Genomic DNA, 143,173 nt, shown 5'->3' on the forward strand with positions numbered 1-143,173 from the left:
TTTCGTACATCCGCTTTGCCTTTCTAAACGCAGGCCGCGAGGTCTGGAATTACATAATCTCCACTGCCGCGAGCCCCCCTTCAGATGTTGATGCCGGGAAGGGGATATCGGAAAACTACGGACGCCCTTGGAAAAACAAGTCGCGCATCCAATTTGAGGCCCCGAGGAAGGAGGGAGAAAGTCTGCGCGGAAGGCCAGCCGGCCTGTCTACAACCCATGACACGTTCCCTCCCTCCCGGCCCTTTTATGAATGAACTTTGAGAGCGCTTGTTTTTTTATGAATGGGAGTTCCAGCCATGAATGAATCGTAGAGCTCCCGGCGCTGATTGGCTCCGAGGGCCCGGGTACGCCCTATCCCAACCGGGCGACAGCGCCGCTGAGCCTTGATTGGCTGGGCGTGTCCCAACGAGCCGAGGGAATTCCACCTCCCCTCCTTTCCTTTCGCAAAGTCAATGAAACAAAGAGAAACAGAAAAGATTCTGTTTTCTGTGAAGAGAGGAAACAAGTCCGCGTTGGAGGCGGGAGCAGCTTCCCCCCGGCGTCGTCCCACGAGAAGCGGCGCATCCCTGTGGTTTGGGGATCAGCTGCCTCGGGGTGGGGAAGAACTGAAGCAGCCCCCCCTCCAGTCTCAGGTGAGGGAGGAGAGAGAAGTTTGCATGGAGGGGGGGCATCTTTATGAGTCACTGCAGAAGTTTTAGCTGCTGTGCCGGAGGTGGGGGTGCTGGAGGCCCATTAACGGCAACTTTGGGGCCTAGTGTGATTTTAGCCCAGGAATCAGGGTGCAGAATAGATGTGGAGAGGTGTGCAATTGGGGGAGCACTGAAGGCAGAGCACTGAAGCTGAATGTAATGTTTTCTTGGGGAGGGACACTGAGGGAGGTGCAATTTTGGCAGAGATTCTGACCATGCAGGCATAGGAGAGCTCCCCCTTGGAGGTCTGCAGAAGTCAAGAAAGCAGGGTGGGATTCAGTCTGCGAGGAGAGGGAGATAGGTGGGGAAACCAGGTGGGTTCTCTGGGAAGGAGAATGGAAGGGCCAAGAAGCAGGGGTGGAGAGGAGAGAGGCCCTCACAAAGGCCTCCCCTCCCCTTAGCTAAGCATCCTTATTTTGAGGTGGGGGTGAAGAACATGCAGGTGGGCCAGGGGCATAATCACATTGGACCTTCCATCTCTGCAGTTGTGCTTGTTCTTCCCTATGCTCTGTTCTCTCTCACTGATTTACCCTTTAAACAAACGATTCCCTTTCTAGGGTCTGCTGTGTGCATCTGCCCCCCCCCCCCATGCTGGCACAGAACTTGCACCCATGACGGATGGAAGGATGAAAGGCTACCTGGACCAGCAAGTGCCTTATACTTCTGCACAGGTGAGTGAAACAACAGTGCAATCCTCAATAGAGTTGTACCTTTCTAGGCCCATTGAGGACAATGAACTAAAAAGAGTGGAGCTATATTAGGATTGCACTGTAATCATCTCAGCTCTTGGGGGACCCCCACCCCCTTCCAGTTGCCAGTCAGTTTGGCAACCGACGGAGCTGCTGATTGGACTTCTGATGAACCTCATTTGTTGTGGTTTTCCAGAAACTGCCAAGAAAGGGAACCCTGGATGGCCGACTGGTGATGGCCACATGGAGGAAAACCATGGACCCAGGCGTGCCCCAAGTCCCAGATTCAGAAGGTGCGTATGCTTGTTAGTGAGAGATCTAGGGGGAATTGTGTGGTGTAGTAGTTAAAGCGTGGTGGTCTCTAAACCAGAGAACTGGATTTGATTCCCCAGTCTTCCGCATACAGCCAGCTGCATGACCTTGGGCCTGTCCCAGTTCTTGCAGAGCTGTTCTCAGAGCAGTTCTCTTAGAGCTCTCTAAACCCTTTCAGGACTACTTTGGGTATTAAAAACATCCCTTCTCCAACATTGGGGTCCTGATTTATTTATTATTCAATTTATATCCAGCTCTTCACTTGTGTCCCAGGGCAGATAACAGCATTTCAAATTGCAACACAGATACCTTCACCTTTATAGCCAATAAAACAGTTCCCATTAAAATATAAACAGTAAAGATTTAGCTTGATGACATCGTAGGACAGCAGTTGTTCCCATTGTATAGACTGGGGAACTGAGGAACAGAGAATAAGGTCTCCGTGTATTTCATGACTTCAGATTTCTTGAGGTCGGCATCCTCAGAACTGTGGCAGCTCATTTCCGAAGCACTGGAAAGAAAAACCATCCCCCATCGAAAATCCGATGCCATCTTAAGACTGGTGGAGATGCTGCTGAACTGACCCTCAGAATGCCATAGAGCAGGGGTAGTCAAACTGCGGCCCTCCAGATGTCCATGGACTACAATTCCCATGAGCCCCTGCCAGCGAGCCCCTGCCAGCGAGCCCCTGCCAGCGAGGGCTGCAGTTTGACTACCCCTGCCATAAAGTGAGGATATCGATCTCTGGTTGGGACAGTGGGCACACGCATCTCTACCCCTACAATAACTTCTATAAAATCCTTGTCCCGAAGACAGTTCAGTGTGCTTGAGAATCCCCTTCCCCATCTGTCCAAATAAGCTTGCCAGGTGACCTCAGGACAGGTGTAGACTTTCTGCCTGACCTACCTCACAAGGTTGATGTGAGGCTCAAGGAGAGAGAAGGAGAATGACGTTAATCACTTTGGGTTCTCACTGCGGACAAAGGTGGAGTAGAATGGGTAAAATGAAATAAAATCCTCCCTTGCACAAAGGCCCACTTGCATCATTTGAGTGTTTGATAGGAAGTGTCACTGCAGTTCTGCAGTCTGGACAGGCGGGCTGCTCCAGCTGAGCCCCGTGGCCGTTGGAGATGGCTGGTGTTCCATTGTAGTGTGGAGTGTTTGGAAAGGCAGGGAAGGTCAGCGTGACCTTGGGGGAGCTCCTGTGTGCCTGGTTGCTGCTTTGTCCTTTGGAGGGTTTCAGCTGCACGGATTCCGCTGTGCGTACAGAGAGGCATCCCAGGGCGGTAAGACAGGCCCCACAAACCCCTGTTTCTGCCAGGGAGTTGTAGCAATGCTGGCTCCAGTCTCAAGTTGCTAGAACTGAGTGAGGAATTCACCTCTGTGACTTTATTCCACCTCAGCACATCTGTGGCTCTTTCCTTGCTGCCACTAGCAGGTCAACGGTCAGATCAATCGATCCAGAGAGTTTTTCTGAAATGACATGGGGGGCTTTGAACTCCCCAAAGGCTATGCTGGAAATCACTGGGGTCTGAATGGACAAAAGCCATGTAGGATGCGGGTTCGTCTGACTAACATTCCCCAATACCTTTGAGCCAATGGCTTATTGATATTAAAACACTGATATAAGGAAAGGCTGTAGGATTTTTCCACTATTGTTACAACAAACGTATAGTGGAGGAAAGGCTAGACAACTGGCCCAAGGTCACCCAGAGATGAATGGGGAGCAAATATGATCCTAGTCCAGCCACTAAAGCACATTGGTTTTGCTTGTGAGCATCTCAGCCGTAGAGACAAGGTTTGGGGCAAAGAAGAAAGGTGGCCAGGTTTCTTTCTGCTGAAATGAGGCACTTTCTTCCAGCCAAGCAAAGCTTCTTATTTAGCAGGAGAGAGTCACTCAATGAAACATCTCCCTGTGTTTTTTTGTTTTTGTTTTTTTTTACTGGGAGGGGGATTGATTCTGTGTTTGAAAAATTGATTCTGCAAGTTGGGTTGAGCATTGGCCATGGACCATGTTTCCTTGGTCCTTGTGCTTTGTCATATATAGATGTTGTGGTTATAACTAAAGACCATTGTAATATATATACAATATTTACAGTTCCTTGTGTTTTCTTGTATTTGTTAATAGAGATATGAAGGCCTGAGAAAAACCACATTTTATTAAAATGAAAGATTTAGAAATTTGGGTCAGCACTAAGGAAACGGTGTGAAATAGTTTCTTTTTCATCTTTGGTTTTGTTGACTTGAGTGGAAAAATATGTAAGACAATCTACTGCATGAGAGAATGATGATTCCTGTGTGGCGTAGTAGACACAACTTCCAATATCAATTTCTTGTTTAGATGTGACTAATTTTGGCCACAGTTAATATGCACGATGAACTATTCAGTAGCATTTAAGTTGATATCTAAATACAGTGGTAGCCCTGTTATGACTATACGAGACTTTCTATCCCAGGGGAGGGCAAACTATGGCCCTCCAGATGTCCATGGACTACAATTCCCATGATCCCCTGCCAGTGAATCTTGGGAATTGTAGTCCATGGACATCTGGAGGGCCACAGTTTGCCCACCCCTGTTCTATCCAGATAACACACATTTTTTTCTTTGCTACATTTCCCCCCTCCAACTGACACATGTGCTAAGGAAACATAAACTGCAGCTGTTTGCAGCTGTTTGTTTTTTTTAGCATTCATGTATTTGCCATGTGTCTTAGAAAAATGAAAGGGTTTATTCTTTTCATCCAGTCATAAATATCCCCCAGTAGTGCAATTGTTGATGCAAGCTATGTTAGCTAGGTTGTCAGTGAGACATTTTGTGTTGTAAAAGCAGTAAAATTAGTTTAGGTATGATAAGAAAGTATTTCTTCTTCTTTTTCTATCACCACCGCTCAAATGTCTGTGTTCTGTACCCCGCTCCCCCCCATGTGGGCTTCTTTCTTGCCTTCAACAGTTCTAGAAATGGCACATCTCTGTCCTTTAACATGCCTGCGCGCTCTCTGCTGCTCCATCCAGTAGAGATGTGTTTATTATGCTCTGTCCTTTCTCCTTTCAGACCTCTTCCATGACCTAAACCAGTTTCAAGAAGTCTGGCTAACGGAAGGTAAGCTTCTCTTTCGCCACCTCCATTATGCATTTCAACCTCCCTCAGTCTGCGGCTGATTTCCCTTCTGCTTTCACTCTTTGGTTTCCAGATCTGTCCGTATGTAGTTTAGTCTCTGGCTTGGGTAAACTCAGGAAGATGAATCATGCCATTGTGTTGGTATTTGCTTATGAAAGGAACTTGGCTCAGTGTGGGGTTTTTTTCTCTCAGAGAAAATATTTTTTTTAAACAGTGGCTGTTAGTAACTGCTGAGATGACACGCCGGGAGGGGCGGGATATAAATCAAGGAATAAATAAATATCCAACTAGTTAGTACATTTGAATCCTGCCAGCAGGCAGAGCTTCCCTTTCCCTGTTTTTGCCTCACAATAACCCTGTGAGGCAGGCTAGACCTTATTTATATTTTTATTTATTTTCCTTCTCTCTCCCAACATGGGAATCTAAAGCAGCTTTATTATTTCGTCTTCCTTTGTTTTATCCTCACAACAACACTACAGGGCAGCTTAGGCTGGGAATATGTATCTGGCTCCAGGCTACCAAGCAGGCACCTGTGGCAGAGCAGAATTCAAACCAGGTTCTCCCAGATCTTACTTTAGCACTGCACTGTGCTGGGCCTAAGGTGTGACTGACTCAGTGTGGAGATTTCATCCCAGATCTCGGAGATCCAAAGTCCAGCTGGAAGACCACCATGCGATAAAGCAGGATATAGGTCTGTCTTGCGTGAGTGTGGGTTCAGTTCCCTCTGAGAGATCTGCTTCTAAGCTTGTGAAACAGGCAAGTTCAGAACATTTGAGTTTTGTCTTCTGGTGGCCTGCTTGATTTGGATGCTTCTCCAGCTGTTTCTCTGCTTCCTGATTTCAGCCTGGAAAGTACACCCATTGATTTCTCAAGAGTCTAATTAATGTAAATGGTAGTTAATTGCCGTTTTGAAGTAGATCTTGTATTTTGTTCTGGTAGACAGGGATCTGGGGACCTGACATTTGGAAAAGGTTAAAAAGGATTTCGGTCTTGTTTATTTTAGCCATGAGGTTGCCATGCCTCTTGTCATGTAAAACAGAAGAATGCTTAGACATCATAGCGAGTAGTTCAGAAAGAGGACGTATTGTCAACATTGGTAGCAAATAAGCACATGCATGCAGCAAAGGGGAAATTCTACCTGGATGACTCCACAGTACGCTTATACTGGTGGGTTTTATTTATATTTGAAATTGGATAGGTCATTGATGATTAAAAATGAAATGGTTTTCTGTTCAGCTTGGACTAACTGACTGTCAGTATCTCGCAGTTGCAAAAAGTGGAATTTGCTACCTTTTGTGAACGTTTTAACCCTTTGAAACATGGCTTCAAAATGTTTTCTACTCAAAAAGCAAGACATTAGACCACAGAAAGAACCCTAGACGCGTCTTCATGATTATCGACAGCCTCTTACTACTTGAAAGGTTCCAAATAATGTGAAGGTCCAAACTGCAGACAGTGTATTTATTATGCAAATTAAAGATAGAATGTATTTGTTGAAGCTTCCACTGGGTTACAGTATTTCCTTTTTCATTCTTTTCACATCGTTTGAGATCTGCCACTCTTATCAGAAGCATGGGGGAAATTATGGGGCTGCAATAATAGTTTTCATATTCTTGAATATATATTACGGATATGAAATGTAGTGGCATGGCTTATTTTTTATTTTTCCCCACTTTGTCAGGAATTTAATCACTAGTTGTTGTTGTTGTTGGTTGTGAAGTCATCCTAAGTTTTTTCAGCCAGAGCATGACATCTGTGAAATTAAATGAAGTGCCTTTTCTTTACTGTACGTGAAAAAGGAGATTTTTTTTTAAACAGTACATTTAGTGGTCATAAGCTTAAGAAGAGTACCAAAGACTGTTAAAAAATTCATGTTGAGTAATCAGCTTTCTCACCCTTGAGAATGCATTTTTGTTCCCCAGGTGGAACAGAGTTTAACAGTAACCTAACTTACTTAATTTTGATATAGTGCAAATAAAAATTGTGAGTTTAATACATGCTATCAAAGTTGTTCCATCTAGAACTAAAAGGCAGACCAGTCTCTGAAATCCAAGCCGAAAGACAGCCCGACTAAATCCTAGAGGTACCGGGGATCCTTGTCAAACTTGTAACGATCCCCATCTAGAACTGAACCAAGAGAGCTTGAATTCCAACAGGCAGAAAAGTTCTGGGAGGAGAATCTGCTCCAGAACAGGATACTGCTTTACAAGCAAACTAACATCTAGTATAAAAGCTGTAACAAAAAATGCATCATGGGTGGGTGCTGGGGCTATATGGGTTGAGCTGGAAAATACTCACTGGACAACTGAGAAGAGCTTTAAAGAAAGCACAGCTATTAAACTGGAAACGAAATGTTCAAGAATTCGTGCTTTCTTGACGACTCCGGCTTCTTATTTTGTTGTGGAATTCTAAATTTAAGCCTCTGTTGTGTCTGATGGGAGAATGATTTCTCTCTGTCTCTCTCTCAACTCTTTTTTTCTTGATATGTATACATCCTCCCTCTCCCAATTTAGAATTCCAGCTGCTTCACCTTACCTGTATAGGGAAGGTACATAGCATTTTGCAACCCGAGACAGACTCTGCTTGATGCTGCAAACATGCTCTGAGACTCCTTTTCTCTTTTGCTGGGGGGGGGGTACATTGGAGAAAGTAAAGTCCTTGATCCTTCTGTCCCCCTCCCCTTTACTGGCTTTTATCTCCCGAGGTCTGGAGTTTCTTTTGCCCCTGCTGGGTTTCTGATCTATGTTTACTAGGTAAACAAGGATCAGGAACCCTGCCAGGATAAAAGTAGTTCAGGGTGGGGTGGGAGAATTTCAGAAGGAAAAGCAGCTTCTCTCTTGCTCTTTGTCCAGTGCCTGGTTGCCCCCTTCCAAGGACACTGCATGTCGTCAAACCGGGTCTTGGGGCTTCGTTGCAGGTGGCTGAATAAACATGGAGCCTATGGCAGCAGGTTCATTTTTTAAATGTAATCCTCCTCTGGATAGATTTTTAAAATTTTATCTTGTTAGTTATACCCGGCATTTCTCCCCAATGAGAAATTAAAGTTATTTACAATATCCTGACCTTTATAACAACCCTGTGGGGTAGGCTGGGTTGAGTGACAGTGAGAGACTCAAGGTTACCCAGAGATTTTCTGTGATGGGGTGGAGGGAGGGGTTGAACCAGGTTCCTGAAGATCCCAATTGGACACTCTAACCCAGGGGTAGTCAAACTGCGGCCCTCCAGATGTCCATGGACTACAATTCCCAGAAGCCCCTGCCAGCGAATGCTGGCAGGGGCTTCTGGGAATTGTAGTCCATGGACATCTGGAGGGCCGCAGTTTGACTACCCCTGCTCTAACCATTGCACCATGCTGCGTCTTTTGTAGGTCTGTTTCAAAGGGTAAAGGGAATCTAGGCAAATATTGGGAAAATGGAATTTCCACCGATTGTCTTGGGGCTCAAGCCAACCAGCTTTTCTGCTGGTGAAAAAAGGAAGGTGGGTCTCCTTGAACCACCCCAAAAGGCTAGGTTGATTATGGGTCCTGCATGGACAAAAAACAGGAGGCCTGTATTGAGGAGGGGACTTATCTGGAGTTGAGTGAGAAGGGTGGTTGGATCCAACCCTTGGACTGTGGGCATCTTTTAATGCTTTGTTTCTGCCAGTGATGAATAATGCTTTGAGATATTTATGAAATAGTTTATTTTTAATGCTAAGGGGAATTGATTTTTAATCCAAGCCACTTAAATCACTGGCAAGGAAAAGGGCCCGTTTTTAAAATCAAGTTTCCAACATCCTAATTCATGTATTTCCTGAACATATGTGCATGCTAATTGGTTCCTATAACAATTAAATCATATATTACCAACCAAATGGAGCGCTTATACTGCCCAGGAATATAGGTCATAACCACTAGTAATTCTGAATGAGGACTTTTGTGGTTCAGCTTCAGATAGCCAATGTGAAATTCAGGATTTCCGTGTATTCTCATTAAGCAGACTATTTTTCTTTTAATTTTTAAAATTGTTCTTGAGATGAAGACTTGTTACAGAGAACAAGCAACAAATTTACAATATTAATCTTTTATGTATTACAAATTCATAACAAAATTATAATATGTATCAGTCTTAAGCTACATATTCATGTCAGTTTTATCTAGATGCTTCCAAATAAGGCTTCTCTGAGTCATAGGAAATGCATTAATTTTGCATGTTCGGAAGGGAGGCCTTGGGGCTCTGAGTAAGCACAGTCAAGAAGATTTCTTCCTTGTAGACTTAGATTTGAAGAAACCAGGCTGGTAGCTGGAAGGTAGGCATAATTTGCATTAAGGTGGCATTTTTCACATTGAAAGCACTTTTATGCCAGTGGAAAATTTCCCCTAAGAGAAATGGGTGTGTGATTTTTGTCAGTCCCCCTGTCCCTTTCATGCTATTCAGGGTGCGCATGTTTGTGTGTGGGGCAGTGTCCCCATCTCCCAGGACCAGTGTTTGGGGCTCTAGCACGAGGAGGAGGAGGCCGAAAAATCCCACTTCACTGCCAGAAATTCCATCTGTTAGCAAAGGTTTTGTGTGGGATCCAAACTATTCTTTGTTTTCTTGCAAAGATACTATTATTATTGTCCTCTTAGAGAGTAAGAGGATGATTGTGGGTTGCCCAACGCTTAATTAGTGAGCCTGCCTCATGTTTCAGTGAGAAAGGTGGAATATAAATAATGTAAATAAAAACATTTGTGGTGGAGAATGGAATTAGAACCAGGGTCCCCATGCATTACCTTTGCCAGCTTCAAGACTCCATAGAAATCCTTTCTAGCCCAAATGTCGCCACCTCAGGCAACATTTTTAAAGGTTAGCATGCTGGCAAACGAAAATGGAGAGAACTGGTCCTGGACGAGGCATGTTGGGATCAGCATTTCTGCAAGAGCTCCTAGTTCTCGTTTTAGGCCCTTGGGGGCCAACAAAGTGATCTAGATGGCTGCTAGTCCAGCATGTGAGCCGTGGGGGAAGCACAACTCTGACTTCAGTGCTTCATGTCATTCATTAATGTTAATAATTTTAAAAAATGCAATAGAAATCTTAATCTGATCTAATGTTTAACATTTCATTTTTAAAAGCAGTTGTTGAGGTCTGTTCAGTATGAAAGGAGCCATGGATGTGATTATGTCAATGTTGTTTGCTTGACAGTCAAAATATTCCTGATTGTTACAATAATAAATGAAAGGGATTTTAGTATGCCTAGTATTTATTAAAAATTCACTTTTTTGGCTCCCAGTGCATTTTTAACATCGGAAGCTTCTACTTGCAATAGTTGATAGAAATTCACTGGTTTTGTTGCAGTTTTTTTTAACAAAATGCAAACTCTGTTTTATCTCACTTTTATAAGGAAGCTAGGGGCAAAGCCCATTGCACCCAGGAATACAACAGGCAATAGCATCCTTCCTGGCCTTCCTCCCCTTGCACTCTTCTCGAACTCGAGATCCAACATGGTGAAGTGGTTAAAGAATAGCAGACTCTAATCTCAAGGGCTGAGTCTGATCCTCCACGCCTTCCCTATGTTGCCAACCTCCAGGTGGGGCCTGGAGATCTTCAGGGGTCAGGAAAAGCCCTTCAAAGAGCTGAAAGGGAGAAGGTACAACACTTAGCTCTGCCAGTTCAATATGGAGTTTAGCCCCACCCTTCTCTCTAGCACTTCTTGGAAAGATCCAGATGAAGAATCCACCCCAGGGCTTCCCATTCACTTTGGAGAAACTAAGATTTATATTTTCCTCAGAGTAAAGAAGGTAAAAACAGAAGCCATTGATTAGCCATGATGTTGTTTGCACACGGGGATGCCAGCCTGGGTATCTGCTGGAATTATCACTCACCTCCGGACTACAGAGATCAGTTCCCCTGGAAAAAATGGCTGTTTCGGAGGGTGGGCCCCACTGAGATCCCTGGCTTCCCCAGGCTCCATACCCAAGTCTCACAGACTCGCCCCCCGCTTCCCCCGCCAGTGACCAGGGCAGACCTGGCCACCACCCTGTTTGCACATGTCCTTTCATTCTACCCCCATGAAATCCCATCGTGGGAGCAGCTTAGGTTTGTGGAAGTGTTGTGTACACTGATTGGCTTTTCCCACAGATCCCTTTTCTGTAAATAGAGAAAATGTATCCCCATTTATCAGTATCAATAGGTTGTCTTAGTAATCAATGCCAGTTCCTAGTAGTTCTAGGAAATTACCACTTGGAAGATGCCAGGGTTGAAGTGCCTGCAGTCCCCTAAATAATCATTCAGAGTCAGGCGACAAAGGAATCAAATAACCAGAATAAACCCCTTTCCTAAACTTATGTATGGTGACATGTGCTCCTTTGGTCTGTCTAGCCAATGATACAAACGTTCCAGAATCTGGGTTGGCCTCTGGAAAGCACATGGGGGGTGTTATTGTTTGGGTTGGAACCAAGATAGTGGCAAGGAGGAGGGAGAAGAGGAGAGGGGTGGTGGTGGTGGTGGTCAAGGAGGCTTTTATACCCCACTTTTTATTACTACAAGGGTTTCAAAGTGGCTTACAATTGCCTTCCTTTCCTCTCCCCACAACAGACACTTGGGAGGTAGTTGGGCTGGTAGAGATCTGTAGAAACATGCCCAGGGAATTGCTGATTGCCACTGTGGGATGGTAGGTGATTTCCCTCCAGGCCACGTTGAATTCTGGAGGTTTTTGGTGGGGGGGATCATGTGGGCATGAAATTGGGGTCATTGTGGGTAGGCAAGTAGTTGTGAGTTCCTGCTTTGTGCAGGGGGTTGGACTAGATGCCCTCGAGGTCCCGTCCAACTCTGTGATTCTATGACTCTATAGCTCTTACAGAACTGTGACTAGCTCAAGGTCATCTAGCTGTCTGCATGTGGAGGAGTGGAGAGTCAAACCTGACCCACCAGATTAGAAGCCACTGCTATTAACCAGTACACCAAGCCTCTTAGCTGTGCTAACTGCTAGGTACACTTCCTTCTCCCTGCAGAGCCACCAAGTAGGGTGGACAAAAATTTGAGGGCTCTGGAATTCCAGAGGTTAGGACAGAAGGGAAGCCATGCTGGATCAGATTGTAGATCTCACCTTTCTTCTCAGTGGAAGCCCAAAGCTGCTTGTAACATTGTTCTCCCCTCTTCCACTGTGTCTTCAGAACAACCACCCTGAGAGGTAGCTTAGGCTGAGAGAGAGTGACTGGTCCAAAGTCACCCAGCAGGCTTCACTGGCAGAGTAGAGATTCAGATCAGGGTCCTCTGGATTCCAGTCTGACTGCTACCCTGTGCCTGTGCGGTTGCCCAGCCTGCCTTCTAAGCACAGGTTCGAATCAGGTAGCCTTTTGTTCTCTTCTGACTCCGAAGTAGAGAGATCAGCATAGGAGAGAAAAGCCACAAGGCTCGAGGCTCCCAAGGAAGGAAGGGAAGAACCAGTCCTACTAGTGGACGGATCTACTGGGGAAAAGCTCACAGGCTGTCCTGATGGGAACGCCGGCTCTTGTCTCTTGTTGCCATCGCTGATGTAGCCAGCTTCTCCTCCCACTTGGTTTGACAAGAGCATTGAACTGGATGTAAATAGGCTCACTCTCCTTTCTTGCCTTTTGCAGCTCAGGTTCCAGACAGCGATGAACAATATGTGCCTGACTGCCATTCAGAAAACTGTAAGTATTGTGTCTGGGGTTAGTAGGGGGGGGGGGATGGGAAGCCTTGGTGGGCAAGGCCAGATTGATCTGAAAGGCTGGCCTGATGCAAAACTCTGAAATGCCTGAAGCCAGATCCTGTTCTGAGTTGGGTGTACCTGTGCTCCTGCCTGAATTCAAGCCCATTGATTTCACACTCTGTCTGGGACTGGATATTCACTCCCATTTGGCTAGCTTCAGTTTTCTTTACATCCGAAGGTTTTATTGGAGTATTTAATAACTGCCAGTTAACACTGTTGGTATTTCTGCTTCTGCATGTTCCTCCCCTCCGGGCTAATTTTCTTTTCAAACTCTGGTCATCCTTTGGAAGGATATTTGGGATTATAGAGGATGATCTCACCGGTTACAATAACACTGACCAAGAGCACAGTTTTGTATTCAGCAGTGTTGATGAGCAATGTAGCCCACCCCACAATTTTTGGTGAGAGCTCCATTAATATATTTTTAAAACAGAGAGAGTTCTGGACAGTAAGAAACAAAGACCATTTGAAAAAAAAATGGCTGTGTTCCTGTAACTTTCCTTCAGGCCATAATGATTAAAGAATAATGTTATTTGATAATTTCATTACTTTCAAAAGTTCTTTCTAGCTGTTTACAAACCATTGTCTGACTGTACTTCTTGATTTATGAACAATTTTAGCTGTAGTGTCTAGTCTTATTCCACATCTCTTACAAGGAGGTCAGGGCAGTATGCATGATTCACTCCCGTATTTTATTCACCCAACAACCCTGCGAGGTAGATCAAGATCCGTCCATAGCAAGTAGAAAAAGCAAAGGTATACCTGCCACCATTTTTGTTAATCTTTAAGGTGCTACTGAGCTCTCAGCTTTCTCTATTTCCATGAGGTAGGTTAGGCTGAAAGACAGAGACAGACCTGGGGTTATCCAGTGAGCATTGTGGTGAACTGGAGATTTGAGCCCCATTTCCCCAGCTCCAGAGGAACACTAGTTACCACACTACACCTCACTGGTTCTCAATAAAGGCACATATATTATATGCCTCTATAACAAAATGGGAACCTACCAGATATTAGAGGGAAATGTTTTTGTATATGCACGTGCTAAAGATAAGCATATGTGCTGACAAGCCCCCTTCAAGTTTCCAATAAGCAGATCTGTTGTAAACCAGAAATCCCTTTATTGAAAAACATGGCGAACAGAAGCAAAGATTTTCCTTGCTAGAAATGACAAATGAATCTACGAGTGTACTTTGATGCTGCCCTTGCAACCCCTCCTCCCAGTCTGAATCTTGGTACACTTGCCAATGTGCCCTCAGGCTCCCATTCTCCCAGGCCAAGTTTCCCAGAAAAAACATTCAGAACCCAGGTCAGTCCAGAGTAATGAGTCCAGCAAGGTCAAAACAAGTGCTTTCTGCCATGGAGGAGCTTTGAAAACCATTTCGTAACTGAGATGCAGGTTAAGGACAGGTCAAAGGGAATATTACTAAGCCAAGGCTTAAAAGCATAGGACAAGTCAAAAATCATAAGATGGTTCAAGAAAACTACATATAGACTGGTCAAGAAAGTATTACATGGCAAGATCATGAAAGTAGGCACACAGGATCTTGACATGTGCAACGGGTGTGCTATGCTAGTGGTCTTCAACTTTTCCATACCCAGGACCCACTGAGCTTAGGACCCATAGAGTTGCAAAGTTTATGACAGAAAGATGCATGACATCAGGGTCACATGACAAGAAAAAAGGGAGCAGTGTCAAGGCCATGGCGAAGAGCAGATCAAGGGACTGATCTTTTATTGTGCCTTTAGACTAAAAACTGTTACATTCATTTTAAGCTCTTTATTGGTTTATTTGCATGCTCTGGTTGAGTATTTCATGTAGCCCTGTTCTGAAGACATGCGCTTAGCTAGGGTGGCAAAGTGCTGCTGAAGGTGGGGGGGGGGGGACTCCTGCTCATCAGCTTCCAATGGCCACTTTATTCCAGTAAATGGTGGCAGGGAAAATGTATTTATTTCTTATATTAAATCTTAAATGGAGGGGTTGGGACAATGTCCCCGGCATATTTTCTATGTAACTGCAAGAGATGACACTGCATTGTTGGATGCTCTTGTGTTCCCCCCTAAAATCTGTTGATTTTTTATTATACAGTTCTGGAGAACCCTAGAGCCTCCTGAAATGCAGTGCTGTCACTCCTGGTTACACCACTGGGAGGCTGTTTCAGTGAATCTCTGCCCTCCAGTCTCCTGGGGATTGCCAGCACACATGCTGTTTTCCCATAGCAAAAGGGCTTACTTACCTACTTCGATGGGGCTGCTGGGATGCATGCTTCTATCCCCCCCCCCAGCCTCCTGCCAGTTGCCAGCCGTTCTCCGTAAATATTCCCTCCATGTTTCTAGGAAAGCCATCTGGGAGCGAATGGCCAGGTTAGAACTCATGCAGAGACATAACGGATGTGATTGGAACACTCAGTTACATCCCACAAGGAAACCCGGCAGAATTGTGCCCTTCATCTTGAGAAACAGACATAGTTTTAAAGAGTCTTTGTGGTCTTGTGGGAGAAACTGTAAAGCCATTTGGCAAAAATCTCCATTCCTCAAATTGGGACTGTTCTCTCCCTGCATACTTCTTTCCTCTGCCTATTAAATGGAGGCCGTGTCATGTGGCATGCTCAGGTCGTGTCCATACAGGCAGAACCTGTAGACTGAGTTCTAATTGTGGGGCACTCGCAAAATTTCCCTTTCTCCTAGTTGCATAGCTGCAAGAAAGGTCATGTTCCTACCTTGGGTCTACGCATTTTTGGAAGTGCCGTTCCTTCCTCTTCCTTGGGTTTCAGCTTGTGGGTGGATCTTGGTGTCCAGAGGGCCACTTTATTCCTAGGAGGCATACAGACCTTATTTCTCACCAGTTTCACATCTGCTCAGTCTCCTATACATCTGATGCAAGTAGTGCAGGTTCAGCTTTGCCTTATTTCTGGATACCTTTGTCTGTTATGGCTAACTAAGCGGTATTACAGTCATGATGTATGCATCAGTTGCTGGTAGGTGGCAGTGCAACCCTGTAGGCTTTTTCAAGACATGAATAGAGGTGCCCTGCCGCTGCCGCCGCTGCCCCCTACCCCCGTCAGCTGCCAGGCGGGAGCTCCCCGCTGTCCTCCCCTTGGTGTGCTCCGGGAGCAGGGCGTGCCTCAGTCGCCTGAGCCTCCCCAGTGGCCGTCAGAGGACAAAGCATGTTTGGGGCTGCCGCCTGGCCCTGGTGGGAGAAGCAGCAGCAGCTCCCACTCATGGTCGCTAGAGGTGGTGCCAAACTCAGCGTCACTGCTGGCAGCCTGGGACAATCTTTGCTCATCGGAGAGCGGCTCAGAGGGGTAGTCGGACAGGTTGGAGCTGCTGTCCGTGTGGCTAATCCTGGTGACGGGGGGGCCCGGTGGTCAGCGCAGTAGACAGGGCATTAGATTTCTCTTTATCTCTTGCTCCACCACGGAATCCTGACCACAAGCCTGCAAGGCAGGCCAGACCGAGACAGTGCAACAGGGCCACCCTAAGCCAAGCATGGCACTTCAGGTGGTCGAGCCCGGGTTCTCCACCCCTGCGGGGTCTGAGTCCCCGGCACGACCGCCACCCCCAGGCACAGACTTCTTCGGGTGCCCTGCCCCAGGCTGCTTCCTTCAGCCACCCCCCACAGGATGCCCGGAGCCGGAGGCAGGCCAGGGCGCACCAAGTCCAAGACAGGCCCGAATGGCGGTTGGGACCCACCCGCCATCCCTCGCGTACATGGGGCGGGGCTGGCTTGAGCTCGGTGAAAGCAGGGTGGCTGGGGCCGGTCAGAGCCGCAACACGTCACATTGCGGCCAGGCGCTTTGTGGGACTTTTAAAGGACTCTGCGAGATGCGGGACATTTTGGCAAAAAGCATGACAGTGCAACGAGAATCGGGACGCCTGGTCATCATAGCCTTGACTTTTCTAGCCTTATCTCATCAGGTTTTGGAAGCTAAACAGGGTTGGCCATGGCCAGTATTTGGATGGGAAACCCCCAAGGAATTCCAGGATCACAATGCAGAGGCAGGTATTGGCAAGCCACCTCTGCACATCTCTTGTCTTGAAAACCCCAAGGGGTTTATCATAGGTTAGATGTGACTTAACAGCAAGAAGCTAACAAAGCCCTTCAGGTTTTTAAAAGGGCTGTGGGAAGAAAACAATTGGATTTTCTCTGCAGGTCACAGCAAACTGCATAAAACCACCTCTTTACTGGCTGTAAGAAAGCATTTCAAGTAGAGAGAAATGGTTTTCTAAACTCTTATGCCCTTCCCATTTGCTCCCAAAAGTTCTGAATACCCCACCTTCCAAATTTGTAGATCAGTCCTGTGAAGAATATATGACCCACTTAAAAAAAACCTAACACACTGCAATGAACTATTCAAGCAAAGGCTGTAATAAATAGGTATTGTTTGACACAGTTTGTGTAGGCAGAAGGTGGGATTGACAACTGATCAAGATCTGTATGATCCGCCCCAAAACATAGAGAGACGGAAACTTTTAAGAGCAGTGACCACTAATCTGGAGAACTGGGTTTGATTCCACCCTCCGCCATATGCAGCCAGCTCTCAGTTCTCAGGGATCTCTCACCCTCACCTACCTCACAGGGTTTTTGTTGTGGGGAGAGGAAAGATAAATTCTTGTAATACGATTTGAGACTCCTTTGGATAGTAAAAAGTGGAATACAAAAACCAGCTCTTTTTCTCTAATTTCTCAGGCTTCTTTTGCAGGTTGAATCCTACTACTAAGCAGTCATTGTGGAATCCTGAATCTAATTTTATTTAATGCATTTCAAAATGAATTGAAAACTGTGATCAATATTCTCAGAGGTGGGTGAGAGGGAGAGGAAATCTTTGCCTGCCTTTTAAAAAATTATACATAGCAGTTCTGCCTGCCTTTGTCGGTAGGAAAAGGTTTACTTTGATTTTTTCCCCCAGTAGCCCTTCACAGCCCACCAGCAAAAATCAAAAAGGAACCCCGGAGTCCATGTTCAGAAGCATCTGGCTCTTGTAGACACAGGCAGCCGTTTCAGTATCGTAATGGAGAGCAGTGCCTTTATGCCAGGTAAATGGAGCACCAGGGGGACCAGTTTGTCTCTTCTCAGCTTGTCTGTTTAACTTGCTTTGCTCTGAACCCGATCAAAGACCCCGTTCTAACAAAAGTTAACACTTCAAAATTATCTTGATTTTAACTAGAATTGCTAGTGGCTGAAATGACTAAGTAGCATTGGTCATAAGGAATTTAAAAAACAAGGAGTCCTGAATCAGATCAGTCTTTAGCAGAACTTTGTAAGATCAGCTGGTAAATATTTAAAAGTAGGTTCTGTATTATGAAACAATAGAAATGAGGTCAAAATCATTGTGATTCCTAAGGCAGGAAAATATCTTTCACAGCCAGAATCTTAAATTTCTCTTGAAAATCAAGGTATGAACTATTGTGATTGCTAACAGAATAAATTGATTATGCTATATGTGGATTTGGATTAAACCGGTTTCATTAGCCATAATTAAATAGTTTCATGCCAGAAGATGAATAGGAAGCAATGATGATTGTTTAATTTTCTGGGACATGGAGAAAGCATTTGATCATGTCGAATGGCTATATTTGACATACATCCTAGATCAAGGATCCCCAACCTTTTTGAGCCTGAGAACAACTTTGGAATTCTGATATAGTACAGTGGGTGGAGCCATAAAATGGCTGTCACAAAATACCTGCTGCAAGAGCCAACCACAGGGCCTGTAAGATAGATCTCTTCCACCAGGGTTTTGGTTGAGGACATGTATGTTTTAAATATCCAGAAGAAGTTCCTGACAGATAGAGCAGAGGCTAGAGAGTCATCTGATAGAAATACTGACTTTATGAACTTAGGCAGATTATGAGTTGATGGGAAAGAAGGGATGTGCCAGTGTTTGCCTCTTGTGGCCCTTCCTTGCATACCCAGGGAATTGTTGATCATCACTATGGGATGGTAGGTGAATTTCCTCCAGGAAAAATGAAGTTGTCAGCAAGACAAGTGAAGACAAGTCAAGGATTGACTGGACTTTCCATTTTTAGCAGAGTTCATCCAATTCCATGCCACTCCTTGCCCCATTAAAGAGAATCTCACTTCAGCTAATACTGGACAAAAGCTTAAATTTTGTTCCCATTTGTTTTTATATGTATATAGCATTCTTGAGACACAGACTGTATTTTGTGGCCATTTTGTACATTTTGCAGAGGGAAGTCCAAAATTGCTATTGAGACTACTTGAAGCTCTTCTATCACCACAACTTGTGCTGGCTTCCTATCTTGTTTTTGCCTCAACACAAACTTCCCCACCCTTGCCTCCAAGCACCCCGTAGCATTCATGCTTCGACTTTTCCTCTTCTCTTCCTGTCTCTCCCACAGCCTAGATGGCGAGCTCCTTGGGGTCAGGGGACTTTTGTTTGTGAAATGTTTAAAACATTAGATATGTAGGGCTCTGTTTTAATAACCTATTCAGAATTCATCTGGGCCAAAGTTATCCCAAGGTAACTATAGTAATTCCCTACTGGTGGCCGTTGTGATGGTCACAAGCATAGGTGGTTTTGCAAGTGGATTAGACAGACCATAGAGAGGAAGTCTGTCAGGGGCTGCCATCCACAGTAACTAAAATGAACCTCCATAATGAGAAGTAGTAAACTTCTGAAACCCAGTGCTAGCGAGCTACTTCAGAGGAAATGCCTTGGCCTCTGGGAATTATAATTGGTCTTCCAGGGCAACTGGTTGGCCATTGTATGGATCACGATACTGCATGAATTGAATTACTGCTCTGATCCAACAGGGCTTTTTGAAATGTAAAGTCAGGAGAACCCTTGAATGCATACTAAAATCAGTGTGTGTTTCTATAGGCAAAACTCAAATTTCATGAGCTCCCAAGGCCCAAACCAGGCTATACCTGGCCGGACGTACCTTATGGAACACAGGTGAGCCACTGCACTAAGAAGCTTCCGTGGCACAGTAGCTTTAAGTCTAAATATCTCTCTCCAGTATATCTGCATGCATCTGATGAAGTTAGTTTTGATTCATGATGGAACAGATATTGTTAATCTTTGGAATGCCACTTGGATTTCGATTGAATTTCATGGTTTTATTTCACCCCTCCAGTGTGCCTGTGGGGAAGGAACATGAAAACAAGGAGAAGGATTAGTCTGAATCTTTCTCCAGAAGCTGATGTTGTTCTATCTTGTATATTATGATGAAATTCCTTTTAAAAACCTTTTTGAGAAAAATGGAATTCCCAAGGACATACTGCCGAATAAACTATTCTGTTTTCAAGCGCATCTTAGAAATGGTATCCAGTCTGGTACTGCAACATATCCTGGCACCCTCTGTTCTGGCAGGTTGCAAGGGGCCTGATGACATGGATCTCCAAGCTCATCAATCTGCAAAGAGTGTTGCAGCTTGGGCCCTTATGAGGACCCCATGGAGAGCTCACATGTGACCTGTGCTCCAGCAGCTGCACTGGCTGCCTGACGAATTCCAGATCAGGTTTAAGATGCTAGTTTTAACCCCTAGGGCCTTATGGTGTTTGGGACATGCGTACCGTAAGCCCCCCGAAGAGCTCTCCACTCTCCAAATACTCTCCAATGTTGGTTGTCCCCAGCCCCAGAGAAGTGAGCCTTTTCGGCCTTGAGCCTTTTCGGCCCTGTCTCCAGCCTGGTGAAATAAGCTGCCGTCAGAGATCTGGGCCCTTATGGAGCTCCCAAAGTTCCAAAGAGCCTGCAAGATGGCACTCTTCCACCAGGCATTTGGTTGAGGCCAAGGGTGCACTCTTACCATCTGCCTAACCCCTCACCCGGGCTTCTGCCTGAGCCATTCCCCTCTCATCTAAGAAGAAGAAGAAAGAAGAAGGAAGGAAGAAGGAAGGAAGAAGGAAGAAGAAGGAAGAAGAAGAAGAAGAGTTTGTTCTTATATGCCACTCTTCTCTACCCAAAGGAGGCTCAAAGTGGCTTACAGTCGCCTTCTCTTTCCTCTCCCCACAAGAGACACCCTATGAGAGAGGGGAGGCATAGAGAGCCCTGATATCACTGCTCAATCAGAACAGCTTTATCAGTGCCATGGCGAGCCCAAGGTCACCCAGCTGGCTACATGTGGGGGAGCAGGAAATCGAACCTAGCTTGCCCGATTAGAAGTCCACACTCCTAACCACTGCACCAAACAGGCTAAATCAGGCCAATTACTTTGTTATTTGAACTGCTATAACATCAGGCCTGGGGAGGTGTTTCATTAGTCTAATAATGTAAAGTTTTTAAATGTTTTATTGTATGCAATAATTTTTTGCTGTAAGTCTCCCCAGGAGCTTTTCTGGAGAACAGCAGCCTAGAAATCCAAGAGATAAATAAATAAGTGTTGGATGGTCCCGTGGGGGTCGATTGAGCTGCTGGGATCGAACTCCCAGCCTCATGGGCAGAGCTTCAGACAGCATGTCTACTGCCTTACCACTCTGCGCCACAAGAGGCTCTTTAGGTTGCTATTAAAAACCTTACATTGCTGATGAAGCCGAGAGTGGCTTGAGACAGCAAACCTGAGACGGAATTGAGGGTTCAACCAGGCACTCCCTAGACCACAGCTTCTACTTACAGAAGCATTATGCCTGGCCTTATAGAGCCCCTTTATTTTATCACCGGTGGAGTGAACAGAGGCTGTGGGTGAGATCCACACCCCATCATATTGTTTATTTACTTATTATATTTATATACTACCCTTCCTGAAGGCTCAGGGCAGTTCACATAAAACAGAACAGAAATGATACAAAATGAGCAAAAAGCATTTCTTAATGATGATTAGGTGGGCAGGTAGTTGTGAGTTCCTCCATTGTGCAGGAAGTTGGACTAGATGACCCTGAAGGGCCCTTCCAACTCTGTGATTCTGTAAATCTGCTCATCTTTCTGTATCCACTTTAGATCCTTGTACCATCTGCCTAATGAGACTGGCCAGTCCTTCTCCACTTCGCAGGGTTTGCGAGCAGAGGTCCCAGCTGTGTGCCAACGCCCACTGTCTGCCCCATGCCTGCCGTACCCCCCGCGGGGCTTCAAGCAAGAGTTTCACGACCCTCTGTATGAGCAGGCAAACACAGCAGCCAGCAGCACCCGCTACCCAGCAGGGATGGTGATCAAGCAAGAACAGATGGATTATGGTTTTGATGCAGGTAGGACATGAGCCATGAAGACTAAGGAGGTGTGTGAGAGTGTTCATGGAGGCTGGCTGGCACCTGATGACCAATATAGTGTGCCTGCCGGAGGAAGATTTATAGCAATTGAACTATCTTTCTCCTTCTGAGGTGGAGGGCATCTTGGATGGGTTTTCCCATCAATCACTCAGGGAGGCAGGAACAAACTTCTTTCCACTTCCTTTCGAGGGACAACCCCCAGCTCAGTTTTCTTCCTACCGCAAAAGGGAGAGCAGCTACATGAGACGACTCAGTTTTGGCTTCACTTTCCTCTAGGATGATTATACTCCTTTCCCCCTTACTTTTGCCTCCTGCCCTTTACTTTTCTCTCTCCTTTCCTTAACTCTCCTTCCTGGAGCAGCCCAAAAGAGGGGAAGGAGAGAGAAAACAACCACAACTGCCATTGTGGCGGTCATCTTATGTGCAGTTGTCTCCGGCGAGCTCTTCTGTCACCTCCCCTCCTCCTCCTCAGCCCATTGGAACAAGCCTGGGAAGACAACTTCCTTCCTGACAGAAATATAGAGCCTTCCAAGAGGGCAAAGAGCACAGTAGCTTTGGTCCCGGCCAGCATGTCCCAACTTTACGACATCCTTGTAGAATAGGTTGCCTGCTTAGGAGGGGACCAATGGGGGGGCACCATAAAAGAGCCCAAGGAAGGCACGCAGCGCAGCGCAGCGCAGGAGAAAGAAAAGGGCCTCAGTTGTGGGCTCAGCCTCTTTCAGTTGAGCCTTTTCAGCAGCCATTTTGGGCGCAAAACAACAGCATAGCCTGAGACCAGTGGGAGCCAAATGGGCTTTGGAAGGCAGACGGACACCAGCAACCCTGAAGCCGTCACTGGTGAGGGAGAAGGGAAAGTCCTTCCTTATGAAGGGGAAAAGGGCTGTGACTTGGTGGAGGAATTCTGCTTTTTGTGCAGCATCTCCATATTGAAATATTGGCTGTTTTAAGGATTCCTTCTCAAAGAATCTAGAGCCTTGCTGACAGTCTTCAGTGTGGCAGTACTGGATGAATCAGGCTAATTCAATCATCAGAGAAGCCTTAAAATAACAAATTAAGTAAAAATCACATCAGTCAGTGGCTTTGTGGCTGTATTTCAGACGTCCAGGTCGAATGCAGGGGGCCTGAAGTAGGTGCCGCTCCTGTTTGCCTCGGGAGACGGCAGACTGCCTGGGCTTATGACATCCAGTGTTTTTTATTTCACCAATTACAGCTCTGTTGGGATTGCCTTCATCCCAAAGTCATAAACAGTTTTTCCATTTGTTTACGTGCCAGTTCTTTGGCTGATGTCTGATCAAAGACAACCAGGTTTCCTCGCTTGGCTGTGGTATCTCGGTACTGAACCCTGAAAGGAGTTCCTGTCGCACTGGCAGGACGTACTGTGATCCTGTCCTTTGGGAAAACAAGTCTTCAGCTGTGGTGCCTTTAGAGCCATGCCTAAGCAGTTTGTCTTGGGGTTGTGCCCTTCGGTTCGGTTCAGCCGCCTTGGCGATCACCGATGTCCAAAGTGGTGTGTGGGAGGCAGTGCCATGGCGCAGAGAGGAGGGGCAGCAGCTGCACGCCCCTCCTCTCTGTGCTGCAGCCCTGGCCACCTGAGGCTTTGGTGATCACTGAGGCGGCCCAACCAAGCCCAGGCGCACACCCCTAGTTTGTCTCTCGGGTTCAGTGGCAGTTTTCATAGCTAAGCGGATCTGGTAGCACCAGGATTGGAAATGAGACCGCCTGAGTCTCTGTTAGGAACTAGGAGAGACTTCATTCTGATTCGCTTAGAGAATAGTTTTGTTTCCTTGCCATTAAAAAAAAGCTGAACCATGGGCCAAATCCCTGAAGAATGAATGTAATCTCCAGTTGGCACTGTAACTTTTGTTACAATCCCTTAGTAAGAGATGTTTGATTCTTTAGGCAGTTCTCTTATCCTCACTGACCCACAGTTTAAATAGCACTGCGCATCTAAGTTACCTGTTTGTAGTGCGTGAGCACAGTTTTCACCAGGATGGGAGGTGTAATTTCCTAACCACTTCCTTCCTCGATGTACCTAGACTGTGGCTATGGCTCAGTGGTATAAGCATTTTTTGGCATGCAAAAGGTCCCAGGTGCTATCCCTGGCATCTTCAGCTAAAAGATCTAGCAGTAAGTGCCCAAGATCCTGGAAAACCTCTGCTGGTCTGTAGATCAACTGGTCTGTAGATCGGTCTTATTTATTTGTTTGTTTATTAAATTTATATCCCACCACTCCCAGTAAACCAGCTTGTGGCAGGTAACAGTTGATAAAACCCCATAACAATAAAATCCCATTAAAATACCAAGAAAACATTCCAAAGCATTACTTAAAGACTCATGGTGGTAAAAATCTCTGCCTCCCCATACTGGTATACCTGCTCCTGGGGTAGCAAGGGGCCTCAACCATAAACCTGGCAGAAGAGTTCCATTTTACAACCCATACGGAAAGCTGACAATTCCCGCAGGGCCCGCAGCTCTTCTGGGAGCTCATTCCACCAGGTAGGGACCAGGACTGAAAAGGCCCTGGCCCTGGTTGAGGCCAGGAGAGCTTCCCTGGGGCCTGGAATGACTAACAGGTTGGTACCCACAGAGCGCAAGGCCCTGTGGCATAGGGCAACAGGCAGTTCCTCAGATATGTGGGTCCCAGACCACGAAGGGCGGATCTGGACCGCAACTAGCAGCCAATGCAGCTGTCTCAGCACAGGCTGGATATGAGCCCTCCAAGATGTTCCTGTGAGGACCCTAGCAGCTGCATTTTGTACCAATGGCAATTTCCGGGTCGGGCCTCCGTAGAGGTGACCATCGGATGGATCACCGTAGCTAGATGTTCAGAGGACAGATAGGGTGCTAGTAGCTTCCCTTAGCGCAGATGGAAAAACACCTGGCTGGCTACTTTCCTGACCTGTGCCTCCATAGTTAGCGAGGCATCTGAGGTCACTCCCAAGTTCCTGGTTGGGGTGCGGTAGTCAGTTGCGTCCCAGCCATGACGGGTAAGCGCACTTCCTTTTTCTGCCCCCCTCCTAGCCAGCCATAGGACCTCCATCTTGGAGAGGTTGAGTTTCAGGCGACTCTGCTCAAGCCATCTAGCCACTGCTTCCAAACATCTGGCAAGTAGTTCTGGGGTGGGGGGTGGGGAGTCCGGGTGGCCATCCATAAGGAGATAAAGCTGGGTGTCATTGGCAAATTGATGACAGCCCAGCCCAAAGCTCTGGACCAGCTGTGCCAGAGGGCACATAAAGAAGTTAAAGAAAGTAGAGAAGAGCACTGCCCCCCGCGGAACTCCACAAGGGAGACTACAGGAACGCCATAGCTCCTTCCCCACTTCCACCCTCTGAGTCCGGTTCTGGAGAAAGGAGTGTCACCAGCCAAGGGTGAGGCAAGGCAGTGGACCAACAGCTCATGGTCAGCCACATCAAAGGCAGCCAACAGATCCAGTTAATTGATAAATTGGTATTTGTTTTATATGACAAAAAACAGATCCAACATAATGAATACGATTGATGTAGTGTAGCTCCCAGCTGGTTGCAGGAGGCATCCAATTTCCAGTCTGACCACCCTTAGTCCTAGTCTATTTGTCAAGGTTGTCAGCCCTTAGATGTCTTCTGATTTGATGACGCCATAATGTAATAATAATAAAAATAATCTATATTTGGATACAGGAGTTTTTTTCAGGGGAAATGCACACTTGTTCTTCTTCTCTTCATGACAGACCAAATGACAGTAGGCTGGGTGCAGCAGCCTAAAAGGGTGGTAATAAATAAGCTAAATAAATGAATTAACTCATGTTTCTTAATTCATTATCAAGACCAGATCTCTGGTACTCAACCTGGAGACCTGAACTACCTGACACTTTGAGGCCTTTTCAGCTCCTGTCCATTGGGCATTTTCTTGACAGGGTATATTTTTTTCACATCTCACCTAGACAACCTGTCCTCACTCGTTCCTTGTGTTGATATATTGACGTGTGAACACTCCGTAGGCTACATGGGGTTTCTTTTATAACGCATCTTGTCTATATTTATTTATCCACGTTTCTAGGTGCCGACTTCTTGTTATGACACAGGGCTGCTTATTTTTGCATCTATTGACAGTTTTATCGACTTTCTTTTCTACACTGTAGTATAAGATGATCACCTTCTGAGTGAAATAAGGTGACATAATTAGCCAGAAGGGAGACAAACTTGGGGCCGTCTTCACTATATTGGAGCTCTGCTTTTTCTCCAAGGGTTTAGAATGGATTCCGTTTTTTACTAGGAGATCAGTTTCTTCCCTCATAATTCCTAGGAGATTTCTTTTACCATTCCTTGTCCTTCATCTTAGGCATTATAAAGAGAGAATCTGGTTCATTCTGGATGCCCAGAGAGAGACTCTGCTCATCCCAAAGTCAATCCCTCATCATAGGTCTCTTAGGAGATTAACATTCTTCTGTCCTATTCTAGGCATCGGAAGAAAAAGGCACGTCACACCTAGAATGTGTGTAGATTCATGAAAACATTCATCCAGGACAAAGACCATAAAGCCAAATGATAACCATCATTTGATGTTCCTGTCTAATATGTTTAAACACTGAGTAGTAGGAGTCTAACAGCCTGTATCATTGGATACTATAAGACCCAGCAACAAGCTGTACCAGTGGGAACTGCTGCCCTTTCTATAAGATAGGCTATGACTAACGCAGCAGTTGCAACCATACCCCTGTAGAGGAGGTATACCAGGGGTAGTCAAACTGCGGCCCTCCAGATGTCCATGGACTACAATTCCCAGGAGCCCCCTGCCAGCGAATGCTGGCAGGGGGCTCCTGGGAATTGTAATCCATGGACATCTGGAGGGCCGCAGTGTGACTACCCCTGAGGTATACAGTGCTGTTGCTTGATTCTCTTTTTGCAGCCTTATGAGCCATTATATAAGCTCAATGTGTTTAGTGCTGCTGCAGCAGCCTTTGGCAGGAGTGTATTACAGCACGTTATGGATCAGGATGAGGATGTTCCATACAGGACTTGACACACTGCTCTGGGAGTTCCCATCAAAGATGTCCTCTACCTCAGAAGGAGAATGACCATTGATTATTCACTGAGAAGGGTCCTTCTCGTCTGAGGACATCTTGCCCCTTCCATTACGTTCTGAATGTGCTGTCAACATTATTCTAAGTATAGCCTCAGATTAATATAGGTGTGGCCTAGGATAGGTTCTTTTTTCTGTTGTTGTACTCATTTTGAACCATCCTTTTTTTTTCGTGGTGTACTCTTAATATAGAAAGAGATACAGAATGTGATTTCTGCTTCCTGTTGGTATTATATCTTCTTCTCCGAGTTGTATGTTGTCTTTTTAATGAAGTAATGTTATAGTTAAGAGCCTCTTGTGGCGTAGAGTGGTAAGGCAGCCGTCTGAAAGCTTTGCCCATGAGGCTGGGAGTTCAATCCCAGCAGCCGGCTCAAGGTTGACTCAGCCTTCCATCCTTCCAAGGTTGGTAAAATGAGTACCCAGCTTGCTGGGGGGTAAACGGTAATGACTGGGGAAGGCACTGGCAAACCACCCCGTATTGAGTCTGCCATAAAAACGCTAGAGGGCGTCACCCCAAGGGTCAGACATGACTCGGTGCTTGCACAGGGGATACCTTTACCTTTATGTTATAGTTTGCTGCCAGGGTATTGTTTTAATGGGGGATCAAGGGTTTTTATGTACTTGTGGGGTATTATTTTATGTAACCCACCCTGAGACAGCTAGATTGATAGTGGTGGGTAATAAATCTAATTAATAATAATAATAATATTTAAAAGATTGTTAGAAATTGTTCCTAGCTTTTGGAGTCCCAAAATTTGAGTTAGGGATTGTCCTACACAAGGAGCCGGGAAATGGAAAAAAGTTTGTTCCTGCCTCCTTGAGTGATTGGTGGGGAAATCCATCCAAGATGTCCTCCATACCACAGAAGAGAAGGACCCTTCTTGGTGAGTAATCAATGGTTGTTTTCTGTCCTGAGTGAAGGGCTGTAGGAGTTGAAGTTCTGTATCTTGTTCTTCAGTAGACAGTACAGTTCCCAAGGCAGAATGATACTTTTCTCTTTTCTTAGATGGGCGTTGTCAGGGTTGTTTTTTTTAAAGGTTATTGGGTATTTTGTTTTCTGTCTTTTCATTAAGATAACCAAAGTCAGATGCTAAATCTGCACCTATTTATAGGGTTGCCATTTCTGAGTTGGGAAATACTCGGCAATTTTGAGGAGGGACTTCAAACATAACCCTCTTCCAGGTACTATACATCAGCCTGACAGAGTACCAGCAGTATTCTGGGTTACAGAGGCAAAGAGTAGTCTCAAAGAGTAGTCTCAGCCCACTTCTACAACTACAATTCCCATGATCCCTTGTGTGGAGAAGAATGGAAGCTATGATGGGTTCCTGAGGTTGCTGCTGCTTGGCATGAATAACAGCCTTATGGAAACAGATCCAGGTGGATCACCATGTTGATCAGAAGCAGCAGAACAAAGTGCATGCACACAAGAGCTCATACCTTGAATAAAACTTACTGGTAGTTGGTCTTAAAGGTGTCACTGGATCCAAAGCTTAGCCTTATGGAAACTAAGCTGATCTGAGTCCACTCAAAGGTTGCCAACTCTAGGTTGGGATATTTCTGGCAGTTTGAGAGCTGAATTTGGGGAGGTCAGGGAGCCTAAACATCTATGAAGCTGTAAAGCCCCCTCGCCCTCTCACTGCCACTGCCTGTAGAGGAACTGCTATCTGTAGCCTTGAAATCAGATTCAATTCTGGGAGAACTTCAGACCCTGACTGATGGATGGTAGCCTAGAATCAGTACCTGAATGGGAAGCCTCTCAGGAGCCCAGTTCAGGCCACCCAGAAAGGAAGACAGGTGGCCTACAAGCATATTAATCAGTAGCCATTAATTTTGGTTGACGGAAGAAACGGCTTGTACTGGGATCAAAGCCTTCTGTCACTTCTTTTAGGAGTCTTAGGTGTTCTATTTAGAGAGAAAACTTAGTGGAATTTGTGCATTTCTATACATCTCTACCTGTTCCCATCTAGAGCAGAAGGTGGTTCAGATCTAGGGTTGCCAGCTCTGGGTTGGGGAAATAGCTGGAGATTTGTGGGGAGCTTGGAGAGGGTAGCATTTTGGGGGGGGGGGGTGGACCTCAGTGTAATACCTATGAAGTCCACCCTCAGTCCACCCTATGAAACAAACATTTTATCCAGGGGAACTCATTTCCATTGTCTGGAGATCAGTTGTAATAGTGGGAGATCTCCAGGCCTCACTAGGAAGCTGGCAATCCTGGTTGGGTTTATTTTTTTTTTAATTTAGTGGGAGCACATAGAAGAGGGGGAAATAGATCTTGTCCTCTCACACTCTATATGCTGTTCTGTTATTGGACAGTTACATTCATAAACTGACAAGAGTTGTCCTGGACTCAAACCTAACTGTTCTGTAGCAGAGCAGCATGGCTACCCTCTCAATGTTGAAACTTTCTCCCAAATTTGCCCCCAATAACGGTAATGACTGGGGAAGGCACTGGCAAACCACCCTGTATTGAGTCTGCCATGAAAACGCTGGAGGGTGTCACCCCAAGGGTCAGACATGACCCGGTGTTTGCACAGGGGATACCTTTACCTTTACCTAACAAGAGCGGAGATAGGTTGGTTAAAAAAACACCCAAGCACACTGCTTTCTGCAAAAGAAGAAGAAGAAGAAGAGGAAGAAGAAAACCCTGTAATGTCTTCTCACTGAGGTTGAGCCTTTGAACATGAACTGAGAAGCCCTTATTTTCAAACTGGGTTGGTCTGGGTTGCCAACATCCAGGTGGGGTCGAGATCTCCCAGTATAACTAATCTCCAGACCACAAAGATCAGCTCCCGTGGAGAAAATGGCTCCTTTGGAGGGTGTATATGCTCTGCAACATGCTCAAAAGCTCTCTACCTCCATATCTCCAGGAATTTCCCATGCTGGAGCTGTCAATCCTAGATAGTTTTTAAAAAAATAAAAGTTGCTGTTTTATAATCTCATATATAAAGAAATATATAGTAGAAGAAGAAACTTCATGTTGACTGGTGAGTCCTACAGTCTTTCTCATTTCACATCTTATCATAGAATCATAGAGTTGGAAGGGGCCATACAGGCCATCTAGTCCAACCCCCTGCTCAACGCAGGATCAGCCCTAAGCATCTTTTAATGTCCTCCGTAATGTTCTCCATTGAGACCTGCATAGTATTTCACTCTGCACTGGAACAGACTAGGATCTGTTTTTATCTTGGAGGCACCTTTCTGTTTCCGGTCTCACTTCCTGGTTTTGCAGTCTGGAAATGGCCCAACGTTGAGAGAGTTTCTGTACCAAATTCTGTGGTTTGCAAACTGGTGAGTCAGGAGGTATGGCCAAATGGCTATTGTAGGGAGCCTGCCCTACTTTTGCACAGCAAACTGTGGAGTGACAGCCTCCACAGGTGTGCAGTCATCTTGAAGGTCAAGCCCCAGATTTTTGTAAGGCCCCAGATGAGAATTGAGGTCACTTTGCATGCCTCTCCTCCCCTTTGCAGCAACCTGTGTGTCCCCCACTGGGGCCGTACCACTCGTTCCGCTTCTACAATCCTTTGTTGTCTAGCCGTGAGCACCAGGAGAGCAACACTGTGGGAATTATAGCGGCTGTTGACTGTGCTAAGCAGCTGCCTAATCTTCCTTAATTTTGTATTTCTGCAAATGTTTTGCAGTTCTTTACAGCCTCTTTGTTTGATAGCCAGAAGTTCTTCTTTCTCTCACATCCAGCTCATGCTTAAGTTACATCCTCCTTCCCACCCCCTTTAAAAACAACTAGATTCAGGTGAGGGGAGAAAGCCTAGTACAGTCTTCAGCCACAGGCAGAGAGATCGGCAGAGCCATGGCTCTCTTCTCCCCAGGGCTGGTGCTGCGTTATATAAACTCGAACCTCCCTCCTCCCTGCCCTTTGGCACTGAGCCAGCCGCTTCCTGAATGGAGCAGAAAGGAATTTCATTCACAAAATGGAGGTGCAGGAACTGGGCTCTGGGTCAGGCGTGTCGGATTTCACCACTCCAGCTCCTCTGGCGGGCAAATAGGCTGGGAACGCAAGTCAAGCTTTGGATTGCGGCCAAGAGAAAGTCAGGACAAGGGGAGAAAGTGACGACTTCCTAGCTTGGGGGCATGGAAGCAGGTGGGCTGGAGCTGCGGCATTTGGGGCTTCTCGGGCAGGAAAAAGGAGCACTTTGCGTGGGGGATCTTTGTAACCCTGAAGGCCGGAGTTAAAGTTTTTTCCGGGTTTCTCCCTGCATTGCTCTTCGTGAGTGTTAGCTGCCTTTCGATTACTGGTGCAAAACAATAGTTTTTAAAAGGTTTAAACTCATTAAACTACATATGTTCTCTGATGCAGAATGTGAGCCAGGTCCCCTCTTCTCGATCCCCTTTAAGCCCAGCATTTATTTATTAAGACACATCCCGGTTTTCTCCCTGGTGACAATTCAAAGTGGCTTTTAAAACCTGGGGAGGAGGTTCGGCTGAGTGTAAGTGGCCGGCCAAAGGTGAGCTGGCGAACTTCCGTGGCAGAGCAGGGGTTTGAAGCAGGCTCTCCCAGGTCCTAGTCTGACACTGGTCACTAGCACCCTGGCCATGGCAAAGGATCTCACAGAATCATGGGGTTGGAAGGGGCCATAAAGGCCATCTAGTCCAACCCCCTGCTCAATGCAAGATCCACCTAAAGCATCTAGGATAAGTGTCCAGCCATTGCTTGAAGACTGCCAGTGCAGGGGGAGATCGCCACCTCCTTAGGCAGCCGATTCCACTGCTGAACTACTCTGACTGTGACATTGGCCCTGGATGGCTTGGTGGCTTGGCCCTGGATGTCTCTGCATGGACACTCAGAGGGCCCACCCCGCTTCGCTCACGGCCTGGCGAGCTTCTCGCTGCGAAGGGGTGGAGAGGCAGTGCGGCCAGCGGCGGCCCGGTACCGGTCTGCAGACTAGGGGTTGACGACCCCTGGTTTACCCCCATTATTGCGGGTCCTCTCCTCTGCTGCCAACAGGAACCTTTCCCTGCCCTCCTCTAAGTGACAACCTTGCAAATCATAGAATCATAGAGTTGGAAGGGGCCATACAGGCCATCTAGTCCAACCCCCTGCTCAACGCAGGATCAGCCCTAAGCATCCTAAAGCATCCAAGAAAAGTGTGTATCCAACCTTTGCTTGAAGACTGCCAGTGACGGGGAGCTCACCACCTCCTTAGGCAGCCTATTCCACTGCTGAACTATTTTTTTCCTGATATCTAGTCTATATCGTTGTACTTCAAGTTTAAACCCATTACTGAGTGTCCTCTCCTCTGCAGCCAACAGAAACAGCATCCTGCCCTCCTCCAAATGACAACCTTTCAAATACTTAAAGAGGGCTATCATGTCCCTTCTCAACCTCCTTTTCTCCAGGCTGAACATTCCCAAGTCCCTCAACCTATCTTCATAGGGCTTGGTCCCTTGGCCCCAGATCATCTTCGTCGCTCTGCTCTGTACCCTTTCAATTTTATCTACGTCCTTCTTGAAGTGAGGCCTCCAGAACTGCACACAGTACTCCAGGTGTAGTCTGACCAGTGCCGTATACAATGGGACTATGACATCTTGTGATTTTGATGTGATGCCCCTTTTGATACAGCCCAAAATGGCACTTGCCTTTTTTACCGCTGCATCACACTGCCTGCTCATGTTTAGTTTACAATCCACAAGTACCCCAAGGTCTCATTCACACACAGTGTTACCTAGAAGCGTATCCCCCATCCAGTAGGCATGCTTTTCATTTCCCCAGTAGGTAACCATGTTGGTCTGAAACAGCAGAACACCTTTAAGACCAACAAAGTTTTATTCAAGGTATATGAGCTTTCATGTGCATGCACACTTCCTTACGTACAGTGTCATGGAGTGAAAGTTATCAGTTCATGCTTATCGGTAAAGTGCGAGGGTAAATTGACATACAGCATAATGAAAATGGTTAACAGATTCCAGAGATAAATAGAAAAAAAACAACAATTTGAATTTATTTGTATTCACTTGAAATTGAATTGCAGTGGAAACATTTTGTGTACAATAAATATGTCCACATTAAGAGAATGATGGGCGACTAGATAATCAATTGTTGACAGCGGTTAGCCGAGACTGTGCCCTTCTGCCCCCTTGCTTGTCCTCTCAAGCATGGAAGCATCTTGGAGCATCATCTTCTTTGAAGTAGAGCATTTGGTTGTCTCGGTTTATAGACCAGAGAAAAGCATATATATACCATTCCAAACTACATTGCATTATACTAGTCATGGTTGCATTACAATCTACTTGTTCAAATCAATTATTCCAATAAAGAGATACATTAAAATACCTAGGACATTTGGCCTTTCTGAGGGATTATTAAGAACCTACATGGGGGCAAGGATTTGGGGAGTGCCATTCAGTCCACTCTCCAAGGCAGTCATTTTCTCCAGAAGAACTGATCCTGGCCATCTGGAGAGCCAGTGTCATAGTGGGAGATCCCCATGTGCTACCTGGACGCTAGCAATCCCAATGGGAACCTTACTGACAGGTGGTGGTGGGGAGTGGTGACTTCTGCTACCATCTTGGGCAAAAGAACATCCTGGGCTGCTCCCTCATGGCTGCTGCTTCAGAGAAGATCCCCAAAGGTGACTGCTCACTCCCAGGTGTTTTGCTTGTTTTCCAGATGTTCCTAGCTGCCATTCAATGTATGCCAGCACGGAGGGATTGCCAGGTTGCTCCAACCTTGATGGTATGTTAGCTGAGACACCTGCCGGGTTTCCCTTTTCTTTGCCTGGCATCTCACACCTCTTGTTCACTGGGCAGATTGTCTTTATTTTTTTTGGGGGGGGGGGGAAGCAGGAAGGGAAGGTTCTTGGGATTATCACTGAGATGAAGCCAAGGCCTTGACAGTTTTCACTGTGAGCCAACAGCAACATACCCCTCCCCGTTTTATCATGATTTGGGCAAGTTTGCAGGGTCATGATTTGGACCAGCAGAAAACAAGCAGGTGGCTGGTAGGTGACCATCAGTGATGCTTCTAAGACTTGCACTTTGTTTCATATTTCAGAACAATAAACAAGACACACAGTAATAGGAATGTACATTCCAGAAGTATACCAAATACTGCGCATAAAAAGTAGAGACTCTCATTCAAAACACACAGCATGTATTAATAAATTAACAGCCATGAATAATAACCTCAAAAATCCTTTGGCTCCCAAGTAAGTCCACTCACTGTTCAAAAAGCGCCCGTTAGATTCTTTCATAGCAGGTTATCTTTTCTTGCCTGGTGGAAATTTTCCAAGGAGTCCCAATATCATTGGCTGCTGAAACAAATACTCCATAAGATGACTGTTCTCCTATAAACACATTAAGACCAACAGAACTTCCAGATATGCTTTCCTGTTTCAAGTACCTTCTTCCAGGGTCAATTAGGACTCACATCGTTTTCATAACAATCCGGTCGACCATAGCCTTGCATAAGAATGTCTTAAAGCATGCGGTCTAATCTCAGGATTATGTGGAGTGTTTGTTTCAACGGTCAGTGATATTGTGACTGTCTTTTCAATGAGTCTCTGCTTTTTCTATGCAGTATTTTGTTTCAGATTTCTACAATCCTTGGCTTCCATGGCTTATTAGGGGTTTACTCTCAATTTCTTCTCTCCCTCTCTTTCTGTGTGTGTGTGTGTGTGTGTGTGTGTGTGTGGTGCCATCGAGTCACAGCTGACTTATGGCAACCTGTAGGGTTTTCAAGAGAAAAGATGTTCTCTGTGCAGCAACTTTGCTTCCTTCGTGGTTTTCCAATGAAGCAATAACTAGGGCTGACCTTACCTGGCTTCTCAGATCTGATAGGATCCAGCTAGCCTGAACTGTGCTGATCAGGGCATTGTATCCACTATACGACAAAAAACCCTAATCTGGCAACTAGAATGGGGCGAAGGAGGGGAGTGGTCAACTAGAAGATCCCAGCACGGTTTAGTGGTGAAGAGCGGCAGATTCTAATCCAGAGAGTGGGGTTTGATCCCCCACTCCTCCTCCACACACACCCAGCTTGGGCCACCTTGGGCCAGTCACAGTTCTGTTAGGGCTTTTCTCACAGAGCAGTTGTATTAGAGCTCTCAGCCCCATCCCACCTCACAGGGTGTCCGTTGTGGGGAGAGGAAGGGGAAGGGGTTTGTAAGTTGACGTGGGACACCGTTGGATAGTGAGAAGCAGGGTATAAACAAACAGTTCCTCTTCTTCTCTGGAATCCCCCCAGTTTTTCACAAGAGACTAAATGTGTCCAAGATAACTTTTCTGGGAAATGAGAGGTCGCCATATGATCTGTCCTAGCTTTTTGTAGCATCGGGGAGGAAATAGCTTCCTGCACTCTCTTTTGGCAGGCAATTCTGAATGTTGGTTGCCTTCATATTTGGGAACTATAAACATTCTTGCTGCTGACCAAATCCAGGGCCATTTCTAGCCCAACTGGTGAACCTGCTGATGACACCTGGGTTTCGGCCAGTGAGACACAGAGTGTGGGACTGGATGGGCGATTGGCATGATCCAACATGGCTTCTCTTATGTTCTTTTTCTTTTGCAGGTTACGGTTATGAAAAGCAGGTGCGGCCGTTTGCAGATGATGTTTGCGTGGTCCCAGAGAAGCTTGAAGGTTAGAAACAAAAGCAATGGGCTGAGCTCCCCCCTGGGGGGGTGGGACTTTCCCACACATAGGACATACATGTTGGAACTGAGGAGACATCAGTTCACTAGGCTGGATCCCACAGACCAGTGGTGGTGAACCTGTGGCACGTGTTCCAGAGACGGCACTCAGAGGCCTCACTGTGGGCATGCATGCTGTCGTCCCAGCCCAGAGTTTGCTGAGTCAGCCTGCACGAGGTCTGGCTTCCCAACGCCCAGAGGAAGGGGAGGATTCTTCCTGTGAGTTCCCGGGCCCGGGAAGCGATTGGCTGCCTGGGGTTGCTCAGCTGGGCTGGCATCTGCAAGCATCGGTGGGAGCGGGAAGGCTGCACCGAATGGAGCCCCGGGAGAGCAGAGCCAGGCCAGACCCCGCCAGGGTTGCCACACACCGTTGCCCGCATGCCTGGCCTCGCCACCTCCCTTCAACGGAGTGAAAGTGAAGAAGGGAGGGAGGGAAAGGAAAGGTGTGATTAAAAGGGGGGACAAAATCTAAGAATAAACGGCCCAACAACAAAGGGGCCAAACAAGGGGAAAGAGAGGGGAAAAGGGTCGGGGGCAGGGAGGAACAAAAGAAGGACAGGATTTGGGTTAAATTGCCATGTTGGCACTTTGCAATAAACAAGTGGGTTTTGTGTTGCAGTTTGGGCATTCGGTCTCTAAAAGGTTCGCCATCACTGGCATAGACCATTTTCATTCATGTGAGAGCTCTTGTGTGAACTGAACCACCAAGTCATTCAAGTGGGTAGCTGTGGGGGTCTGAAGCAGCTCTTTAGATGCCATATATCTGAGGAAGTGTGCGTGCACAAGAAAGCTCATACCTTGACTGAAACTTTGCATAATTTTTGTGCACCTGGCCAACTGTGAAAATCAGCTTGGGCAATAGTGAAAGGAAGGCACAAGCAGGATAATGTCACAGGTGGCATAGAGGAGTCCCAGGCCCCAGACACAGGGTGCATCCCCCATTGCTATATGTTGAAAGCTCACTTATGTTTCCGAGTAGGACCCACACAGCACTTGCAGTTTTGATGTGTCTGTTGCAGAATCTTGCCAATCCTAAATCTATGGGGTGGCCCCATCACTCCTGCATTCTGGCCCTAGTGCAGATGTGCTCCTTGTTAGCACTACTTTGGCTTTGTTTTAGATTCTTTTCTCCCCCCCCCTCCCCAGCTTTAATATGACCCAAGGGTTAACCCTGAAGCCTCTTTGGATTATAGGAAGGGAGCATATACGCTCTGGGCCTACACAGAGTGCCAGAACAGATTTCCAGACCAGACTGAATATCTGTCTTCTGTTGCAGGGGTAGTCAACCTGTGGTCCTCCAGATGTTCATGGACTACAATTCCCACGAGCCCCTGCCAGCATTTGCTGGCAGGGGCTCATGGGAATTGTAGTCCATGAACATCTGGAGGACCACAAGTTGACTACCCCTGTTCTGATGCATTGTGGGAAGGTGAGACTCAAAGAAAATGGGCAGTTAAACTGTGTGGTCTCTCCCCACCTCCCTCTCCACACAGGAGACATTAAGCAAGAAGTGGGCAACTACCGCGAGGGTCCTCCTTATCAACGGCGGGGGTCTCTACAGCTCTGGCAGTTCCTGGTGGCTTTGCTGGATGACCCCAGCAACTCCCACTTCATCTCTTGGACGGGCCGAGGGATGGAGTTCAAACTCATTGAACCCGAAGAGGTGAGGGGTTCCTGTCTCCAGACGAGCCGAATTCTTATTGTTGTAGCCTAGTTGTTGGGGTTAAGGGAAGAGCCGTCTGCACCTCCACAGGGGCCTCCTTCTTACCAGGTCATTAAAAAGCCACCCCCTCTTGTCTTGCCCCTGAGTAGGAGAAGGCTGCCTTGTGTTAAATAGGGCAGTCTTGTCATTTTAGACTGTAGGCCAGTGGGGTATAGTGGTTAAAGTACTGCTCTGTTATCTGGGAGACCCAGGTACGAATCCCCTGCTGTGGACACTCAGCGGATGACCTTGGGACTCTTGCATGCTCTCTGCCTACCTCACAGAGTTGTTGCTGTGAGGATAAAATGGAGACGGGGAGATCCATAAGTAAGCTGCTATTAAACAAGACCTTGATCTCCCGCCCCCTTGTCTGTTCTCTCTGGATTGATCCTGTAGGTGGCACGGCTTTGGGGTATCCAGAAGAACCGCCCAGCCATGAACTATGACAAACTGAGTCGGTCTCTTCGCTACTACTACGAGAAGGGAATTATGCAAAAGGTTGGTTTACCATTTAAGTATCTAGGTGTTACCTTCCAGTATAACCAGAAATGGAGCTCCCACTGCCAACGAGCTATCAATCTGGCCAAATCCTCATCTTCTTTGATAAAACAGTTTTTTTTCTCTGTGAAAGGTAACCAATTTATCCCTGCAGCAATTAAAATTTTTAATGCCAAAGTAATGTCCCATCTCCTGTTTGGATGCCCCTTATGGGTTCCTGCCTTTAATAAATCTATTGAGGGTGTTCAATCTGCTTTCTATAGGCAAATTGCAGGGGTTCCCAACTGTGTCTCCTACCATGCCATTTGCGCAGAATTTGGCCAAATTAGGGTAGAGACAAGGGCCTGGATAGCTACTTTTAAATTTTGGGTCAGACTGTTTTTTAGAATAGAAACTGGCAGCCTTTTAACTTGTCTAAAAAGTGACCCTCTTAAATTTCAATGGTTCCAGGCTATTGAACAAAAATTAGTCTCCATTGGCATCGATCTGAACTCCCTACTACCTCTGGAAGAAAAATGTATCTTCCGGATTATTAAACAGAGAATTTTAGACCATGAGCAGCAGGAACTCATACCTACCCAGCCTCGAGTCTGCTCACCAGCATTCTTTGGCATCATTATGCAGAGAAATATTATGCCTACATATTTCCATCTCCTTGATGTCCCACCCCTGAGAAGAGCTTTTCTCCTGGCACGAATGAATGCTTTCCCCTCAAAGGTCTTAGAGGGAAGATTCCACCATATCCCATACCATGCGAGACTCTGTCCGTGTGGTTCTGGTTGCCCTGACTCTGTCTCACACATTTTGTTAGACTGCCCCTTATATGAGCAGTGTCGGGATGACAGCTTTGTTGCCTTGCTGGGAAACAAGCCTTCTGTAAGTAAATCTATGACCTTGCAATTTCTGCTCTCTGACAAAGACCCAGAGATAACCATTTTAGTTGCCAGAGTTTTAACTAAGATGCTTTTATAATATGCTGCCTACCTTGTATTTTATCACTTATAGTTTATTTAATCATTTTAAGATCTGTTTGGTCATGTAACCCCATTTTATTATTTTGTTGAAATTTTAAACCGTATTTTTATATGTTTTATACTTTTTACGCCAATAAAAGGTTACTGACTGACTGACAAGGTTGGTTTACAGTTGGAATGTGGAGTTTGGGTTCAGTTGTGACATCTACAATTTGAGCTTTCTGCATGAGACAGGGAGAGGCTTGTGCATTATGGAACATCTACAGCCCCCTTTTCCCCAGACCTCTGGAATAGTGAGAATTCAAGAGCCAGTGTGCTGTTGTGGTTAGAGGGCTGGACTAGAATCAGAGATGCGGATTCGAATCCCTGCTCGGCCAGGGAAGCTTGCTGGGTGACCTTGGGGTAGTCGCTCTCAGCCTAACCTGTCTTACTAGGTTGCTGTTGTGGGATAAAAGAAGAAGAAGAGATGGTTCTTATATGCTGCTTTACTCTATCAGAACGGAAACCACTCCAAGTTGTTTGGAGGGAGGGCAGGGGAGGCAAGCAGGATATTTTTTAAAAGCCAAGTAGAACCCTTCCAGTCATGCTAGGTTATACAAGGCTGCCTGGCCTCCCAGTTCCGCAGGGCCTGCAAAAGGGAGCTCCTCCACCAGGTATTTGCTTGAGGCCGACCGACTCAGAACACCTGCTGGTCCCCCCCCCAGACACCCTTTCATGACTGAACAATTTGACTTCCCCAGCGTTGTTATTCATGTTGTTGTGTTGTAATTGCTACAGTTAGATTGTGATGTTATATTGAAAATTGTTATTGATTGTTATAATGTTCCATGTAAATTTAAGCAGTGTTCTATGTAAACCGCCCAGAGCTGCAAAGAATGGGCGGTATAAAAATCCAAGTAAATAAATAAAATAAATAAATATTTCTTTTTCTTTTTGCACAGAGGAGCAGTCAGCTGTGTTTGTCCCTACCCAAGAGTACAGTTCAAAGACAGGTTGACCACCTCCTATGCCATTTGTTAGAACCAAGTGTAAATTAAAATATGAGAGTAGATAAAGAGGTTCATCCCAGAGGACTCTGGGGAATAGGGTACTATAATCATTCCAGCAGCAAAATGTTATTTATGGTCCCCAGATCAGCAGACTCTCCCATAAGTTTCCAAGAAGATTGCCTTTTGATCTGGGGAAGGGAAGAAGAAGGAGGATTTTATACCCCACTTTTCATTGCCCGAAGGAGTCTCAAAGTGGTTTACAATTGTCTTCACTGCCTCTGCCCACAACAGACACCCTGTGAGCTATGTGGGGCTGAAAGATTTCTGACAAGACTGCTCAGTCAAAACAGCATTATCAGGGCTGTGATGAGTCAAATATCACCCAACTGTCTTTATGTGGAGGAGTGGGGAATCAAAGCTGGCTGGCCAGATCAGAAGCCACTGCTCTTAACCACTACACCATGCTTGATGCCTGGGAATCCCGCCCCTTTGGGAATCCATAAATTTCAATCCTCCAGATACTTGCGTTCAATAGCAGCTTGTGTGTTGCAGCAGAGTGGTCCCAGGTCATTGGGGGTGGGGTTTTGTGTATTTTGTTGGTCAAAATGAAGACAGCTACCTGTAGTGGTTGTGTCTCCTGTCACAGGTGGCTGGCGAGCGTTACGTGTACAAGTTTGTCTGTGAGCCTGAAGCACTCTTCTCCCTGGCCTTTCCTGACAATCATCGCCCATCCCTGAAGGCGGAGTTCGAGTGGCACATCAGCGAGGAAGATACAGTGCCTCTCTCCCACCTGGATGAGGGGGTGGCCTATTTGCAAGATCTTGGGGGGCAGCCTTATGGCAAAGGCTACACTTACTGACAGGATGGACAGCTCTGACATGGGTCGAGTTTGTGTGTACATATATATAAAGATTTTTGTCCTTAATCACCATTATAGATATTGCCTTCCTTCTCATAGGTTTGGAGCAAAAATGTACAGTGGTACACCTTGGAGAAACAGGACTGAGGGCTCAGTTTGGGTGTGGGTTCAAATCCCACCCTTAGCCATAGACTCAATGGGATGCCGTTTGAGTGAGTCACTACTCTCTTTTTCCAGTATGCATTCCTAAGGAGTGCCCACCTCACAGGGATGTTGTGAGGAAATATCAGATAAAGATTGTAAAGCATTTTGTACATTTTTTTAGACTTATGTAATAACTTATGAAGAAGATTAGGAAAATCTGACAAAGTCCTTGGCAAATGCTGATTTAAGGTGATGCTGCTCAGGCAGGGCTCTGGCTCCCAAATTTAAATTGGGCAGAACAGCTGTCTGTGCTTGGATTACAGACTCACTGAAAAGAAGTGTGGGTTTCATACTAGCCAAGGCCCAACAACTCCTCATCTTAGGCATTCCACAAAGAACTGCAGGAGACCATATTGCATCCCTATGAGGGTGTCGTGTTTAAGAGGGAACGTTTTGGTAGCTGCTGAAACTGGTTTCTGAGGAGAATCTGGTGAGCTAGAGGGGTCCGCTGGTCCGCCACTCCCCCAAATCCCCCCTTCCCATGGGATAAAATCAGCTTGGCATAGGGATGCCAGTCCTCAGGTGGGACCTCTGGAATTATAGCTCATCTCCAGACTAAAGAGATCAGTTCCCCTAGTGAAAATGACTGCTTTGGACAGTGGACCCCATAGCATTATACTCCACTGAGGTCCTTCCCAACCCCAAATTCCATCCTCTCCCAGCTCCACCCACAAAGTCTCCAGATTTTTCCCAACCCAGAGCTGGCAACCCTAGCTGGGCAGTACCAATGAGCAGGGTTGAATACAACTCAAGCTGAAATGGCCCTCTGATGTCTCCTGGGGGAATCCAGTCAATCAAAGGAAAAAACAATCTTTAAAAGGGATTCAAGTGAGTAGCTGTGTTGGTCCAAAGCAATAGAAGAGTTTGAGTCCCGTGGCGCCTTTAAGACCAACCAAGTTTAATTCTAGGTATAAGCTTTTGTGGGCCACACACCCTTCATCTGATATCAGCGCACGAAACTTTATACCCAGAATTAAACTTCATTGGTCTTAAAGGTGCCGCTGGGCTCAAATTTTAAACTTTAAAAATGGTTACAGACCTACATATTACGTATGGTTCTGCCTTCACTGGCGACTGGTCTGTTCCCATCCTGTTCTTTACCAGGCCCACGGTGCCCTCCTTCTAATGGAGGCTTCTGGCTTTGCTTTTGCTTCCCAAGACAAGGCGGCAGCCATCTTGTCAGCATATCTGAGGCGTTTATGCAAGATGACAAGTTCCAGAAGGGGCGGGAGGCATGTGAATCCGAGGGATGGGACAGGATTGGGAGCTGTCCCTGCTATGACAACTGTTGTGTCTTTAATAGGTGTGTCATATCCAAAACTTCTCAACTGGTTCAGCTTTTGCTAGCATATAATAATTGCTGCTCTGGTACAGTTATGACTCAGCCACATCCTTTGGAGACAGTGTTATACAAGATGTGCCACCTAGTCTGGTACCCTCCTGAGTCTCCTTATTCTTGCCAGAGACATCTTGGGAATTGAAGAATGTTGGTTGAACCAGGTTATAGTTTCTGAGGACATCCAGTCCTGCCACGTTCTTGCTGTCATCTTTGTCTGCTTTGGCAGTGATACAGCCCAAACCAGGGGAAAAAACACAAAATTTCTCTCAGTGTGAATGCCCAGATATAGTTCTGAGCCTGAGAAATGACTGGGCACAGGGATGAGGGGAGACCCTGTGAATGTAACACTGTGCCCGCTTCCTTACGCTTTGATGGTTTCCAGTGCCCGTAGAGGGGAGCTAAGGCTTAGAGATTCTAAAGCTGATGTGCTTATGGAGATCTGGACCTTGTATCTCTTCCTATAAAAAACTGATACAAAGAGCTCAAGAGACGCATTTGGGAAAAGAAGGTATCTGTGCAGTGGTTCATTCCTGTTCTTCAATGCCTCCCGAATCCCCGTTATTGATAATGCAGGCAAACAGATGTGTAAAGCAAGGCTAGTGTAGTTTTACTTCCAGCTATTTTGCAGTGTTGCAGTTACCATCAGAGGGATGTGAGTGGCTGCACAGAAGGTGAGACCAAAGAACAGATGCAAAGTCCTGCTCTTTCTACCCACTGTGGAATTAACAGGTTCCCCCTGTTTGACAGTGCTTGGTTGGGTTCTTCCAAAACTTGGGAATGCTGGCAGAGTTTCAATAAGCAAAGAGGAGTAACGCACCAAGCTGCTTAAAGTAATAAAATACGTAGCTTATCATCATCAATTAAATTTCATAAGACATTTTCCAACCGAAGAAGCTTAATCAGAAGAAAGTCATTAAATTGGGATGAAATTAATTCAAAAGAAATTCTGTCCCAATATTCAGAAGAAGTTCCTGACAGAGCGGTTTCTCAGTTGAACAGGCTTCCTCGGGAGGTGGTGGGTTCTCCATCTTTGGACATTTTTAAGCAGAGGCTGGAGAGCCATCTGAAGGAGAGGCTGATTCTGTCAAGGTTCAAGGGGGTGGCAGGATGAGCGAGAGGGTGGTGAGCGTCCTGCATAGTGCAGGGAGTTGGACTAGATGACCCATAAGGTCCCTTCCAACTCTATGATTTTGTGATTCTAAATCCACTCCCAAATATTCAGGGCTGTTTTTTTTCTTTTAAAAAAAAGAACATTAAAAAAAAACATAAACATGTATCGCTAGTATCACGCCCCAAACGCTGAGTCTTTAGGAGTTGGAGAATACACTGCATTATTCCCAAGATTCTGTGCAATAACAGGCGATTCAAATTCCATATAATGCTGCACAAGAATTATGCTAATTTAGCAAATGTGCCGAAACTGTTATTTTAAAATTATTTTGTGCTCTCCCTTTTTTTGTTTAAACCTATTTTGGACCTGATTCACTGAAGTGTTTACTGCTTAGAAAGTATACCTGTTGTCAGTATTGGGAAGGACTGATACATGATGGTATTATTTCTGTCTTGTCCTGCAAGCCATATTGATTTGATTTTCTTGATTTGTAACCAAGTGCCCCAGGAGGCTTTTTAAAGCAGTATCTTAGTGATTGGAATGGCTATTGGAAGGAGCAGGAGTTTTGGGGCATCATATCTGTCTGGCTCTGACACATTACAATTGGGGTACCCTGGGATTTCCTGCCCCCCAGTTAAAATTGTTTACAGATTGAAATTGATTGGTAAAAGTGGATTTTTGAGAAGATCATGTCACATTACGATATTTGGCTTTAGTATGCAGGGTGCCTCAGAACCTGATATTCTGGGCTGATATCCTATTAACTCGTCCTATTATCTGCCAATGGGATTCTTTGGAGGTTTGCTACATCACTCTAATCAGGTCCTCTTTTATATAGGACTCATTCTAATCCATTCCACCATGAACACATTTTAGTGTGAATGCAAGTTCTGTCTCAAGCGTGCATTTATTGGGTGATGTGACCATATATGACCCCCCAGTGGCCAATGATGGGCCTGGAGGGGGTGGGAAGGGGAGGGGCCCTGGGTAGACATGTCCGCAGCTCTGCTTCCCAACCATATTCTGCAGGATCATGTCACTTCTAGGGTTTCTTGAAGCCTGAAGAATGATTCAGATGTTTCTCAAGGGTAAAATAAGTTGAAAACGGCTCTGCTAAGGGGACATTTTAGAATCCAGTCTTTTGAGAAGCCATATCTCTGTGATGATAATGTGGCCCAATACGGCTACTACAGTTCTGTTTTGATTTTATATCTTGCCTCAGTTTTATTGCTATTGGTGGTTCTTTTCTCATTTTCGTACTGTTTCTGTGTTATACCACCTTTTTGTGCAACAGATATAAACATACCATATTGTCCTGAGGAAAATGTGAAAAAAGAAACAAGTACAAAGACCCCAAGGGGGGTTTCTTTCACAAAGAAGGAAGTATAGCGAAAATGGTAATATATAAACTGAACCAGACTTAACTTGGTGTCATTCCTAAAGGAAACGTGTCCGTCTTAACGCATGCTGTCAATCAGTCAGCAGTAGATCACAGAGGGCATGACAGACAAGCTGGAAAGTTTTCTCTTAATATTGGCAGTTCATAATTCAGAAACCGATTAATGCAATCCTGCTGCTGTTTTCTAAATACATGGGTCTATCTACACATTTATTTGTAGTATCATCTCAGATACCTTCTTCAGGTAGCTTGTTACCCAAAATGATTTTAATTTGGGGAATAACTGTGCAAGAGGGGGTAATGAGCAATACCTTTTGCCAATGTTTTATGAGGTAATAGTCCCCTTTTAGGAATCGGAGGCAGACAACAGATATTAAAATACAAGAATTCAGCTGTCATGGGTCTAACACACAGGACAAACAATAGACTGGACTAACAGATATTCATTTACACTACCACACTTAGATAAGGGGGAATGAAGCAAAGGTGGGGTGCACTGGGTAAGAAGCAGAGCAATGCAGATGAACCTGCGCTCAAACTGGGCATCTGGCAGGATCCATACCAGGAAAACTGATCACTAGAGAGGCAACTGAGGGGCCTGACTGAAGGGATCTTAGGTCCCTTTCCCAGCCATGGTGAGAAGGCACATAGGCTGGATGGGCTTTAGACAAAAGGTGTGATTGTCTTCTGATCACAGTAATGGAATTAACAAAAGAGGATACTTGAGGGGAAAATGGGAAGCTCCTGGTTGATTCTGGATCTAATGTCTAGTTGATGAGAATAATCAAACTCTTGGCAGGCTGTCATAAGAGTGAGGCAGAAAGGGAGTTTTTAAGGTAAAAAAGGATTTAGCTTCAGGATGACCCTTTGAGAACGAAGTCTGTCAGCCACGTAGCAATACAATGGTTATTTATTTATTTAATTTTTACACCGCCCTCCCATAAGGCTCAGGGTGGTGTACTTCATGAATATACATAGAACCCTAGTGACAGTAACATAATAGTTCCAAAATTGAATATGACAAATTGTAACAAAATACTATAACAGATTCATAGTGTGACAACAACTCTCAACTTTAACATGAACCCATGGGAGGTCAGCATGGCTCACATCATAGAGGGGGTGTTTGGGAGACCAACAGATGTTGTTGAGTCGGCAGACCTCAACCAAATGCCTGGTGGAGGAGCTCCCTTTTACATGCCCTTTGAAATTGTGGTAGTTCAGGAAGGGCCCTGATTTCTTTGCGGAACTTGTTCCACCAGGTGGGGGCCAGGACCAAGAAGGCTCTGGCCCTGGTTGAGGTCCAGTGTGCTCCTTTGGAGCCAGGGATCACTAGCCAGTTGGCGATGGCAGAGCATAGGGCCAGTTTGGTGTAGTGGTTAGGAGTGCGGACTTCTAATCTGGCATGCCGGGTTCGATTCTGCGCTCCCCCACATGCAGCCAGCTGGGTGACCTTGGGCTCGCGACGGCACTGATAAAACTGTTCTGACCGAGCAGTGATATTAGGGCTCTCTCAGCCTCACCCACCCCACAGGGTGTCTGTTGTGGGGAGAGGAATGGGAAGGTGACTGTAAGCCGCTTTGAGCCTCCTTCGGGTAGGGAAAAGCGGCATATAAGAACCAACTTTTCTTCTCCTTCTCCTTCTCCTTCTCCTTCTCCTTCTCCTCCTCCTCCTCCTCCTCTTTTGGGGGCATAGGCAGATAGACTCTTAGGTACACTGGGCCCAGACTGCGTATGGCCTTGAAGGTGACTACCAAAACCTTAAGCCTGATCTGGGAGCCAGAGGAGTTGTTGAAGTGCAGGCTGGATGTGGGATCTCCATGGTGTGTTTTTGCGGATCTTGGCTGCAGCATGGTAACAAGTTCACAAAAAATCCCGGGTCAGATTAAACAACCATAAAATCATTAAACTAGACAAACCAACAGAAGCCAAGCCAATTAAAAAAACAAAACAAATCAACATAAAAACCCAAGATACAAAATATTTAGCTATCTAAATTAAGGTGACCAGATTTTAACACTGGTAAAGCGGGACACCATTGACCGGGGAGGGGGGGGGTCTTGATTAAAAATTTGGTCTATATGAAGAAACAAACATTTTCATAGAATGCATAGAACGCAAAAATAGTATTGTAATATATATTTTTAATTTTAACATAATTACAATTTGCCAGGTAGCCCCAGATGTCCCTCCAAAAGTGGGACAATCTGGTCACCTTAATCTAAATGATCCTCTACACCAGTGGTCCCCAACCTTTATTAGGCTGGGGACTGGCAGGGCATCGGGCCGTGGCCGCGGGGACCGCGCCCACGGATCGGGCCGCGCCCACGAGCCATGCCCGCGGATCGGGCTGCGCCCGCGAGCCGCACCCGCGGATCGGGCCGCGCGGGCACAGCCTGCACGGGCGCGGCCCGGCCCTGATTCCCTCTCCCCGCCCTCCCCGCAGTAAGAAGCTTCCCGGGCCGCAAGCTTGTGGCCTGGGAAGTTTTTTACTGCGGGGGGGGGGGCGGGGAGAGGGAGCCGCGGCCCGGCGCCATGGCCTTTGCGGCCCGGCGCCGGGCCGCGGCCCGCAGGTTGGGGACCACTGCTCTACACTGAGGCAATAAACCTCTGAATACCAGTGCCAGGAAACCCTTTCAGAAGGAGTCTTTGGCCTCCACCCTACTGTTGGACCTCCAGAAAAACTGGTTCACTGCTATTTAAGACAGGAGATTGGCCTATATGGGCCACTGATCTGATCCAGCAGGGCTCTTGTGTTCTTGTCCTTGTAACAGTCCTCAGCCTAGCAGTGATTGGTAGAACCAATATAAAAGATGAAATCCCTAGTCAGAAGTCTGAATAAAGAGAAGTATTTTAGCCTGGCACATAGATGAGAGAAGAGCAGGTGACAGGCAAGCTGCAAAGGGTAGACAATTCTACAGACCACCAATGAAAAGACTCTGGTAGTTACTCCTTTTACTTCTTCAGGGTGCAGGTGTTGTAAGATCTCATCCAGAGGACTTGAGAGCAAAGGGAGGAGGTTGTCTTCAAGCACCCTGGTCCAAAATGTTTAGAGCAGTGGTAGTCAAACTGCGGCCCTCCAGATGTCCATGGACTACAATTCCCACGAGCCCCTGCCAGCATTCGCTGGCAGGGGCTCCTGGGAATTGTAGTCCATGGACATCTGGAGGGCCGCAGTTTGACTACCCCTGGTTTAGAGGCTTTAGAGGTAAGAATCTTAGAACTGTGCTGGAAACAGTGTGGCCAGTGGATATTTTTCAGCACAGCAAGAAGGGATGTTCCTGTCCTAGACAGTCAAATATTTATCCCAGGATCAGGCGGGAGTGGTGAGCAATAAGCCTTGATCTCTCTGGTGTTGGTCATTTGTGCCTGTCTTGGACAATCAATTGTTGAGGGCCAGTCCAACTGTCACCAGATAGAAGATACATCTGTTAACTATCTGAGGGCAAAAGGCTGGGGGAGACTTCTAGAAGAGGAATTGGTTCTTAGTGCCTCACAGTTATAAACAAAAATGGCAATAGAAGATCAAGAACAGCATAAAAGTTAACATACCTGTTAGGATATAATGCAATGTATTCAGTTTGGGTCCTCTCCCTCATGCTAACTTTAAAATTTTGTGGGCTGGCTCCCCCCCCTATCAAAAATCTTTCTTACCTGCTACAAGCCTGGAACTTGGGTGGTTTGTTGTGGTCACATTTCTCCACGCCCTGTGTTTTTATTATTATTATTGTGTCTCAATCTTTTTTTTTTAATTAGAAAAATACATTGACTGGGATAATGCCAGTAGCAGTCTTATGCTCTTCTGTTAACTTCAGTGGACTCACAGCAAGATAAGAATGTGGAAGTGGGGACCAGGGGTCTGTGATGGGCGGATGAAAATGACCTTGCCAGAGCTGCATAAGGCAGTGCTGCTTTCCCAGTCATTTGGGGTGTGGGGCTGCCAACCTCCAGGTGCTGCCTGACAATCTACTGCAGGGGTAGTCAAACTGCGGCCCTCCAGATGTCCATGGACTACAATTCCCAGGAGCCCCTGCCAGCATTTGATGGCAGGGGCTCCTGGGAATTGTAGTCCATGGACATCTGGAGCCGCAGTTTGACTACCCCTGATCTACTGGGATTGTAACAGATCTCCAGGAAATAGAGACTGGTTCCCCTGAAGAACATGGCCACTTTGGGAGGTGGAGTCTACGGCCGAATATCCCTCTGAAGTCCCTCCCCTCCCCAGGCCCTGCCCCCTTGGCTCCACCCTCCAAATCTTCAGAGGTGGCAATCGTAGTTGTTATTCTGGGGCAGGCTATTCAGTAGTAAGAAATTAAAGAACTGCTGCAGCAAAAGCTGACAAAATATAATCGGTTACTGGAGGGAGACGTCTTGATTTGTTTATGTTTGATTCTTTCGAAATCTGAATGTATTTACCTACAGCAGGACCTGCAGGATCTTTTGATATGTGTGTCAGGAGTTTTCGTGCACTAGATACAATTTCCCATCCTCCAGCGAAGGCAGCAATTCTATAAAAATTGATAGTCGAAGATCGTACGAGGCTGAGGAAAATGCAGGATATAAAAGGGAGCAAAAGACGGCGGCGATCATTGGGGAAGTCCATTTTTTGCGCTAGTGCGAGTTCCTTTCCTGACAACCATAACGCTGAGAAGAAGAAAAAAACTTCACCTGATGAATATCAGCTTGTATAAGCGGAGAGCCCAGACATCTGGATGCTTTCGGAGCCAGGAAAATACAACGTGGCGCTGATCTGACAGCTAGCGGAACGAAAAGTCTCCAAAGAAGCGAGGGAACCCCGCGCGCCGCTGAAGGAGTTGCCACTCGAGCAGCTTTGGCTCGCGCACCCAGCCGGAGTGACGTCCCGCCGGACCACGAGCGAGCCGCCTGGCGGGAGGGCGGGGCGCCGGGAGCTTCGCCCTGCAGCAAGATGGCGGCGGGCGGTGGAGGTTTGGGGCGGAGGCGGCGCGGGGCGCTGCGGCTGCTGATGCGAGTGGGGTCGGTGCTGCTCACGCGTTTCCCTTTCTGGCACTGCTTCAGCAGCCTCCTCCTCAATGCGGAGCGCGCCGAGCACCGCAGGTGAACCAGCGTGGGGACAGGAGCCTCTAAGCATGTGCAGAATGCCAGGAGGGGAGTTGGATCCGTACTGCGGGGAGGGGGGGCATGATAGGCGTGAGTCTGAAAAAGTGGAGTTGGGACGGGACTGTAAAGGAGGGAGGGAGCGTTTGAGCCAAAGCAGTGTAGTTTCTGGGAGTCACGTGTTAAAATCCCCACTTTTATTTATTTATTTTATTATTAGATTTTTATTCCGTCCTCCCATATGGCTCAGGTTGAACTTGAGGTTGAACTTGGGCCAGTCTCACACTCAAACTAATCTCCTGTTAGATCAATGGGCTCAGAGACCAGGAGTCATGATTGATAGTACAGAGAACTAAAACTGAACTAGAGAATCCCTCCACCAGCCCTGTCTTAAATACAGTAGGGCACAATAGATCTTCCCACCAGTGCACACTATTGGTCAGTTTTGGTTCAAACTTACAGGATCCGGCAGTTGGGATCCAGCCATTCATTGATTGCCTTGGGCTTTAAGAACAGTCCTGGGCAGGTCTGCACAACACCCCTCCTGCCCCAAGATAGTCACTGAGTAGCTGGTGTCCAAAGTCCTGGAGGGACTGGGGTGTGGTGTGCATTTGTGTGGACCTGTGGTCCAGTGGGTTCTTGGGACGCAGGCTGAGCTGCCGGAATGCTGGGCACTGGCTTGGTAGCCGGGTGCTCTTGAGGGGCCAGAACTGGGGCAGGAGGTGGCAGGTCTTCAGTGATAACTGTTGCTGGTGGAGTTGGGCTGGCTGTTCCTCAAAGCAGGCAGGGACGTGATCGCTCCGCTGTACCTAGTCAGTGGAGCATGTGACTGTCTGAGGGGTGGCCATCTCCATCTGGCTGGGTGGCCTGGAGGCATCATGGTCCAGGTGAAGCCTGGCTAGGACGGTTGCCAGTGCTCCACTGGGCTCTTCCTGGTGGTGGTGGTGGACATCGGGGTGATGTGCTAACAGGCAAGGAGGTTCATGAGCCGTTGGTACCTGTGGCATCCAGGAAAGAGTGTCTTTGGTAGTACTTATTATACACTTGGAAGAACCTCTTGTGGCGCAGAATGGTAATGCAGCAGACATGCAGTCTGAAAGCTCTGCCCATGAGGCTGGGAGTTCAATCCCAGCGGCCGGCTCAAGGTTGACTCAGCCTTCCATCCTTCCGAGGTCGGTAAAATGAGTACCCAGCTTGCTGGGGGGTAAACGGTAATGACTGGGGAAGGCACTGGCAAACCACCCCGTATTGAGTCTGCCATGAAAACGCTAGAGGGCATCACCCCAAAGGTCAGACATGACCCAGTGCTTGCACAGGGGATATCTTTACCTTTTTATTATACACTTGGCCTGGCCATTTGTAGATGGGTGAAAGGGAGCCAAGGTGACATGCCGAATCAGGTGGGAAGTCCTTGGACTCTGATGAGATGAACTGAGTCCCATAGTCAGGGACAACCCATGGGTTGCAAACAGGCATTGCGGGGGGCAGATGACCAGAGATGAGGTCTTGGCCAAGACTGAAATCACTTCCAGCCATTTGGAGAATCAGTCCATGACAAACAGGAATGTGTGTCCCTGAAGCAGGCCTGTGAAGCTGATGTGCTGGTGGGGCCAGAGATTCTTGGCTGACTCCCATGGTTGCAGTGGTGCTTTTTTTAACTCCAGAGACTATGGCAAGCACCCCCTTGCCGGTTGCATTCTGGTGAGGATAAGGTCCAGGATTAGAAGTCTACTGGGCTTTGCAGCCATTGGGAAGGCAGTGGCTGAGCATGGTGCCAGTGCTGTGCTGGGAGATGTTGCAAGGGAGAATGACTGGCTTGCCCTTGTCAAACTGAGCATGGATGCTGTCCGATGAGAGTAGGCGCTTGACGGAGGTGCAGGCGGTCTGTTGTGCGGGGCCCCAGACCCAGGGAGTTTTCTTGTCCAAGAACCAGTGCAGTGAATCAGCAACCATGGCCTTGCTGGCCAAAAAGGAATTATAGAATTTCAGGAGGCAAGGGAGGCTTGCACACGGATGAGCACCCAATATCACCTCTTGACCCTGTGGGGCCCGTGAGCGACATTTTCTCCATCTTCCATGGTCTCTCTCTCAGGGAGGTGCAGAGCCCTTTGGGGCTGGAGGGCAGGCTTTCCTGCGTCTCCCACCCCCCCCCCCAACTTGGGAGAGCACAAAGGTACAGGGGATACCTTTACCTTTTTATTATACACTTGGCCTGGCCATTTGTAGATGGGTGAAAGGGAGCCAAGGTGACATGCCGAATCAGGCGGGAAGTCCTTGGTCCCATGGGGTTTGGACCCCTTCTCACATACCCCACCCCCATTATCTCTGGTGGGCATAGAAGCCGTGCTCAGTGGCCTGGGCCTGGACTCTAAGCTGAACCTCTTTTGCCCTCCCAACCTCCCCATCCCCCTGGCCCAACTTGTTTTTGGGAAGTGGGCTATCAGATGGGGCTGCTAGCTCCTTTTCCAGCAGGAAGAAGGTGGAGTATGCTGGGGGTGGGCAGACCCACCATTATCCCTCCAGGAGAGAGTGGACAATCAGGTAGGGTATGAGTTGTTCTCAGGTAACTTGAATTTTATTATAATTTAAAGATACAGCACAATAGATCTTCCCGCCAGTGCACACTGTTGGTCAGTTTCAGTTAAACTGACTGGATCCTGCAGTCGGGATCTAGCCACACACGGGCTGATTACCGTGCAAGATTATGATCCTGCCTTGGACCTCAAACTCAGTCCTCGGCAGGTCTACAGACACAGCACCTACCTTTCAGGATAGTTGTGAGGATAAAATGTAGAGGCTGGCAATGTAAATTGCTTCTGGTCCCCTCTGGGAAGAAATGTGGGGTATGAATGAAGTTAGAGAAACATCTGTTGGACTAGATGAACCACTGATCAGATCCAGTTAGGGTTGCCAGCTTTGGGTTGGGAAATACCTGGAGACTTTGGGGCTGGAGCCGGAGTGGGCAGAACCTCAGTGGAGGATAATGCTATGGAGTCCACCCTCTAAAGCAGCCATCTCTGTCGCGTGGAGATGAGCTATAATTCCAGGGGAACTTCAGGTCCCACCTGGAGACTGGCATCCTTAGATCCAGCATGACTCTTCTTATGAGAATTATAGCTTGGGTGGGAGTTTGGGATGAGCAGGATGAGCAAAAAAGATATACAGAAGTTTGTGAAGAGAATTGTGGGGGTTGAAGGACAAAATGGGGAGATTGAGTGACAGCTACTTGTATCACTTTATTTAGTGCATTTTTAATTGTGGCTTTCTCCAAGGACTCCCAGATTTTGGCTTCCCCTCCTCCATTTTATCTTGAGGAAAGGGAAACAAAAGAGGAATAATCAGTAATCAGTAGGTTATCAGTGTTTGGGGCTTGAAGTCCCAGTGGAGCATCCAAGGAGGAAATTATCAAAGATTATTATTTCCTTCTTTTTAGAATAAAATTACTGTGGCTGCTGCTGTTTATTGTTGTTGTTATTATTATATGCTGCCCTTTCCCAAAGGCCCTATAATTATAATTATATAGGTCATAAGCATTAAAATGTCTCAAAATAGAATTTTCTAAAAATACAAAAAAATGCTTTGCCCAGTGCCAGATCCTTGGCAAAGAAGAGGAGATGGATAGTATGCAAGCTGGCAAAATTTTGGAACTGAGAGCTGTGATTTCTAAGACTCAGCATGGGTTTCACAAGAACAAGTCATGTCAGACCAAACTTATCTTCTTTTTTGAGAAAGTGACTACCTTGCTGGATCAGGGGAATGCTGTGGACATAGTTTATCTGGATTTCAGTAATGCTTTTGATAAGGTTCCACATGATATTCTTGTTCACAAGTTGGTAAAATGCGGTATGGATCCTAATTCTGTCACGTGGATCAATAACTGGTTGACAAATCGTACCCAGAGGGTACTTGTTAATGGTTCAGCATCTTCTTGGAAAAGAGTGACAAGTGGAATACCCCAAGGATCTGTCCTGGGGCCTGTGTTGTTCAACATATTTATAAATTATTTGGATGAGGGATTAGAGGGGATACTTATTAAATTTGCAGATGATACTAAACTGGTGGAGTAGTAAACACAACTGAAGACAGCAACAGAATATAGGATGATATTGATAGGCTCGAGAAGTGGGCTAAACTGAATAAATGAAATTCAATAGGCACAAATGTAAAGTTCTGCATTTAGGTAGGAAAAACCAAATATACCACTATAAGATGGGGGAGACTCGTCTTGGCAGTAGCATGTGCAAAAAGGATCTAGGAGTCTTAGTAGACCATACAATGAACCTGAGTCAGCAGTGTGACTCAGTGGCTAAAAAGGCAAATAGGATTTTGGGATGTATCAAATGCAGTATTGTGTCCAGATCACGGGAGGTGATGGAACCACTTTGCTCTGGTTCGGCCTCACTTGGAGTACTGTGTTCAGTTTTGGGCACCCCAGTTGAAGAGGGATGTTGAAAACCTGGAACGTGTCCAGAGGAGGGCAACAAAGATGGTGAGGGGTTTGGAGACCAAGACGTTTGAAGAAAGGTTGGGGGAGCTTGGTCTGTTTAGCCTAGAGAGGAGATGACTGAGAGGGGATCTGATAACCATCTTCAAGTATTTAAAAGGGAGCCATATGGAGGATGGATCAGAGTTCTTCTCTCTTGCCCCAGAGGGACAGACCAGAACCAATGGGATGAAATTAATTTAAAAGAAATTCCATCTAAACATCCGGAAGAAGTTCCTGACAGTTAGAGCGGTTTCTCAGTGGAACAGGCTTCCTCGGGAGGTGGTGGGTTCTCCATCTTTGGAAATTTTTAAACAGAGGCTGGATAGCCATCTGACGGAGAGGCTGATTCTGTGAAGGCTCAAGGGGGTGGCAGGTGACAGTAGATGAACGATTGGGATGTGAGTGTCCTGCATAGTGCAGGGAGTTGGACTAGATGACCCATGAGGTTCCTTCCAACTCTATGATTCTATGATTCTAAGTTTCTCCAGGGCCCAGACCCAGAACAACTAAGTCTTCCTAAAACCTTTCTAAGTTCTCAACATCATGAAGTGGGGAGTTCCCCAGCCTGTGTAATGAATCTGTGATCTCTGTAATCGATTTAAAAGACTCTGACTGACTTAGAGATGACCCCCTGACTTAGAGATGCTAGGCTAACCTGATCTTGTCAGATCTTGCAGGCTAAGCAGGGTCATTCCTGGTCAGTACTTGGATGGAAGACCACCATGGAAGTCCAGAATTGCTATGCACTGGCAAAACCACCTTTTGCCTTGAAAACCTGAATGGGTCACTGTAAGTTGGCTGTGAGATGGCAGATCTTTCCACCACAAGTAGAGCTCAGAGTTTTCATGCAGCCGGCTGGGTGACTTTGGGTTCGCCACGGCACTGATAAAGCTGTTTTGACTGAGCAGTGATATCAGGGCTCTCTCAGCCTCACCCACCCCACAGGGTGTCTATTGTGGGGAGAGGAAAGGGAAGGCGCTTTGAGCCTCCTTCGGGTAGAGAAAAGCGGCATAGAAGAGCCAACTCTTCTTCTTTTTCTAAGTGAGAAAAGCTGCCTGCAACTGGAGTCCTTGGACTGAAATCCACATGTAGTAGAGGCTTGTATTTCTTCCCTCCCTCCCTCCCTCCTAATATTAACATTTTGCCTTTTTTCTTTGCCCAGGAAACCAGATATCCAGGTCCCCTACCTCTACTTTGACATGGGGGCTGCGGTTCTGTGTGCCAGCTTCATGTCCTTTGGAGTGAAGCGCCGGTGGTTTGCCCTGGGGGCTGCCCTACAACTGGCTATCAGCACATACGCAACGTATCTTGGTGCCTACGCACACTATGGAGACTGGCTGAAGGTGAGGAAGCCCTTGGTTCTCATATCAGGCTGTATCTGAGAGGGTGTGTGCCTCTTTCCCAGATTACATTGATTTCACCAGCAGGGAATAACAAAGAAGCCACACAGACATCATTGCTTTAGTTGCTGTAGAATTGCTTCCAGTCAGGGAAGGTGTCCAGTGATCACCAGCATAGCATTGTGGGCACTGTGGTACCTGCCAGTATATTTCCTGGCATCTCCCTGCTACTTGACCCCTTCCAGTCTTCTGCCTTGTCCATTTTTCAGCTTCCTTTCTTCCCCTCTTTCACTCTGTTGACTTTCTTTTTCTACTCTTTCTTTTATCATTCCTTCTGTCTTCACTGCTCTCCTTTCTATTTCCTCTTTCTGTTTTTCCAGCCAGCTTTGAGGCAATTTCATCAGACCAGGGGGAGTTATTAATAGTTCTTCCATGGAGGTTCACAAGCCCAGACTCAGGCATTCTTGGTGGCCACTCTTTAGTGGAACCAGCTCCTAGGGGACATGAAAGAACTTTCTAGCCTTGCAGTTTTTCCAAAGGCAGGGATTGTCCAGCATGCTCAGGGTCTGTGGCTTAGTGGCAGAGCATCAGCTTGGCACACAGACGGTCCCAGGTTTAATCCACAGCATCTGCAGTTAGGACCAGCAATTTACGATCCTGGAGAGCTGCTACCTGTACTGGTACTGATCTTAATGGCCCAAGGGTCTGATTCAGTATAAGGCAAATTCACGTGTTCATGTACTTGTAGTTGACTCAGCCTTCCATCCTTCCGCGGTCAGTAAAATGAATACCCAGCTTGCTGCTGGGGGATAAACGGTAATGACTGGGGAAGGCACTGGCAAACCACCCCGTATTGAGTCTGCCATGAAAACGCTAGAGGGCGTCACCCCAAGGGTCAGACATGACCCGGTGCTTGCACAGGGGATACCTTTACCTTTTTTAGTGTCTTGCAAGTGAATATCAAAGCCTCTTGTGGCGCAGAGTGGTAAGGCAGCCGTCTGAAAGCTTTGCCCATGAGGCTGGGAGTTCAATCCCAGCAGCCGGCTCAAGGTGGACTCAGCCTTCCATCCTTCCGAGGTCGGTAAAATGAGTACCCAGCTTGCTGCTGGGGGGTAAACGGTAATGACTGGGGAAGGCACTGGCAAACCACCCCGTATTGAGTCTGCCATGAAAACGCTAGAGGGCGTCACCCCAAGGGTCAGACATGACTCGGTGCTTGCACAGGGGATACCTTTACCTTTACCTTTAAGTGAATATCAGTGATTTTGCTGGGATAAATGGATTGTGCTTTCTCTCTCTGACCCTTTCCACAGTGGGGCAAAATGACGCAATGGCCCTCTTAATGCTCACGGAATTAACAGCATTCCACACAGAAATCTTGGGATCCAGGTGCATCACCGAATGCTGTTTGCTGCATGTTTTAGGAATGCTGCAAAAACTGTTCCCCCCCCCAATTCCCTAAGTAACTTAAAGTGGGAGCTCAGAAGAGTGGCGTTGGTTTCCTCCACTGTTTCGCACCGCAAATGATGAAGTCTGAGATCTGACTAATGCTGCCCGTCTCCGCCCATCCCCCTCCCTGCTGAATTTTTAAAAAAAAATTGAACTTGATTGTTACAACATAATTCGGCTCCTATGTCCCACCTGCCTTGGTGCTGCATTGAATCCCCTCTCCCAGCCACCTCCTCCTTCCCTTTCTGGTTGCACTGCGTTCCCAAGCTGAGCAGCTGTTTTGTTGTAACACAAGTGCATTGCGACAGAGCTCCCACCCACCCCTTCCCCTCTGAACTCTCTCTCCAAGCAGAGTGACTCCTTTAGGCTCTTTCCGTCAAAAGTAATCTAAGAGGAAAGGAGGAATTGTAACAACTGAATTATTTTGTGAAGTCCCGGCAACCAGCTTTGGTAGGGGGTGGGAACAGAAGGACCCCCCCCCCCACCAGCAGATATGCTCCTGTTCGAGTTTTCAAGTCTTTCCCAGTCCCAGGCACAGCTGGAAGGCAGCTCCTATTGGGGGGGGGGGGGAAGAGAAATCCATTAGAAGAGCTCCTGTTTGGGTTTGAAAGGGTTGGGGAATTCTTCCCAGTCCCCTGGCACGGCTGGGGGGGGGGGGGGGGAGCAATCTTTCCTTACAATGTGGGATTGTCAACTGAGGCTCTAAATAAAATTACAAACACTGTATGGGGGGAAGGGGAGCAATTGAGGCCACAGAATGCTTGATTGAAGGAGCACACATCAAAGGAACATGCAAGCAGGCACCATTTTTTCCAAGCCCTTTGTTAATTGGCATTGCTCCTGAGAAGGGTTGGGGGGGGGGAGATGAGCTGCACAGCAAATGGAAGTGGGGAATGTTTGGCCGTCTTTCCTATGGGAGAGGGAGGAAGGAAAGGGGGGGGAGGATTTTTAAATGTCTGGTAGGGGTTTTGCACCTGCTGGCTGTTATGGGAGAAAAGGGGAGAGGAGGCATGTTCCTTTTTTATTGCTTTAGTAGGCAGTTGTGTTATTAGGCGCTCATGGAAAGCAGGATCAGCTGCCCACACCTCCAAAGTAGATGTGAAAGGCAAGATGCACAATCAGTCCTCATTATTGCCATTCGGAGACAAGATATACAGAAAGTGAAGCGCAAATTTGACGTCAGCTTACAGCAGGGGTAGTCAAACTGCGGCCCTCCAGATGTCCATGGACTACAATGCGAATGCTGGCAGGGGGCTCCTGGGAATTGTAGTCCATGGACATCTGGAGGGCCGCAGTTTGACTACCCCTGGCTTACAGAGATCAATACAAGGGAAACCCAAAGAAAAAAGACAACTGCAGAAACTCTCTCTCCTTTGATGCTTTTATAAGAAGAGCCATCCTGGATCAGACCAATCCAGCAATCTGTCCAAACTGGCCGGCGAGCCATCTCTAGGAAGCTCACAAGCTGGAAGACTGAAACAGCACCCTCTTGCCTGGGTTCCCCAGCTAGGGACTTTGTAGCTGAATGGTAGTCTGTTAATAAGAAGAGCTGGGAGGGGGGGGTTGTACCTGAAGGAGTATCAAAGTGGCTTCCAATTGCCTACCCTTCCTCTCCCCATGACAGACATCCTGTGAGGGAGGTGAGGCTGAGAGAGCTCTGACTGGCCCAAGGTGGCTGCACATGGAGGAGTAGGGAATCAAACCTGTTCCTCTAAGTTAGAGGCTGCTATTCTAAACCACTACACCAAGCTAAACTTATTTCTGTAGACTGTATGATAGGTTTCTCTTTATGGTTGCAATGCTTGTTACCTTTCCTTGTGTGTGTGTGTTATGATACAACATGCATACACCCCTCCAAATGCCAGGGTGACCTTCTGTACACTAGCCATTGTGCTTGTGTTTCTGATGAATTTGGTAACTCCAATCTTTTAATTTTCATCTCCATTTTTGTCTTGTGTCAAAAAAGGGGGGGTCTTTGATTTCTTCCCAAACAGGCTTAAAATGAAATGCGAATCTTCTGTTGACTGAAGGAGAAACATGCTCTCTTTCTCTCTTCCCCCCTGTGACAATAATGAAAGTTTTAGATACAGAAAACGGCATATTTGAGCCTTCATATTCTGATCTTAGAATTTACTGTGCTAACTGGCTCCTGCATTTTGTGCCTCCCCCTCACTTTTCCCCCCACCCCCGGTAGGTCAGGATGTATTCGCGGACAATAGCCATTATTGGCGGCTTCCTGGTCTTGGCAAGTGGAGCTGGAGAGATCTACCGCCAAAAACCCCGGAACAGGTCACTGCAGTCCACTGGACAGGTTTTCATTGGCATCTACCTCATTTGTGTGGTAAGGACTCACAAGTAGCTCAGGCAGCATCATCCTATCCCCAAAATGAAAGTGTTGCTTTAGGGGTCAAGGGCTTCTTTGTTTGGATCATTTAACAGACAGGTGAGTCCTGCCTGCAGGCTTCTGCGAGGCAGTTGGGGAAATCTGCAGCTCTGTGGAAATTAAAAAAAAACACACAAAAAATAGATGGCTTAAAACAAAGTACTGTATTTGTGGGTTTTCTGTGACGCCATCTAGTCTTCAGATAGGCTTTCTGTTTATCTAATTACTCAGTGGCTGTCTAATTAGTTTACTCATTTGGTAGGATCATTTACTAGTCACAAAACAGTGCGGAGTGTAGCAGGCTAGAGTGTCGGACTAGGATCAGGGTGACCCACGTTCAGATCCTCCGCTCTGCCAGGAAGCTTCCTGGGTGACACATTCTTAGCATAACCTGCTTCACAGGATGGTGAGGTTGAAATGGGGGGTCAGGATTATGTTGTGAGCTCCTTTGAGTTTCCACTGGGGAGAGACATCTTTAAAAAATAGATCTAAACCTAACAAAAATTAAACATGTATGGGGGGGGGCACTCTGTTATGTCTCTTAACTCTCTGCCTGATATTGAACTTGGCTGAAGAGCGTCCTAAGTCTATTGGCAGAGTTCCTCTAAGCCAGCTGAGTTGAACGGGAAGCCTTCCTCCAAACCTTTCCTCCCCCACGCCCGGACAGTGTGCAGTGTTCAGACGTCTGAAACGCCACAAGCTAAGTTTAGCTACTGTATGATCTTATACTCTGTCAAGAGATTTCTTAATAAGCTGAAGTTGGTCCTTAAATATAAAAAGCCGTCCCTTGAAAAAGCTGTAGGCAAAACGCATTGTATGAAATAAGAATGAAAGAATAACTGAAACTGAAGTCCAATTTGGATATTTTTTATTGCCTTATTGGTTTCCCAGTGCGTCTGTACTATGCTATATTTGTCTCTTCACTGGGACCCACCCCTCCCAGTTCATTCATTTATAGCATATTTGGCAAGTTTATTTTCCTATTCTTCTAAGCATGGACAGTCATCTAGTTTCTGTTTTGCTGCTTAGATAATTCTAGCTGTTGTCACCATATATTTAAATATTACTTCCACAATTTTTGGTGACTTGTTAGGCAGTATACCTAATACCTTGGCTTCCTTAGGGAATTTGAACGTTAATATATTCTGCATTTCCCCCCACATATTTCCTTCCAATATCTTTTTGCTTTTTGAAAAAACACCAAATATGAAAGAAAGTTCCATCTATGTCTTGCTATTTCCAGCATTTTCCTTTTGAGTTTTGTACACTCCTTTGGAGTTATATACCATCTAAAAATGTTTTATACTAATTTTCCAGCACCTAGTGAAGCTGCAAACTTGATATGTTTTCCCATAACTGTTCTCATTGATGCATGGATCATTTCAGTGTATGCATTTGCTGAATAAATAAATTTGTGCAGCAATTATGCAAGCAGAGAGACATCCGCAGAGGTTCACCCTGGCTTCTCCCCTTTCCTTTATCCCCTTCCAGGCCTACTCCCTTCAGCACAGCAAGGAAGAACGGCAGGCCTATCTCAGCGGCATTCCCGGCGGTGAAATCGCCTTACAGCTTCTCTTCATTCTCTACGGCATCCTGGCTCTCTCCTTCCTGTCTGGTTATTATGTCACTCTGGCGGCCCAGATCCTGTCGGTCATCCTCCCGCTGGTGGTCCTCTTGATTGACGGCAACTTGGGATATTGGCATGACTCCCGCAGGGTCGAGTTCTGGAACCAGATGAAGCTGATTGGGCAGAACGTTGGCATCTTTGGGGCCTCCGTCATCTTGGCCACAGATGGCTGAGACCAGGCCTTGTCGGAGGCCAGAGATTGCAGTGCTGGCTCTGGGGCGGGGATGGGGTTGCTGGGAAAAGAAAAGATGACTCCGATTTATTTTTAAATCTCCTATTTATATTTTTCCGGTTTGTTTTTATGGCATTTTGCAAATGTTTTGTTCTTCCATCCTTGGCAGCTAAATGAAGAAAATGGGTTTTCTTCAAACTCCAGAATTGCGCCTGTATTCGTCCCCCCACCCTCCCCGCTATCAGGGAAGGCCCAGTGGATCTCCGTCTTCTAACAACCAAGAGTTTGTGATTGACAGTTGGGTTTAAGCTAATGTTACCTCTGGCTGTGGGTTGTTGCCTCTTGCCCATTCAGTCGGGGAGAGGGCATCTGGCTTCCTGATGCTGCCTGGTATCCTGCAGAGGGCGAGGCTGGATCTCCGCTGCCAGCTTGGGTAGCCAGAAGCAGGATTCAAATTGGACTCTTGTTTGCTTATGAACTCAGGAGCGCCTAGATGAGTCATAATAGGGGTGAGACCACTAAAAAACCTGGACCTTTTGAGAACTTCACAAGATTTAAGCCACGGAATCATTGACTTAAGATCTTTTCAGGCAATATGATACTGTTATAGCCAGTGTGATCTACAAACGTGGCAGGGTAGAAGTAGCTTCCTACAGCAAAAAGCTTCCAGCTTTCACTCTTCCATGATCTGCTGTATCTATACAGGCTGCGGCCAAGCCCAGTGATTGGATTAACCAACTGTTGGGTTTTTTCCAGCATAACATGATGGGAAAGGAAGGGCTCATCCTGCACCTAGTTCAGGTGAACAAAGAGCTGTTTTCCCAATGCTCTGCCATAGAGATGTCCTTTGAGGAAAGTTATGAGAAAGGGAAGCCCCTGATGCTTTGCCCTTCACCCTGGAGGAAGCTGGATCGTTGGAAACCCTGGGAAGAAGAAGAGTTGGTTTTTATATTCTGCTTTCTTTTGTCCTAAGGAGTCTCAAAGCAGTTTACAATTGCCTTCCCTTCCTCTCCCTCTCTGACAGAACTGTGACTGGCCCAAGGTCACCCAGCAGGTGTCATGTGGTTCAAAACAACTTACATTTGCCTTCCCTTCCTCTCCCCATAACAGGCACCTTGCATGGCAGGTGGAGCTGAGGGAGTTCATGTGGAGGAGTGGGGAATCAAATCCAGGTTTGCAGATTAGAGGCCACCAGTCTTAAACACTATACCACACTTGGAACAATTCTGAAGGCTCATTCCTGCCATGGTGTCTTCCTCTGGGACAGTGCTTACAGATTGATATTTCCTGTAGATCAGGTAATCTGAGCCCAAGTTTCAGGCTACAGGCTGCAATCCCATTTACCTTAATTAGTAGGAATAAAGGAGTCAGGTAACGTTCTGAGGAAGACACCTCTCATCCCCTCCTCAACAATTTACTGAGGAACTTGAGAACCCACAAAAAGTGTAAAATGATGTAACCCACCGTGAGCCAGCTTGCTGGGAGCGGCGGGTTAAAAATTAAAAATGAAAACAACACGAGAAGCTATAGGCCTGGTGACAGATACAGCTACCTATTTTTTTTAAAGATCAATTCACATCAGTAACTTGATAGGAAGCAACAGAAGAAAATCCAGTAGCACCTCCTGCGGATAAGCTTTCGTGTGCATGCACACTTCCTCAGATATCTTCATAAGAATTAAACTTTGCTGGCCTTAAAGGTGCCATTGGACTCTAACTTGGTTCTGTTATTTTTTTAATTATTGTTTTTCTTTGTGTGTGCTTTTTAACTTGTAAAGAGGGATTTCTAGATACTGTCTTCATCAGGCTGGCTGTTTGGGCTAAAAATGAGGTGCTTCCGTGTTTAGGGTGCTCTGGCACAGAGGAGGTGACATTAGCACAAGAGTTCTTTGAAATGAGATTTCAGAAAATCATGACCTTTGCTGATTAGGATTCAGGCATTTGAAGTCCCTGAGAAATAGACCACAAAGTGCTTCTCCACCTTCAGGCCCCCTTCCTATGAATGAAGAGGAAGAACAAAGAACAGTGCATCTTAACTGCTTCTCCATGAACTACCATGCCTTCTGTGGTGCTGGGAAGGGCCATTCAGTCACAGCTAACGTAGAATGAGGGTTTTCAAGGCAAGACGTTCAGAGGACGTTTGCCATTTCCTGCCTTTGAGACAAAACACTAGTGTTCCTTGGAGGTCTCCCATCCAAATATTGTCCAGGGCCAGTCCTGCTTCTGGCTGAGATCAGGCGAGTCTAGGCTATCCAGGCTAGGGTTGGCTCCTAAATCCCTACAGAATCAGGCTGGTTGCTTTTTATTTTATTATATTAGAGAGTCCAAAAGATGCAACAAGTTTTGCAAGTCTCAAAACATCCAGATTCCACCCCCAGCCCCTAGAACTAGAGAGAAACTTAGGAGGGGTGGGGAATGCCTTTGCAGTTTTTGATTTGATTTCTTTAGTTATGTTCACAGTAAGAATGAGTGTACTTGGTAGGACCATTGTGGGGACAAGGAAGTGAAAGTAACAGGTGATGAAGAGATTCCTTCTAAGTCTTCCGAAGGAAATTGTACTCAACAAGATCTTATTGCGTGATGAGGGGTGGGACCTTCAGTCTAGGATCTCTGTATGGATAGTCCATAAACATCTTGTTTTTTAAAATGAAACTAAGTCCTCTGGGCCAGGTGAATTGCATCCAAGGGTACTGAAAGAACTTGTGGATGTAATTTCCGACAGGCTGGTTGCTTTTTATTTTTGACAGTCTTGAAGAAGAAGTGAAGTGCCAGACGATTGGACGCGGGCAGATCATAGAATCATAGTAACCAATTCTCTAGCCGCGATCACCCTCTCGCGAATGCAGTCTGTGTGCTGCGAGGTGCTGATGCAAGCAGCTTGCCCTCTTGGGGGCAGGAGGCTGCTGAAGGGAGGGCAGGCTGAGAAGCAACAGACTCTTCCTCCCTCTCCATACCCTGATCCCTCCATACCGCCACTTGTTTACAAATTAGCTAAAAAACCCAATCCCCTAAAAACAACTCTATCCCCAACGTACCAAGAAGGCAAAAACCTTCCTACCTCGCACAGCCATCAATCAAGGGATTCGCCCAATGGTATAGCAGAGCCTGAGGAGGGCCCCTTGATCTTAACCTGGCCTCAACCGAAGACCTGGTGGAAGAGCCCCATTTCACAAGCCGTGTGGAACTGTGACACCTCCGTCAGGGCTCTTAGCTCTCCCAGGAGCTCATTCCACCAGGTTGGGGCCAGGACCAAAAAGACCCTGGCCCAGGTCGAGGCCAGGCGTACTTCTCTGGGGCCAAGGACCTCTGACAAATTAGTACCCGCTGAGCAAATTGCCTTACAGGGTGCCATAAGGAAACAAGCAGTCCCTCAGGTAGGCAGAGCCCAAGCCGTGAATGGCCTCAAAGGTCAAAACCAGAACCTTGAACTTGGTCTGGGCCATTGACTGGTAACCAATGGAGCTGCCTCAGCACTGGTTGGATATGGGTCCTCCAAGGTATACCAGTGAGGACCCAGCAGCTGCATGTTGCACCAGCTGGAGTTTCCGGTTCAATGACAAGGGTAGGCCAGTGTAGAGCAAGTGACGGAAGTCCAGTCTAGGGTGACCGTTGTGTGGATCACTGTGGCCAGGCAGTCCAGAGGCAGGTAGGGTGCTAGTAGCCTCACTTGGCAAAGATAGTAAAATGTCATGCGCGCTACCCCTGTGACCTGGACTTCCATTGAAAAGGAAGCATCCAGAATCGCTCCCAAATTCCTTGCTGTGGGCATATCTGCATTTCTTCTAGCATGCCCAGCCTCCTTCTATTTCTGCTGTGGGGAGAAGAGCCTGCTTGGAGGGGCTTCTTGTTGTTGTGTGCCTGTCAGCATTGTACCCTTGGCGTTGGATGTACATAAAATTATCCAGCTAGACCTGTGTGGGAAATGAGGTGTCTGCGCACTCCCAAGACAGAGACTGGCAGGAATGTTTGTTTTCTTCTCAGGAATCCATTTCAGCAGGCCAACAAAATTTGTTTGCATGTGCTCTGTTTTCTGTGTACTTGTCCACAGTGCTGTTCTAGAATCAAAGGCCATTCAACTCAAGACTACACGACTTTTCATCTGCCTTTCCCTTGTCAGTGACTAAGAACTGGCTGCTGTGTTTTCCTTCATATTCACTAATCAGTATGTGCTTTGGGCAGATTAAAAGAAATTTTGAAACACTCTTCTGAATCTCCTTCCCATTTTTTAAAAAATGGGATGATTGTCAGATTGTTGCCCTCTAAATGTGTGCCGTTTTCTGATAAAACCGAACACCAGACATTGGGTTAAACTAGAGCCATACTTCCACTTTTTGGTATTCTTCCACAAATGGTGGAAGCCACTAGTGGCAGGTCAGAGTTGTATTTCCACCTGCACCAGCTGGTCTTGTGGTACCAATTTTTGGGCTTTGCAATATATAGAAAGCCGCACAAAGATCTTGCACAAGGAGAACTGTGCTACATCCACTTATGCTTCTGCTTGTGCGTTGCTGGGTCCAAGCCAACAAGTGGCTTTAGACTAGAAGACAGACTCTTGAGTTGTGTATTTCAGGGAATGGCTGCTAGACCAAACGGAGTGCCTTGAAAATGCTTGAAGACTGTCTTCAGCTTTTGAAGGGTAGACTCCTCTTCATCAAATGGGTTGAAATAGATTAGCAACCTCCACAACACCAAAACATATGTCATTACAAATCGGTTCATGTTTTAAGGTATGACACCATGGTTTGCTTTTGCTGTAAAAGACTGTCAAGGAGAGGAAGGGGAGGTGATTGTAAGCCACTTTCAGTAGTGAAAAGCAGGGTATAAAAACCAGCTCTTCTTTAGGAAGCTGTGGCGTTTTGCTCTTGTTCTCACACTTGTTGATGCCTAATAACTCCAGCAAAAGTGAGATGAGAGGGGGAACAAGTCTTCTGAGGCTAGAACTTGCACTCAGAGCAAAGAAGCAGCAGAAAACGTCATGCCGTGTTTTTTTGACGGAGAGTCTGGAATGCGAGACTAAAGAACATCTAATCATTTCCCCCCCTTTCATATTTTTTTCTGATGTGGATCAGAGGTATTTAGGGAGAACCGCTTTATTAAGCATTTGGAAATTTCAACGTTTAAAAAATGCAGTACTCCTAAAAAAATGGTTTTGCTAAGGAAGTACCTTGGAGTTTGACACTGTGGCAAAGAGAGGGAACATAAGACTGATCCTTTTTTGCCGTCAGGCTGCAGCTGATGTAGGGCACCTGAGTAGGACCTTCAAGGCCAGAGACATTCACAGGTGATTTGCCCTTGCCTGCCTCTGCACACAGACTCTGGTGTTCCTTGGTTGTCTCCCATCCCATTACTAATCATGGCTGACCCTGCTCAAGCTTCCAAGATATGACAAGCTCCAGCTAGCCTGGGCTCCCTGTAGATTTAGGACAGGGGTAGTCAGACTGTGGCTCTCCAGATGTCTATGGACTACAATTCCCATGAGCCTGTGAATTCCCTGCAAGCAAATGCTTTTAATGGGAATTGTAGTCCATGGACATCTGGAGAGCCACAGTCTGACTACCCCTGATTGAGGTATGCTTAATAATGGTTATATGGGATAATGTACTCCCACAGTTTAGTTTCTACCTGCCCTCGCCCCTAAAATGGCTTCAAATGATACCATAGGTTAGTGAGTAACCGTTTTAAATAAGAGGTTTAAATCTTGCTATCCAGATCCCTTTTCTTCCCCAGTCCCAGTTATGAAAGGACTAACTGGGTTTTTTTCTGGTATTGGGAGGGGAGCTTTGCACATGCTCAGAGACATCACTATATCACATAGTATGTAAAGGTAAAAGGTAAAGGTATCCCCTGTGCAAGCACCGAGTCATGTCTGACCCTTGGGGTGACGCCCTCTAGCGTTTTCATGGCAGACTCAATACGGGGTGGTTTGCCAGTGCCTTCCCCAACATAGCATGTAGGAGTTAGTAATTGGGAATAAAGGCATTCTCTCAGAGGCAGAGGCCAGCAGGGGCCACTAGAGGGCTCCCGTGTCTATCCATGGTATTCTACCTGCCTGGTTGGGACTCTGCCTCATAGGGAATGCCTTTAGCCCTTGTTGCTAACTCCTGCTATGCTTTGGCTTGGGGCACATGGGGGAGGGGTCCCTAAATGGTAAAGTGGGAGCTCTGCATGCATGACTCCTTTGTGGGATGTGGCCTCTCTCATACTGGGCAGACTCCTGAATACCTACAGTCAGGCTCAGAGCTGCTCCCGCACAAGCGGGATGTGCTGGCCTGGGGCTGGACTGCTGGTGAACAGGCTGGCTGCTGCCTTCAGGGAAAGACGCTTAGGGCTCTGTCAAGAGCTGCTTATGTTTGCCCCTCTTGGGGATGTGCTGTTACAGTCTTGTGTCCTCTCAAGTTTGTAGATGGGCCGGGGGTGGGATGGGAAGGTGGACTGTTTGGCATCAACTCAGGGATGCATCTTGGATAGGAAAGAGGCAGTCTCTTTCCCACTGGTGGGCTCACGACTTCAGTGCTTACTCTGGGAGGAAGATTTCTTCTTTGATCCTGTCCTGCCCTCCAGCCATATTCAGGAATTAGTTCTGAGCACCATTTTTGCCTAGAAATGTGGAATGAAGTTCTGTGTTCAAATCTATGATTTTGAGAAAGGATGAGAATTTCATCCTGAAGGCTTTTGCAAGCTTGGGCATTTTGTAGGGAGGGGGAGCTCAGGTTGACTATTTAGGGGGCTGCTGTTAAGGATATAATGCTATCGGCATGAAGGCACAGCTTTCTGGGTGCAAGTTTTCCATAGCAGATACAGGGATGGGTGTGTGCAGGGGGTCATTGCTCCACTAAGTGGTGAAGCACATGGTAGGACATGGCCCTGTGCCTTGGTTGTCAGGGGCACCTTTGTACTCTTCGTCTATGTTTGCAGTGGGAGGCATGCAGTTTGGTCCTCCTTCTTTGGTGGGGGGCTGTGGATCATTGGTTTGTGGAGCACATGGTTTGTATGCAGAAAGTGTCCGAATCTCCAGGTAAAGCTTCTCAGACCAGATGGTGAGAAAGAAAAGTCTCCATCTGAGATCCTGGGGACCTACTATCAGTCAAATATAGATGTACCAGTGGTGTGACAAGGCATCTTCATATGTAATGTTGAGTTAGGATGCCAATGCATGGGGCTGAACCCAGTCAACTTTTTGCTGTTATGTCACTTAAGTCCCCTCCTTATTGTAGCTCCCATCCCCACATGGATTTTGTCCATGCAGGACACATGATCCCCAACATAGCCTTTTGGGGTGAAATTATGTTTTGTCATTTAATGGGTATCTTATATCAGTGGTCCCCAATCTTTTTATCACTGGGGACCGGTCAACGCTTGACAATTTTACTGAGGCGGGGGGGGGTAGTCTTTTGCCGAGGGACGCCACCGCCTGAGCCCCTGCTCCACTTGCTTTCCCGCCGGTGCCCCTGACTTCCCGCCTCTCGCTCGGTGGTGCTGCCAGCAGCAGCTGCGCAGTGCCACACCGAGGGGGAGCCCCAGCCATGGCGGCCTCTGGAAAGCACTAAAGGTGAGCCAGTGGCAGAGTGGCAGGGCAGCCACTAAGGCGCAGCCCGGTACTGACTGATCCACGGACCGGTCCCTGGAACTGGGGTTGGGGACCACTGTCTTATATGGTTGCTGTCACTGAGGATGGTGTGAGTTAACAATCAAAATGGATGTGTGAGCCTCCCCAAATTGTGTGCTCGTTAAGACACAAATATTCATTAAAATAATCCTACTTTTTTCTTCACCTAGAAAATGACGGTTTTTTGGGAAGGGGCAGAGCGGACCTTTATTGGGAAGTAACTTTGACGATTGAGTTCAAAACTACTGCAAGGAGGCAGCAACGGAATCTATATCATCTCTCTCTCACACTTGTCATAATGCCGCAAGTCCTCTTCCCAAAGAGAAATGGTTTTAAAATGTATATGTCAAATTAAAGTTTGTATTTTCAAATTCTGCTGTGTTTAGTTTTCCACATACAATTGCAGGAAATTGGAATCCTCCCCTCCCTGCTGGACACTTAAAACTTGAATTTGATATGAGTTTTCTCCAATGTGAAATTGGAATCCCAGATTGCTCTGCTCTTAAGAGCCAAAGCAGCCTGTGAGACCAGGGTTCTAAGTCTATATTTTTTCACAAGCACACTTCTCACATCCCAAATTTAGTAGAGTTCTAAAACAATCCAGCTTGTCTAGTAGATTTTTCAGTGCTGTTTTCGTCATCTCTGATGGGAACAGCGGCAGGGCTCCAGGGAAAGAATTCTTTTTTTGTTGTTCATTCTTATCATGGCAAAAGAATAAATTAACAGTGTTCCTCCTGTGGAAACAATGACGAATCCAGGGCAAAGCCAAAGATAGTTTGTCTTCTCTGTCCAGAACAACCTGATGCTTTTGAAGATGAGACTTGAGGTAAGCACCGAACAAAGGCTCTTGGAGCACAGTGGGTACACGTGGCCTTGTGCAGTCATTCATGTCTGATGACCAGCCCCTCTGACTGCATGTTTTATCATGCAGTGGGTTCTGCATCCTGCATTCTGCATTTTATCATGCAGTGGGTTCTGCATCTGGATCATCCACTGGGTTCTATGAGCAGCATCCTTCCAGCCACCAGAATGTCGGGCTGAAGAAAAAGTAGTTCTACTTCAGTGGAGGAAGACATCCACAGATGGTTCAGTCATGCCTGTTCACTCAGGTAGAGCTATTAATTTTCAAATTAATTTGATTGGCCTTACTGGGTGAAAATGGGCTGGCCTCCCAGTTTTGAATACCCCTCTGCTCAGGTAGCAGGCTCATGGCTAGCTCCACTCACCCACTAGTGAGAAACCTTTTTCTACTATTTAGTCAAAAGATGAGTGGAGGAAAAACTCTGGGGGTTGCACCTATGCACAGCTCCAGCACGAAAGCCCCAAAGACAATGAAGAAGGACTTCAAATCGTTGGCTGAAAGCCTGCCTGAGGCTTTTGGGCTGGGGCCTCAAATGAAGAAGGATCTCAAGGAGGCAGCTGACTCCTTGCCTGTGGCTTCCAAACTGGGGGCTCAGAAGATGACATATGCAGGCATGCAATCAGTGGCCTCTGCACAATGAGCCTCCCAAGGTCTCAGGAGTGGGTTCCTTTGCCAATGGACAGAACTAGGAGGCAGACAATATAGAACACTATGGGAGTCACAAGGGCTGGCACACCCCAGCGGAAAGACTGCTCCAGTCCCCAGGAAGTCCCTAGCTGTGGGCCGGAGCCCTTGCAGGAGCTGAGGCCACCTTGGGATCAGAAGGAGATCCAAGGTGATAAGTCAGGAAAGGGACCTAAGCAAAGCTGTCCATGCTGGGGAAGATCAGCCCTAAGCATCCTAAAGCATCCAAGAAAAGTGTGTATCCAGCCTTTGCTTGAAGACTGCCAGTGAGGGGGAGCTCACCACCTCCTTAGGCAGCCTATTCCACAGCAGAACTACTCTGCTAGTCCTGAATCTGGCTAACCTCATACTCCTCATGGCTGGTTGCCAGGACTGTTGCAGGTGCTGATTGACGAGGATGGTGGGGATCTGGCGGCATTGCGGGTACCAACAAAGGCTAGTGGAAGACCAGGTTCACCTGAAGGGTATAGGGCAACTGCAACCAGTAGGCTACTGGATTGATCTGTTCAAAGACCAGGAATGAATCAATGAAGCAGGCATGCAGCTTCTGCTATAGTGGGAGCTGCGTAAATGGCAGGTAGACAACCATACTTTGTCTGCTCTTGGTTGCCACATTTGGTCAGCATTGGCCTTACAGGCTCATTTGGCCTAGTCATGTTCCTCTCAGAGGATGGCATGGTGGGCATGGTGGGCTTGGAAGTTCTTGTGCCAAAATCTCAGTGGCAGGCACCATAGTTGTTGACAGAGTGGCAGCCAGGAAACGAGAATGGTTGGCCATGAAGGTGGTCTGTTTTGTTGATGTGTGTAGGAAGTTGTTATATGCGAACTCAGCCAATGGGAGCAGAGCCATCCAGTAATTCACATAGCTATGAAGACAGCACTGACTTGCTATGTTTGGCCGTCAGACTGCGGTTGGTGTTCAGAGGAGAGACTGAGAGATGGACTGTGGTCCCAAGGAGGGAGTTAATGCTTTCCAGAAGCATGAAGTGAACTGTGTGCCACAATCTTATATCAGATGCTCTGGAAGACCATGGAGCTGAAACACATGTTGGAGATATAGCTGCGCAGTCTCCTGGGCCAATGGCAGCCTCTCACAGAGGATGAAAAGGCTCACCTTAGTGAACAGGTCTACAGTCACCAAAATGCTGGTGCGTGAGCTGGATTGGGGAAGATCAATGATTAAGTCCAGGGGTGTTGGTAATGGTAATAGGAGTCCAGGTGACTTGCCTGGTAGGTTTTTCACAATGCAGGTTTCACAAGAGCGCACATACCTGGCCACAATAATGTTTGTATTACTAGGTGAAGTATCTTGAACCACCCAAAGTGCCCTGCAGGTGGCATGTTGCGGGACAAGTGCAGAACCTCCCCCTGCCATGATTTGTGCTTGACCTGAGTGACTCCATCTTGTATCTGTGTGTCAGTATTTTCTTAACCGTGTAACCCTGAAATGCTTGTGTAGTGATTTAGTAACTGTTACATTTTTGCCAGACTGTATTATCTCTGCAGGTAGACTCTGTGAAGATCTCAAGGTTGAAGACGGGCCTGTTATCATCCTTAGCTCACCTCCTGGATTGGCACCTGCCGGAGGGGGTTTCGGGCCTCTGGGAACTCGGCTGGGTTTGGGCGGGAGAATTTGTGTGTAAAAGGGGATGCATTTCAACTATTGATCAAATTCGACTTTGAGACGTCTAGGATCCTGAACTGCTATGCAATAAAGCTTTCTTTTATTCAGAAGTCTTGTTGCTAGACTGTCAGTTCCTGACAATAGCCAGCCTTAATGGGTTAATAGCCCATTTTGGTGGCAGAACTCTGACTTGGCTGTAGATAAAGGGGTTTGCAGGTCTTGCTGCATCCAGGGATCTTGTGCTTGACTCTTACAGGTGTATAGCTGAAGTGAGGGTTGAATGGTGGTCATGGCAAAGACCTCAGGAGCCAGTTCTGAAGTCATTATAGGCTTCTGGGACAGGGCATCTGCCTTATTGTTTTGAGTACTGGGCACTTACTGGAACCGGAATCAGGAGAAGAAGAGAGCCCACCTAATCTGCCTGTGGTTGAGCTGACACACTGATTGTAAGTATGCCAGATTCCAGTGGTCTGTCTGCACCAGGTGCTGAGTTCCCTCTAGGTGGTGCTGCCAGACTTTGAATCCTGCCTTGATGGCCAGTAAATCCTAGATGGTATAGTTAATCTCTGCCAGTGTCAATTGGCAAAAGTAGTAAGGACACAGGTGCAGAGGGTGGTAGATGTCTGCTGTGACAGTACGCCCCCAAGGGAAATTCTCAAAGCATTGGGGTCAGGATGCCATAGGACTGGCTCCATGGCAAACCACCTTTTCAGCTCTTGCATGGCTGAGGTCTAGTGAAATGGTTCCTGAGACCACAGAAGATGGGTTAATGGTACAGTCAAGGTAGCAAAGCCAGGGATGAATTGCCAATAATAATTGGTGAACCCAGGAACCGTTGAACATCATTCTGAGTTTGGGGTTCCCACCACCGGACTATAGCTTCAATCTTTGCAGGTCCATCTGGATTCCCTGAGGTGAATTCTGGTGTCCCAAGTAACCCATGGTCCTCAGGTGGAAGGCAAGTTTATATGCTGCACCGGGTCCCTGGAGTTGATCAAGATATCCTCAAAGTAAATTACCAAAAATCATTCCAGCAGATCTTGAAATACATTGTTGATGAAGTGCTGGAACACATCCGGGAACTTGCAGAGTTTGAAAGGCATGACCTGTTATTCAGATTGTTCATAGTGGGTTCCAAATGCCATCTTCCACTTGTCTGCTTCCAAAATACAGACCAGATTATACCAGAGGTCCTCTTTATATGTGAGCTCCATTCACTTTCTCCAACAACTCAAGAGATCAGGTGTAGACGATATCAGTTCCAGGTGGCGATTTTGTTCAAGACCCTGTAGCCATGGTAGAGTTATAACTTGCTACTCTTTTTCTTCACAAAGAGGACAGGCGCAGAGGTCAGAGATGTTGTGGGATGGATGAATCCCCACTGAAGGTTCTTCTCCAGGAACTACTGCAATGCCTTCTTCAACCAGGGAATACAAGTGTCCCACGGGTAATACTTTCCCTGTCCAGACTGGGAATACAAGCGGTCCATGGGCAACAAAGCTTCAGCCTTGAGGTCTATGCCCAATCATAGGGCTGATGGGGAGAAAGTTGGTCCACCCCCTTTCCCTCTAAGGCTGGTATTCCCAGTATTCAACTGGACAAGAGGACAGGCTCTCAGTCACTGAGACTCCCAACAGTGATCTGACCACTTGATGTGGGCAGGGGTGCTGGAACTTGAGTTCCTGCTTGGCCCAGTCTATGGCAGGGTTGTGTTTCTCCAGCCAGTTCATTCCCAACACCAGTAGGAAGTGGTAGAAAAGTATAAATAAATGGTTAGATAAGGTTAAGGAATATGCAGAATTAGATAAGTTAACAACATTAATGGGAGACCAAATGCTAGATAGTTTTACAGTAAATTGGGAGCCAACTGTAAATTATCTTAAAGTAATAAGTAATGGGAGTATTACTATTATGTTGAATAAATTAGTTAAGGATTTCTTTATCAGAAAGAAGAGAGTAAAATGTATTCTAAAATGAAGATTTAATAGATGTAAATATATATTTATTATATTATTTTAAATTAATGGCATATATAATTAGGAATGGAAAATGAAATATATAATTGTGAAATTTTGATTTCTAATAATATCTTTTTGTGATACTAGAAAACTAAAGAACCTGATTTATAGATGGTCAGAGGTCTTTTCTAAAAGATTTTTGTCATTGTATGTTTTTGGTTATTGAGGGAATTGTCTTTATTATTATTTCTCATTGGGGGTATTGTGGTGGTGTTGATGGTAGTGTTTCATAGGTAAAGCTAGTAGAAAGCTGATTGGCTGGCTGCCATGATTGTCACATAATCTGTGACAATCTGATTCTCAGAATTTTTATTTTTTGTCTACCAGCTCCATTTACTTGTGAAAAAAGTTCTGATAGCATGTCTGAGCTTCTGCCTGTGTCCCGAGGTTGCCCTCCAGCTCCTCCTCCAAATAGTTTGAAGACTTCAGCTAACTCATTACACAACATGGCGGCCCATGCAGACTCAGCCCAGACAATTGTGCCTTCTTGAGTCTCCTTCTGGTAGCAAAAATTGGGGTATTAAAAACTTCCTTCTTCCTCTTCTTCCTTCCCAGGTTCCACTCCCCCAAATCTCCAGATATTTCCTAACCCGGACCTGGCAACCTTGCAATTTACATTTGTGCACTGTAATGTCTTGCAGTCAGCAGCGCTTACAGATGGTTACAAATAAGTCCTTTGAAATGATCAATTGTGCCCTTGTGGTACAGGTCTGACAGAGGCTGTGCTCGTTTTGTTCATCAGTATATATGATAGTGAAGTAAAAAGTGGTGATCGGAGCCTCTGGATAAGTTCTACACATGCCAAACAGCTTCTATGGATGTTAGAAGTTAGCAGAGTCTTCCAAGATTTTGTGTACACGCAAATGGAACTTATGGTGAAACTTCTGTCCTGGAGCTGTTCAGGATTCCTGAAACATCTTGCCTGAATCAGATGGATGATGACAGAACGTTTGCCAAGTTAATATGTCTATGTAGAAGATGCTCCCCAGCCCCACCAACCTCTCCCCAGAGACAACAGCTGCCCAACAAGTTGGAAGGAAAAAAAATCAGAAATTGTTCTCCTGATTAGATAGGTTTGGGCTAGGATGTTGATCAGACCGAGTAGGTATATTATGATAGACCACCTCTGTTACTGGAGCCATTTGTCACGTCATGAAGGCCTTGTCAATTAGTTTGCTGGTCTCAGACAACTTGGCAACAGCTTTGGCGGGAGTGTTCCATCTGTCTGAGGGAATGGGTTTCTGCTTCAAAAGACGGTGCCTTTGCTGCATCATCATGCTGACGTTTGGTCAATGAAAACAACTGTGCAAGAGGATTGTTTTATTTTTTTTCCAGAGCTGAAAATGATCATGATGACCAGAGGAAAGCAGAGAACTGGAAAATAATCAACCTTATGTTTAGGTTGGGCTATACATACATCTTCTGGGAAAAGCCTTCTTTCACATGTGTGTTCTCTCTCTCTCTCTCTCTTACACACACACAGAGTGTTGTAGTTTTTACCACATTTGCAGAAGTAGTTTTGAGCTAATGCAAAGAAGAATTTCAATACAACATAATTTAAAGGTTAGGAGAAAAGAGGTGGTTGAAAAAGACGCATTTCTTATTAGAAGAAGAGTAGATTTTTATACCCTGCTTTTCTCTGCCTTAATGAGGCTCACAGCGACAGCCTTCCCTTGTTTGGTGTATTGGTTAGGAGTATAGACTTCTAATCTGGCATGCCAGGTTCGATTCTGCACTCCCGTACATGCAGAGAGCTGGATGACTTTGGGCTTGCCACGGCACGGATAAAAAACTGTTCTGACTGAGTAGTGATATCAGGGCTCTCTCAGCCTCACCCAACTCACAGGGTGTCTGTTGTGGAGAGAGGAAAGGGAAGGCAAATGTAAGCCACTCTGAGACTCCTTCGGGTAGAGAAAAGTGGCATATAAGAACCAACTCTTCTTCTTCTTCTTCCTTTCCTCATAACAGTCACCTTGTGAGGTAGGAGGGCTTCAGAGACTCCTGAGAGAGCTGTGACTGGCCAAGGTCATCCAGCAGTTTGGGGAGGCGTGGAGAATCAAACCTGGTTCTCTAGATCAGTTGTCCCCAACCACTAGGCTGCTGCCCAGTGCCGGGCTGCGAAGGCCTCGGCACCGGGCCGTGGCTCCCTCTCCCCGCCCACCCCCGCAGCGAGAAGTTCACCAGGCTGAGAGCAAATCGGTCAAGCTTCTTTCTGTGGGAGGAGAGGGAGAGGGAAGCATGGTCGCTGGCACACTGGCGGCACAAACGCTGGGACACCGGAAGCGTGGCTGCTGGGAGCGCAAACGTGCATGCGCGGCAGGCCCACACATGTGCGAAACCGCCACGCGTGCGCGTTTGCGGACAAGGCAGGAGCAAATGCGCATGTGCGGCAGACCCGCGCATGCGTGTTTGCGCGGGGTCTGCCGCGCATGCACGGGGGCCCCGGGTCGCCCTCCCCCCACCCCTTGGAAACGGTCCGCAACTGAAAAAAAGGTTGCAGACCGGTGCTCTAGATCAGTGGTCCCCAACCTTTTTATCACCGGGGACCACTCAACGCCTGACAATTTTACTGCGGCCCGGTGGGGGGGGGTAGTTTACTCCTCTACTCTCAACCACTGCCCTAACGCTCTCTGGTCGCTATGGTAATGTTTAAACATCCCTTCAAAATAAGATACAGACACGCCACAACAATGAACATAAGGAACATTTAATTTTCATGGAAATCTTAACTCATGACAATGACAACTCAATGGGAACCCTGAGCTTGTTTCTGCAAAAAGATAGAATCACAGAATCATAGAGTTGGAAGGGGCCATACAGGCCATCTAGTCCAACCCCCTGCTCAACGCAGGATCAGCCCTAAGCATCCTAAAGCATCCAAGAAAAGTGTGTATCCAACCTTTGCTTGAAGACTGCCAGTGAGGGGGAGCTCACCACCTCCTCAGGCAGCCTATTCCACTGCTGAACTACTCTGACTGTGAAAAACTTTTTCCTGATATCTAGCCTATATCGTTGTACTTGAAGTTTAAACCCATTACTGCGTGTCCTCTCCTCTGCAGCCAGCAGAAACAGCATCCTGCCCTCCTCCAAGTGACAACCTTTCAAATACTTAAAGAGGACTATCATGTCCCCTCTCAACCTCCTTTTCTCCAGGCTGAACATTCCCAAGTCCCTCAACCTATCTTCATAGGGCTTTGTCCCTTGGCCCCAGATCATCTTCGTCGCTCTCTTCTCTACCCTTTCAATTTTATCGACGTCCTTCTTGAAGTGAGGCCTCCAGAACTGCACACAGTACTCCGATAGTCCCATCTGGGAGTGATGGGAGTCAATGACACCCGAAGTGTTTTGTAAAGGGCCGGGGGGGATGAAGTAAAGGGCCGGGGGGGGGGAGGCGTCCTTCGCAGCCCACCTCCAATTAGTCGATGGACCAGATGTGGTCCGTAGCCCACAGGTTGGGGATCACTACTCTAGATTACAGTCTGCTGCTAATAACTACTTCCCACACTGACTTAGTTGGGAAATATATAAATTCTGAGGAGATCAATTGCCTTGCCTTTGGAATTGTTGGACTTGCAATCAGCAAGCAATTTGTTGAAGTCAGCATTGAAGGGCTGTTAAGCTGTTTAAGCAGGTGAGCTGTACCTGTGTTCTCTCTAGTGGCATCAAGTGGTCATTAGGTGGCAGGGGAGGTTGTAGGGAATTCTAAGCCATATGCTCTGAGGATTCCTTTGTTTAAGGTGGGCTCCTGTCCGCTTCCTGCGTCTTTGGGAAGAGCAGATCAGTGTGTGCTTTTGCTGATGCCTGGGATCTCTGCGTTCTAGAGATCAGTGGTATTTCTGTGATATTTCCAGATGCCACCTGGAAGTTTGCCACTATAGCTGAAAGGAGAGAGTGAAAGAAGCCACCAAGAAGGATGACTCTTGGTACAAAGCAGGGTACATAAAATTTAATAATAGTTAATTTATAGATTAAATTAGAGGCCTGCATTTTCCTCTTACGTTACTTTATCCCTTGCTTTGTTGGTTTTTAATTTGTAATTAATTGAAACCACCTGATGAGATTTAAGAAACAAAATGTTGCCTTATATTCAATATGATGCTTCGTGACTTGGATCTTACCATAAATACTGTTTTGGGGGCAGATGAGGGAAGAGGACAGTCCTGGAAAGGAGCCCTGCCCTCAGCCTGTCCTTCACCCTCCCAGAGAAGGGAGGGAGTGATCGTCCTAGGGATGCTGGTCCCCCAGTTCTACAGCTTATCTCCAGGTGACACAGATCAGTTCCCTTGGAGAAAATGGCCGCTTTGGAAAGTGGACTCCATAGCAGTAGACTCCACTGAGGTCCCTTCCAGTCCAAATCCTGCCCACTCCTGACTCCACCCCCAAAGTCTCCAGGTATTTCCCGAGCCGAGAGCTGGCCCAGCCAACCTTGAGCAGGAGGAACCTGGCTAAACTGTGTGGCTGGGCAGGTGAGGACAGATGAGTCAATCCCTCACCTGGGGCTACCATCTCTGGGTTGGGAAACACCTGCCGCCGTGCACAACCCTAATTTGGAGGGCTGAGTTTGGAGAGGGAACACCATAGTCCACCTTCATAATCAGCCATTTTCTTCATGGGAACTGATTCCGGTCACCTGGGGATTAACTGTAATAACAGTCCCCCACCTGGAGGATGACAACCCTACCCTCACCAGGTGAATGGTCAGGTGGGCCTGTCCCGTTTTTCACAACAGTGACACCAGGCAAGGGTATTGGAATTGCAGTCAGCAAGGACTTTGGTGAAGTCAAGCTTGAAGGGCTGTTGTTAAGCTGTTTAAGTAGGTGTGCTTTACCTGTGTGCTCACTAGTGGTGCCAGGTGGTCAGTGCTGTGAACTGCAGCCAGGAGCAGTGGGGAAAACCCAGCACATGGTGGGCTCCCACCTACTTCCTTTTTCTTCAGGAAGAGGAGATCAGTGTGTGTCTTTTGCTGAAGCAATTAACCAGCAGCCATTAGGTTTAGTTCTCTCGCCGTTTGCTGACATGTAGTCCTACTTGCAAAGCCAGCCAGAGGGGCTTGCAATGTGTTTTCTTTGTAACTATCTTTTAGGCTTTTGTAGTCTCCTTCAGTATATATATATATATATACTGAATATATATATATTCAGTATATATATATATACTGAAGGAGACTACAAAAGCCTAAATATATATATATATATATATTACAATACTATTTTTGCGTTCTATGCATTCTATGAAACTTTTTGTTGCTCCATATAGACCAAATTTTTAATCAAGACCCCCCCCCCCGCATCAATTGTGTCCCACTTCACCAATGTTAAAATCTGGTCACCTTAGCCTGGGAGGTGAAAGTGGTTTCAAATGCCTTGGAGGATGAGTGGAATAAAAGTGGAATTGAGAGATCATGAAATGACAGTAGGGTTGCCAGTTCTAGCTTGGCCAATTCCTGAAGATGTGGAAGGTATGCCTGGTGAGGGCAGTGTTTGGGGGGGGGGCAGATACTTCAATGGGGACATGATGTCATAGTTTCTGCCCTCCTTAGCTGCTGTTTCCTTCAGGGAAACTGATCTCTGTAGCCTGGGTTCAAGTATAATTCCAAGAGAGCTGCACCGGCCTGCCTCTGGGCTTGATCCGGAAACTGCAACTCGTCCAAAATGCGGTTGCTAGAGTCCTCACAGCTACACCATGGAGGGCTCACATCCAGCCAGTTCTGAGGCAGCTGCATTGGTTACCGGTCGCCTTCCGGATCAGGTTCAAGGTTTTGGTTTTGACCTTCAAGGCCATCCGTGGTCTAGGCCCAGCATATATGAGGGACCGCCTTTTGCCCTATATACCCCGCAGGGCTTTACGCTCTGCGGGGGCTAACCTACTGGTCATTCCCGGCCCCAAGGAAGCCCGCCTGGCCTCGACTAGGGCCAGGGCCTTTTCGGTCCTGGCCCCAACCTGGTGGAATGAGCTCCCGGAAGAGCTGAGGGCCCTGCGGGAATTACCAGCTTTCCGCAGGGCCTGTAAGACGGAGCTCTTCCGCCAGGCTTATAACTGAGGCCGGGCGGAAAGAAGATCAGCCCCCCCCCTCACAAACTGGCGGTAGAGAGCGTCACCCCCCTCCATAGTTGAGGATGCGGAGAGCAAATGAGTAGATTACGCCATCGCTGTTGCCATTACTGTAAATTATCGGATTTTATTGTCATTTTATGGTTTTAGGGGACGGGGTTATGTAAGCCGCCTCGAGCCTTCGGGGGGAGGCGGGATATAAATATAAATATAAATATAAATATAAATATAAATATAAATATAAATATAAATATAAATATAAATATAAATATAAATATAAATATAAATATAAATATAAATATAAATATAAATATAAATATAATAATAATAATAATAATAATAATAATAATAATAATAATAGAAGGTGGTAACTCTAAGCTGCCAACCCCTGGAATAGCAGAAGGCCTGGCCTGTTGTCATAGCTGGAAAAGCCAGAATGTACCAGCATTGAAAGAGGGGACCTCTGCTTTCCTGTCAAGCCATTGTAAATGGAACCACAACAGAAAGCCCCATGAATCATCTTTTGGAAATGAAACACTGAAAAGTTGTTTTTTTTTTAAAGCAAACAGTATATTTTATAAAAGGGATTCTCTAGAATATGTACCGTAGTTTGGGAGGCGAAGAAATAAATGGTTCATTGTTTGCACTTGGGAGGGGTCAGAAGAGCACTGAATAGAAGGAAGATAGGATTCCAGATGACAATGGAGGAACAGCTGCTGCTAATGAACAAGGCAAATTAATCACATTTGTCCGCCTTTTCTTTGTGGATTGGGGTGGAACAAGGCAAACCTTGGTCATCCCTGTGGATTCTGCACTGCCAATATCAACTCACCCCCCACCCCCATTTTATTCATGGCTATAGGCTTCTCTTTTCTGGTTTGGGGAGCTGACTGGAGAAAACCACTCAGAAAAAAGAAGAATGCGGAGAGAAGAATGCGTGAGAAAGGTTAAGGGCCCCCTTTGCCGATTCCTGCTTCTGCAGCTACAGCCTTTGTAATGGTGGGGGTGACCTTGTGCTGCAGTGGAGAGGAGAGATAGCTGTGACACGATTAACATCACAGGTGCCTAACCTGACCTGTGGTCACACACAGGAATGGGGCAAGTCATCTTCAAAGGAATCCGATATTCCATTCGGCTCCAGAGTGCTGAGGGAAGGGGAGAAAGGGGCTTCAAGCTTCTCTCCCCTACTGTTTTTGTTATCAAAAATGACGATGAGGGTAGGCCTGTTTTCCCCATCTCTGGGTTCCGCCTAGACACCTGGAGCCCGAGGAAGGGGCAGATACAAGGCTGCCAAATTTCAGGAGGTGGCTGGAGATCTCCTGGTATTACAGTTGATCTCCAGCTACAGAGATCCGTTACCCTGGAGCAAATGGCCACTTTAGAAGGGGGACTCTATGGCATTGTGTCCCACTGATGTCCATCTCCTCCCTTATCAAGCTCCACTCCCAAAATCTACAGATATATGCCAAGCCGGAGCTGGCAACCCTCGCAGGCAACCTCCCGGGCATAAGATGTATTTTGGGCTTCAGAAGCAGAATGGTTGAAAAATATGCCCATGCTTTTTTGCACCTTTGAAGGCCTGAAGACCTTTGCTGCTGTGTGGCTTAAGGCAAGTGACCTTTCCTCAGCTGTTTCCCAAGGCAAGCTTTCAAGGGCTCCTATTCTTTGTTAACTGGCTAAATAGGGACATGTGTACACTCAACAGCATACAGAACTAGACTGTTTGGTGCCATCTTAGTCGGTAGACTATGCCCTCACCCCTGGCTCGGTTCTGTCCTGTACCCTTTCTTCTTTGGGTCTCAGCCCAGAAAAAAATTTCCATTCCATCGCAGATCCATCTTGTGACCTTTGGAAAATCACACTCAATTGCTTTCCTAGCAAATGGGACGGAAACTGCCTGTTGCTCAATTCGGGGGCACCTGTCTCAGGAAGCATCCCATCCAAACAGACCGGGGAAGCTGGGGAGACACACCGAATCCATTTTAAAAGCTGTTCCAAGTACAATATTGAGACAACAGTATATTTGCAACTTGCGCTAAGTGATGGGGCCATGGTACACATTAAAAGCTAAATGCCTTCCTCAGGCTTTCCTGTTTACATAGTGAGCAGAATGTTCTGGAGTGGGAGGCCACATGAAAACAGCTACTCCTCCTCTGTCCTTTACTGGAACAAGCTTTTGCAGCTGTAAGGGGAAATTTTTATCAGGCCCCCAACAGAATGAGATTTTGGGGCAGCAGCCTATGAATATCAGTGCTGGGTAGGGATGCCAATCTCCAAGTTGGACTTGGGGATCCCTTGAAATAACAGCTCATCTCCAGACTACCATCAGTTTCCCTGGAGAAAATTAAAGCGTTGGAGGCTGGAGTCTATGCCACTGTAGCACACTGTCATCTCCAGGCTCCATCCCCACATCTCCAAGAGTTTTCTGGCCGTAGTCAGGCAACACTGCCACATCATTTCCTATTGGTGGCCAGGGAAAACTTGGGAGGCAATATCAGGGCAAAGCCTTGGTACTTATGCTCTGATCATTGACCCCTCCGAGGTAACTGGTTGGCCACTGTGAGAGGCAGGTTTCTGGACTAGATGGACCACTGGTCTGATCCAGAAGGGGTTTTGTTAAGTTCTTATGCCAAAGGATGTGGAGAACACAAAGCTCTATTTTGATGGGTTTCCCAGAAGGTCCAGTGCTTCGTCAACTCCCCTACCCTCTTCAGTCCCTAGTGCAGGGAAAGGCAGAAAGGGACGAGGGGAGTCCCTGGAAAGGTCTTATCCTGTGCCTCTTGTTCATGACAAGAGCTGCTGATGGACATGCGAGCTTTGGCAAGATGGAAATGCAAAAGAACTCTGCTACATTTCTTATGATTTAGTAGGTAAAAAAAATCAAATAGCCAGTTGTTGAAGAGCTAATGTCATGTAGTAGTAATGAATGCATATTACAAACTGGGAGATCTTTACTCACCTGACGGTAGACTTACAAAATTTCTGCAAGGTGTGACTTAAAAACTGACTTGGTCTGTTAGTTACAATGGGAGAGGGTTATGTTGCTAAGCACCAGCTTTGCAAGCAGAAGATCCCAGGTTCAATCTCCAGCATCTCCTCCCCTAAGAATCAGGTAGAAGAAGGAATGAAAGGGAGGGAAAGAGTGGGAGAAAGAGAGTGAAAGAGAAACAAAGAGAGGGAGGGAAGGAGAGGTAGAGGAGAGAAAAAGAGGGAGAAAGAGAAAGCTAGAGAGGAAGGAAGGAAAGACAGAATAAAGAAGGAAAAAAGAAGGAATGAAAGGGACATAAAGAAAGAGGAAGAGAGGAAGGGAGAAAGAGAAAAAATAAAGCAAGAGAAGAAGGAAATTTGGAAAAAAGAAGGAAGGGAAGGGAGAGAGAGAGAAGAAAGAAAGAGATAAAGAGAAAGAGTGAAAGGATGAAAGAGAAAGAGAGGGGAGGGGAAGGAGAAAGAAGAAGAAAGAAGGAGAGGAAGGAGAAAAGAAGGAAGAAAGAAAGGATGAAAGAACTGATAAAAGAGAAAGAAAAAGAGAGAGAAAGAGAGAAAAAGGGGGAGAGGAGTGGAGGGAAGGAGGGATAAAGGAAGAAAGGAGGGAAGGAAGGAGAAAGGGAGAAATGGAGGAAGGAAGGATGAAACAGAAGATGAAAGAGAGAAAGACAGAATGAATGAAAGAACAAGAGACAAAGAAAAAGAAAGAGTGGGGAGGGAAGGAAAGAGGGAAAGAAGGCATCAGTTCACCTGGAGAAAACAGTTGATTTGGAGAGCCATTGGTCCTCCTACTCCTCCATACCTTAGTGTCTACACAGGTCACCACTGTCCCCACCTTCCCATCCAACCACAAATCTTCCAAAGGCCAGGTTGGGCAGGCTGTGGAGGGGTGGGTTGCCATCTTCCTGCCCCCCCATCTCCCAAAGGCTGGGCCAGGCAAGGAAGGATGCAGGGGGTGCTGCCTCCTTCCTGCCTGCTCCCCCATATCCCCCAAAGGTCAGGCTGGGTGAGCTGCCTCCTTTCCACTCCCTCCACCACATCTCCCAAGGGCCAGGCTGGGCAGTGAAGGCTGTGGGGGAAGCTGCCTCCTTCTCATCCCCATACATCTCCCAAGGGGCAGACTGGGTGGGGAAGACTGCTGGATTCCCCCAGCCCCTCTGAGGAGATGGAGAGTGGTTTAGAGCAAAGAGCACTCTGACTGGCTGCAATGCTGTGGGTGTCAGAGTGCTCGATTTCCAGACAAGCAAATGTCTGTTTCAGAAAATATCTTTAATCAGGAACGAAGAAATGAATTCAAGGCATAGACAAAACTGGGGTTACAAGCATGAGGCTACACATATAATACACCCTTCTTTCCCCCCTCCCAAAGGAACGTTGTGACCTGCATTTCAAGGAAGACCAAACATTGCTGTAATCTAACTACAAGGCTGCAGGGAGGAAGAGAGGCTGTGAGAGCAGAACCATAAACCACAGACGCTGAAATTTGGCCTTGAGGTGCAAAGGGAAACAGGAACTGGGAAGCATCACAGGCTAGGCATATATGACAGCTTTGAGAATTAATCACAATCAATATGGCAGAAATTCTGACAATGAGGTGATATGATCCTGTTATTGAGTACTCCTTGGAGAAAAAGCCTTGTCAGGAACTCCCAGCTTCACCCAGCCTCAGCTGGATGACAGCTTAGCCCAGCCAGATCATCAACAGGCAGAGACCTCTAACCGGCAGGAGGGAATGGGGTTGTAGATAAACCAGGGCTTAGATTCCAAAGTTGTTGCAGGAGCTCTTCATTCCTCTGCCCAGCCTGCAGCTGTAGCTCCTTGCCTTGTCAGCCCACCTGGCTCTCCTAAGCCACTTAAGCAATGCCAACTATGTGCTGGAAGAGAGCTCCAGTCTGAAACATAGCACACCAGGTTAGCAAGACCGTTGCTGACTATAGAAGCCTGTGAGTCATCACAGAATGGGGACTGAGAGGCTGCTGACAGCCTATATTACCTAGGGGCTGGGAGGCTTCGGTTATGGATAAAAATTTGCAGCTTCTTGTGACCTGCTCCTTCTGCTGATCTTGGACTCTCTGGATGAACTTTTGACTCACTGGATTGAGTCAAGACATTCATTGTATTCTGTCTATCACTTGACATTCTATTTTTGAAATACTGATTCTCGCTGCCTTCCTTCCTTCCAGCAGGGAGCTGAAACCTGAGAACAACACAGGAGGCAAAGGAAGCTGCTGGTTTCCCTCCCTTACCTGGGGAAGATGAAGGGGGGGGGGAGAAAAGGCTGAGGAAGGGGGAACTTACCAACAGGGCCTTTCAGAGAGACCAGCTCCCACCCACCAAGCAGCAAGAGGAGGATATTTAAGCCCCACAGTTGACCCTCACTGGGAGAGTGCACCTCCAGCTGGATCAAGGCGGGTCAGCACTGCTAATACTATTCAATTCCTTGACACAGTAGATCACAAGCTACTAGCTCGCCACCTCACTGATGCCAGAATACAACCCTTCAATGGCTGATCTCTTTTCTTCGGGGTTGTGGATATAGGGTAGCAATAGGAGAGAACAAATCACATTGCTGACAACTCCCATGTGGGGTGCTGCAAGGAGCAGTTATCTCCCCAATCCTATTCAGTATCTTTATGCATCCTTTTGCCCAGCTGATATGGATGTTTGGACTGGGATGCCATCAATATGCCAATGAGGACCAGCATTTCCTCATGATGGACTGCCACCCTGACTCATCCCCAAGCTCATTAGCCAGATGACTGCAAGCAGTGACAGCTGGCTCAAGCAAAGCCGTCTGAAGCTTAATCCTTCAAAGATTGATAGCAAAGGTCCAGGTGAGGAAGCACGATTGGCCGACCTGGATGGGCTGCACACTCAGCTAGGAACCTGGGTATGATCTTTGAGGCCACCCTCTATGTGGCCCTACCCTTATCTCTGATCTGGAAATTTCAAATAGTGCAGAATGCAGCAGCCAGAGTTCTTACAGGAACACCATGAAGGCTCACATCCAGAATGCACTCCAACAGCTCCGCTAGCTACCAGTTGACTACCGGTGTAGTTTGGTGTAGTGGTTAGGAGTGCGGACTTCTAATCTGGCGAGCTGGATTCGATTCTGCACTCCCCCACTTGCAGCCAGCTGGGTGAATTTGGGCTTGCGACGGCGCTGATAAAACTGTTCTGACCAAGCAAGAATATCAGGGCTCTCTCAGCCTCACCTTCCTCACAGGGTGTCTGTTATGGGGAGAGGAAAGGGAAGGCGAACGCTTTGAGCCTCCTTTGGGTAGAGAAAAGCAGCATATAAGAACCAACTCTTCTTCTTCTTCTTCTAATCACTTTCAAAGCTATACGTAATCTGGTACTTGAGAAACCACCTCTCTACAAGGGATTTGCACCTCGGCTCGGCTGAAAAACCTCCAAGGCATGGTTGCCTTGGAGAAAAATTGGTCTGAGGCGGTCCGAGGCAGCAAACCCCATGGTCAGACATATCTGAGGCAGCCGTTCCTAGGCGCGCTTCAGGGCGCTCAGAGGCACCTTGGAAAGGTCAGCTGGAGATTCCCCTCACTCCCTCCCTCCAGAGGAGGACAATGAGAACCCAACTGCCTGCCCCCTCCTCTCCCTCGCCCTCCACATGGCAGGCTCACCTGGTGGCTGGGCTCTGCTCCAGTGTGCGGCCACTGGCTGGTGCACTGCCACCACTGCCCCTGCTCTCCTCGCCATGGTGGCCCTGGCCTCCGAAGTGCCGCCTCGGAGATCCTGAGGCTTTGGAGATATCCGAGGGGACCAAAGCGGATTCCTACGAAGCTGAGGTGGTCCAGACTGGAAGGTGAGTGCACAAGCCTACTCTTTACTCACACCCTCCAGAGAGCACTATGCTCTGCTAAAATCAACACATTGCTGATTCCTGGCCCCAGGGAAGATCATCTGTCCTCGACCAGCGCCAGGGCTTTCTTGGTCCTGCCCCCTACCTGGTGGAATGAGCTCCCAGAAAACATCTGGGCCCTGCCAGAGCTAAAACAATTCTGCTCTTCCTCCAGGCTTTTGGTCAAGGCAAGAGAACCAACCACCAAGCAGAGCCCAGAGGTCCCCCTTCCCCATGATCAACTGCATCCACAGAAGAAGAACTGAACCTCAGTACAGTAACAGGGAGTCAAATGTTCCACAGCTGAATGTTAAACTGTTTTATTTTCTCTTGTTAAATGTGTTAGATATTCAAATCAAGATGCTTATTATATTGTACTTTTTAATGAAACTTTTCAATGTAAACCACCATGAGCCGCAAGGGAGGGTGGTATATCAATATAATGAAATAAAACAAAAATTAATTAAAGAACAAGATATAAAATTAAAGAACAAGATATAAAATGCCAGCTTTATGCTTACCTTTTTTCTCAACTGGCAGTTGAATATTATATACATTATACAACTGCTATTTGAGAAAAAGATAAGCATAAAGCTGGCATTTGATAATACATATCTTGTTTTTTATTTTATTTATTTTATTATTTTTATTTATATACCAACCTCCCTTGTGGCTCAGGGTGGTTTACTTTGGAAAGTTTTTCTCTTTTTCTCCCTCTAAATAAAAAATTCTTTAAAAAAAAAGCACGTTTGGTATTGCTTGACAGGCAGACTCAGACCAAATTAAGATGTCAAGGGGATTACAAATACAGTATTTGCTGGCATATAAGACTACTTTCCCCCCCTGAAAAACATGCCTCCAAGTGGGGGGGTCGTCCTATACGCCGGGTGCACTTCAGTTGGGATAGACATAGCTGCCCATAGTGGCTCATAGTACTGTAATGTAATGTGACCAACTCTATATTTTGAGTGGAAATGTTGGGGGGTCGTCTTATACGCCCAGTCGTCTTATACGCTGGCAAATACTGTAGGTCCCTCCATTGTCAGCTTTTTGCCTGCATGCTGGGCTGTTGTCACCAACAGAATGTTACAATCTAGCAGACAATCTACACACAGTTGATGTTTTTGGTTCATAGGTATTCTGCCCTGCAAAGATTACCTAGCTATACCAACTGTGCGACTGCCCAAACCACAGCTCTGGCCACAACCATGTTTTTGTTCCATACAAAAATGTTAACATCACTGTCTGGTCTCCTTCCCTGAGCAAGAGGTGCCTATGAACTTGGTCTCCAGCTGTTCCATCCCTGCCCTTGAGGGGGCAAAGCCGAGGCAGAGCTTGACAGATGCAGCCCTCCTCCTGCTCAGCCAGGGGCACTGGAAGCGAAACCACCCTGGGACTCGGAGGAGAAGAGGGGGATGAGGCCAGCAGGATGTTCATGTTGGAGGGACGCTGGGTGCAGGCCATCAATTCCAATTAACAGAGACACATCCAGAAGTTTCTCTCTCTTTTCCTCTGTGTTCTTCAAAGCATGTTAAAACTGCAAGCTGAGCTCCAGGTGGGAAGTTCATATTGATTTTTGGTGTGGGGTGAATGCTGCCTTGGATGAATGCATCTGCTTAGGTACAAGTGTACTGGAAGAATTAATCCCACAACAGTATCATTTCAGTCCCCAGCTTTTCCAGAATCATATTATACATAGGAACTCTGAGCTCATTTATCTAGAAGTTGTCCCATTGATTTCTATGACACACTTCCAAGTACTATCATAATCTACTTACTCAAAAAGGAGGTCAGACAAATGTATGGGGAATTGGTCTATCAGTGGCTACTAGACATAATGACTAAAGAGAACCTCCACCTCCAGAAGCAGAAAACCTCTGAATAGCTGCACAGGGAAGCAGTAGCCTATATCCTGCCGGCCCAGTGAGCAAAGTTTGAAGACTTCCTCCAACAGAAGAGTTGTTTATGTTGGGAGTAGGCTCTTCAGAGCAACTGGTTGGCCACTGTGTAGCTAGATGAAGGTCTAGCTTGATATAGCGAGGCTGTCCGTATGATTGCCTTGATGGCAAACATATATTCTGTGGAATTCGATGGAATGAAAACAAAACTCTTGAACATCTATGCACTGGTATGTTGGCTTTAAGTCAGTGGTAGTCTGGGAAGTCAATGGCCCAGGAGCAAACCAAGCTGATCAGCCCTTGTGGCATCCATGGTGGGCATTGGCTAAACCATAATCTCTTCCCCTATACTGGCAGCAGTGTGGGTGGAGACAACTGGTAGGTTCATATTGATCAACTTGGCCACTGAAGGATCCAAGCCAAGTGGTTCTGTGGCACTGATAGACCTACTGGGTTCTTGCTCTGGGCTGACAGTGGGCTGACAGTGGTCTTCCAGTAGAGTGGTCCACCAGTTCATTTCTCTGTAAGTCAAATGGCTAGTTCATCCTTTCTTCAAATGGACAACAATGGAAACATCTCATTAAAATCATTGATGCAAAAACCCTCATTAGATTGAAGTAGGAGGGATCTCTTTGCTTGAACCATCTGGAGCTTGATGCTTTGCTTCTGGCTCCATTCTCAGGGGCAGGAGACGCTCTGGAGTGAGCAAAGTGGGCTTATTTGATGATGGCCATGCCTATGACCAACAGGGGTCTCTTAGCCAAGATTGCTGCATGGCCCTTTGTACCTCCCCATGTCTGTGGTTACAGCTGAGGCCTTGTGAATGCTTTATTGCTCATCACCTCTCAACTGGAAACAAATGAAAGGGTTGAGGTTGCCCAGTGATTGCTAGCCACTTCAATCTACATGACAAGCATCTGGTTCTGCAAATGTCTTCCCATTTCTTTCTACTGGCTCCCCATATGTATGTACAATATAAGAGCTAATGTATCTGTAGGAAACCACTGGAAATGCTATAAAGGGTGAACCTGGTACCTTTGTGTATACAGAAGATACAAAGGGGGAGGGTGTTTAATTGACTCATTCCCTCAGCCTTATCTTGTTCAAACATACATTTGTCCTCTCATCGATTAGCGGAGGAGGTTCCGGGGTAAACAGCTGGCTCTCTTCCTTAGGATGATTACATTGATTGTTAATTGACGCCCTTATGTCAAAGAAACCAATTGCAGTTTTTTGCCTGACATTATTTTTTTTTGGAAGAAAACATATGATCACTTTCTCCCCATGTGTTCTATTTACTAGATCAACGGGGACATGGAGGGAGTTGTTTTTTTTTTATAAAAGAGATTTTCAGTTCCATGGGCCATTGTAAAAATGGTACCTCTCTGGGAATAGTATCCAGCAAAGGAACCTATCTAATACTTTCTCTAGAGCAGGGGTAGTCAACCTGTGGTCCTCCAGATGTCTATGGACTACAATTCCCATGAGCCCCTGCCAGCATTCGCTGGCAGGGGCTCATGGGAATTGTAGTCCATGGACATCTGGAGGACCACAGGTTGACTACCCCTGCTCTAGAGCTTCCCAGTTATTGAGGAACAAGAAAAGTCTTAATTTAGCACCCCTCTCCCATATCATAATCCTCATCCCTGTTTTATTATTAGAATCACAACTATATGCAGGGAGAAGAAGCAGTGTCACGTGTACCTCCCCATGTCCCCACACCCCTAAGCCCTCCCACTGTTTGCCAGGTTTGGCCTGGCAAATCTAGACTTAAGGCCTAATTCTAGGCATAGGCCTAAGGCAAGGAACATAGAGGCAAAACCACTGTGTGGACACTGTTGTCAATACATTTGCAGCAGCGGAAACTACCTAGAGGTACCTCAAAAGTGGTAGGTGGGCAGTTGTGTAGGTACATGAGATGGTCAATGGAAGCTCACCTGCCCTGGTAGTTGAATTCATCCCTTCTTTCACCATTCATGAAAGCCAGCTCGTCGCAATTAATTACTTGAGGATGATTTTCTCCACCATGATGGATTTGATGCTTTTTTTTCTTGAGTGAGTGCTTAATGATTTCTTAGAAGAAATTAGAAAACATCATTGATTTTGTTGGAACAGATAAACTTCTAGTCTCCCTCCACCTCTCCCAACAATTTTTCAGTTCCCGTCTTTTGTTCCTGTATTGAAGTTTAGAGTTTGAAATAAACCCATGTAATGCTGTCTTCCATTACAACCACTATGGGTAGCTTTAGAATCATAGAATCATAGAGTTGGAAGGGGCCATACAGGCCATCTAGTCCAACCCCCTGCTCAACCCCCTTTAATAGACAGTTCGCTGTTGAGCTTTGATTGGTAGGAGTAATAGAAAAGCCAGGTCATATTAAGTTTCCATGAGAACATAAAAAGAGCCCTGTTGGGTCATACCAGCGCTTCATACAGTCCAGCACCCTATTTCAGACAATGGCCAACCAGTTACTCCAGAGCAGCCATTCTCGACAGGGGCCATATGCCCCCCTGGGAGGCCCTGGGGGGCATTTGGAGGGGCCACAGACTGAAAAATGTGAGAAGGGGAGCCCAAAGGATTTATGGGGGTGGGGCTGGTAACTGACTCAATGAAATAGCCTATTTGTCATGTATGATGTCATTAATTGCTAGAAAGCTCGACTTTTATCAAGGGAAATAAAAAGAAACATAATCTGTTCATGTGGGTGTGCTTGAATTAGAATTAAATGAACCCACTGGCAGTCTTCAAGCCAAGGTTGGATACACACTTTTCTTGGATGCTTTAGGATGCTTTGGGCTGATCCTGCGTTGAGCAGGGGGTTGGACTAGATGACCTGTAGTCCCCTTCCAACTCTATGATTCTTGGTAAAATGTTCTATTACTATTATTATTATTCATTTGATTCTTATACCACCCTCTGTGGTGAACTGGGGGTGAGTGCAGGCCACTGGTTGCTGCCTCTGGTCCCTCACGCTTCTCCCTGTTCCTGTGGTTCCCTGTCTGGTTGCTGCCACCAGTAAGACCCTCTTCTTTACCTGGGAGAAATCTTACTCACTCCTAGGGAAATATAAATGGTTGTATTTATTTCTATTTATTGCTCCTTTGGCCTAGTAGCCCAGCCTGTTGTGGGATGGCATGGAACGGCTGATATCTTCTTGATTTAGTCACTCCACAAAATTAGAGAAACAATACACCCCAAAACCCAACAATTCTTGACTTAGTGAGCTACAAAAGAAAGAACATCTAGGGCTTTAAAAAAATTCTATTACACCAGCTAAAAAAAAATCCTGCCTCCAGCCATTCCTCACCTTCTGGCTCTCTTGCTTTTGTCTGCCTCCTTCTCCCGCTCCTTGTACTCTGCATGCCTGCTTGAAATGGCAGAAGGGAGCAATGCGCTTTACAGGCAAAGAGGGTGCCCCCCAGACCTCCCATTATATCCTATGGAGTGTTCTTTCCATAAGATATAATGAAGGAATCGGGGCACCCTCTTCAGGAGCCCCTAGACACGGACCCCTTGGTTTTGCCTCCCTCAGAGATTCCAAAACAACTCATCGTTGACAGGGGAATGGAGACCACTGAAAGGCACAGCAGCCTTTTTAAGCCTTGTTGTTACCTGCCACGAGCCTTAGTGGAGTGGTGGGCTATACATCGAAGTAATAACAATAACAATAACAATAACGAACTCCCTGAGGTTTAACAAAACAGATTATAGATGGGGGGGGGGGTCCACCACAACCTCCCAGCAGACCAGTTCAGGGTGGTGTACAGCATGTAAACATAACAATACACATTAACATACAATTAAAATTAGATTTAGGCTAAAAATAAGTTATTTAACGTAAGCAGTGTTAACATCAACAAACTGATATATCGCTCAGCTCACTTGGAACTAGATTTCCATCTGGGGGTGGCCTTGATAGGGGGGCAGTAGATAGAATCATAGAATCCTAGAATCATAGAGCTGGAAGGGGCCATACAGGCCATCTAGTCCAACCCCCTGCTCAACGCAGGATTAGCCCTAAGCATAGATGTTATCTGACCCCAACCAAATATCTGGCAGAAGAGCCCTGTGGAACTGTGCTAGTTCCATCAAGGCCCAGCTGTGCTCTGGGAGCTACTCCACCAAGTGGGGGCCAGGACAGGACATGCCCTAGCCCTGGTTGAGACCAGACATACTTCCTTGGCATCAGGGAGCACCAACTGGTTGTTATTTGAAGAATAGAGAGTATAGGTAGAGAGGCGGTCTCTCAAGATACACAGGGCCTGGACCGCAAATGGCCTTGTAAGTAAGTACCAAAGCCTTAACTTTGTAAACTACATCGGAACTCCTTTGGGAGGTAAAAAGCAGGGTATAAAACCCCCAGCTCTTCTTTATGGAGCTTGAGCGTTGCTCTCTTCCGCCATTTCCAGTAAGACGTGTGAAAAGGCGGCAGTCTACAGCAAGATGGCAAGAAGGTGAGGGATGCCGGAGGCGCAATAATATTTAGCGCTACGCCATTCAGCTGGCATAATGCTATTTTTTATGATGTGTAGAAATGCCCCTAGTTTCCCGGCATTAACCCTCCAGATTGCAAAACTGTGCCAACAATCAGTTTCACAACATAAACTGATAAAGCAGTTACATATGGTTTACACAAGCAAGCAGAGACCATGTGAAACAACCCATGTTCAAATGGGTCATTGTGGGATAGACAAACTCCAGAGAGCTTCACTGGCCAGAGAAGGGTTTTATTGGCCTTCAGCAAATGCAACAAAAAATTATAAACATTATTATTATTATTATTATTATTATTATTAGATTTATTTCCCGCCTCTCCCGATAGGCTCGAGGCGGGTCACAACAACTAATCCCATTAAAATTCCCATTAAAATATCAATCTACTAACTAACATGGCAGCTAAAAATCCCATCCCTCCCCCAATTATTAAGAGGTGAAGAGGAAAGGATAGGGGAGTAGCGTACACTCCAACTCCTAGGGGGGGAGCGATGTCCCTGATTTGCTGACCCCAGCCTCAACCATAGACCTGGTGGAAGAGCTCCGTTTTACAGGCCCTGCGGAAAGTTGACAAATCCCGCAGGGCCCGCAGATCACCCGGGAGCTCATTCCACCAGGTAGGGGCCAGGACTGAAAAAGCCCTGGCCCTGGTCGAGGCTAGGCGCGCTTCCTTCGGGCCGGGAATGACCAACAGGTTCTCACCCGCAGAGCGTAAGGCCCTGCGGGGGACATAGAGCGGTAGGCGGTCCCTCAGGTATGTGGGTCCCAACCCGCGTATGGCCTTGAAGGTTAAAACCAAAACCTTGAACCGGATCCGGGCAGCAATTGGCAGCCAATGCAGCTGCCTCAGCACCGGCTGGATGTGGGCCCTCCAAGATGTTCCAGTGAGGACCCTAGTGGCTGCATTTTGTACCAGCTGTAGTTTCCGGATCAGGGACAAGGGTAGGCCTGCGTAGAGCGAGTTACAGAAATCTATTCTGGAGGTGACTGTCGCATGGATCACTGTGGCCAAGTGGTCAGAGGACAGGTAGGGCGCTAGTAGCCGGGCCTGGCGAAGGTAGAAAAATGCCTGGCCCGCTACTCTCTTGACCTGAGCCTCCATAGTCAGGGAGGCATCAATGGTCACACCCAAATTCCTAGCTTGGGGCACGATGGTAAGTTGCACCCCTGCTAGGGTGGGTAAACGCGTTACCTGTTCCCACCCCCTTCCCCCCAGCCACAGGACCTCCGTCTTGGAGGGGTTGAGTTTCAGGCGACTCTGTTCGAACCATTCTATCACCGCTTCCAAACATCTGGCAAATGGTTCCGGGGGGGAGTTCGGGTGACCGTCCATTAGGAGATAGAGCTGGGTGTCATCCGCATACTGATGGCAACCCAGCCCAAAGCTCCGTACCAGCTGGGCCAGAGGGCGCATAAAGATGTTAAACAATGTGGGGGAGAGGACCGCACCCTGAGGGACCCTGCAAGGGAGTCTATAGGGCCGCGAGAGCTCATCCCCCACAGCAACCCTCTGGGACCGGTTCTGGAGGAAGGAGCGTATCCAGCACAAGGCTGTGCCCCGTATCCCCGTGCCGGCCAGGCGATGGACCAACAGTTCGTGGTCCACGATGTCAAAGGCCGCCGATAGGTCTAAAAGGACCAACACGGCTGACCCACCTCTATCCAGCTGGCGACGGAGGTCATCCAGCAGAGCGACCAAAACCGTCTCCACCCCGTGGCCAGGGCGGAAGCCAGACTGATATGGATCGAATGCTGAAGTTTCCTCCAAGAATGCCAGGAGCTGGTCCGCTGCCGCCCTCTCCACCACCTTGCCCAGGAACGCTAAATGCGATACTGGGCGGTATTTAACAGGGTCCAGCGGGTCCAGCGATGGTTTCTTCAGGAGAGGGTGGACCACTGCCTCCTTGAGCCGCTCAGGAAACTCTTCCGTACTCAGGGAGGAGTTGATGATGTCTCTGAGCTGGCCCCCTATCTTCTGGCCACCTCCCTTGAGGAGCCAAGAAGGACAGGGGTCGAGGGGGCAGGTGGTCGCCCTGACCGAACCTAGCAACTTGTCCACTTCAGAAGAAGAGAGCCGCCTGAAGCCATCAAACCTCACTACCAATGGCGGCCAACAGGTCTCCAGTTCATTCACTGTATTAATTGTGGCGGGAAGGTCGCGGCGGAGTGACAAGACTTTATCCGCAAAATAGCTCGCAAATGCCTCGCAGCCGATTTCCAATTGTCTGGTGTTTTGGCGCCCCTCAAGGGCGGTAAGTGATCTAACTATCCTGAATAATTGGGCCGGGCGAGAGCTTGCAGACGCGATTTCCGTGGCAAAAAACTCACGTTTAGCCACTTTCACCGCCATCTCATACGCCCTCATAAGCGTGCGATAAGATGTTCTCGTAGCTTCATCGCGAGTCTTCCGCCACACTCGCTCCAGTCGTCTCACTTCCCTCTTCTTCTCCCGGAGCACCCCCGTGTACCAGGGGGCCCGTTTGAGTCGAGGGCAGAGAGGACGTTTAGGGGCGATCTCATCTATGGCGGCCGTCAGGCGGGACTGCCAGTCCCCCACCATGGCCGCAAGTGAGTCGCCAGGAGGCATCGGGTCCCGCAGAGCATTCTGGAAACCGAGCGGATCCATGAATCTCCGCGGGCGGGCAAAAATACGCCCGCCGCCCAACTGGGGAGGGGGTGGCATCTCGAGCCGGGCCCGCAGGGCATAGTGGTCTGACCATGGCACAGCCAAAGCTGTATCCAGATCCACCTCTATCCCGGAGCCAAAAATCAAGTCAAGCGTGTGGCCGGCGTAATGGGTGGGCCCAGCAACAAATTGCGAGAGCCCCAGTGTCGCCATGGATGACACCAGGTCCCCGCCAAGTCCTGAAGAGGGCGCGTCCGCGTGGACGTTGAAGTCACCCAGGATTAAAAGCCTGGGGAACTGCAACGCCCAGGCGGCCGCCGCCTCCAGCAGGCAGGGCAGGGCATCTGGCTGGGCTTTGGGCGGACGATATACTAGCCAGATAGCCAAGCTCTCGACCGAGCCCAACTCAATACCGACACACTCCACCCCACCGATTTCCGGCCCCGGGAGAGCCCTGTAGGAGAGAGCCTCCCAGACCAAGATTGCCACCCCCCCTCCTCTCTTGTGGGTCCGGGATTGGTGAAGAACAGAATATCCTGCTGGGGCCAGTTCTCTCAAGGCCACCTCCTCTCCATCTCTCAGCCAGGTCTCCGTTATGCACGCAAGGTCAGCCTTTGACTCCGCAAGGAAGTGTTGCAGAGTCGCAGCCTTGTTCTTGATCGACCTTGCGTTGCACAAGACCAATGTCGGACCCACTTTCCCCTTAGCCTCCACCCTCACATCCCTGGGGATGGGACGGAGGTTAGAAGGGGATCGAGCACACCCAGAGCGCCGGTCGTGTTTCCACGGCCGGGCCCTATACGGGACACCAGTGCTCCCAACCCTTCTCTTGTCCAACCTCCTCCCCCAGCCATAGCGCCCCTGGCCTGTGATCGTCGGGATCCCGGCCCCTCTATATGTTCCCCCCCCTGACCAGAACTCCCCCTCCATAATTCCTCCCACCTACCCCCCCCCCCCCCCAAGAGAGGGCACTAATACACCTAGGTCCTTCTCCCTACAACTACATCCCACCCTAGCCCGCCCAGCCCACTTACACTATCACCCACCCAACCCCACCTCCCCCCACCCACCAATTCTAGCAGCTAGCGAGAGGGGTCCGATCACAGGGCGAGATCCCACCTATCTCAGGGGCTCTCTCTGTCCTCTGGCCGATCCTCTCTACTTAGCTGACCTAACCTAATCTCAAGCCTCTCTTGGTGAAGATCTCAAAAAAAATCACCCTTCCATCCACAGTAAGTCAGTATTGACAGCAATAAGAAGGAGCAAGTCCAAATGATGTTCTGGCCAGAGCTACTGGGTGGAACCAAAAGGGCAAAGCTAAGCCCAGAGACCAAGCTCTGGGAGATATTCCGGTTGCCTCTGGGTGGCAGTCTGGGGACCAAATTCTCCTCTCCTCCAGTCTTGGCTTCGCTCTTAAAGTGAAAGCACCAAAGGCTTTCCCGTCCTCCAGGTTGTACTTCCACCGGTGAGGGATCTCCTTAACGACCGCGCAGGGCCCTGGGCAAGCCGAACTCCGCCAGGGAGCCTCCTCCCGTTCCCGCGCTGTAAACTTTGCTTTAAAAAAATGTTAAATTTGGAATTTAACTCCTGAGCTTGTAAATACACTAGAAGTGTGCTGGATTTTTAACCCTCAAGCCCAATTTTTTAGGCACGAAATGAAAGCTTAGCAGTAAACTACAAAGCACGCACCAGCCCCTATAATCTCAGAATAGCCGACTCTAATCTCAAAGGCCGGGTCTGATCCTCCACACTGCCTCCATATTCAGGAAGCTAGATTGCCAACTTCCAGGTGGGGTCTGGAGGCCTTAAGGAATAACAACCAATCTCCAGGCACAAGTTCCTCTGGAGAACACAGCAGGAAGAAAGGAAGGAGAAGGAAGGGAAAAGAAAGGAATAGGGAGCGAAATAGAGGGAGAGGGGGAGGGAAGGAAGACTCTCCTGTGGCCCTCAATTGGGGGAGCATGCAGAGGAGCATCAAAAGGCCACGCTGGCCCCTATGGAGCTGGTGGGAGGCCTTTCCTGCATCTCCCACCCTAACTCAGGAGAGTGCAAATGCCACGCTCGGTCCTATGGGACTTGCCGGTGGGGGGGTTGCTGGCTGGACCCCTTCTCCCACTCCCCACCCACAGGATCTCAGCCATACATAGAAGGTGTTTTGGGGCTCAGTACTTTGGGGCTGGATTGCAGCCTGAACCTCTTCCTCCCAGCCACCCCACTCTGTGGCCTAGCTTGCCTTTGTGAAGTGGGCCATCAGTAGGAAGGAGGAGGAGTCCGGGGGTGAGGCAGACCTGCCAATGGCCCCACCATGAGATAATGGACACTCCTGAAGGCCAATCAGGTAGGGTTCAAGTTGTCTGCCACTCAACTTGAACTTTATTATGGTTAAAGAAAAGATTTCTGTAAATAATCTTTCCAGTCAAGATTTATCCTCTCTTTTAAACCTCTGGATCTGTGCCTCATCCACAAAGGTAACTGCATACTTCCAAAACACGTTGTTACTCTGTAGCTGTAATTTTCTGGAGGGACCTAGGACTGAGTCTAGTCCAAAAGTCCCAACACCATGACTATTCCATCCATGACTATTCCTCTTTTAAAGTGGTCTATGCCTGTGGCCATCACAACCGAATCCAGCAGTTAACTGCATCTTGGGGATCATTTGTATAAAGAAGTATTTCCTTTTGCCCATCCTAGATCTGCTACCCATCAGCATCATTGGATGCCCTGAAGGTCTAGCGTTGTGGGAGAGGGAGAAAAAGTTCTCTCTCAGTCTACTCTGTCCTCCGCATCCATCATTTTGTGTATCATGTGTCCCCCGGCCGCATCTTAGTTCTTTCTTTCCTAAAATGAATTTGGTGGTTGTAAGACTTTTATGAAATCCTGGTTGAAGACTAAATTATTGGAACAGAAAGCATGGGTCAAGGCTGCATGATTCATTTCAGGCTTTGTAAAAAGCATATCATTTTAATATGCTGCTGCTTTTCATGAAGAATTACGGCACCAGAAATCGAACATTATTGGAAAACATTATACATTTCATTATCCAGCACATTTTGTCCCTGGCCCTTCAGTTAAGAAGCTTGGGGCGGTCCTTTCATCCACATTATATCTTTACAACAAAACATGGCTGAGACTCACCTTGGCCACTTGTTGACACCACGGTGGGTGGCTGGAGGCAGATGCGAGGTAAGGTGAGACCCCCGGCACCTAAAAAGGGTCCCAACCTTCGTGCCCAGGATGCCATGGAGCAGCTTGTCTCCCACCTACCATGGGTTAATGTGAAAACAGCCTTGTTAAAGTGTTTGAGGTGGATGTTTCACGGTTAATAATTTGTCACAGCTGTGGGTTTGCATGGGATGGAGCCTGTTGGCATGGAGTCCAATGTGCAATCGGACTCCGTGGGGTTCAGGGCCTCCATAGGTGGTGGCATGTAAACAAGTGCTGCTTACCCAGCTGGGAGGCCAGGAGCTAGTTTGCCAGGCAGCTTTGGGACATCTAATTGAGGTTGGTGCCCTTTGGCTCCCCCATATAGGTTGCCACTCTTAGCGGCAGTTTCCAGTAGGCAAGGAGATCATCAAAGGTAGGGGGGTCATCTTCTGGTAGGAAGGAAGAGAAGGCCGGGGGTGGGGTAGACCTGCCATTGGCCCTCCATGAGAGAGTGAACACTCCTGAAGGCCAATCAGGTAGGTTGAACTTGAACTTTATTATGGTTAAAGATTTTATTTATATTCATTTATATTTGGATTTATTTATCTATCTGGGTAATGGCCTTATAAAGGTTAAAACCAAGACCTTAAACTTGATCCGGGCCAGAACTGGCAACCAATGGAGCTCCATGGATATGGGCCCTCCAAGGTGTACCAGCGAGGACTCCCAGCTGGATTTCCCGGATCAAGGACTGCATAGAGCGAGTTACAGAAATTAAGTCTGGAGGATAAAAAAATAGCTTGGCCAACATCTCCTTTTCCTTCAGTGTGCCTTTAAAAGCCAGTTTTCAGTTCTACTACATCTCCTGACAGTGAATCCCACTATTTAATTGTTCATTGGGCACTTCCTTTTGTCTTTCTTGAACCTAGTGCCCGTCAAGAACCAGCTTGGTGTGGTGGTTAAGAGTGGCAGCCTCTCTGGTCGCTTTTTCTGTTTTACTGGTCGCTTTTTCTGTTTTTTGCTTTTCTGTTTTTGTTTTTTGCTTTTCTGTAAATGCTTTTTATAAGAACAAATAACAATAAAAACTGAATTAAAAAAAAAAAAAAGAGTGGCAGCCTCTAATCTGGAGAACAGTGTTTTATTCCCCACTACTCTACCTGCAGCCATCTGGGTGGCCTTGGGCCAGTGGCAGTTCTCTCAAAGCTCTCTTAGCCTCAACCACCTCACAGGGTGTCTGTTATGGGGAGAGGAGCGGTAGGTGATTGTAAACTGGTATGAGACTACTTTGGGTAGTGAAAAGTAGGGTACAAAAAACAGTTCTTCTCTCACAACCAGACAGCTTTGGGGGAGTACAACGATGTAGGCTAGATATCAGGAAAAGAATTTTCACAGTCAGAGTAGTTCAGCAGTGGAATAGGCTGCCTAAGGAGGTGGTGAGCTCCCCCTCACTGGCCGTCTTCAAGCAAAGGTTGGATACACACTTTTCTTGGATGCTTTAGGATGCTTAGGGCTGATCCTGCGTTGAGCAGGGGGTTGGACTAGATGGCCTGTATGGCCCCTTCCAACTCTATGATTCTATGATACCTTTGTTGTTTTCCTCATGATATGGATTGAAATGCATCCACCCAAATCTGCCCACATACTGATTCGGTGGAGGGAAAACACAAACTGAGTGATGCCAACTGTCACCTCCACATGAGGGAAAAAACATAGCTCATCACCCTCACTGCCTCCATCTCATAGAAGGAGCGGAAGTACAAATACTCACACACAAACATACACTCACGCTGTGGCATGTGCAGGAGGGCAGAGAACACAGGGAGCCGAGAGCCTGAAGTCTGCTCACGCATTTCACACAGAGAAAAAGGCTGGGAGGACTAATAACACCTGCCCCACTAATCTGTTTGGGTGGCTGCCCCTGACAATTTGAATTAAAAATGAGGTAAAAGTTCTGCCCACCGTTTACTTGTGAGGTCACTGCCTGAAAATACCTCAGGACACGTTGCTGAAAGGTTAGTGAGGGAAGGAAGGGAAGTGATTGGTTAGATTCTAATGGCAAAATCTGGAAGAAGCCCATGTTTGACCATGGAAAAAATCACAGTGGTCCCATTAAGTAGGGAATCCATTAAGTAGGGAATGCAGTCCTGGTTCTTTTCCGCACACCTTGGATAATGAACTTTCAATGCACTTTTGCAGCTGGATTTTCCTGTGCGGAACGGAAAACGTACTTCTAAAGTGCATTTCAAGCGCATTATCCAACATGAGCAGAATGGGCCCTTGACCAACAAGATTCAGTGGAGAATCTGGGAGCAGCCAGCCTAGTATAGTATAGTACCATTTTGTGCTTAGTGAACCATAGATTTGCCAGTTCCTGGTGAGGAAAATATGCATGGAAAACTTAATTAAAACATGCTGTCATACATACTAATGTGGGAGTCTTGTAACATATAACAAGGAAAGTGCTTGGTGCTACGCAAGTTCTTCCACAAGCAGAACTGCACTAAGCCAATTTATGTTTCTGTTTACGCACTACAGGATCCAAGTTCTAGTCTCTTGCTCTGTCAGCTTCAAGGTAGGAGTTCTCCAAAACTGATCCTCAAAAATGAGCATAATCTATATGATGAATCATGAGTTGCAACAATACCAAATAAATTGCACAGATTTGGACTGATCTGATTAGCAATTTAACACCTACCCTCTAGTCATTTAGTAGAATAGGTGTTGTTTTATTCATTCCTTTGGCATGGATCTATTGAAATCCCCTCTTCAGCACAGTTACTGAAGGCATAGCCTGTTCTTCCATTGGATCACCTTTCTGCAGCGGCATCAGATAGCGATGCCAGAATGGAGGGGATGCCACCTCCAAAACTTCCATTAATTGCAAATTTGAGCTCCAATTAAGCTCTCAGAGTAGCACATTGGAGCCTTCTCCCTGTGTGCCTTTTCAAATTGCATTGTCTCTTCTCTAGAAAATCCTGGGAGAAACAAAATGAGGACCGATGAGGCTCATGTTCTGGCAACAGCACTGTGAAATCTTTACTGTGCCTCAGCAGATCCAGTTGTGCTCTGTCCTGATGGCACCCATGCCAGCTCAACCATTCAGCCATCTTGGTAGTTCTTAAAGCATGACAAAAAGGACCTTGAGTGAGGGACTTGGACAGTTTCTTCCTATCTGTCTGATCAAGGACATAAATGAATGAGGAATTTGGAAGAATGAGATACATGGAATGCGAGAAAGTTCTAAATTGGACAAGTATCAATGGGTGGGGGGCATCTGGGGGAGCACATACAATCAGATCTGTTCCCGCAGGTTAACAGCCTTTCCAAAACAGCCAAGCCACCTAAATTAGGTGAGAAATTGTCCTGCCAAATCCTGGTTTGTCAACCCTCTCAGTGCAGTTACCCCCCCCCCCCGCAAAAATCAAAACAAAATATGCTGATTACTAATCCAAAATTCTGTAACCAGACAACACCACCTCTTAGCCATCAAATTTCCCAATCTTTAATCCGCTCCTATGGAGCGGATTAAATAAAGGAGTAAGGGCTGTTGGGGAGGAGTTAGGGCGGGCTCTGTCCGGGATAAAAACTCTGAGGAGCAATCCACGGCCAAGTGGCCAATTGGGAGGCGTGCAAAGCGCACCTCCCTATTGGCCACTTGCCCCGTCTCGAGGACAGCCCGCCGCTAACACACTCTTCCCGACCGCCATCCTTGCTGGATGGCGGCCGGGGAGAGCCTTGCCCCACGGTGCTGGCCTCCGGGGAAAACACTTCCCCTTGGCAAAACCCCTGCCCTGCCCCGGCTACATGGCTCCAGACGCCACCCCAACCCTTCACACCCCCACCCCGAGTGTCCGTTCCCGCGCGCCAAAGCCCTCCCCTTCCCACCCCCACCCCCCATTTACCACTCCCCGCTTGGCCGCCTTTCCCCCAAATTCCCTGCTGCCGCCGGCGGCCAAACCCTTCTGCAGATGCCTCCACGCTTCCAACGGACTTCGCTGCCCCCACCCAGAGAAAACACGACGATCCAAAATGGCACCGCTACCTCACAGAGTGCTGCCAAGCCGCTCCACAATCCGCGGCACGCCACCTCCACCGCCGCAGCTGCGCCGCCAACCCCGCGGCGTGCCACATCGCCACCCGCCTCAGCACCACCCGCTAAACAGCGTCGCCGCAGCTCCCGGTCCCTGAGGAGCAGCCCCCGCCAACCGAAGGTAGGCCACTTCCTTGCGATCCAGCCCCGCCCCGGTAAGACCTTCCGCGCTCCGCTTCTGTGGCCCCACGGACGCCGCGCCCAGCCTCGCTGACCTGCACCACGCCGTCCAGGGCTACGGAGAAGCCTTGGCCAGTGGGTGGGGCCAGGCCGCTGCCATCTAGCGCTCATTTTATTTTGGATTAAAATGGGCTTTAAATCTAGTTAAGAAATAAAAGAATAAACTTGAATTAAAACTGACCCAGAATATTCTCGTTATACTAAAACCCTCAATAAATTTGCACTGCAATTCAATTAATTCTTAACCTCCAATGAACTAGAAATCATTAACATATCAACTCAATAAACTTATTATTAACCAAAACTACCTCCCCCCCACATACCCAAAAAATTCCTCCTGAAATTACTTTAAAAAATATTGACAAATTGGCAATCCTGAGTTAGTCTCTGATATATCAATTAAGATCAGACTCTGATGCACCAAAACACATTTCCACCATCAAATACAAATTCACACCAAACACCTAAAATAAAACTCAAAAATTAATCGAGGAAGAAGACGAGTTGTTTTTTATATGCCATTTTTTCTTTCTGTTGTGTTTGTTACTCCTCCCAGTTTAGTATCATCTGCAAATTTAATATCATCTGCAAATTTAATAAGTACCCCCTCTAATCCCTCATTCTGCATCCTAGGGACGGCAAATCTGCATGGACATCCAAGTCACCCAGGATTATAAACCTGGGAAACTGCAATGCCTAGGCGGCTACCACCTCCATCAGGGCACCTAGTGATGCAGTGGGTGAATGGTACACCAACCAGATGGCCAAGTTCTCACCCTAGGCCAACACATTCCATCCCTAGGATCGATGGCGCACGGGGAGCCCTGTAGGCGTATGCCTCCCAGACCAGGATCACCACTCCCCTCCACCAAGACTAATGAAGGATCAAGAACCCAGGTGGGGCCAGATCTTTCAGGGCAACAGTTTCACCCTCACCTGTGTGTCTTGGTCACACACATCAGGTTTACCTCATGCCTTGCAAGATAGTCCTGCAAGGTCAAGTATTTGTTGTTAATAGACCTGGCATTACAAAGTATCAGTGTTGGTTCCACCCTATCCTTCCGGGGATGGGACAGAGATTTGAAGGGCAGTGCACATATTGACCAGGCCCACAGCCAATTGTACTAGCCAATTGGTTGAATTTTTCTAGTTTGGACTATTTCATTTGGCCAGGCCTCTTTTTTGTATTCCTTGGTACAACTGTCTTGGTTGCTAGTATATCATATTCATCTGCTTCAGCCTCCTTACTGAAATACAGTACAATAATTACAGAAGTAGCACATTGCAAACCTCTTGTGTCTAGGCTGCAGCCAGACTACATCTCCCATATCAGCAGATGGCCTGAGCTGAGAGCTTCAGTGGCTTCCAGGGTGCAATGAGCTTTGCCCCTAGTCTTGATATATTTTCCTGCTCTGGTTCATAAGTTGGCTCTAACTATGCATTGTAAAAGAGCCTCTTGTGTTGCAGGGTGGTAAGGCAGCTGACATGCTGTCTGAAGCTCTGACCATGAGGTTGGGAGTTCGATCCCAGCAGCCGGCTCAAGGTTGACTCAGCCTTCCATCCTTCAGAGGTCGGTAAAATGAGTACGCAGCTTGCTGGGGCGTAAAACGGTAATGACTGGGGAAGGGAATGGCAAACCACCCTGTATTGAGTCTGCCAAGAAAACACTAGAGGGCGTCACCCTAAGGGTCAGACATGACTCGGTGCTTGCACAGGGGATACCTTTACCTTTACCTTATACATTGCAGAATCTTTGAATTCTCTCTGGCAAATTTACTTTCAGCCAGATATGGACATTCCTCAAATGCATTGGAAGCCTGATTGGGACCCATGCTGGATAGGTAGAGATGGCTTGTACCTCTCATCCTCCCCGTACCATTTTCACAACCTGAAGGGCCAAGGACTTCTGTTTGGGGAATATACATTTATTTATTCATTTATTTACTTTGATTTATAGTCCTTTATTTATAGTCCTGAAGGGCCAAGGACTTCTGTCTGGGGAATATACATTTATTTATTCATTTATTTACTTTGATTTATAGACTTCCTCAGGGTGGATTGCAGAATGAAAAACAATTTGATAAAAATAGTGCAAAAAAACACTACATACAAAACCATTAAAAGCCCCTTCTGGATGGCAAAGTCCAGAGGGTGGGGGTGGAGCCTGAAGGAGTGACCTCAGCAGGATATGATTTTAGTAAAGCTTTTGACAAGGTTCCCCATGATGTTCTGATGGATAAGTTGAAGGACTGCAATCTGGATTTTCAGATCGTTAGGTGGATAGGGAATTGGTTAGAGAACCGTACTCAAAGAGTTGTTGTCAATGGTGTTTCATCAGACTGGGGAGAGGTGAGTAGCGGGGTACCTCAGGGCTCGGTGCTCGGCCCGGTACTTTTTAACGTATTTATTAATGATCTAGATGAGGGGGTGGAGGGACTACTCATCAAGTTTGCAGATGACACCAAATTGGGAGGACTGGCAAATACTCCGGAAGATAGAGACAGAGTTCAACGAGATCTGAACACAATGGAAAAATGGGCAAATGAGAACAAGATGCAATTCAATAAAGATAAGTGTAAAGTTCTGCATCTGGGTCAGAAAAATGAAAAGCATGCCTACTGGATGGGGGATACGCTTCTAGGTAACACTGTATGTGAATGAGACCTTGGAGTACTTGTGGATTGTAAACTAAACATGAGCAGGCAGTGTGATGCAGCGGTAAAAAAGGCAAATGCCATTTTGTGCTGAATCAACAGGGGCATCACATCAAAATCACAAGATGTCATAGTCCCATTGTATACGGCACTGGTCAGACCACACCTGGAGTACTGTGTGCAGTTCTGGAGGCCTCACTTCAAGAAGGATGTAGATAAAATTGAAAGGGTACAGAGGAGAGTGACGAAGGTGATCTGGGGCCAAGGGACCAAGCCCTATGGTTGAGGGACTTGGGAATATTCAGCCTGGAGAAAAGGAGGTTGAGAGGGGACATGATAGCCCTCTTTAAGTATTTGAAAGGTTGTCACTTGGAGGAGGGCAGGATGCTGTTTCTGTTGGCTGCAGAGGAGAGGACACGCAGTAATGGGTTTAAACTACAAGTACAACGATATAGGCTAGATATCAGGAAAAAAGTTTTTCAGAGTAATTCAGCAGTGGAATAGGCTGCCTAAGGAGGTGGTGAGCTCCCCCTCACTGGCAGTCTTCAAACAAAGGCTGGATACACACTTTTCTTGGATGCTTTAGGATGCTTAGGGCTGATCCTGCGTTGAGCAGGGGGTTGGACTAGATGGCCTGTATGGCCCCTTCCAACTCTATGATTCTATGATTCTAGGATTCTAGGATTCTATAATGCTACAGAGTCTCACCCCGAAGACGTCATTTTCTCCAAGGGAAATTATCTTTATAATCTGAAGACCAATTGTAATCCCAGTAGGGACCCCCTGGAGGTTGACAACACTACCACAACAATAAACCTGTGGCTAGCAACACAGGATAAAAGGTTATGCAAATGGGTCTCCGGACACATACAAAGTGCCTTTCCTTCACTAGCTCTCCTAACAGGATGCCAAGAAAGACTCTGTTTATTAATCTGTCTCATGTACAAACAAGAGAGTTTAAATTGGACTTATACCCATTGTACTTTGATATGACTTCTGAAAGTACAGGTGCTCTCCTCATTTTTCCTTAACATTTGCTCACCCTAACCAGCTTCTCAGGTATTCTGGCACAAACAAAACTGCAAACATCCTGTGTTTTTGTGTGTGGATTTAACCTTGTTTTTGTCCTTGATGAGCAGGTGAGTTCAGGCTGGGAGGGGAAGAGAGAGCCAAGTAATGCTCTGATTATCTGCCATCATCCCACACTACCTGGCCCTGATCTTGCCTTGGGGAATAAGCCTTATTGTAAGTTGTTTTCCTAGAGCTAATCACCTGCTATGACTGATACACCCGAGTGGATCAATGGGCTCCCCACTCTCTGAACTTACTACAGAGAAGGCTTTGCCATTGAGGAGGCAGAAAGGGAGAGTGGGAATGGAAGAAGGAAGGGGACCTTTAGAAGTTGAAAGTGAGGTCCCCAATCTTTTTGAATCTGTGGGCACCTTTTCAATTCTGCCACAGCAAGGTGGACACAGCCACAAAACTGTGGTGGCAGCTGCTGCCAAAGCAATATTTTAAAATGGTATACAGCTGAACAAATCTCCAAGGGTCAATCAGAAGCCTTGTTGGGTAAATGCCTAGTCACTTTCTCAAAATACTTGGTGCCCATAGGATGTACTGGTGCCCATAGGCAATGAACCCCTGGTGTAAAGGTTTAGCAGGCAGAGTTTTGAAGGATTTGGGACTAACTATGCATTATGTTTGATTGCCTCCTGTGGACAGGGGTAGTCAACCTGTGGTCCTCCAGAAGTTCATGGACTATAATTCCCATCATGGGAATTATAGTCCATGAACATCTGGCGGACCACAGGTTGACTACCCCTGCCTGTGAAGACTCAAATGAGGCAAATAGTAGCCTCCTGAAGCCTTTTCAGATGGCATTAAAAGGGATTAGACAGATCTTTGAAGGGCAGGTTTATTGATACCTACTATTCATGATTACTTGAAGAACCCTCCATACACAGAAACCGAAAGCCCCTGAATATCAGCCCAAGGAAGCTTTGATCTGTATGCCTGGTCTATTGCCTCTCCAGGACAATGGTTTGGCCTCCATCATCAGGCAGGATGCTAAACTACCTGCTGCACTTCTATATGGTGTTTTGGTGCCACTGAAGTACCTGGGATGGTAGGACCCTTCATCCAGAGCTCCTAGGGAGGGAAGGCAGCATGGTATTGCCTGATCTCTTCTGTCTCGGAACCTAAGAAGGGCAAAGCAGGGAGAGGGAGGGGGGAGGTACTTGCGAATTTCCTGCATTGGTCAAGGGGTCAGACTAGATGACCACTGAGGTGGATTCCAGCTCTTTGTTTCTATGTCTCACATCACCCTTTCTAGAAGAAGAAGAGTTGGTTCTTATATGCCTTTCTACTGGTGCAAAAGGAGGAGGGAGTTCTCTTTACCATTCAAAAAGTCTTTGTGAAGGATCATGGGACTCACATGGACAAAAGTTATATCACTTCTGCCCCTGCCCTCCATTTTTTGCTCCCTCTGGAGTAAAGAGCTGGGTGCTGAAGTCTGCCTGACATGTGCAATCTGGTAAGCCTGTTGGATCCACTGATGGCTACTAACCATGAAGACTAAAGGGAGCCTCCACATCCAGAGGCAGTAAACCTCTGAATACCAATATCAGAAGACAACATGAGGGGATGCCCTGTTTGTTGGTCCTCCGCGACAACTGGTTGGCTCCCATGGGAAACAAGATACTGGACTAGATGGGCTATTGGTTTGATCCAGTAGGGCTCTCCTTATGTTTAAGGAAGTTGTTTAACCTCAAAGCATTCCTGTTCTGTCCAAAAGCAACTTGCAGATCCGAGCTCTTATTCCAGGTGTGTGGAGATGCTGGCCGGAACGTGATGGGGAAGAGAATACAGTCTGATTCCATCTTGGTGTCTCTTTCTGTGAAGACATCCTATGCAGCAGGGCTGATCCTTTAGCTGCCACTGAACAGGTATTCTAGCCTTGAACCGTGATGAACTCAAGTCTGAATTAAATTTAGGATTGAGATCTGAGCCCCAAAGCAGCCTGGTCAGCTTCTTGGCTCAACTGCATCCAATTATCCCCCTTACTACAGTCCCTGTCCCATGTGGTTTTTGTCCATGGGGTTGCCAACTCTTGGCTGGGCAATTCATGGAGCCTGGGCAACAAGGGAGCTCAGCAGGGATGTAATGCAATAGAATCCATCCTCTAAGGCTACCATTTTCCCCAAGGGAACTGATCTCTGTTGTGTGGAGATCTCCAGACCAGGGTCCTCACAGCAATACCATGGAGGTCCCACATTTGGCCCATCCTGCAACAACTACACTGGCTTCCAGTGGAATTCCAGATCAGACTTAAGATTCTGGTAATCATCTTTAAGGCCTTAAGAGCCTTACGCTCTGCTACTACCAATTGCCTAGTGATCCCTGGCCCCAGGGGAGCTCACTTGGCCTTAACCAGGGCCGGACCTTTCTCTATCCTGGCCACCCCCTGGTGGAACGATCTCCCAGAGAAGATCAGGGCCCAGATGGAACTTGAACAATTCCGCAGGGCCTGAAAAAGGGAGCTCCTCCAACAGGCTATTCGTTGAGGTCGGCCTGAATTCAATCACTTCCCATTGGCCCCTGAGCCCCCCTCCCATGAAAACCAACAACAACAAGTCCATCCTATGGGGCTATCAGTATGTTACAGTTAAAATTGTATGTTCTCACCATTATGTTCGTTCCATGATGTTCGTTTCATTGTTACTGTTCTCCTGTTATGTCTGCTTTGCTATTGTTCAATTTATCATGTTATTTGTACTGTTTTTTCTCCAGTTCCATGTAAACCGCCCTGAGCCTCAGGGGAGGGCAGTATATAAATATAATAAATAATAAATAAATCAGTTGGCAAGATGCCATGATCCCCAGCATAGTCATTTTGGATGGTCAAATGGATGCCCTCCTCCTTTTCCCACCAGCAGAAAATGTGGTCAGATACCAGCCACAGTCCTTTCTAATATTCAAAGTGCAGTTTTCTGCGCTAGCTTCTTCCTCGCTCAGAATATTGAGGCAGCTCCTTGCCATCTCCTTGCAGAAAGTTCTGGCCAGCCTGACTTGCTTTGTGCTGTCCCCTCCATCCGTTAAACTTTTGGAGGCTGTTGACATTCAGGATTATATAGTAGCGTTCAATCTTCCCGCTACAGCTGGAGCCATTCACCCAGATGGGTTGAGTTCAGCTGTGGGTTATGACCACAACAAAGGCTGCTTTTTATTTATTTTGGCGGGAGCTGCTGGGACCAGATTTGTCAGGCCTATTTTAAGCAGTAAGCGATATCCGTGATAGGATTTGTCAGATGGGTCTCTTCCTCCCTCCAGACTATTTGCCCTGCCTATAAGGCCAGCTTTCAATCTATCAGTGGGGCCCGGACTGTCTCCGTCTTCCACAAAGACCCCTGGGGACGTCATATGACAGAGATCAATGTTTGATAACCTCTACTTTAAATGGCAGCAGAGGAAATGAAAGAAGGACATGGTGTGGGGGAGCCAACACTTCCCTTGGGCGACTTGTGCACCCATAGTTGGTTTTGAATCATGGCCCCATTAATAGCAACATGGACAACCCTGGGCTACTCTGACAGCAAGTTCAGATAGATAAGCTTGAAGGAATTAGGCACAGTCAGCTTGAAGAAAAGAAAAGTGAAGGGGGGGAGGGACAGATAATCCTGATGAATCTCAGACATTGAAAAGGATGTCAATGGGAACAACTACTAACCTCCCTTCCACTGACAGAGATTGGATCAGTGCTTTAAAAGTCCATGGAGAGATTTAGAATAATTTCCTAGCTGTGTCTCTTCTAACTATGCAGGAAGGCATATATATGTAAGATAATGGCAACCCAGTACTGACAACTCTTGATTGGGAAGTTCCTGAAGATTTGGGGGTGTTGCCTAAGCAAGGTAGAATTTGGGGAGGGAGCTCAGCAGAGAGGTGATGTCAAGCAGTTTGCCATATTCATAGCATGGAGGGCCATTGTAACTCCAGGAGATCTCTAGGTTGCCAGGTTAAGGTTGGGAAATACCTGGAGATTCGGGGGGGAGGGGCTGAAGAGGGTAGAGTTGGGGGAGGGGAGGTTTTCAATGAGACATAATGCCACAGACTCCACCTTCCACAGTGGCCATTTCCTCCAGTGAACTGATTTCTGTCACTAGGAGATCAATTGTAATAGTTGGAGATCTCCAGTTACCACCAGGAGGTGGGCAACTTGGCCTCTAGGGCAGCATAGTTAAGAGTGGTTAAGCAGTGGTTAAGAGTGGCAGCCTCTGATCTGGAAAGCTGAGTCTGATTCCCCACTCCTCCACATGCAGCTAGCTGGGTGACTTTGTACTAGTCACTGTTCTCTTAGGGCTGTTCTTGCAGAGCAGTTCTGTTAGAGCTCAGTCCCAGCTACATTGCAGGGTGTCTTTTGTGGGGAGAGGAAGGGAAAGGCGTTTATAAGCACCATTGGGACTCCTTTGGATAGTGAAAAGAGGATATAAAAAAGCAGCTCTTCTTCAAACTAACCAGCGTCCTTCCTGAAGATTTCCTAATAATGAATTCTCACAGGGGAATTCCTTTAACAGTATCTTGGGTTATCAATTCTGGTCAAGGCCACCATGGACCAGTGGAAGGAGAAGTTCCAGACCCAGCCCATGCTGTTTTCTTGACCTGAAACAATGCCGGGGGGGGGGGCATAATTTACCTCTATGCCTCCTCCCCAGCAAACCCTGGAGATTTGACAACTTAGGAGAACCTCAAGGAGGAAGGCATTCTGAAGGTGCAGTGCCATCTCTGGAGATGCCATGTGTCTAGTCACCACCTGCCTGAGCTCTGAAGTCAAGGGCATCGAGAACAAGCCTCATGAGGTAGATCTTAACAGGGTGGCAGGGCAGTATGAAAGGAGGTGGTTCTCTTTCTCTGAGATAACCATGTATTTATTCTGGAAAGGATAAAGTCATTGCTGTTAAACATGCATTAGTCATATTTTGTTGTAAAAAAGGATCAGATTAGACCAAGGGAGACCAAGGTTCCATTCTCTGCTTTGCTATGGATGCTTGCTAGGTGATCTTGGAGCAGTCATATAACCTCAGACTATCCTACCTCACAGGTTGTTATGAAGATAAAATGGAAGAAAACAATATGGGTCATCACAGAATCATAGAGTTGGAAGGGACCTCCTGGGTCATCTAGTCCAACCCTCTGTACCATGCAGGACACCCACAATCCTATCGCTGACAGTGTAACCTGCCACCCTCTTGAATCTTCACAGAATCAGCCTCTCCGTCATATGGCTCTCCAGCCTCTGCTTTAAAATTTTCAAAGATGGAGAAATCACCACTTCCTAAGGAAGCCTGTTCCACTGAGAAACTGCTCTAACTGTCAGGAACGTCTTCCTGATGTTTAGATGGAATTTCTTTTGAATTAATTTCATCCCATTGGTTCTGGGGCAAGAAAGAACAACTTTGCTCCATCCTTTTAAATACTTGAAGATGGCTATCAGAACCCCTTTTAGTCATTACCTCACCAGGCTAAACAGACCAAGCTCCCCCAACCTTTCCTCATACGTCTTGGTCTCCAATCCCCTCACCATCTTTGTTGCCCTCCTTTGGATACGCTCCAGTTTGTTTACATCCCTCTTCAACGGTGGTGCCAAAAACTTGAATGCAGTACTCCAAGTGAGGCCGGACCAAAGCAGAGTAAATGAAGGGTAAATGAAGTAAACTAATAAAAATAGAGACTAAGAGAGGGCACAATAGAGGCTTATAAAATTATGCTTGGGCTGGAGAAAGTGGATAAAGAGAACTAATTCTTCTACAATAATACTTGAACTCAAGATAGTCAATGAAGCTGAAGAAGATGAGCTTTTTTTTTTGTAACCAACTTTTTACTACCCCGAGGTGTCTCAGGGGCCTATTGTGCACGGCCGTTGAAACGGCGGCATGGAGAACGCGGAAGAGGAAGAAGCGAAGCAAACCGCTTATGCACGGGACGGAACACAATGGCGGCAAAACCCAGAGTATCCGATTATGCACGCGGCTACTCCGGGGCTGCTTCTGGTTGTGACCTGGTTCCAGGAAGCTCCACTTTCTTCTGCATCTCGCTAATGCGGCTTTTTCGGCGGCATACGTTGACTCTACGCCCGGTTGCTGCCTGCAGCGTGCATAATTGGTGATTTTAGCTGCCGCCATTCCACCCCGAACGTGAACCTTCCACTCTGTGCATAATGGGCCAGGGTGGCTTACAATCACTTACCCCTTCTCTCCACACAGCAGATGCCCTGTAAGGTAGATGAGAATAAAAGAGCTCTGAAAGAACTGTCACTGGCCCAGCAGGCTGCATCTACACTTAATACTGGGGCCCTCAGAGCAGTTTTCTCAAATGCAGTGAGTTATATCCATTCCTGGATATCGCAGGGGAAAGGTAGTGTTACCGCAAATCAGTCATAGACATTGCAGAGGGAAAATTTAAAATGCTAAATATCAAAATGGAAATCGAATAATGTGCAGGTGACTTTTTTTTTATTTGGGGTCACTGGGGATAAAAAGCCCAGTGCAGATTCAGCCCAGATTAGAGGCTGTCACTCTTGATAACCACTAGATCCAAGACAAACAAAAGGAAGCACTCAATGAATAATTAAATGGTGGAATTCACTGCCAGTGAATGTCATGGAAATGAAAAAGCAACTTTTAAATGCATGCTGGAGGAGCTGGAGAGGTCGGCTGAGTAATGGGTTCAGGTGTTTAAGACTTATATAAGATTTTGCTTAACAAAAAGTGGGTCTTGCTGAGTAATAAGAAAGAGGAAGAGGGGCCAGTGAGTGCAAAGTAATGTCTAAGCCAGCGTGTTTCAGTCTGGCGCCAGTCCCAGAGGACACTTGGCCCTCCAGTGTGAAATACATGTATTAGTTGTGAATGTTGCAGTGTTAATGAAACTAGACCACAACAGGGCTACTAATCAGTCTATAAAATGGGGCTTTGGATGACTATTGATCATGTTGAGGAAAATTTCTCCGGTGCAATCAGTGTTTTAATGGGAGGTTGGACAGCAAGGCAATGATTAATTAACAAATCATCTATCCTTCTAATTAACAGGAGTGGGAGGAGATTGGTTGGCTTTTTATTGACCCATATAATTGCATGCCTCATCCTGAAAAGGTATATGAATTTAAATTTTCGTGTGAATATATAACAGATTTTAACTGATACATTTGGCTGGCACTCAGTAAGTGATTGGGGGGGGCATGGGGGTGTACTTACATTATGATATGATGTCAATTTTTTGATAAAACCCAAAGTGATGTCATGTCATTCTATGAATCACTGGAAACTATGGTAAAGCTGTAGAGTTAACAGTGATTCATAGAGCATTGTGACATCTTGGTTTTCCATGGAAATTATATTTCTTTCATTCATTCATTCATTCATGCAGGCAGGCAGGCAGGCAGGCATTCAATTTTATATATCACCCTCCTGGTATAGTGGCTCAGGGCAGTGTACAGCATCAATAAAAATACACAATTAAAATAATATAGTAAACCATTTTAATGTAAATGACATTGCCATTCCTGTCTTCAACATTTCCAGATCTGGAATTTATTTTAACCCTCACACACTGTGGGAACCTTCTTAACTGCAAGAATGTGAAATTACCACTACCTGATGGGAAGAGAACAGGCCGGGGTCATGAACTTGTTGGCATCCAAGCCAAGACCAAGGGTAGCAGGCCAAGATATTTTGGGAAGAAAGCACAAGCATACGTAAAGAACAAGACAGAGGTCAGGGTAACAGAGGAATCTTCTCCACCATAGAGTGACCTTGCTCTATTTCCTTCTACAGCTTTTCCAAACACATATGGACAGAGCCAGGAAGTGGGTTGCTCTTGTTCTTGAGACTTGTACATTACCAAAAGGGCCATCCAGGCAGCAGCAGTCAAGATTATGGGGGCTCATGACCACTAGAGATGCCAGGTCCCCTTGGCAACCAGTGGAGGATAGGGGACTTAGCAAAAGAAAGAGGAAGGCCAGGTTATGTTGCTGGCATTGCACAAGAAGCTAGGTCAACATGCCAGAGACTTCTGGGTGACACTCTGGCTCCAAGGACAACCCCCAACCTTGCAAGCATGAATTCTGCATTATAGAAAGTTTGGTTGCACAGATACATTTGGGAGCCATTTGAGGGGGGGGTATTTTCCTATTGGAAATTTACTATCACTGATGAAGAATCATTTCGAAACCCAACATCAGCCAGTAGTTTGTCTTGATATTGTTCCTGTGTATCAATAGTCAATGTGGAAATGTATATTATTGCTTAGTAAGCAAGATATTGTATCTGAGGAAGCTCATACGAAAGCACACGAAAGCTCATACCTTGAATGAAAGCTCACAACTTTGTTGGTCTTAAAAGTGCCACTGGACTCTAAATTTGTTGTACTATTTAGAAAGGGAAGATTATAGTATTAAAGCAAATCCATAGTTTGTAGCATAGTATTGGGAAGTTTATGCACATTAGTGGTTTTGTGCTTGTAATTTATTGTATCCATTACTAGTTTGGCTGTATTGGTTTAACTGTATCCTCAGTTGGCAACCATAGATAGACTGAATGATTAATTGGTTGATGGGTAACAAAGGAACGGAGGGGAATTCTAGGAGTTGGGTGTGTTACATCACTGCTTGGAGCACGAAGGCTGTACTTTTCACTGAATCTTGTGTATGTGTGTGTGCAAGTGTGCATGCTATACGCATGTAGGCACACTTCTCTTCTGGACCAACAGTACTCTCCCTCACATACCCACATACCACCCTGTCATGGCTGGTGTACACGTATATCTGCTGTCTGTGGGAATCCTGCCTGCATTTGAAGAAGTGGGTTCTGAAATCTTACACAGTGCAAAATCTGTAGATCTTTACAGTGCCTTCTCACCACAGCATGACATCAGGAAACAGGGCTGTGCAAATGACTGGGTGGGGATCTGTGATGTTTGCCAACTCTGGGTTAGGAAATGCCTGGAGATCTGGGGATGAGCCTAGGGAGAGCAGGGCTTTGGGGGAGACTTCAGTGAGATAGGATGCCATATATCCCACCCTCAAAGCAGCCCTTTTATACCCTGCCCAAAGGAGTCTCAACGTGTCTTACCATCCCCTTCCCTTCCTCTCCCCACCACAGACACACAAGGAGGTAGGTGAGACTGAGAGAGCTTGATTGACCTGCTCTGCAAGAACTAGAAGAAGAAGAAGAAGAAGAAGAGTTGGTTCTTATATGCCGCTTTTCCCTACCCGAAGGAGGCTCAAAGCGGCTTACAGTCGCCTTCCCATTCCTCCCCCCACAACAGACACCCTGTGGGGTGGGTGAGGCTGAGAGAGCACTGATATCACTGCCCGGTCAGAACAGTTTTATCAGTGCCGTGGCGAGCCCAAGGTCACCCAGCTGGTTGCATGTGGGGGAGCGCAGAATCGAACCTGGCATGCCAGATTACAAGTCCGCACTCCTAACCACTACACCAAACTGGCTCTCAACTAGTCTAAGAGAACTGTAACTAGACCAAGGTCACCCAGCTGGCTGCATGTGGAGGATCAAACCCAGCTCTCCAGATTAGAGACTGTAGCTCTTAACTACTAGACCAAACTGAAGTCCTTCCCATTCCCAAATCCTGGCCTCCTCGGACCCCACCCCTAAAATCTGGTCTTATAGGCAAGGCGAAAGTATTTCCTAATCTGGAGCTGGCAACCCTAGGGCATGGAATGGAGTATTTGATCTGAAGGGCAGGCTGTCTTGGGAGCAGATATTCCTTTATACACCCTAGTCTCAATCTAAAATATATTAACTCCTCTCTGTTCCCACCTGTGGTTTTTCTAAGTGGTACCTACAAATGCTGAGATTCTCTGCAGACTGCAAATGTCACGAAACAATCAGATGCTAATGTTCCATCCGATCCAGGGGTAACCTGAACATCCAATTTTTTTCCTTCATGGTCGATCAATCAAATGGTCCCTTGCTTACAAAGTTAATTTGTTAGATCTTATTTTGTGTAGCACATTTATACCCGCAGACTATGCAAATACGAGTCCCGGTGGGATCGTATTATAAAATGGGACACGACCATTTATGGATTCTGCATTCTGGAGGATCGTTTAGATTATTGACATTTTACTATTCTACCTTTATAATGAAAGTCCCGGAGAACATCTGTCAGCTCCTCTGCTGGATAAGGTTTCAATGTTAATCAGATAACTGATTTTTTAAAAATTACCTGTACACATTTGAAACCATGAAGGTACTCATTTTGCAAAAACTGCAGCCAAAAGATACTGTTGATTTCATTAAACTGAACCTGGAATCCGTTTGTACATTCAGGTCATTTTAAGTATATTTTCTGGATTATTTATTCATTCGGCCATGCTATGCCTATTTTGCCAAGAGCTTCTCTGAGACTGGCAGAAATTCAATGGACAAACAAGCACTTTGCATGCTGATTATTCCACATTCTATCTCTAGCATCTCCATTTAAAGTTCCATTTCACTGCTCTTTCTTTGCCAGGGGGCTTACCAGTGTTTGAAATCAAACATGCTGTTATCTAGACAGAATGTGGGTGCCTGGAACCAGGGGGCCAAGCTCCAAAGTCTTTGTTTGGTGCAGGGTGGATCACAGTGCAAAATCTGTCTGTTCCAGAATGTGCAGCCTAGAAATTGTTGCTAGATGGAATTGTGTGCCCAGCTCACACACCAGTCTTTCCCCTCTTCAGCTGCAATGTAAAAAATCTGCATTTTTCTAAACTGGGGTGGGAATATCACATCTGATGTGGGGGGTGGGGGTGGGTTGGCATGCAAAGTTTTTAAAATGTACACAATTGCTTCCTCATAGCTGTGCAGTAGCGTAGAGCAAGCACCTTCCATTAAAATCCTCATGGTTTAGTTTTTGTGCATGCATGTTTTTGTGCTTTAGTTTAGAAAGGGAACACAAAGGAACACAGGGAAAGAGGGAACAACAATTCTCTGCTGTGAAAAATGGGAGTCAAACAAACTCATAATCTGGGGGAACATGTTAAATGTTCAAAATGCAGGGTAGAACTCAAGAACACTGGTATTGCAAGCGGTGATCATTGGCAACATGTGTTTGCTTGCATGTGCCTGCAAATCCAGCATGCTTTGCACAGGTTAATTTATCCTTTGGCGAAGAGTTTGTCCTGTTTGTCCAGGGGGTTGGGCTAGATGACCCATGAGGCCCCTTCCAACTCTATGATTCTATGTAGAGAACAGAAGGGCGATGTTTGCATTTGATGTCATATATACAGTGCTAGAAGATGAACAGGTGAATAAGCCTTTATGGTTTGATCGATGTTGTTGTGTCTAGTGATTGTGTTGTCAGTATGTATGTGACAGCAAGGTTGACATCTGTGTTTGTTGCAAGCTCTGGTACCAGTGTCCATGTTCAAATTAGATGTGGTATTATAGTGGGTGAGGAGTTGCTTGATATTGGGGGGCTGTCCATGTGCAAGAAAAGGTTTGCCCCCCCAGAACCTGTGAAAGAGAACTGTCATTTTACAGTAGAGGTTATAAGTCACTGATGATGCGTCAAACTGTTCTGAGTTGCAAGCTGCATGTGACCACCAGTGGTGTCCCGTTATTGTCTCTTTTGGGCCTGTCTAGTAGCAGGTTTTCTCTGGGTATCATTCTGGCTTTGTTAATTTGTTTTTTGACTTCTTCAGGTGAGTAATTAAGTTCCAAAAGGTTTGTTGTAGATCTCTCAGATGAGAGTCCCTATCTGTAGGGTTGAAGCAAATGCAACTGTAGTGTAGAGCCTGGCTATATACAATGGATTGTTTGGTGTGTTTAGGATGGTAGCTAGAGGCATGCAGGTATGTCGGTTGGTATAATGTGGTCTTTAGGCATCCACTGTGTATTTTTTATTGTATTGTCCAGTAAATGTATTTCTTGATCAGTTCATTGTCATGTTGATGATGGGGTGAAAGTTATTGTATGCCCAGTGAGAAATATCCAGGGCTTCTATACCATGTGTCCAAACAATGGCAATGACATCAATGAATAGCAGGTATAAGAGAGGTGGGGGTGGGTGGGAGTTTAAGAAGTGTTGCTCCAGGTCTGCCATGCGGATGTTGGGGCCAGTATGCGGAAGGGAGACCACCAAGGAAGACTCTGGAGAGGAAGGCAATGGTGCTAAGCTGTACCTATGTGCTTACTAGGAGAGCCAGTTTGGTGTAGTGGTTAGGAGTGTGGACTTCTAATCTGGCATGCCGGGTTCGATTCTGCGCTCCCCCACATGCAACCAGCTGGGTGACCTTGAGCTCGCCACGGCACTGATAAAACTGTTCTGACCGAGCAGTGATATCAGGGCTCTCTCAGCCTCACCCACCCCACAGGGTCTGTTGTGGGGAGAGGAATGGGAAGGCGACTGTAAGCCGCTTTGAGCCTACTTCGGGTAGGGAAAAGCGGCATATAAGAACCAGCTCTTCTTCTTCTTCTTCTTCTTACTAGTGACACTGGATGGTCACAGCTGGGATTGCAGTGGAAGAATCGGGAGTACATGACCTGAGAGAGATCTTTGTTTCAGTTCAGTTTGAGCTTATCTTTCTTCAAGAAGAGAAGCTAACCTGCTCACAAGGAACATCTTTCATTAGCTCTCAGCTCTCTCCATCTGCTGATGTGTGGGGATGTAGATCTGCTGGCAAAGCCAGCCATAGGGGCTTGCACTGTGTTTTGTTTATAAATATCTATTAAGCTTTCCTGCACTATTTCAGTAAAAAGACTAAAGGAGATGAATATGACATATAAACATATTATATATTATTATATTATTGTATAATCTTTCCAGTAAAGATTATTCATTTTAAACCTCAAAGCGCTGTGAGTTTGGATTTAAGCCTAATCCACAAAAGGTAATCTATAACTACAAAATGCACTGCAAAAACTCTGCAACTCTATTTTTCTGCAGGGACCTAGGGCCAAGTCTAGCCCAAAGGTCCAAACAGGATTCAAGTATGGGTCTTCCAAAGTGTAATATAAGGTGACCAGATTTTAACATTGGTAAAGTGGGACACATTGGTAAAGTGGGACACACACGGGGACGGTGGGGTTCTGGATTTAAAAATTGGTCTATATGGAGCAACAAAAAGTTTCATAGAACGCATAGAATGCAAAAATAGTAATATAATATATATATTTTAAATTTCAACATAAGTACAATTTGCCAGGTACCCCCAGATGTCCCTCCAAAAGTGGGACAATCTGGTCATTTTAATCTGATCTACAAATCACTACACCACACTCTCTCTCCCCTATAGTTTCATCCTTGATTTTAAAGCAGCTAAAGGGGGGATATATACAAATTTCCTCTGTTAGTAGAGCTACCATCACCTTAAGGCCTCAACTAAATTGTTCCCAACTTCCTACAGCCAGGGGTGGGTTGACCACTGACCATCAGGAAGAATCCCAGTGGGCTGCTGCTAGGGTGGCCAGCCCCCCCCCCCAATTCCTCCCTCCTGAGTTCCATCCTCAAAACATCCAGTTATTACCCAACCCAGAGTGGCATCTCCCCTGAGGGATCCCAGCAGATTGGTTCTGATGAGGAGGCTGACATTCCCCATTTCTGTCTGTCAAGGGTGTGTGTGTTTGTGCGTGCGCGGTGGAGTCATTTCATTTAGCATCAGAAAGAAAGAAAGAAAAAACAAACCACAGTCACATTTGAAACATTTTAACCAAGTCACTGAACATCAACAAAGGATTTCCGCACAACTGGCAATGTAACAGAACTTCCCCGTTGTATAAGAAATAGGATTCTCTTTCTCTGCAAGTAAGATATCACCAATATATCTAGGGAACCTAAGTAACAACAACAAAATTAGACTAGTTCTGATATCCCTATAAAAAAATCACAATGCAATAGAATATGAGGAAATGGTAGATGGTGTGTGTGTGTGTGTGTGGGGGGGGAACCTGGCCTTTTTTGGTGGCTGTTTTGGCCTCAGTTTATCGCTGGGGGAAGACAATGGGAGAAAGCACACTGTCTGCCCTGCGCGAAAAAAGCTTTATTTAAAAAAGAACCCAAGGATTCTTGGTTTGTCACTTCTAGTGTGTGATTGTCGCATCTGACCCTGCCAGTTTCTGTCTTCGTTTGTATCCTCTGTAGTCAATCATCCAAAGTTTCAGTCGCTTACGCACAGCCCGGCCCAGGAGTTCAGCTTGTCGACTGCTCACGTTCCCCACCACCACCACCACCACATGGGCCAATCCTGCCCCCCTCCTGTTTCCCACCCCCACTCCTTCAGCATGTGCGGAACAGCTTCCGTGGAGAGGTAATCAAGGTGGCCAATAGAGAAGGGCATCGATCAACAAATGATGGGTGAGTGAGTGAGTGAGTGAATGAATGGGGAGACAGGCAGGGAGGGGAGGAGCCTCCCCCCCCTTAATTACCCACCAACCAAAGATATAAGCCCTTGCCTGAGAGAGCTTCCTCACAGAGGCACCTGCCAGATTCCAGGAAGACCACCGAACTCTGGGCTGGGTCCCATCATCCCTTTGGCACCCACATTTCTCCTCCCAGTCTACCTCCTTGTCACAGTGAGTACCTGAAGAGTCAAATCTATGGCAGAGAGCCAGTGCCTCTCTTCTGCCGAAGCAAAGGGGGGGGGGAGAGGGGGAGGATAAGAGAGGAAAGAAAGTGTAGCTTAATTTATCTTAAGGGGGGGGGCTGTTTGTGGCTACTGCAGTGGCCAAGGGAGCCCAGCAGTGCCCCGGCTCAGTGGGAAAAGATTGCTGGAGGTTGTTGGTTTTATCCTCTAACCAGCTGGCCTCCCCTTAGGAAATCCATCAAAACATCGAGGGAAAATACACCTGCCACAAAAAGGATGCCCTCCTCAATATTGCATACTTAACGTGTTGGCAGATGGGTTGGTTTTTGAACTGTTTTTAAGTCAAAATATTATTTTAAAGCCTAATATAGATTTATTAATTGATGTTGCCCACCCTGAGCCTCACAGGAAGGGTGTTTAGAAAAATAAATATATATATATATTTCTTTATTTAAGAGGAAACAGTATGTGTGTGGAGGGCAGAATTCTCCCCTCAGCAATGGCCCTCTTTTAAGCTACTGTTATCCCAATGGGAAAACCCTGGATGAGGGTAAAGAGAAAAGGGCAGCAGGGAGGTAAAGCCAGAGAAGTGGGGGGGGGGGGGGCTTCTTTAGCTGGGGTCCCCTGTCTTTTTACCTCAGTGCTCCACTAAAAGAGCAGCTGCCCTCAAGGCGTGTGAGAAAACAGAACTGTCTGTTTGCTTTTGAGTCCCCTTTGTTATCCGGTGGGCATTCTATGGCATATTCGAGGATTGATAACTTGCTTGGCTTCAGCTCTTAAAGCAAGTTCTGGATTAAATACAGGGACAAAGGAGGGGGGATGAATAACAGGACAACCGTTTCCATGGGGAGAGCGACCCTGTAAACAAAAGCTGCTGTTGTGGTGGAGTGGCTAGAGCAGGGCTGGGCAAACTGTGGCCCTCCAGATGTCCATGGACTACATGTCCCATGAGCCCCTGCCAGCATTGGCAGGGGCTCATGGGACATGTAGTCCATGGACATCTGGAGGGCCACAGTTTGCCCAGCCCTGGGCTAGAGTGTTGAGCTAGGACTTGGGATGACCCAGGTTCAAATCCCTACCACCAGTAAAGCTCCATGGGACAGGTTGTCCTCACCTTCACCGACTTCCTGGGTTGTGAAGACAGTTTGTGTGATACCGGGGCTAGAGTGTCTGGCTACGATCTGGGAGACACTGTTTCGAATGCCATCTCTGCCCGTGGGGTACCCTGGGCTAGTCATGTACAGACAGCCTAACCTGCCTCACAGGGTTGTTGTGAAGGTAACATGAAAAAAGGGACAATGTAAATTCCTTTGTGTCCCCATGAAGTCAAACAATAAACAGGAGGAGGAAAGGGTCGTGCATGCAGTGAAGCGGACCCGCAGAGCAAGAACCGAGATTCATACAGTAGGGGCGTTTAATGCTATTGGTTAAGCATGTAAGATCCATCCTTCCCCTGGATCGTTTGAATGGTCCAATGAGTTCAAACCCAGGATCTTGCAAAGATCCAATCACAGGCTCTCATGGGGACCTGGGACTGCATATAAGTTCGGGTGGTGGACTGTGTTTCTCTCTTCAGTGGGTGTGATCTAACAAAGAGCTGATGTTCCACTCCACGAGCAACTCCACACCTTACTGAACCCACTATTCAATAAAAAGTACGGTGTAAATGTCACACCATCCCATGGGCCATTTGCTGGCTTGTGAAACCACGGAGCGTCTTCCTGAGCAGTCCTCTCCTGCTGTGAAGCCATCAGGGAGCCCAAAATCGATCTTTGTGGTTCCTTATTATTCATATCCTTATGAGAGGGATCATCAGACTGGTAAACAGATTCGCTTTATTTGCCCACAGTTTCTCAGGGAAGATATGTCATAGGAAAGGGCACTTGTCTCTCTGGGCAGCATGCTGCTGTAAGGGGTTGGTGCCTCGGGCTCCCTGTGCATGACCTTTGGGATCAGCCTTCTGTGTTCTTTGATGCTGCACAGTTTAAAACTGCTTCCTATGGCACAGCCAGGAGATCCTTAAAGAGAAAGCTAAGTTTCTAAGCTGAGTTCAGAAATTTTTAACAACATTTTAAGAAGTAATTTAGAGTCCAGTGGTACCTTAAGACCAACAAAGTTTTATTTGTATGAACTTTCATGTGCACGCACACTTCCTCAGATACAATGTCATGGAATGGAAGTAATCCATTCATACTTATAGACAAAGTGTAGGAGTAAATTTACATACAGCATAATAAAAATGGTTAACAAATTCCAGAGATAAATGGGAAAACCCAGAAATTTGGATTTGTTTGTATTCACTTGAGACTGGGATTCCCAGAGAAAGCCTGTTACAAGGCAGGCCCCCAAGAGACAAGAACACCACAGAGAAGAACACCACAGAGGGTGGCATGCATTCAACTCAAACAGTTCAATGCACCATCAGTGATTTACAACCTGCTGCAAATCCAGATGTCAACTTTGCTGCCATATACATCTAGACAACACAATCACTGGACGAAACAACATCAATTACACCATCACATGCTCATCTTACATGGTATATGCCATCAAATGCAAACAATGCCCTTCCGTTCTCTACATATGGCAAACAGGGCAAACCCTACACCAGGAGTAATCAAACTGTGGCCCTCTAGATGTCCATGGACTACAATGCCCATGAACCCCTGCCAGCATTCACTGGCAGGGGCTCATGGGCATTGTAGTCCATGGATATCTGGAGGGCCACAGTTTTACTACCTCTGCCCTATACCAAAGGATAAATAGGCACAAATCTGACATCAGGAACCACAAGACAGACAAACCTGTGGGGGGACACTTCCACCTTCCAGAACATTCAGTAGATGACCATAAAGTAGCCGCTTTATTACAAAGGGACTTCCAAGGATAGAATGGAAAGGGAAATTGCTGAAGTGCAAGTTATTACAACACTCGGAACAATGGAAACCCCAGAACTTAACAGGGATATTGGTTTCTTAACATATGCTAGCCTGCATTCTTAACAATCCCTCAGAAAGTCCAAATGTCCTCTGTATTTTTATGTATCTCATATTTGGAATAATTGATTATATATTTGCTCATTATTCTCTTAATGTGCGCGCCTTTATTGTACACAAAATGTTTCCCACACAATTCAATCTCAAGTAAATGCAAACAAATCCAAATTCCTAGTTTTTCTTATTTATCTCTGGAATTTGTTAAACATTTTCATTATGCTGTATGTAAATTTACTCTCAGACTTTGTCTAAAAGTATGAACTGATTACTTCCAATCCACATTGTATCTGAGGAAGCTCATACCTTGAAAAGAACTATGATGATCTTAAAGGTGCCACTGGACTCTAAATTTGTTCTGCTGCTTCAGACGACCATGGCTTTCCACTCGAATCTAACAATATTATAGAATCTCTAAATTGGACTTTGAGGGTGATCATATTGTAAAGGGAGAGAGGACATCAGGGACACTGCTCCAGGTGGCCATGGGGACACTACAACCCTTAGGGACATGCTTGTCAGGACACACAGCACATCCATCATAGTAAAAGGTAGTTTTAGAAGATTAGCAGGCAGCAACCTGAAGTCAGTGGGATGTAGTGGATAGAGTAAAGTTCCCAGGTGGGACCTCAGGACCCCCCAGATTTACAACTCATCTCCAGAGTATAGAGACCAGTTCCCCTGGAGAAAATAGCTGCTTGGGCTTCCCACCCCATGGCACTGTACATCACGGAGGCCTCTCCCCGATCCATACCTGCCCACTCCTGGCTCCAACCCCAAAGACTCCAGGTATTTCCCAATCCAGAACTACCCTAGTACCCTAGTTCTGCCAGAAACAGGTTGGAACTAGCATGGAAGCTCATGCAGTGACCTTGTTTATTTATTTATTTTACTTATATACTGCGCTCTCAGCCCAGCCGGCTCATGGCGGTTTACAATAAAACACAAAAATGTATTTAAAAATAACCCAGTATCCCATAAAACCAGCAACAAGTCTACAATAGATGGTGGCTGCAACAATCCCTACTCAGCCACCCCACAGTGTCTCAGCTCTCCATTTACAGTCACAATATTCTACTGATGTCATCAGGCGACGTTGGCCAGGGGGGTACCGATTGCTCAAGAAAAAGGGAGGGGTGGCCCGATCTTACTACCCTGGCCCCCGGCCTGGCCGCAACCAAATGCCTGGCAGAAGAGCCCCGTCTTGCAGGGCCTGTGGAAACCAGAGAGTTCTGTCAGGGCCCTCAGCTCTTCCGGGAGCTCATTCTACCAGGTAGGGGCCAGGACTGAAGAAGCCCTGTCTCTGGTCGAGGCCTGGCATGCTTCCTGGGGGCCCGGGACAACCTGGGGGGGGCAGGACATTTTATACCAGTAGTCCCCAACCTTTTTGAGGCTGGGGACCGGCAGGGCAACTGCCCGGCTGCGCATGCAGCGCATTGCGCATGTGTGCCCGGCCGCACATGTGCACATGCGCCATGTGCTACCAAAATTGCGCATGCGCTACACTTTCGTGCATGCGCACATGCACAAAAGTGCAGCGCATGCGCGATTTCGGCCACACATGGCGCATGTGAGCATGCGCGGCCCGGCCGCAGCCCTTATTCCCTCTCCCCCCCTCCCGCAGTAAGAAGCTTCCCGGGCTGCAAGCTTGCGGCCTGGGAAGTTTTTTACTGCGGGGGCGGGCGGGGAGAGGGACCCGTGGCCCGGCACCAAGGCCTTCGTGGCCCGGCACCGGGTCGCGGCCCACGGGTTGGGGACCACTGTTTTATACCATAGAGCAAAGGGCTCTCCAGAGAGCATAAGGAGATAAGTGGTCTTGCAGATAGGCAGGACTCAGGCTGTGAAGGTCAAGACCAAAACCTTGAACTTGATCCAGAAGCAAACCTTATTATCAGGGTGAATCAAAGAAACAGAGAATAGTTAAAGTTGTGCTTTTGCAGTGTGGAGCTGATGAATGGTCTGGCTGAGAATGATCATCTAGCTTTTTGACAGACTTCTCTTCTCCGCTCTCCCTCCCAGATGGTCGCATCTCTGAAGCCCTGGACCCTCGTGATTGCTGTGACCCTGAGCATCTTGTTCTGCTTGGGGGCCATCATAGACGCCTATCCCCCCAAGCCAGAGAGTCCTGGAGATGATGCTTCCCCTGAAGAAATGGCCAAATACTTCTCAGCCCTTCGGCATTACATTAACTTGGTGACGAGGCAGAGGTACGTGGTGGGGCTGGGCCGCAGCTTCGGGGTGGGTGGTCCTTGAGCATGCATGGCTGCATGCTGATTTTGGCTTTTATATATGCTTGATCTTAGGTGCCCTATGTGAAGTCATAAGATCAGGCTCAATGCGGGGGAGGGGGGGGGAATGTCCTTCCCAACTTCTGTTTGAGCCTTCTGCTACAGAGATCTATTGCCCTGGAGAAAAGGGAAGCCTTGGAGGGGGAACTCTATGGCATTGTGCCCCACTGTGGTCCTTGCCCTTCCCTACCATAATCTCAGAGAGTTTTCCAAACTGCATCTGGCCATTCTACTCGCCCACTTGCACAGGGGCCCGAGGATGTGGGCTCTCAGGCAGATGGGGGCAAAACTAACAGCTTAGTCCATTCCCCATTCCCTGGCATGTTCTCTCACGTTGCCCATCTGGGAAGAAGCTGCTATGGATCCTCATGTTATATTTCATCAGTCTTCACCAGGGGTAGTCAAACGGCGGCCCTCCAGATGTCCATGGACTACAATTCCCAGAAGCCCCTGCCAGCGAACACTGACAGGGGCTCATGGGAATTGTAGTCCATGGACATCTGGAGGGCCGCCGTTTGACTACCCCTAGTCTTCACCTTTGCATTTTGTATGTGCCAAATGTCAGCTTTCCCATGGACTTTTCTTCTATTTGTTTTCTATTTCAGTCTCTTTTTATAAATAGATGCAAAATAAGTATGGCCTTTATTGAGCATCATCCCCCCTCCCCTTGCATACTCAGCGGCACATAATGTCACTTCGGGGTTTGCAAAGGCTGCAGCCTCTTAGGGAGTGATCACAGATCCATAAAACGCCCGATTAGCCACCTTCTCCATTAGTGTTGGCTGCCTGGGACAGCCCATTAGCTCTCGTCTCCTGGAAACCTACTAATTGAAAACCAGATCTGAGGGACATTAGCACACATGCACCTCCCCAGGTTCCTGCTCATTACCACCCATCAACCCCCCCCCCCATCTTTAACTTCCTATTCTCCTCTGACCTAGTTGTGAACTGGGGTTCATGGAGAAGTACATTTGATCCAGAAAGGGAAAGAAAACGTTTTTGGCACAACTCCTCTAAACCCCATGGTCAGCTTTGCAAGGATTCTTTCTGAAGGCCCCTTTAAGTGGCTACTCTGCAGATGATCAGCTGCTTTCCCCTTTAAGTAGGAATCTTCAAACATACTGAAGTCTGTCTGGAGTTACTCATGTAGCTTCTGGACTTTTGTTCCTTCCCCAAATGATTTTTGGCTGCTGCCTAAAGGAGGCTGAGGAACCTCCAGGACCTTTTCTGCAACGGGAATTTGTCCTGACTCACTGCTCGTCCACCGGCAAGGCAGATTCCTGGTTCTGCATGACTCTTCCACAGCCCCATGGCCCTAGCCCGACTCAGGCCCTCAGTTGCCTGGGACAAGGGAATACGGAGAGATCAGCATTTCCTTTATTGCCCCGGCTGGCAACAAGGCCTATGTCAGAGGAGTCAGCCCGTCCTGGTCTGATCCTCCGCACTCTTGGCCTATGTACAGCACCCTAGAAGGGACAAAATGAATGAATGAATGAATGAATGAATGAATAAATAAAAATAATAAAGCCCCAGGTGGATTGGCAGAGCTGCAGAGCTGCCTGGGGCAATTTTTAATGTTTAAGAGCATGGTATTGCAATGGACAATAATACCACATTCTTTAAAATAAGCAAAACCCAAGCCTACACTGTGCTACAACACTGCGGAGCTTAGCTGCCCCGGCTCCCATGCAGGAGCACAGATCTGGGACAGCAGGCCAAAGGCTCCCCCATGCAGAGCCAAGAAGAGGCAACCTGCCTCGAGCTGCAGCCCGCTGCAGAGCCTCCCATGTGGCAAACATCACAGAGACTGATCCCCCATTACCCTAATAGCTCCCCATGATGACGCAACATCACTTCCGGCTGGATAGCCAGATATGACATCATCACATTGCGGGTTCACCCAAAAGACAAACCACGATGGGTCCTGGTTTGAATGAAACCTTAGGGGGGTTGTTTGGGAGGACGCGGGTTGTAATGTTATGAACAGAAAAGCAAACAGTGCATTGATTAACACAGTGATTAACACAGCTGGAAAATAATGTTGTATCCCTTTGTCCTGCAGAATAATGCATAGTGTTCTTTAATTAAGGCTTGCCCCCATAGAGAGGTATAGGATGGGAGCAGAAAACAAAATAGCTGGGGGACTTCTTATTCTCTCCAAAGAGGATGGCTCTGATTGTAACCCATTCCTCTTCCCCTGCAAGGTACGGCAAGAGAGCCAGCCCGGAAACCTTGATGTCAGACCTCATTCTGGGAGGCAGCAGCAACAATGACCAAAATGGCAGATCGCGGTAAGTCCCACTGAGACTGTCTCATTCGTTTAACCAGGGCTGTCATTAGCCTTTAATCTTCTACCACCCACCAAGGAAGCAACAGTACTCAAGGAAACAAGGACCCCCCCCCCCCACACACACACACACTATTTTTAAGGAAATAAGTGGAGAACTTCAAACAAAGCAGTTTTGTATCGGTATACTGTAGATATATTCTTACAACTTGGGGATACATTCAATGAAATCCCGAGGCCCAATCAGCCAGCTCCTGAATATTCATTTCTTGTTTGCTGTGATCTGCTTTCTGAGAGAAAAATCAGGGATTTGGGATTTTATCCTCAGGGCAAAGTGAGCAGTACAAAACAATTCCACTCAGGTGGCTGTCAAAAGCAGCTGCCTGCAATTCTGGATGCCTCTCATTCTCACCCAAACATGCCCCCAGAGGCAGCCAAGGAGCTTCCAGTTCTCTTACTGTGTCAAGGGTGGGTGGGTGGGAGGTCACAACAAGGAGACTTAATCCATGAAACAGCTTGCAAATGCCTCACAGCTGATCTCCAATTGGCTATTCATTGGGTGCCCTCCTTTTAGGGTGGTAAGGGTCCAGATTTCCCTAAACAGTTTTGCAAGGGGAGAGATTGCAGGCGTGATGGGAGTTGCCAGCACTCTTGTTCCGCAGCCATCTCATAGGATCTCATAAGTGTCCTTTTTGTTCTTCTTCCAGATTTGATGATTCCTACATATGGTGACAGCCTTCTCATCTGACAGCTTTGTTTGTTGCGAGTCTATTGTGTTGTTTGCAATTTTGGGGGGTGGGGTGGAATCAAGTCTTGATGAGCTGATCATTTTCTTTAGAGGGCCTATCCTCTCCCTAGCCCCCAGTTTCCTCCCACTCCTGGATCTGAAGCTCGGGAAAGAATCACTTTGGGTATTTTCAGACAACGGCATTAATGAGGCGTCTGCATCTCCTTTTTCCACTAGCCAAGCAGAGGGCACTGCAGAAGATCTTGGCGCCTGGGGCAAGATGGGGCGTTTTCGGTGGTGGCATATGTTGTACTTCTAATGGCGTCTGTGTTGATTGTTACTGCAAGACCTGACTATGTCCACCCTGGGTCAATCTTTATTTTATACGTCAGTTGTGTGTGTGTGTGTGTGTATGCATTCATGATTGAAAGTGTGTATGCATATATCTGTATATATATATACATGTGTATGTGTGTGTGTGTATTATTTTAAATGAATTTCCTCTAAATCCACAATAAAGAGCAAGTAATGGAAATGCCTATGGCAGATTTCCCCTCCCCACCTAATGGCAATCACCTCAAATGGCACATTCTGTCAATACACAACAGACCCAACATGATCCACAGAAGTAGTCCTCAGACTTCCACATGAAGCTTCCTTGTAGATGTTCTCCAGGATCACAGCAGAAGTCTTTCACACCATCTGTTACTTGTTCCTTTAACTGGAGTTGCCAGAGATTGAACCTGGCACCTTGTGCACACAAAGCAGGTGTTCTGCCACTGAAACATAGTCCACCCCCCAAATTTTCATACCTTGGTCTCCCCTTTAACTAGTGGATTAAAGCACACGGCTCCGCTAAACTGCAAGCAAATCAGAAGTCATGTGACTGCACAGTCACATGGAAAGAAAAGGAGTAACAGTTATGATCTCACCAGCATGGAAGAGCTCTGCACCATAAGCATGAACAGAAGGGGGGGCTGACATGTGAACTGGTTCTTATCATTGGCACTGCTAGCTAAGTGTCAGCTTACTTTGGCTCACTACTTTGAGTATCTGCTTCAGTAGCTAATGCAATACCCTTATCTGGTATCATTATGAGAAAAATGTAGGTGGCTGCATTTGAAAAGGAAGAGAGGCAACCAAGATTACTTTATCCCCAAATAGTGTAAAACAGATGCTACAGAAAGATCCTATTGGGATGCCGAAAACTTTTACTAATTGATGATTAATCATATTTATATTCTGCTTTCCTACCAAGACTGGCTATTGCAACCATTTAGGAACATTCAGGGCATTTCCGCACATTGGTAAAAATGACGTTATGCCAGCTGAATGGTGTAGCGCTAAATATTATTGGGCCTCCTTACTTTTTTGCTGTCTCGCTCTTGTCTGCTGCCTTTTCGTGCTTCTCACCCTCCACAACTGCTGCTGCAAATGGCAGAAGAGAGCAATGTGCTTTATACGTGACTCTCTTCCACCTGTCAATCAATCCAGGCAACCAATCCCCTTTCTCCATGTTTTAACGGTTCCGCAGTGCCCGCTATTTTTTAAAATTCATACTTCTCCATTTAAACACTAATGCATCTAATCATAGATGCATAGTGCTTTTTGAACACCACTCCTCATGGAATGATGTCTTAATACTTTAAAAAATTAATCTTGTTCCTGATTTTTTTGGGGGGGAGGGGGAGACTTTATGGATAGGCATGAACTGGCAGCTGAATTAAAATGCATCACAAGTGTTGGCTGGTTCATGTTTTGTGAACTTTCCAGCATTCACTTTGTGATTAGATTATTTACAACCAGACTGTCGCCACTCAAACGGAATGTTAACTAAACTTCAAAGCAGCAGGGGAAGATGGAATTCTCCAGCCTTGGAAACATTCTGATCAGTTTCAAATTAATCTTGTCATTTTTAAGAGTGTTTCCCACCATCACCAGAGTTCTTTTGTGTTTCCTTCCCATTTTCTTGCACAGAGCTTACAAAGTCATCCACTTGCTTGGTTTTGTTGAGACAATGTGCTTTGAGATCAGTCCTTTTAAGGTTACAGTGTCAAAGTGCCACTGGGTTCTTCTGGACATTGTTTACACTGACCTGGTTGTACAAGGTTTGAAAAAAATTGTATCTCAAGGATTCTCCAGTTTGACATTACTTCTCTTTTACTTTCACTCCCATAGTGGGACTGGGTTTGTAGTTTCTACTACAGAGAGTCTCTGGGATTTTGATTCTCTTCTACTGGGCTTCCATTTCCATGGCTTTCTCTTTTTTATGTAGGAACATCTCTAGCTAGGGCCAAATGGGGAACTGTAATGGAAGTCTATGGAAATGATGCTGTGTTCCCCCCTAGACTTCCCCCACACACACCTGAGCAGGTATTTCCCCCCCTCTCCATTGGAAATAAAGGAAAATATGACCCTTTGGGGGGCCATAACTTGGACCCCATAAAACCTCACCAAACTTGGTGGGCAGGTAGAGAAGAGTCAGCTGGAGACTGGTGTTGCTAGCATGCTGGGGTGATTCTGTCATATCACAAACTTCACAAACTGAACTGGTTTTTTTTTTTTTGTGGCTAAAGGTCTCGGACAGTTCATGGTTTGCAAACTGGGAATACCACAAACCATGAATTCAATTTTCCTGGTTTGTCCCCATTGCTATAGAAATCCCTCATAAATAGACATAATTCCTGATGAAACAAACCATCACTGGGTACACCTGCGGTTTGGGAAGGAACACTAAATAGTATCAAGTATAGTGCAGACTATTGTTCTAGCATATCCACTCAGACTAGCCATGGTTCCCCAAGGTCTTAGTCTTTCCTAGCACCAGGTGGAAAGTGCCATCAAGTCACTGATGATGTTCTCAAGGTGAGAGGCAGAGGTTGTTTGCCATTGCCTGCCTCTGCATAGTAACCCCGCACTTTCTAGGCAGTCCTCCATCCAAGTACTAAACAGGACCATCCTGGCCATCCAGGTCAAAGGACCTAGTAGAAACCCTTTAACTGAAGCTGTCATGGATTGTAGCCAGGACCTGCTGTATGTGAAGCTCAGCTTCTACCAACGAGTCAAAGCCCTACTTCCAGGAGAAATAAATGTGCTGTCAGGTAATACCTGAATTTTTAAAATTAATAGATACTTGCAATTTTTTGTTATTTCCCAGAAAGTTTTCTCTTAGCATTTTATATCCTGGAGTGCCATCTTCTGGGAGTACATGGCTATTTCACAACAAGGTAGCCCTTGTATACCCTATGTTAACTGCCACCTGGAGATCATTTTGCCTACTGGTCATGCCATCTGATTCTCAAATGGCAGCCCCGAACCATGTAGGGTGGGAGACATCACAATAAGGGACCACTGGCAGGCTCTTGCATTTTGTAAGTTATCTGTCAGGCACATGGCGATACATCACGGAGAAATATTAACTTCCCTCCTTTAGATCTGAACAATAATTCTCTGTTCTGCCATTCTGTTTCTAGAGTAGAAAGAAACCAAGTACCCCATGGACCTTGCTATGGACCCCATCAAAGTGAAATGATAAGGAATGTCTCAAGAAAGAACCTTGAAAGTGGCAATATAAGAGCATTCTCTGAAAAATTATAACTTGGAGGATAACATAGCATCACCTCCTTGTTAGACTAAAGTTTAAATTTTAAACCAAACACAAATACACCTATTATGCATGGCGGCAGCCACGCCACCATTCTGTTGCAGTGCGGCAAAAAGCCCCGCCATTCCCTGCGTGTGCACAGGGAGGGGCTCCCTCAAGGTATGCTGGCCGCCTGCAACGCAATGGCCCCACGCATGCAACACAGTGCCAGAAGCGCTGGGGGTGTTTCGCAGTGGCAACAGCAGGGGGGGAGTGGCATGGGGCCCCCACTACATAATGGTGAGGAGCAGCATGCTGCTCTCCCACCATGGTGGGGGGGGGTAGGAGGATGCCCCTGTCAACTCTGTGGAGCTGGCAGGGGCGAGGCATCCCTGCAGGGATGCCATAGATTGGGGGAGGGCTAGCCCGACCTTGCACTCGCCTGCGCCTGTGGCAAATGGCCTGGGTTGGGCCAGAGCTTGGCACCCGTGGGCTTTCCAAAGGCCTGGGTCAGGCCAGGGCTCAGTGCCTGGGGTGGCGGCGATGACAAACATAATAGGGGATTTTCCCCAAAGCCCTGTCATCACCATCTTGGGCATTCCAGCCCGTGCATATTCAGTCATAGATACTGAAAATAGATTCTAGGCTTGTGTTATAATTTTGAGAAGAATACCTTCATGCTATGTTTGGGGTGTTGTTCTGAAAGTGACTAGAATCTGGAAGACCTTGGTTGGAAGTCCAACTTTGCAATGGAAACTTATTGGGTGGCCTTGTGCCACTCACACACTCTCAACCTAAACTACCTCCCAAATCTCTACCCACAGAAGTTAGGGCTTCTAGAGCTTAAGCTGAGAGAAAATTAGGGCTTCCCCTTTTAAAAAAAATTATACCCTTGGCCAATCAGGGCTTCTCTACCACGGATTCAGCCCTAGCCAATCAGGGCTTCTCTACCACGGAGCTTCAGCAACAAACAGAATCACAGAATCATACAGGGGACATACAGGCCATCTAGTCCAATCCCGTGCTCAACGTAGGATCAGCCCAAAGTATCCTAAAGCATCCAAGAAAAATGTGTATCCAACCTTTGCTTGAAGACTGCCAGTGAGGGGGAGCTCACCACCTCCTTAGGCAGCCTATTCCACTGCTGAACTACTCTGACTGAAAATTTTTTCCTGATATCTAGCCTATATCGTTGTACTTGAAGTTTAAACCCATTACTGCGTGTCCTCTCCTCTGCAGCCAACAGAAACAGCATCCTGCCCTCCTCCAAGTGACAACCTTCCAAATACTTAAAGAGGGCTATCATGTCCCCTCTCAACCTCCTTTTCTCCAGGCTGAACATTCCCAAGTCCCTCAACCTGTCTTCATAGGGCTTGGTCCCTTGGCCCCAGAAGATCCTTGTCACTTTCCTCTGTACCGTTTCAATTTTAAACTTAAATATTCTAAACTACAGGTAAAGCCCATTGTATTCTCTAATACAATGGGTGCTAGGCCGGGTGCTGCTGGCCCTGGCGGCCTTGCAGGACTCCTGTTGGGCCCGGCGCACCGAAGCCTCCCCCCCCCCTCGATCCCTTCCTCCCCCGAGGTCTCCGACGCGGCGGGTCTGCTCCTGTTGCTGTGTGGAAGCCTCTCCCCCACCTCCCTCCCCCCGAGTTCCTGGCTTCTGGGCAGCAAAAGGAGCAGGGCCTGCTCATTTCGCTGCGCAGAAGCCTTTCCCGCACCCCCCTCTCCTCCGAGGTCCCAGATTCCGGGCAGAGAAAGGAGCAGGCCCGCCATGTCTCCAACATGGCGGGCCTTCTCCTTTTGCTGCAGCGAAGCCTTCCACACTCTTCCCCCCGATGTCCCGGCTTCGGCACCCAGAAAGGAGCAGGGCTGCCGTGTCTTCGAAGCGGCAGCCCTGCTCCTTTTCCGGTGGCGAAGTCTCTTCCCCCGGCCCCCTCACCTACTGGACTGACACTCGGAGGGCCCAATCAGGAGCCGCTTCACGGCTCCTGATTAGCCCCTTCGAGTTTTTATCCTGAACTTACCTCGCCCGTTTCTCCTCCCCCATTGCCCTTACCACTTTATTACAGTGGAACGGTTTACAGGGGAGACTGCCCGGGCCAATTTTTTTTTTGGAGTGGTAATAAGCAATCCACAATTGATTGCTTCCTTGCTTTACAAGACTTGCTCTCTAGAATTGCTAGTCTTTTAGTGGAAGTTAGAACTGAGAGTAACCATATACCCCTTACTGTAAGATTGCTGGATGCCCATTATTTCTTGTGTCACACATATGGAATATAACCTGCCTCTTGGATACCAGCAGGTAGACCAAGAATTAAATGGAGCTGTGAGGTAGATTAAAAGTTTCATTTTTGGGCTTGCTCAGAGACCAGAAGAGTTATTCATAGTAGTTTGAGCAAACCTTTAGACACTGTGTCTCTACTTTAAAATTTTAAACAAAGCTTTCTTCATTGGTAACTCCCATCCTCAGGTTTGAGGAGACCCAATAATAAAAGCTGGTTTGATAGTGAATGTATTAAATGCAAACAAGAGCTTATTGGAAGTGTTAAGGATTTCCAAAGATTTCCATGTGAACCAATGAAAGACAAAGTATAGGCCATACAGTGCTACTAATTGACTTTCTTCTTATATTTGTACTCTTATAATCCTTGTTCCACTTTCTGAGGAAGTGTGCCTGCACATGAAAGCTCACGCCTTGAATAAATCTTTCTTAGTCTTAGAGGTGCCATTGGACTCAAATATTAAAGTACTAGGGGCAAAGCCTGTTATATCTTCTGAGGTGTTTGAAGATCATTCAACAATGTAGATATGATCATCAGGACTTACCAGAGGCTGTTAATACACAAGGAAGTTAATTTTATTTGTAGGTTGTCAACATTACACCCAGAAGTACAGTTTCCAGTAGGTCTAGGTAGTTTGGTTCCAATTCTAAATATTTAGCCTTGTGTCAAGGGTGCTTTTTTAATTGCTCGTCTAAATAGGAGAACCTTATGGTCACATAGCAACTTGGTCTTACAAAGATTGAGATTCAACCATATCTTGATCTTACAAATACTGAGATTCAACCTGCACCAGGCTAGGCTTCTAGCGCCCTACCCGTCCCCAGAACACCTGGCCACAGTGATCCATGCAACCGTCACTTTCAGATTAGACTTTTCTAACTCACTGTACACAGGCATTCCTTTGTCCCTGACCCGGAAATTACAAATGGTGCAGAATGCAGCTGCTAGGGTCCTCATGCAATAACCTTGGAGGGCCCATGTCCAGCCAGTGTTGAAGCATTGGTTGCCAGTTCTGTTCTGGATCAGGTTCAGGGTTTTGGTATGTACCTCTAAGGCCATCTGTGATCAAGGCCATGCATAGCTGTGGGATTGCCTGTCCCTTTATGCCCCCCACAGAGCCCATTGCTCTGCTGGTTTGAATCTGCTAGTGGTCTCCAGCACATGGGAGGTGCACCTGGCCTCGGCCAGGGCCATTTTGGTCCTGGCTCCAACCTGGTGGAATGAGCTCCCCGAAGAATTGAGGGCCCTCACAATTCCACAGGGACTGTAAAATAGAGCTCTTCCACCAGGCATTTGGTTGGAAGACTTGGTTTCCTCCTCCAATGGCCTCTAAAGGCCTCTATGGCCCTAAATATCCATCCATCTTGGGCAACCTCCTGAGGCTGGTGGGTGGTGCATAGTGGGACTGGTTGGGAAATTGGGGAGAATAATGACTGGTTTTAGGGTGCTGAGGGTATGTGTTTTATCCTTGTTTTATTGTCTTTTTGTAAACTTCCACAAACCAGCATGGTCCAGGAGTGGCGGTCAATAAATCTAAATCTAAATAAAATTAATAAATAGCGAGATTTGGAGTTCATATCCTTTTTTGATTGGTAAGCTACTGGTGCACATGATACTGGTATATTGTGTGTTTCAGATATTGTTTGACTATGTCTGATTCATTTTCACAGTTTTTTAAACTAATACTTCTGCTGAATATGTATTGAAACTGACGTAGTACTGGAAGCCTGTTCAGCATTGTTAAAGGATATTTTCCTCAGTGAATTGTTTTCATCTTGATAAATAAGCATTGATACAGTATTATATTGTGTATTGGCATTGATTCTTGCCCACACAAACCTGTTTTGTTTGCTTATTGCTGTTTGCTTTTTGTGTGCTCCTGTTGATCTTGGATCCATTTTTCCTGATGAAAAAAAGGAAATTTATCAGAAATGTCCAAGAGGGCTTGGTATTTCCTGCAGAAATGTAAGCTTTTAAGGGAGGTATGGAAACCCACTCCCACTTGATTACATAAGATTACCAGAGCATCAGCCATAAAGGGGGAGAAGGGGGAGGTGGAAACAGTATAAAGATCCCCACAAGCAGAGGGTGCCGCAAAGAGAGAGAGAGAGAACGCATATGCACAGAAGGACATTCTGCCCACCAGTTTCCTGCTTCCAGTTTACAAGAAGCTCAGGGTAAAAACCGGTATTGGGAAACCTGAATTGTTGTTTCTTGAAGGGTTCTTGAAAGGGGTATCTCCCCACAGGGTTTAGGGGTACCAGGTCACTGGCCAGAGATGGGCTTGTTTGGGTTGCCAGTCCTGGCTTTGAAACTTCGGGAGAAGTGGAGCCGGGAGAGGATGGAGACCTCACCGGGGACAATGCCAGAGTCTACCCTCCAAAGCATCCATTTTCTCCAGGGAACCCTGTAGTCTGCTGGACTTGGTTCTAATTCTGTGGGATCCCTTGTCCCATTGGTACTAGGAGGAAATGACAACAAGCCTCATATAACTAGCTTTTGTTTGGATGCAGATTCACCGGCGGTAATCTATGCGACTGGGAGATAATTTAAGTTAAATTGTGTGTTTATGTAAGCAGAGAGAGAAATATGCTAGAAGAAAATGGTCATAAACTTTGCTGCAAAGAATTGCCAAGGAGGAACTAGTTGAAATATAGCAAATTTTTGTATTTAGACTTTGGGGTGCAATCGAAAGGCACTTAAATGCAGTGAAAAGTTAAGGATGATTGTTCCCATTTAATGGGACTTCAGTGTGCTTAGCTTTGATGGCACTCTGTCCTTTTACTTCAAAATTTAAATTTGGACATAGAATTTTCCACAGTGGTGAAGATTCCTGATCAATCAGTGTACTAATGCTTTTCTTTTTAGACAGTATTTGGACACATTTTGTACACAGTGGGTGGGTAAGATTTAATGCTGCCCAAGGGTTGTTCTTAATATGTGGTTCCAAATTCTCTGCCTGACCAATAATGTTGCAGAAACTCTTTCACATCAATGTGGATGACTTGAAACCTACACTGCAAACAGAACTAGCCAATAGGGTCAAATATATCATATTTTAAAAAATCTTGAGTATGCCATGGAGACAATAGAATTATTGATAAGTGGTATGGAGAGTTCTGGGAGATTTTTTAGAGGGATGGGATCTAGTGGCTTTGTGGCTTTGATCTGACCAGGATCACAGGAGAAAGGGAGAATATCAAATATTATCAAATATCAAAAAGTGACAGAGGTTGTGATAAGGAGATGAAAAAGAGTAGGAAAAACCCAAGAATCACCATCCATCAGAAAAACTCTACTTTCCTTATCATGAAATGCAGGATGCATTATAGAGGTAACTGAATTACATGCCACTGAATGTAAAGTAGGTTTGAAGATACTCTGATGGATGATATAAAATATCTCCGTATATCTACACATATGACCTATGCATTAAGTCTGCTAAGGACCAGGGACATTCATGAATAATTGACCGCACCAGCAGTTGGCAAGGTGGACCCTGCTGGCAGGTTCATCAGGAATTTGATAGTGGAAAGCTGCCACAGACCTGAGGTGGATTTATATGAAATGTCCAGATTTGTACTTTTTAAAGACTGACGTCCTCTAACACATTGTGCTTTTGGGGATTGTCAAGGCCTGAGATTACGTTCTGAGGTAATTTTTAATGGTGGATCTTTGCCGAAATCCTAAGAAAAGTCAATTTTTATAATAACTTTACCTTTCAGATATCTGTAATTAGTTACTTCATCTATACCTCATTTTTCTCCACAAAGTGGCTTATATTGTTCGCTGTGCTTCTGTTTTTTCACAACTATGTCTTTTTTATTGCTTGCTTTCAGCAACAATCCTGAATATTCTAAGCACCATCCACACCATAGATCAGCAACTCCCAAAAGTACAAGTCTAATTGAAATGGAAAAGGGACTTTTAAAAAGAAGAAAGGAGAGCTAAAGACTGTACCAATGGTTTCCAAGGGAACCACAAAACCTGTAATCTGCCTTGCTCCAATGCATCCATTTTCTTGAGGAGATGTCATCACCATAGTCATAGAATCATAGAATCATAGCATTGGGAGGGTCATCCAGGGTCATCTATTCCAATCCCCTGCACAAGGCAGGAACTCAACACCTACCTGCCCACCCACAGTGACCCCAATTTCATGCCCAAGTGATCCCCTCACCCAAAATCTCTAGAATCCAGCCTGGCCTGGAGAAAATTCACCTACTATCCCACAGTGGCATTTAGCAATTCCCTGGGTATGCAAGGAAGGGCCACAAGAGGCACATCCCTTCCTGCCCACCTCACAATCTGCCTAAATTCATAAAATCAAAATTTTTGTGAGATGACTCTCTGTTGTTGTTGTTGTTGTTATGTGCGAAGTCGTGTCCGACCCATCGCGACCCCATGGACAATGATCCTCCAGGCCTTCCTGTCCTCCACCATTCCCCGGAGTCCATTTAAGTTTGCACCTACTGCTTCAGTTATTCCATCCATCCACCTCATTCTCTGTCGTCCCCTTCTTCTTTTGCCCTCGATCTCTCCCAGCATTAGGCTCTTCTCCAGGGAGTCCTTCCTTCTCATGAGGTGGCCAAAATATTTGAGTTTCATCTTCAGGATCTGGCCTTCTAAAGAGCAGTCAGGGTTGATCTCCTCTACGACTGACCGGTTTGTTCGCCTTGCAGTCCAAGGGACTCGCAAGAGTCTTCTCCAGCACCAGAGTTCAAAAGCCTCAATTCTTTGACGCTCGGCCTTCCTTATGGTCCAACTTTCGCAGCCATACATTGCAACTGGGAAGACCATAGCCTTGACTAAACGCACTTTTGTTGGCAGGGTGATGTCTCTGCTTTTTAGGATGCTGTCTAGATTTGCCATAGCTTTCCTCCCCAGGAGCAAGCGTCTTTTAATTTCTTTGCTGCAATCCCCATCTGCAGTGATCTTGGAGCCCAGGAAAATAAAATCTGTCACTATCTCCATTTCTTCCCCTTCTATTTGCCAGGAATTGAGAGGGCCGGATGCCATGATCTTTGTTTTCTTGATGTTGAGTTTCAAGCCAAATTTGGCACTCTCCTCCTTCACCCGCATCAACAGGCTCTTTAGTTCCTCTTCACTTTCTGCCATTAGAGTGGTATCATCTGCATATCTGAGGTTGTTGATATTTCTCCCTGCAATCTTGATCCCAATTTGTGACTCCTCTAATCCCGCATTTCTCATGATGTGCTCTGCATACAAGTTAAATAGGCAAGGCGACAGTATACAGCCTTGCCGAACTCCTTTCTCAATTTTGAACCAGTCAGTGATTCCATGTTCAGTTCTCACTGTTGCTTCTTGACCTGCATATAAATTTCTCAAGAGACAAATAAGATGCTCTGGTATTCCCATCTCTTTAAGAACTTGCCACAATTTGTTGTGCTCCACACAATCAAAGGCTTTAGCATAGTCAATGAAGCAGAAGTAGACGTTCTTCTGGTACTCCCTAGCTTTCTCCATGATCCAGCGTATGTTGGCAATTTGATCTCTAGTTCCTCTGCCTCTTCGAAATCCTGCCTGTACTTCTGGAAGTTCTCGGTCCACATATTGCTGGAGCCTAGCTTGTAGGATTTTGAGCATAACTTTGCTAGCATGAGAAATTAGTGCGATGGTGCGGTAGTTTGAACATTCTTTGGCATTGCCCTTCTTTGGGATTGGAATGTAAACTGACCTTTTCCAATCCTGTGGCCATTGTTGAGTTTTCCAAATTTGCTGGCATATTGAGTGTAGCACTTTTACTGCATCGTCCTTTAAGATTTTGAATAGTTCAACTGGAATGCTGTCACTACCACTAGCTTTATTGTTGCTCAGACTTCCTAAGGCCCATTTGACTTCACATTCCAGGATGTCTGGCTCCAGGTCAGTAACTACCCCATTGTGGTCATCGATGACTCTCTAGCCTCTGCTTAAAAACTTCCAAAGAAGGAGAACTCACCACTCCCGAGGAAGCCTGTTCCACTGAGGAACTGTGAGAAATTCCTTGTTTAGCTGAAAATTCTTTTCAATTAATTTAAATCCATTGGTTCTGGTCTGACCCTCTGGGGCGACAGAAAACAACTCTGCTCCATCTTGTATATGACAGCCCTTCAAGTATTTGAAAATGGTTATCATATCATCTCTTGGTCGTTTTCTTTTTAGGCTAAACTGACAAGCTCCCTCAACCTTTCCTCATATGACTTGGTCTCCAAACTCCTCACCATCTTTGTAGGCCTCCTTTGGACATGCTCCAGGTTCTCTACATCTTTCTTCAGTTGTGGTGCCCAAAACTGAACACAGGACTCCAAGTGAGATCTTAGAAGAGCGGAGTAAAGCAGTAACATTACCTCATGTGATCTGGACACTATACTTCTTTTAATACTGGAGATGCCTGTGATATACCAGGGGATCCCCAGGTCCCACCCATCTCTAAGAAGACCCAGGTTTCCATCCTCTTCATGCCCTGAAGCTCAATGGCTGCCTTGTCACCAGTCATTTTCTCTTTCAACATAATCTACGGCACAAAATTATTCAAGATGGATAGCCGTATTGTCTGTATTTAGTAGTAGGAAAGATCAAGTCCAGGAGCTCCATAAACTTTCTTGATAATTGGTTCTTCCAGCTGGTGAGGGTCTGATACTCTCTATCAGAGAGATTCAAGTGGGCATGCCTTGGAGAGAGGGGGAACTCAGAAAGAGAGAGAGGGACTCACAGATGATGGAAGTATATAGCCCACACTGAGCTGGTGTAATGAGCAAAGCAAAGGAAACAGTGCATCATTTCTTTTGCTTTGCTATATTGTTTTTCTGTTCTCCTATAATTTTTCTGTTCTCTCATGAAAAGAAACAAAAAAAAAGGGGGGGAGACACCATTCTAAATAAAAGTAAACACTGGATTAAAAGTAACTTTTCCCTCAATAAATTAGTGAATCTCCTTGGATCCCGGTACCCCTGGCTCTCAAGAAAGCCTTCCTGGGGTTTTCTGTGCCTCATTCTTTCTTTCTTTCTCCCCTCCTGATATAGATGATCATCGCATTGCATCTCTTCACCCTGACTTGCTGCCTGGCTGTGGTTCTCAATTCTGCTGGGAGTGAGGCCCACGTGGAGCCCCATTTCCCTGGCTGGGATGCACCCCCGGAGGAATTAGGAAGGTTTTACAATGAGCTACGGCAGTATCACAATGCCATCAACCGGCCCAGGTAAGCTTGTGTGGATACATGAATCATCCCCTCCTTGTATTTGTGCAATGCATGAAACACACATCCATAAGAGCAAATAAATGTTTTAAATGTTCCAGTGTTTTTTGTAATTGTTTATTTACAGCTTCTGTACCACCCATCATGATGTTGTCATCTTAGGGCAGCCCCAAAGGGTGTTGAGGTAGGGGGTGGAGGAACACAAGGAGGCCCATGGTTCTGAGAGAGGGCAGTTAGCTCCGTCTGTTTCCTGGTCCAGGTGGGGGAAGATTGTGGCCTGAGATAGGCTCTGTTGGCGCATGGGGAGAAAAATGGAATGCAGTAATATCTGTGTTCCCTTGCCATGGAGGAATGGAGGGCCTGACTTTGGACAGGCTCAGGACAGGCCAGGCTGGTGCTGATCCATTACCAGATGATCGCCTTCAATCCTCATTCAGAAAAGCCTTCGGGGAGGGCGGTATATAAATCTAAATAAATAAATAAATAAATAATAAATAA

The 143,173-nt window shown here is 46.7% G+C and overlaps 3 protein-coding genes across 6 annotated transcripts; all 3 read left to right on the forward strand.

Moving 5' to 3' along the window:
• The first annotated feature begins 379 nt into the window (after positions 1–379).
• On the forward strand, positions 380–40,689 carry ETV4 (ETS variant transcription factor 4). Of its 4 annotated transcripts, none has more exons than XM_077314165.1 (13): positions 380–632; positions 1,247–1,360; positions 1,575–1,671; positions 4,742–4,789; positions 12,384–12,437; positions 17,404–17,530; positions 19,339–19,413; positions 21,394–21,638; positions 33,343–33,408; positions 35,242–35,310; positions 36,854–37,023; positions 37,459–37,560; positions 38,695–38,950. In XM_077314165.1, exons 1-13 carry the CDS (start codon positions 453–455, stop codon positions 38,734–38,736), a joined length of 1,389 nt encoding a protein of 462 aa, XP_077170280.1. In that variant the 5' UTR covers positions 380–452; the 3' UTR covers positions 38,737–38,950. The 4 variants fall into 4 exon arrangements, with proteins under 4 accessions (XP_077170280.1, XP_077170279.1, XP_077170277.1 ...); XM_077314162.1 differs by lacking the exon at positions 38,695–38,950 and adding an exon at positions 40,170–40,689 and having other exon boundaries at positions 382–632; XM_077314163.1 differs by lacking the exon at positions 38,695–38,950 and adding an exon at positions 40,170–40,689 and having other exon boundaries at positions 382–632; positions 17,407–17,530.
• Positions 40,690–48,702: 8,013 nt separating this feature from the next.
• On the forward strand, positions 48,703–62,684 carry TMEM101 (transmembrane protein 101). Its single transcript, XM_077314168.1, has 4 exons — positions 48,703–49,511; positions 55,160–55,340; positions 58,981–59,127; positions 60,661–62,684. The coding sequence occupies exons 1-4, from the start codon at positions 49,363–49,365 to the stop codon at positions 60,967–60,969; spliced, it is 786 nt and encodes a 261-aa protein (XP_077170283.1). The 5' UTR covers positions 48,703–49,362; the 3' UTR covers positions 60,970–62,684.
• A 58,474-nt stretch (positions 62,685–121,158) lies between these two features.
• On the forward strand, positions 121,159–129,971 carry LOC143825592 (goannatyrotoxin-Vere1-like). Its single transcript, XM_077313704.1, has 4 exons — positions 121,159–121,303; positions 126,327–126,514; positions 128,800–128,886; positions 129,590–129,971. Exons 2-4 carry the CDS (start codon positions 126,327–126,329, stop codon positions 129,612–129,614), a joined length of 300 nt encoding a protein of 99 aa, XP_077169819.1. The 5' UTR covers positions 121,159–121,303; the 3' UTR covers positions 129,615–129,971.
• Positions 129,972–143,173: the final 13,202 nt, after the last annotated feature.

Source organism: Paroedura picta, chromosome 16, assembly GCF_049243985.1.
Source record: "Paroedura picta isolate Pp20150507F chromosome 16, Ppicta_v3.0, whole genome shotgun sequence".
Taxonomy (NCBI): domain Eukaryota; kingdom Metazoa; phylum Chordata; class Lepidosauria; order Squamata; family Gekkonidae; genus Paroedura; species Paroedura picta.

Excerpts from the sequence above, each read along its gene's own strand:
- ETV4 (XM_077314162.1), top strand. The coding sequence starts at position 453 with ATGAAACAAAGAGAAACAGAAAAGATTCTGTTTTCTGTGAAGAGAGGA. Across the intron at positions 4,790-12,383 it reads AGAAGTCTGGCTAACGGAAG|CTCAGGTTCCAGACAGCGAT; the intron begins GTAAGCTTCTCT and ends TGCCTTTTGCAG. Across the intron at positions 17,531-19,338 it reads GAGCAGTGCCTTTATGCCAG|GCAAAACTCAAATTTCATGA; the intron begins GTAAATGGAGCA and ends GTGTTTCTATAG.
- TMEM101 (XM_077314168.1), top strand. The coding sequence starts at position 49,363 with ATGGCGGCGGGCGGTGGAGGTTTGGGGCGGAGGCGGCGCGGGGCGCTG. Across the intron at positions 49,512-55,159 it reads GAGCGCGCCGAGCACCGCAG|GAAACCAGATATCCAGGTCC; the intron begins GTGAACCAGCGT and ends TTCTTTGCCCAG. Across the intron at positions 55,341-58,980 it reads ACTATGGAGACTGGCTGAAG|GTCAGGATGTATTCGCGGAC; the intron begins GTGAGGAAGCCC and ends CACCCCCGGTAG.
- LOC143825592 (XM_077313704.1), top strand. The coding sequence starts at position 126,327 with ATGGTCGCATCTCTGAAGCCCTGGACCCTCGTGATTGCTGTGACCCTG. Across the intron at positions 126,515-128,799 it reads AACTTGGTGACGAGGCAGAG|GTACGGCAAGAGAGCCAGCC; the intron begins GTACGTGGTGGG and ends TTCCCCTGCAAG. Across the intron at positions 128,887-129,589 it reads GACCAAAATGGCAGATCGCG|ATTTGATGATTCCTACATAT; the intron begins GTAAGTCCCACT and ends TTCTTCTTCCAG.